This window comes from Mustelus asterias, chromosome 7 (assembly GCF_964213995.1).
Source record: "Mustelus asterias chromosome 7, sMusAst1.hap1.1, whole genome shotgun sequence".
Classification (NCBI taxonomy): Eukaryota; Metazoa; Chordata; class Chondrichthyes; order Carcharhiniformes; family Triakidae; genus Mustelus; species Mustelus asterias.
Window position 1 is genome coordinate 68,075,574 of NC_135807.1, and position 144,179 is coordinate 68,219,752.

At 44.4% G+C, this 144,179-nt stretch overlaps 1 protein-coding gene across 1 annotated transcript; it reads right to left on the minus strand.

Moving 5' to 3' along the window:
- Positions 1-544: 544 nt before the first annotated feature.
- Positions 545-8,758, minus strand: penkb (proenkephalin b). Its single transcript, XM_078217074.1, has 2 exons — positions 8,621-8,758; positions 545-1,204 (listed from the first exon to the last, which is right to left on the minus strand). The coding sequence occupies exons 1-2, from the start codon at positions 8,756-8,758 to the stop codon at positions 545-547; spliced, it is 798 nt and encodes a 265-aa protein (XP_078073200.1).
- Between the last annotated feature and the right edge of the window lie 135,421 nt (positions 8,759-144,179).

Here is a 144,179-nt window from a genome sequence, read left to right on the forward strand (position 1 = left end):
TAAATTATTTATTTAAATATGGCAGGCAGGTTGCCGAAATTGGTACCCATCTACCTAACATATTATTGGGGTCAGTTTTGGGGTGGGCAGGATCTGGTGGGCTGAGCACCCCTGTTACTTTGTACATCCTCTCGCTCTGCAAAAATGTGCCCGGGGATATATGTATATCTGGCGGGTCATGATATCTAGCTCATACGTGCTAGTTTGAATGAAAGAATAAATATAAAAAAACACAAAAGAGTTTAAATATCATTTTGCGGTTATATTTATTTGAATATTTACAACTAGGCAGTTGAAATCATTCGTTGTTTACACTTAATGAAAATGAGACAACAGTTAGTAGTTCGAGAAGAAAGTGCACAAAGAAGGCATACAATTAATTTTGACAATCTCATCTCGACTAAAGGCAACATAGATCTGCAGGTAAGATGTAGGTTGCAGGTTGCCTATTCTTGTTAAACTAAACAGTAAAAAACACCTGTACGTTCTAAGCAACACAGTACACTTAAATACGAGAACAGAGACAGTCTTTCTGATTGTATGTCTAAATTCTCATAAATCCACCATATCTCTTTTCAAGTTCGGGGACTTCTTTGGAATAAATTTCACCATCTTCATCAGAAGGAATGAGAGCATCATTCCAACGTTTCATAAATCCACCATATCTTTTCTGGTAATCTGGTTTACCAAATCTTCTCATGAAGCCCCCATATCTCTTTTGTAATTCTGGTAAATCTTCTAATTCAGGGCTTCTCTTGAATCCATTCATGAATCCTCCATATCGCTTCATGATCTCACTACGGTTGTCAGAGTCGCCGTGGTCCAAGTAATGCTTCCGTTCATTAAGCTCATTTAAGTTTAGCAGCTCTCTCAGAATGTCAGCAGAATCTACTGAAGAAGGGTTTTCAATGTCCTTCTTCATAAACCCTCCGTATCTCTTACTTAGTATCTCTCTTCCTTTATTTTCATCATCGACTTCAGAAATATATGTATCACCGCTGTCTGCTTTTTTCATGAAGCCTCCATAACGCTTCATGAAGCCGCCATACCTTTTGCTCAAAAGCAAGTGTTGTGCTTCCTTTTCTTTGTCACTCTCAGGAGAAGTTTGACTGTCATCATGGGGTTTGTTGACTTCCTCCAGCTCCTTACACATCCCCCATGCCTTTCCTGATGGCAGCTTACCTTCACACTCTAATGTACAACTCTGAAAGAAAATAACAATTATGGATCAAAGGATGGGTAACTCATACTGAGAAGCAACATGACAGTTAAACAGGTGAAGGAGACATCAACAAGTTCCTATATTTCAGTTAGAATAGAACAGTAGGCCTAGCAGCATCTGTGGAGAGAGAAGCAGAGTTAATGCTTTGAGTAAAAATGACTTCTTCAGAACTAGAGGATAGAAATGTGATGAGTTTTGTGCCACAAAAAGGGCGGAGGGAGAGGAAGAACAAAAGGGAAGATCTGGGATGGGTAGAGGACAGGAGAAATTAAATGGCAAAGCATTTGTCCATTGTGAGTATGAATGCAGAATAGTGAACTGCTCTGTCCAAAAGCAACATCATGAAAACAAGCTTCAGGCTGCCACATGGCAAAAAACAGAATCAAATGGAATGTAGAGTTCATAGTCTGAAATGATTGAACTCAATATTGAGTTCAGAAGGATGTAAAATGTCTAATTGGAAGTGGAATTCAAGGAACAGCATCTCATCTTCCATTTAGGCACTTACAGACTTATAGATTCAACACTGAGTTCACCATTTTGAAACCATGAAATCTGCCCCACATTTTGATTCTGTATTTTTTTTTGCCATGTGCCCGTCTGAATCTTGTTTTCCATGTTTTTGCTTTTGGACAGAGATGTTCATAATTCTGACATTCATATCACTCTTGACAAATGTTTTGTTTCCTTATACAACCATTGCCACTCTCTTTGCCTTTTGTTCCATTACATCTTTGGCGATAGTGGCTAATGGTAATATCACTCGACTGGTAATCCAGTGACCCAACCTAATGCTCTGGGAATGTAGGCTCAACTCCTACGACAGCAGTTGGTGGAATTTAAATTCAGGAATATAAAGATCTGGAATATAAAGCCAGTTTCATTGATGGTGATCATGAAACTATCATTCACTGTTGTAATAGCCCTTATGGGGCTTATGGAAATCTGCTGCCCTTAGCTGATTTGGCCTTCTTGTGACTCCAGACCCACAACAATGTGGTTGACTCTCAACTGTGCTCTGAAAGGGCAACAATAATGAACAACAAATGTTGGCCTTGCCAGAGACATTCACATCCCATAAAAGAAAAAAGAAAACATTTTATCCTTTTCACCCTTAGTGCTTCCCCCTTTCAATAGCATAAAAGCCATTGCATTTCTACCCTCCTTCAGTTCATATATGACTTGAAATGTTAGGTCTGTTTCTCACCAAAGATACTACCAGACCTGTCGAATATTTCCAGCACTTTCTGTTTTTATTTCAGATTTTCAGCATTCAATATTTTCCTTCTATTCTATTCCTTAGTTTTGTAAAATCTATCACAACTTGAATGCCATATGCAATGGTGTGAAGAGCAATGGAATTTAATTGGAAGTAATACATTTAAAAGCAATTTTATTCCATCATTTTGTGATATAATTTAGCTTCTTATCAAAATTCAGCAGACAGCCAACATTCTCTGAAACTTCACAAACTCCAAGAGCAGCAATGCCTAGGGAGCACGGTCACCAGAGGGAGCAGATCCAGAACCACCTTCTCAGGACAGCTAGGGGGGAGTGGTAATTGCAATCTTGCCAGTGTCATCTGGGAACAGAAAAATCACCATCAGAGTTTGACTGGAACATTTTCAGATTGTGCATAACCTGCGAAAGTGTCGTAACTCTGATCATTTCTTTTTTATATTCAGGACTAATTGAAAAATTATTTTCCCTAGATAAAGTTATTCAACAAGACAACAATATAAGCAGAACTTATGAAAGCAGGACATGGTTGCCACCACCCAGTGATTTTTGATTAGCTAATCTAACTAAATATATTTCCTTCTAAGATCATGTTAATTTTCTTATTCCAGGAAGCTAACTGCAGATTATGGCTGGATAAAATTCCATGGTTGGGTGATGGCTATTCATTCCTCAGTAACAAACACTGCTAGTTAGGATACAGTTAAACAATGTTCAATTTGGTACTGGACATCAAAGAAAAAGAGGTACATAAATTGAACTGAATAAGATGGCTTACGTTAACTATGTTAACTATGATAAGAGAAAATGAATAACATCATGAGCTATGAATAACTGAGTAACTTCACACTGTCTTGGGATTCAGATAACTTGCTCTCATTCAATGCTGTCTGAACCCTTCCATCTAATTGTTTTCCTAGATTACATTAAATATCTGTTATTTTTGAATATTTTGTACATATGCCACATTTTTTGATTTGCTTTTAAAGAAATTGGGAGAAAGTGGGAACCGACTATGCAGTTGGTTAAATGTCCTCGGTTGGAATCCAGCCCGCACTAGTGTGATGAAAATTTGCTGACTGTAAAAGTGCTCTATAAAATGAGATTTGATCATTTCAATCTGATTCCTAAGAAAATTACACACGTTGACTCTAAGTGACAATCTGACTCAGGACTCTGATCGGAATGGGAATGATGTGTTGCACTGGTTCAATAGGGCTATTCTATTCTTGTGTTTGGGCATAAGGCATACTGGGGCGATTAAGTACTGCAAAGCATTTAAATTCCTATTGCCAAATTTCTTCGCCCAACAATTCACACATTTAGAACAGCGGGAAAGATAGTGGATATGCAGTTCTGGAATCTAATTGTCCAGAGGTTATCTGTTTGAGTGAATATAGAGCCAGATTGGAGTGAAGCTAAATCATTCAACCACATTCCGGTCTATCTGGAGTAACCTGCCAGCAGTGACAATAATGTGGATAGGTCATGAAGTATTGGAATTGTAGTCATCTTCCACTAACCGGGCGTACTTGACAAGATTGTTGGAAGGCAATCTGGCTGCAGCTCTCAAAATGGAAATCATCATTTTCTGGAGTAACGACTCGATTAACTAGCAACCAGATGATTGCAGTGCTGATATGTCGTCCATTGTCTCAGTGATGGGAATGTATCAGACAGCTCAGCTTCAACTGCAGACATCACATAATTGTTGCTTGGCACATATTTAACTTTATTATAGTTTGGAAAACGGTCCTCAGTCCTGCATTAAATGTTGTTCCTTTTCTTAAGCAAGTAAACAATTACCCTTTAACTAAAAGGTCTGAAAATGGGACATGCTTTCTGAACACGATTTCTGACAGTTTTCTCTCCCACTCATAGGCAGATACAATTATTTAAAGTTAGGGAGTTGATTAGTAACATTGATTAAAGGCATTAACGGCCCAATCTTGAACTGTGGGCTGGTGTTTATCTAGAAAGCTAAAATTGTAAAATAGTAATTGTGAAATTAGTAAATAATGCACAATGTGGCGATGTAGCTCCTGCACCATCAGCACGAACGCCCATTGGCTTTCCTTCACCGCTCAGCACAAACCCAAGCCCTTCAATCCGCTCTCATCCTAACAGCGGCGCAGTTCAATCCTTTCCCCGAAAAAAGCTCATCTGTCTCTGAAGTTGCGGAAGTGCAAACCTCAAACAGGTTGGCTTACCAGTAAAAGATGTTTGTTTCAGCCCATGATTAATTGTAACCCCCCCCCCCCCCTCCCCCACGCCCCCACCACCTTCATCTTTTCAACTCATTAAACTGAAAGGATTTTTGGACACTGTTGATGACTTAGTAACGTTCGCCCGTTTAAGCCACATTAACGTATGACCATTAATCCCTTTTAGCTGGTGAGAAATGTTTCCGCGAGACAATTCCAGAACCGAGATTTTGTCCGCGCTAACCACACAATGTACCCTTTTATTTTTATCAAGCTGCTTTACTCTATTTTAGAAAGTATCCCATATGGAGCCTGAACGTCGATTTAGACTTTATTTACCCATGAACATCGCTGTCATTCTTTGGGGGGCGGGAGGGGGGGGGGGGTGGTGCCCCCCCAGCTGGCATTGTTGGCCAGGCTGGTATGTATTGCCCATCCCTACAAATCGGCCGTGGGCCTTTTATTTCTCACCACGTCAATTTATATGTCGGGAATATAAGTTTGCGAACGAAACAATACAAATGTGAAAAATGCGATTCCACACACCATTCTTGCCATGTTACTTTAGTGTTGTGACACGGACATACCACTTTTATATGGTCGAATTCTACTGTCCACCGATCACCCCGGTGTCTGATACATTCCCATCACTGAGACAATGGACGACATATCAGCACTGCAATCATCTGGTTATTCGAGTCGTTACTCCAGAAAATGATGATTTCCATCTTGAGAGCTGCAGCCAGATTGCCTTCCAACAATCTTGTCAAGTACGCCCGGTTAGTGGAAGATGACTACAATTCCAATACTTTACGACCTATCCACATTATTGTCACTGCTGGCAGGTTACTCCAGATAGACCGGAATGTGGTTGAATGATTTAGCTTCACTCCAATCTGGCTCTATATTCACTCAAACAGATAATTAATTTCTCATTTTTAACCAAACCTTTCTTTAGATTTAAAAAAAAACTAAAATGTTAAAATAGCAACACCTCTAGTTTGTGTGCCCCCCCCCCCCCCCCCCCTAGCAAATCTGTGTAAGTCCTGCAGAAGCTGGAGGGGCGGAATCTCACCATCCCATTAGGCACAGTTGCAGTCCTCAGGACTCAACATTGAGTTCAACAATTTTAGACTGTGACCTTCTCCTCCATCTGAGACTTTTTTAAAAACACACCCTATGCATTTATTGTCTCAAGGCAACCACCCCCACCCCCCGCCCCATCCCCACCCACCCAACACGCATACACACATCAGGCCATCTGTTTTTTATTCTTTAGGTTGCTACATCTTGTTGCAATCTCTCGCAGCTAGCTGCACTTTAATATCAAAGATGTGGAGATGCCGGCGTTGGACTGGCGTAAACACAGTAAGGAGTCTAACCTGGTGTTGTTAGACTCCTTACTTTAATATCAACACATTTCTTCCCCCTCTTTAGTTCTGACAAAGAGCCAAACAGCCTGGCTAAATCTGTTTTCTCTCGCTGCAGGTGCTGCCAGACCTGCTGAGGTTGTTTCAGATTCCAGCATGGGCAGGATTCTGCTTATTGCAATCTTGTGTATGGTCTGTTCCTCCTCTGGTGCGGGGCGGAAGAATGCACAGCAATGATTGTCAATATTTATTTTCAGTGGTGAATAGGGTGTGAATTTGGTTCTGACAATTGGAAACCCTGCTTAACATTGAAACTGTCAAAGTCCACGCAGGATTCTAAAATATGAGCCCACAACCCTTGGTGCTCGCTTGGACCAGAGTCCCCTTTTCTGTCTATTAATTGCTATCAATTGTACACATCTCGGTTTCAGAGCCGCCTTGGGTGTGAACGTGTGCCGGGTCCATTCTTGACTGGTGATAAACATTATTTCAGTAATTTATACCTATTTATAATACGGACTTTTAATTGCAATTGCATTGTTGTCAAATAAATCAGGAAGTTTCATAAATCTAAAAAAAACTACAAATGCTGGAAATCTGAGAACAAGAGGGAGAATATACTGGGAACACATAGTTGGCCAGTCAACATCTGTGGAGAGAAAACGTTTTGTTGAAAGGTTTTTTAGAACAGCTTCAGGAAATATTAAATGATCTCTTTTCTCCACACCCACTGAATGATCTGCTGCGTATTTCCAGGGGTTTCTGTTTTCCAGGCGAGAGGAACAAATGTCCTTATATTAATAAATTATGTGCAGAATGTATAAATTTTCTCTGTGGAGGAAAGTAGTACGCCTAATGAAATTCATTTACGCGTCCATCTCATGTTTGCCCCGTGTTAATCATTCACTGGGGGCTATCTGTGGTTCTCTGTGGGACCAATGCTTGGTTCTCCTGGTTGGTTTTCACTGGGCATTCCTGCCAGGATGTGGAAATGCCGGCGTTGGACTGGGGTAAGCAGAACTTTAACCTGGTGTTGTGAGACTTCTTACTATTCCTGCGAGGACGGCACGGTAGCACAGTGGTTAGCACTGCTGCTTCACAGCTCCAGGGTCCCAGGTTCGATTCCTGGCTCGGGTCACTGTCTGTGTGGAGTTTGCACATTCTCCTCGTGTCTGCGTGGGTTTCCTCCGGGTGCTCCGGTTTCCTCCCACAGTCCAAAGATGTGCGGGTTAGGTTGATTGGCCAGGTTTAAAAATTGCCCCTTAGAGTCCTGGGATGCGTATGTTAGAGGGATTAGCGGGTAAATATGTGGGGATAGGGCCTGGGTGGGATTGTGGTCGGTGCAGACTCGATGGGCCGAATGGCCTCCTTCTGCACTGTAGGGTTTCTATGATTCTATGACAGCCCGGGAAAATCTTCCCTAAAAGTGTCTGAGGATAGCCTGGGAATGAGCATTCGGCCAAGCATCGAGTCCTTGGAGTAAATTGAAGCTAATGCATAGCGGCTCAGCATTTTAAACACTCAGGGGCTTTCAGTTCACTCATCAATTTATTTTTTGTTCCACGGGGACCGTATTGAAAATAAGCTGCATCACTGGGACAGTAACATTTCCAGACTGAAAGTTGCTTTTTCTCCAAACCGCGCTCGAAGCGAGTGGGTCCCGAGAGTAGGACAATAAAATCAGCCCAGTCTGAATCGGGAATGACTGAGTGAGGCAAGAGCGATTTGTCCAAGAATTTCCTATATGTATTTCCCAGTGTCCAGGAGGATGTTGAGGGGTTCTACCTGAATCAATGCTGATGGGCTCATTGTTAGGTCCCCACCGCCCGTCTTTATTCAGTTCTAACGTCTCCGAGACAAAACTAACCCTCATTAATAGGAGAAAGCCACACTGTTACACTTGTCCCAAGTACCGATGCGGATTGTTGAACTGTGCGGCATTTAGCGGATAATTTAGTGCAGTTAGTCACAGGCAGCGATAGTTGGCGCTAGTGGGACTTTAGGGAGAGTCCCGTTTTGCCTCAATTACCGTTTGGAGACTTTAATTCCCTTTGTCCCTGGCTTTAGAAATACTCTGCAACAGATAACCTTGGCGTTGCAATAGAGGGGGGAAAGCTTCGCTGATTGTAGAACCACGCAACATTGCCTTGTCCGACTCTGTCTTAGCTTTCAGTGGTTTCCTCTCTCTATCTTTCTCACTCTCCACCCCAGGATTTACGGATCCCTATAACGCAGCATCCTTCGCGCTCACTTTACCAAAATGCCACCTCTGATGGCCAACACAACCACCGTACAGACACCCTCAGTGTTCAGACTGAACACACGGCTCTGCTCAGAACAAGTCTGTGAAAGCCAGTTATCAAATACTTGACTTCCTCAGAGCTCCCAACTACTTTATGTTTCTATTATGTTGTAGCAGGCTAAAATGCGGAGAGTCTGACCAAGGATACAAGTGACTTCCCTGCAGGCAGCTTTTGGTGGATAACATTAACATCGGCATTAGTGCAAGAGTCCTAAAGCTGCCAGTACAGTGGATGTGTATAGGAGGTGATTTGTCTAATTATTGAAGGGGTGTTTAAACTCACCAGCGGGTTAAACTCTGTCAGGTGGCCAGCCAGATGGTAGGCACAGTAAGCGCAGTCTTGGTCACATTCCGCCCCGACCCCCAGGAAAGCGGCACACAAGAACGCCACCAAGCAGTGACACTTCCACAGTAGCGCCATGAGCTGCAAATACAGGGGAGAATACAAAGTAAACTTAGCCGAGACACTCAAAGAGTGGAATGCAGGTCTTCATACAAACCTTTAACACGGTCCAAACATATCTAAAACCTTCCCTTCATTCTACATAATCGCAATCAATACTTACAATCACACAAGACATCCAGTTTGGGATCCTCTCTGCTTCTCTACAGCTTTACAGTTATTTTATAAAAGCACAAGAACCACTTTGTTGAAGGAAGATTAATATGGAGAAAGGTTCTGCTCATCGGCAGGACCAGCAAGAAAATAGTACAGGCTAGACTCGAAACAAATTCCCGGGCTCTGTATGGTTTTAATTGATCAATAGACCTGGACGGCCACTCAGCAGCAACACTGTTAACTACTATGCAGGACAAGAGATTAGTAAATGATGTTTTCATTTCATTGTTTATCATTACCATCCCTATCCGGAAGAAGAATTGATACATTTTCACTCCAAACCTAAACACATTGACCATTGCTAAAGGATCAAAGCTCTTGTGAAGTTATTTTAGTTCAAAAATGAACCCCGAGACAGCTACAGGGAACTGCAGTTCCACTGAATTGTGAAAGCTCTACCTAATGTTCCTGTTCACAAGATCCCAGGAACACCTGGATCCGGCTGCGCCTCAAAAAGTCCAGCCTTACCTCAGTTGTAGCCTTTCTGAAAATGAAACTGGTCTGCGGCTGGAAGTAGCTTTTCTGGCTTCTTGCAGACTTCCGCGGGTATTTATAGAGGAATGCGCCGATCTCCGGAGATGACCTGGGAAATAGACAAATGCCCCGCAGTTATAGCAAGCAGCCTACTGATGCTTAACTGTCTCGCCGCACGCCTTTAAGTAAAGGCGGGTCACTGTGGGTAACTGTCAATCCTTATCCAAGCTGTCAAGTTGTTAACATTTACAACGCCCGAGATGGAAGCAACTCCATGTAAAGACCTCAAGAAGCAAAACAATTGCCTGGAAGTCCCATGACGCAGAACGCCCGGACTTTTATCTTTCACGGCGCATGACACATTGCCGCCTACGGGACTACACTTCAGGATGTAGTTTGAACAGGAAAAAAGTGTAGATTTGTAAATGAGGGATGATCGATTGTCCCTAGTAATTTTTTTTTAGAAGCTGTATAGGATGAGACTGCAGGGAGCATTTACATTCCAATATCAAACTCCCACAGCCGCTATTCAAAGACCAAATTAGAAAAGTGCAGCGAGGCAACAAGTCAGCCATGTCTCTGATGAAGTGTTTTCTTCACTGGGAATGAATGTCAGATCCAGGTGTGACTGAATGGAGTCTTGAGTTTCTGCGTTGCATTTAGAAAATAGCAAAAGGCAAATTATAAAGTTATAAACATATGTGCAATCCAGTGAGTTACTTTGTTATTGAGAGATCAGATAATATTTGGTAACATCACAATTCCCAAAGCGGGACCAGGTTGTTGGGGAATAGGCCGTGTCCCCACATATCATACATTTGGGCGTGATGATCTGTAGGATAATAGCAAATGGGAGCTGGGCTCCATCCCAAAGCGCCAAACCAGGTCAGCCTCACTTGTTCAAGTCTGGATGGCTCTTCGTCAGAACTCATCCACACTTGAAACGTGAAAGCAGGATTTTACGACCTCGCTCGGGCGAGGCTCGTAAAATCCCGCCCCAGGCCAATGGAGAATTCCTTCTGCGAGCCTCGCCCGCCCCGATTCCGGGGTGGTTAGCTCTATTCTCCCTCCACATACGCTGTCAGACCTGCTGAGATTTCAGATTCCAGCATCCTTAGTAATTTGCTTTTATCTTGGCTTTACTTTGAACTGCGCCATGTGCAGAGTTGAGTGTGCCGGCAACCAGGGATAATAATAATTGTGGAGTAGCTCGCCAAAAAATGGCCCGAGGAAAAGCTTGTTACTTACAAGAGAGTACGTTTTCTGATACCTAAAGACCTAGAGGGGTTGAGGGTGGTTAAGGGATTCTCACTGATCCATTTATTACCATGTAACCCTAACGTCTCCAGCTCCCCAATACGCGAGCTCAATACGTGTCCTCAGTCCAACACAGGCTTATTTCGTTGAAATTCTGCTTTTTTATGGTTAAAATCGTGTTCTTGACATCGGACCAGCCTAGGGCTAGAACTGTGAATATTGCCAGACTTTAATTCATTATTGAAGTATAAACACACACACACACGTTAGATAAAACACATACTGAGATTGTGGACGCCACGGTTTTCGACTTTCTACAATGGAAGGCAATAGCCCTCACTTTGTAGCAACGAATGGCATTTTCGCTGCACAAGTTTAATCGCCTTCATGACAGTTCGTGTCAGTGGACGTGTAGGGATCAATCAGATATTTCCCCCAGCAGTTTTCCGGGGAGACCCCTTCAATGCGCTCGCTGAAATCCAAATCCCTCTGTGTGGAAGCAGCAAGCTCAGTGAAGCACCCGGCAGCAGCGAGTTAAGCGTTCACTTGGGGGTGGCACGCACACACGCATACACACAAGTCGGATAATTTACACTGCTGTTTTCCAAACTTCTCAAGCAATTTAATTGTAAACCAGCAACGCTGGCAAACATTTATCTATTGGAGCGGTGTGCAGACAAAGATTTTGCAAAGTTCTCATACAGTTGGTCTACTGGGGAGAAGGGAGGCGCCAAAGTCCTGGAGAGTTTAATGAAATAGCCAGTCCAAAGCACTGATCGCTTTGTTCTCCTCAACTCCTCTCTGAGTGTAGAGCCGTGCCAATTCCTGTTGCTAGCCTGGCTTCAAGCCGCTTTATGAACCTGGGTCCAACGTGATTTCCACTCGCAAATTAAAGAGATGACAGCTAATTTGTGAGATGGCGGGTGTGAACACGGAGAGGGTGGCTCTCCGTGGCCTGCGAGGAGTGCAGTGCTAGTTTTAGAATGTTAATAGATGAATGAAAACAGACGCCTAAAATGCGAGCAGATGTGACGGGAACAATTCCATTTTCCACAGTTGTTTTCGCCCAAGTTAAGAAGGTGCACTGTACAGATCTTCAGTATTATGCAGTTTTGCAACCCGCTTTGATACCTAACAATGCTGGTGGCTTAACCTATTTATCATTCTCGAGAGGACAGCCTGGCATTTAGCTCGCCTCCTTTTCCCATTTATTTCAAACATTGAATAATGAGCATAGAAACAGAAGTAGAAGATTGGAGCCACAATCAAAGCACTAAAATTACACCATGAACTGTAAAAAGGGAATTTTGAGCTGTTGAGAAATGGCAATCTAAATTTGAGATTACATGGTACTCTAAATTCTTTCCTTTTCAATTTTTATACCTAATTCTAATATGGGGGGGGGGGGGGTGGATTGGAATGTATTGTGATTACTAAACAAGTTCTTTGTTGTCAATGGAGTATTGCATTTAATTACCTTATTTTGGTCTTTCCTGGTGGGTCAATAATAGTAGAAAAGAAGCAATGTATCTGAATAGTGGCAATCTATCAGTAGATAAAGATTGTTTTTGATAGTATTGAGGGGGGAGAATTCCTTTGCAATCTTTAGGTCGATGTCCATTTGAAGTCTAGCTGAGGAAGTGGAGGTGGGAAGGTAAAATCAAATTCCTCATGGTGTGTGTCTCAGTTCCTGTCAGTCTGATGGGGAAAAGGAACACACCAGTATCTCAGAAAGTTTAATGGGAGAGAGCAATTTCATAGTTGGCACACACCAATGAATGATGGTATATGCCGGGCATGATAGTCTACTGGTTGGCATACCTCAGTTTAGTGCAGACTTATCCTAGTTTGGATGTTGGTAAATTTAATCAAATCTTCAAGTTTGGATTTGGAAGATTCCAAACCTTGAGAATAGAGTGCTGCATTACAATGGGTAGCATCCCTACTTCTGAGCCAGAAGCTTTGGATTCAAGACCCACTCCAATACTCGATGGCCAAGGAGGGTGCATTCATAACATGGCCAAGCAGGTTGAGCATCAACATGTAATTCCTTCCAACACACGCCATTGGCCGCCAGTAAGAGCAGGAGAGATTCCTGGTCAGCCATGTGATGGAAAGAAAGTTGGAGTATCTACCATCACTACTCATAGCTCCAGACTACAACATGTATGTAAGAGTGTAGGTTGCCACAGCAATCTGGACTCCTTTGTGGAGGGTTTTGTTGGCTGGATGGCCAGTGTAGATCCAATTAGTGCCAGCACCATGGAGTTTGTCACATGTTCTGGCTGGGGTGGATTTGGGATCTTCTACCCATTGTGGAAATTGTGGTGCAATGGATTGGACCTGGCTTCAGGTGGAGAGCAGGAGAACGGAAGAAGAAGAATGCATAGCACAGACAACATGTCATTATATAGCACTTTTAATGTAATGAAATGTAGCAAGGCACTTCACATTAGTATTATAAAGCACAGAATGGCACTGAGCAACATAAGGAGATATTTCATCACATGACCAAAAGCTTGGTCAAAGAGGTAGGTTTCAAGAAGTGTCTTAAACGTATTTTCATAGAATCCCTACAGTATAGAAGGAGGCCATTTGGCCCATCGAGTCAGCACCAACTCTCCAAAAGAGCATTTTAGCCAGATCCCAACCCTAACCTCACACATTTACCATGGTTAATCCACCTAACCTACACATCTTTGGACACTAAGGAGAAATTTAGCATGGCCAGCCATCCTAATCTGCACATCTTTGGGCTGTGAGAGGAAACGGGAGCACCCAGAGAAAACCCACGCAGTCATGGGGAGAACGTGCAAATTTCACAGAGTCACCCAAAGCTGAATCGAACCTGGGTTCCTGGCATGTGAGGCAGCAGTGCTAACCGCTACACTACCGTGCCACCCCATAGGGAGAGAAGACATGAGCACCAATGGTGGAACCATTATAATTGTGAATACACACGAAACCTGAATTTGAGGAATGCAGATATTGCTGAGAGTTGTGGACCTGGAAGAGATTAAAAGTTAGAGACTGGCAAAGCCAAGGAGGAACATGAAACAAGATTGAGAATTCTAAAGTGAAGATATTGCTTGACAAGGAACCAATGTAAGTCAATGAGGGTTGATAAAGGAACAGGACTTGATGTGGTTTAAGGCACGGGTAATAGAGTTTTGGATGGCCTTAAGTTTACAGAGGGTAGAATGTGGGAGGCGAACTAGGAGTGCATTGCAATAGTTGAATCTAGAAATAATGAAGGCATGAATGAGGGTTTCAGCAGCAGATCAGTTGGAGCAGGGATGAAGTTGTGAAATGCTATAGAGATGGAAATAAGCAGTCTAAGTGATGGCATGGACATGAGGTCTGAAACTCATCTCAGGATCAAGTGACACCAAGGTTGCAAATGAACTGGCTTAATATCAATGTAAAATTCACAGTGGCACAGTGCCTCATAGCACCAGGAATCTGGGTTCGATTCTGGCCTTGGGTGACTTTGTGTGTAAAATGTGCATGTTCCCTATGTGTCTGCATGGGCTTCCATTGTGCTCCAGTTTCCTCTCACAGTCCAAAGATGCGCAGATTAGGTGGATTGGCCATGTTAAATTGCACTTTAGTGTCCAAAGGTGTGTAGGATAGGTGGATTACTCATGGTGAATGCGTGGGGTTACGGGAATAGGACAGAGGGCCTGAGTGGGATGCTCTTTTGAGGAATTGGTGCAGACTCAATAGGCCAAATGGCCTCCTTCTGCAGTGTAATCCTTCTATGGGATTCTAAGATCTAGTCAGTAGTTAGGGAATAGAGTTTGGAATGGGGACAAATATGATGGCTTCTGTCAGAATATTTCTCAACAACAATAAGGACTTGCATTTATATGGTATCTTTAACTTAATAACATTTGACCGAGTGTAATCAGGTAAAAATGGACTTACTGAATATTCTGGATGAGACATATTACTATGCCAGAGTGCATAATTTCTTCTTAATTTTCATTCATACCATTACAATGTTATTAATTTTAATCAATTTCTATTGATAATTTTTACAGCCCTCTTGATATTTAAGGTGATGGACAAATCAAGTGTAATTTCTATTCTTTTCAGTGTGTGATTTGCCAGTGAGAGTTAGGTCAAGTCTGGATGATTGAGTGAGACATAAACGCGCATTCCTTTAAATCCACCATTGTTTTCTGTCAGTACTTTGTTCAAGTTATAACATTTGCTCATTGTTCTGGTTACTAAATCATAGGTCTGAATCTATAATTAACTTTGTAATCTTGATTTTAAAGTATTCAATTTAAACTTGCCTTCATGGATATTTTTGGGAAAATTCTACTGAGATTTAGACACACGAAGAACATCTGCTTATCACTTCCCAATGGTTTCATTCATAATACATATTTCTTTTCCAGAAAGGAGACGATAATGCTGTTATCAGCTGCCATGTTCTGATATTGCATTTTGTACAATTTTAATACAGATTATTGGAGTAATCAGATTTGGTCTGAAAAATATGTCTGGACATATACATCTGCATTGTTAATGTTAAGCTCTATTATGTTTGCATTTTATTGAATAACAAAGAAAGACTGGATCAGGTCAAAGTAGAACAACAGTGGATAAATATTTTACTGCATCAATTCTGGGAATACACATCAGAAAATAAGACACTCCCAGTGCATGTTTTTTCACTCTGATGAATTTTCACTTGCTTTTCTTGGCATTAATGGGGTGGTAACAGCCTTTACTCACTTTAACCATGATGAGACGATTAGTAACAATTTGAAAGAGGTTTGCCAACAGCTGTCCACGTCCCTTGCTAGTTTTACGCGGCTATTTAACATGCAAATCGACATCCCAGGATACAAAAGGGACCCATTTAGGTTGAAAATTGGCAGGACCTACTGATCAAGTTCGGATCAGTTCCATGGGCAAGTGAGATGAAAAGGCCCAATAAACGTAAGTTTGGAATTATTTTCTTGGGTCTTGGAGGATCAAGAATTGTCCACTGAGCCAAAGAGTCATGGAGTTATTGGCCAGAATTCTCTGGCCAGTCACAACCCACCGCCGCTGGCAGAGAGGATGGAGAATTTGGCGCTCAGCCAAATCTCCTTTCACTGCAGTGGGACGGGAGAACCCCACTGGCATGAATGGCCAGAGAATCTCGCCTATTGAGTAATTTATCGCACGGAAGGAGGTCATTCAGCTCATTGAGTCCACGCTTGCTGTCCATGGAGCAATCCAGTCAGTCCCAGAATTCTCTGGCCAGTCACAACCCACCGCCGCTGGCAGAGAGGATGGAGAATTTGGCGCTCAGCCAAATCTCCTTTCACTGCAGTGGGACGGGAGAACCCCACTGGCATGAATGGCCAGAGAATCTCGCCTATTGAGTAATTTATCGCACGGAAGGAGGTCATTCAGCTCATTGAGTCCACGCTTGCTGTCCATGGAGCAATCCAGTCAGTCCCAATCCCCTGCTCCATCCCTGCAGTCCAGCAAGTTTATTTCCTTCAATTGCCCATTCAATTTCCTTTTGAAATCACTGATCGTCTCTGCTTCCACCATTCTCGCAGACAGCAAGTTCCAAGTCATTATCACGATGTAAAAAACTTCTTCCTCACATTCCCCCTGCACCTTCTGTCCAAAACTTTAAATCTGTGTCCCCTGCAAAAATAATAGAGGTTGTTAAAACTATCAATGATCCCAACCCATCTTGAACTTGCCTTACTGGTGACCTGATTATTGGTAGGCCTCAGACTGGTGAGCTGCATCAGGATGCTCATTTGATGTCCTGCAGCTTGCTGGCTCAATGGAAATGAGAAAATGAAGGCAACTTCTTCACTTTGAGTGCTTGTGACCTGGGTGGAATAATGCAGTTTGTAAATTGCACTCCCAGTGCATGTCAGAATTGGCACAGAAAGATTTTACATATTTAACATTTTCTAGGGAATAATGAAAACATTGAAATATGCTGTTTTGGTTATGAAGTCATAAAAGGAAAGAAACATTAAAATAGTGTTGCAGGAGCTAACAACACTAGATAGAAGTACTGCAAGCTATGGCATTAGCCAATTAAGACACAGGTTCAAACTGTGATTTGTGCTGAAATAATAGGTCGCAAAAATTCAAATGTTGCTTTATTTTACTTAGGGTGGGGGGACTTGCTGCTGAATTTGGAACTTTCTAGAGAGTAGGAAAGTCGCCTATGTTTGGTGGTAGTAAAATCCAGAGAAACACAGAATTGTTACAGAGCAGAAGGAGGCCATTTGGCCCATCCAAAAGAACAATTCACTTTGTGCTGTTCTCCTGCCTTCTTCCCATAACCCTGAACATTCTCCCTTTTCAGATCACAGTCTAATTCCATTTTGAATGCTTCAACTGAACCTGCCACCACCACGCGCATTTAGTGGATTAAAATTTCCTGTGCTCTGGGAAGTTGCTTTATCGAACAGTGCAACTGTTTGGACCTTAGGAAATTTGAACCTATTGGCAAACAGATTGCAAATCTGAACAAAGAGCCTATTAGCTAACAGGTCATAGTGCCAAATTAAATTTGTCCTTGTGCATGAGACGCAAAAACCCAGTCTGCAGGTGCAACAGGTGATCAAGAAGGCAAATGGGATGTTGGCCTATATCGCAAGGGGGATAAAATATAAATGATGTGGAGATGCCGGCGTTGGACTGGGGTAAACACAGTAAGAAGTTTAACAACACCAGGTTAAAGTCCAACAGGTTTATTTGGTAGCAAAAGCCACACAAGCTTTCGAGGCTCTAAGCCCCTTCTTCAGGTGAGTGGGAATTCTGTTCACAAACAGAACTTATAAAGACACAGACTCAATTTACATGAATAATGGTTGGAATGCGAATACTTACAACTAATCCAGTCTTTAAGAAACAAAACAATGGGAGTGGAGAGAGCATCAAGACAGGCTAAAAAGATGTGTATTGTCTCCAGACGACAGCCAGTGAAACTCTGCAGGTCCACGCAACTGTGGGAGTTACAAATAGTGTGACATGAACCCAATATCCCGGTTGAGGCCGTCCTTGTGTGTGCGGAACTTGGCTATCAGTTTCTGCTCAGCGACTCTGCGCTGTCGTGTGTCGCGAAGGCCGCCTTGGAGAACGCTTACTCGAATATCAGAGGCCGAATGCCCGTGACCGCTGAAGTGCTCCCCAACAGGAAGAGAACAGTCTTGCCTGGTGATTGTCGAGCGGTGTTCATTCATCTGGTTGATACCAGAGATGAGGGGTGTTGATTATGAGGAGAGACTGAGCAGATTGGGTTTGTACTCGTTGGAATTTAGAAGGCTGAGGGGGGATCTTATAGAGACCTATAAGATAATGAAGGGGCTGGATAGGGTAGAGGTGAAGAGATTCTTTCCACTTAGAAAGGAAACTAGAACTGGAGGGCACAGCCTCAAAATAAAGGGGGGTCAGTTTAGGACAGAGTTGAGGAGGAACTTCTTCTCTCAGAGGATGGTGAATCTCTGGAATTCTCTGCCTACTGAAGTGGTGGAGGCTACCTCGTTGAATATGTTTAAATCACGGAAAGATGGATTCCTGATCGGTAAGGGAATTAGGGGTTATAGGGATCAAGCGGGTAAGTGGAACTGATCCACTTCAGATCAGCCATGATCTTATTGAATGGCGGGGCAGGCCCGAGGGGCTAGATGGCCTACTCCTGCTCCTATTTCTTATGTTCTTATGTTCTTAAATCCTGCCAAACGGACAGGCAGGCAGGCAGCTCTTTTGGTTAAAGCAACTTACCTGCCGCAATCCTGCCACCTTCCCATGGTTTGCAAATGAGAGTGGTACCCATTGGAAGGCAACAAATTCCTTCTTTAAGTATGCAGATTGGGTTCCAATTATGCTAGGTTTTGCTTGTGGCTTCCTGCTTATCCATGCAGTTTACTTCAAATGTTCGACTTTGACTAATTTTGGTGATTCTGACTACAGAACATTTTAAGTCGCTGGTTTGCGTGCATAAACATGCTATTGCTGAACTAGACCTGTCTGTTCACAGAATCACGTTTACTTTCCTCGAACCTCAATGTTTTGTGCGTGTTGCTGGAAGACTACAATTATCTTCAGTTTTCTTAGACTAAGGCACAGGGTGGCACAATGGTTAGCACTGCTGCCTATTAGCACCAAGAATCGAGGTTTAATTCCAGCCTTGTGTGGAGTTTGCATGCTCTCCCAGTGTCTGCGTGGGCACCCTCCGGGTGCTCCAGTTTCCTCCCACATTCCAAAGATGTGCGGGTTAGGTGGATCGGCCATGGTAAATTGCCCATTCCTGCCAAACATGTGTAGGTTATGTGGATTAGCCATAGTAAATGCGCAGGGTTAAAGGGATAGGGTGGAGGGGGGGGGGGGGGGGGGGGGGGTGGCAGAGGGGTGGGTGCGGTGGTGTTGAGCCTGGGTAAGATGCTCTTTTGGGCAGTTGGTGCAGACTTGATGGGCCAAGTAGCCTCCTTCTGCACTGAAGGTATTCTATGATTCTGTGAAAGGGAAAAGTTAGCCAACATTTGAGCACTATCATTTGCTGTGCACATTTGCTGTGCACTATCTTGTGATTTGTGCCAGAAAGCGAGAAAGAGGAGTGAAGGCAGGATCAACTAGAAGTGTTAATTTTACTGGGGAAGATTTAACATAGGAAAAAAAGAAGAAATTCCTCTGGTTGTTGTACATGTGACAACAGAGACAATTTCCTCTGGTCAGCATTTTTAGAGAGAATTGAACATATTTATGATTTCTGTAAAAATACTGACCGAAAGGCCGAAACCAAGCATGCAGTTTATATAATACAAATGCAACATGTAATCCAAATACAATAAAAAAGAAAATATGAAGTTGTTTTCAGAGAAATTAACATGAAGTTGCAAATGTAAAGGAAAACAACCATGCTGTTATCTTTCAAGCCTAACTCAGGCCAAATTTAACAAATAGTTATTTGAAAGGAAATTATAATCTAATGCTTCATCTCTCTCTCTAATGCATGCATACAGACAGATTCGTGGTAGTGGAATTTAGTATGATAAATACATATTAAATACAAGTTCAAATCGTACTTTATTTCTCTGCAGTATCTAACAGAGGCCCTGCCACATATAAAACCCAATTTAATCATTATCATTTCTGAAAGCCCTGTACTTGAGCAAAGAATTACTGAAAAGCTGAAAGCCAATTTAATGCCAGATGTAAAGTAGCACACAGAATCTATGCCATTTTGCTCCAGTGTTTTCCTGGGGATGTTGAGTGAACTCTCCTCTCAGTCCTAATAATTTAATATCTGTTCTGAGCATTGACTACTCTGTTCTTGTTTCATGTAATCCACACACTTTCTGTTGAAGTGAACAGCCATGGGTTGTTGGAATGAAAAAAAACCACACTCAGAATCAAGTTAGTTGGCAGTCTTCCATCTGTGAGGAATGATGGGAATGTAGGCCGGAATTCTGTGGTCTTGCATGCCCCACTACCACAGCCAAATCTCCATTCACATCAGCGGGACTGGAGAATCCCAGACATGGATGAGGTCAGAGAATTCCGGCCATAATCTCAGAACTGGTGAGGTCAGATGAGATATAAATAACATTTTTGTATTCGTTACAGGATGGGGGCCATCATTCATTGCCCATCCCTAATTGTCCTTGAAAAGGTGGTGGTGAGCTCCTTTCTTGATCCACTGCAGTCCCTGAGATGAAGATACACCCACAATGCTATTGGGGAGGGAATTCCAGGAGTTTGACCCAGCGACAGTGAAGGAATGTGATATATTTCCAAGTCAGGATGGTGAATGACTAGGAGGGCGATCTCAGGTGGTGGTGTTCCCATGTATCTGCTGCCCTTGTCCTTTTAGATCGTAGTGGTTGTAGGTTTGGAAGGTGCTGTCTAAATGACCTGAGTTCCTTCAGTGCATCTTGTAGATGGAACACACAGCTGCCACTGTTCATCAGTGGTGGAGGAATTGAATATTTGTGGAAGGGGTAGCAATCAAATGGGTTCCTTTGTTTTGGATGGTCAAGCTTCTTGAATGTTATTCGAACTGCACTCATCCAGGAAAGTGGAAAGTATTCCATTAAACTTTACACTCCTGACTTGTGCCTTGAAGATGGTGGACAGGCTTGGAGGAATCAGAAGGTTACTCACCACAGGATTCCTAAGCTTTGACCTGCTCTTATAACCACAGTATTTATACGGATAGTACAGTTCAGTTTCTGCTCAGTGGTAACTCCCAGAATGTTGATAGTGATCATCTGCTGCACTTCATTTGATAGCTGGATAAGCCAATTTTGGAAAGTCTGTCACAAATGCCACGCATGAAGCTGTCCCTTGTCAGTGGTGTGGGATGATTTCTGATGACACCTTATTTGTAGTGCTGGTGTCTGCTTTGGAGCTTGTGAAACCACGTCATGATGGTACGGAATAGGCCGTAGCTTGTGTTGCCATTTGCATCGATTGTCAGATAGACCTTCCCATGTCACAGAATCACAGATGAGGAGAGATTGGGTAAACTGGGATTGTTCTCACTGGAAAGACGGAGGATGAGGGGTGACCTAATAGAGGTGTATAAAATTATGAAAGACATAGATAGGGTGAACGGTGGGAAGCTTTTTCCCAGGTCGGCGGTGACATTCACGAGGGGTCATAGGTTCAAGGTGAGGGGGGTGAGGTTTAACATGGATATCAGAAGGACGTATTTTACACAGACGGTGGTGGGGGCCTGGAATGCGCTGCCGGGCAAGGTGGTGGAGGCAGACACACTGGGAATGTTTAAGACTTATCTAGATAGCCACATGAATGGAGTGGGAATGGAGGGATACAAAAGAATGGTCTAGTTTGGACCAGGGAGCGGCGCGGGCTTGGAGGGCTGAAGGGCCTGTTCCTGTGCTGTATTGTTCTTTGTTCTTTGTTTCTTTATTCATTGCAGTGCAGAAAGAGGCCATTTAGCCCATCGTGTATGCACCAGTTCTCTGAATGAGCTGAGTGCCATTCTTCCACCTTCTCTCTGTAACCCTATGTATTCTTACCCTTCAAATAGTCATCAAATTTCTTTTGAATGCTTCAATTGAACCTGCTTCCATCACACTTTCAGGCAGTGTATTCCAGTCCTTAACCACTCACTGTGTTGAAACATTTTTTTCTCATAGTTCTTTTGTTTCTTTTGCCAATTACTTTAAATCAGTGCCCATTCATTCTCAATCCTTTTACAAATTGGAACATTTTCTCTCTATCTACACTGAACAGACCCCTCATGATTTTGAATGCCTCTATCAAATCTCCTTTAAGTCTCCTTTTCCCCAAGGAAAACAGTCCTAACCTCTCCAATCTATCTTCATAATTGAACTTTCTCCTCCCTGGAGCTATCTTCGTGAATCTTTTCTGCACTCTCTCCAATACCTTTACATCCTTCCTAAAGTGCAGCACCCAGAACCAGATGTAATACTCTAGCTAAGTCAAAATTAGTGTCTTATAGAAGTTCAACATAACCTCCTTGCTCTTGTACTCTATAACCCAAATAATAAAGCTGTACTGTATGCTTTATTAATCACTTTTTCAACCTGCCCTTCAATGACTTCTGTACAAATACACCTAGGTTCTTAAGTTCCTGCCCTTTAGAGTTCATAGAATCATAGAATCCTACAGTGCTGAAGGAGGCCATTCAGCTTTAAAGTTTATTTATTAGTGTCACAAGTAGGCTTACATTAACACTGCAATGAAGTTACTGTGAAAATCCCCTAGTCACCACACTGTTTAGGTACACTGAGAGAGAATTTAGCATGGCCAATGCACCTAACCATCTCGTCTCTCAGACTGTCTGAGGAAACTGGAGCATCTGGAGGAAACCCATGCAGACACGGGGAGAATGTGCAGACTCCACACAGACAGTGACCCAAGCCACGAATTGAACTCGAGTCCCTGGCGCTGTGAGGCAGCAGTGCTAACCACTGTTGTTAGCTAAATACATCAAGGTATTGAGCAGAAACAGGTAAATGGAGGTGAGCCTTCATCAGAGCAGAGATGTGTTCTGTTTTCGCAAACGAGCATTAAGGAAAATGGGGAACAGGCCATCCATGTACATGACAAAAGATTTTTTCGATGCTGAAGGAAACTGGATAAAAGGGAGTTAGCAGCCTCAGCAGCGAGACCTGTGGAATTAACCATTGCATAAGAAGACAGCCCTGAGTTCATGGCTCAGAACAGAAGACCCACCAAAGGGATCCTGATCACCTTACCTTGCAGTGGGTAGTATTTAAGTCCAAACCGTGAGTCTTGTGATTCATTGTGACCAACAAATAGTCAGTACTTTAACATGTGAAGTAAATTGCAGTACAGTGTTTATCAAGCATTTTAAACAGGTAACAAGTAGTTTAACAAGTGATTTAAGTGAAGTAAAGGGCAGTTCAGTGTTTATCAAGTTCTTCAAACATTAGTAAAGAGTGATTTGTACAAAATGTTTTGTGTTAGTGTCTCTTTGTCCATCACAATTGTTGACACCCTCATATGAGGGTCACCATTTCAGGTGTCCCTGGGTGGGAACAGTTAAGTGACCGCCTTAAAGTCCCACCATGTCTGAATTAGAGGTGTGCTGGATAAACAGCAAAACAGTAGTTGCCTTTCCAGAATGGGACAAGATACTCCAGAAGAACCTAACATGTAAATAGCCATGTGGATTCAAGAACCAAAGTTTTTAAGGGTCTGGGACTCTCTGGACAGCAGCACTGGGAGGAGACTGGGAAAGAACAAGCAAAACGTGCCTCTAAGCTTTGTAAGGCTACAGCAGTAGCCAGTTGTGAGGGACTTGTGTGAAAAGGAAATAAACATTGTTGGGTTAAAAGCAGAACTTCAGGAGACTAAGATACAATTAGAAGTCTTAAGGCAGGAGACAGATGATTTGCGAAAGAAACTGTGAGGAGGAGTGTAAAGCCCAAATGTACATCACTCATATGAGTCAATTTCAAATTCAATGTGAACACGCACAACAGGAGAGAAAGAGCAGCACAGGAGAAAGAGGCAGCTGATAAGGCAGCATCTGACTTAAATGAGAAATGTTAAAATTTGCAGATGGCTCTTAAGGCGCTGCACCAGTCCTACTAGAAGGTCAATGTAAAGGACCATAGTAAGTGTCAACAAGAAATAGGCAAATTAAAAATCAACTTGGGGCCAATCAAGGCATGATATGTCCTTTCCAGGGGTCGCAAGGGGACAATGGTGATGATGTACATTGGGGTAGTTTAGATGAAGCAGCACTTAAATATGGAGAACAAGAAGGGGAAGGAGATAGTAGTTTAAGTGATGTATGTAATTAAAGGGAAGTGTAATTAGTAAAGATTTCTTTCAAAGTTATGATCCTGGGGTCATGCTTACTGGCCAGAATCATGGTTCCAGGATATTTTGATAAACATTTGGGAACTTTAATCTCACACACATGAGATAATTTTAATTTGATAAGGTTTAATAAAATTTGGATATTTGAAATTATTATGACCAAATCTGTGTTGGATTGGTCTTGGGTTAAATCATCTTGCCAGGTTCAAAGAGTTATTCCTGACACAGTTGGTACAATGAAAAAAACATTTTGAAATTGGATACTGGAAAAAAAGGTTTAAAAGGAGAGACTGCTAAATAAAAGTGAATGACAGACCATGTTCTTATTAGATAATAACAAAAAAGGGTGGTGACATAATGATGTCCATTTGAGAACTTTTACTTTACCCCTTTTCAAACTAGCAGAGAATTTATTCTTGTCTGTTAACATCTGAAAATTTATTTATATTTTTACAGGAACTGGGAAATCTGATGTAAACATATTGACCAATGAGTATCCAACTTTTAAAACCACTAAGCCTGGGCACAAAAAATTGGAAGTGATGATTTAATTTTAATTCATATTAGCTGATATTCTAAAAAAACAAATTGACATTTAAAGGGAATTTAGGAAAACAATAAAAAATCTACAGTCTAAGTGGCTTCAATGGGTATTAGAATAAAATTTATTTTGAAGAAGAGATGAAATAAACATTCATAGAAATCTGTCAGCTCAACAATACTGTTATTAGAATTTGAGACAATTCTAAGATATAAAAAGTGCAATGTAATTTAGAAAGTTACTTTTGAATTGATGTAATCTAAGATAAAGAACAAGCAAGCAAACATGTTACTGCCTGGAATCAAAGAGAAATGTTTGTTATCTGTTTCAAAGATTTGAGAATATTTTATTGGACTGTAAAATTTCTCCACGCTCGTGATTGGGATAGGATAATAACTAGTGGGATGTATCAATTTAGATAGGATTGAGTAATTGAGGGTAGAAGATAGAGACTGCAAATCAAAACAGTAAATGGAATATTGGGTGCAATGTAATGGCATATTTCAATCTGGCACTGATGTATATTCTAGTGAAAGGGAAGTGTAGAGGAGACTAGTAAATTGATAACTTTCTCTTGGTGATGCATGGTCCTTATCTATGTTTTTTAAAAAGAGAACAAAATTTAATACCCCGGCCACCAACTGAGGCATCTGGACCATACAGGGAAAGATAAGCAATAACTTTGAGATCTTTTGGTAAAATCACAAGGAGTTCAAGAATGTGCGACATGACACTTGAGGCACTTTGTAAGTGTGCAGATGAGTTACATGTGAAGTAACTAATATGCAGGAAACCAGTTCAAAACGCTCCCACTCAAGGGTTTGGAAGTATTTGCAATAATGCATTGGAGAGCAGGTCTCAGGCAAACACACTACTTGACAAACAACATGGCATGAAATGGTTCATGGTGAAACAAATTAAATGACAAGGGCACTGAAAAATATTCCATAGAGAAACTGATTGTAAAACAATTAGCATAAAATTAAACATATTGAAACCTTTTGAAATATATTGAAATATTGAAAATGAACAAAATTAAAGTGAAAGGGTAAATCATTTGGATTGGAACAATTAAGACCCTGGCAACAAGCAAATTCAGTGAGGAGTATCCGTAAGATGGGTACAGATGAATGGAGAAGTGGAGAATATTTTAAGTCCATGCATGCTGCTGTTAAGAATCTGTTGTCTCCTTTTAGAACTATCAACTGCAATTAGATATCAATCACCTCAGATCAAATGTATACTTTGATTATATTTAAACAGTGGAAAGTTTAAATGGAAGGAAAGTTAGAAAAATATATAGCTGTTGTGAATTGCGCTGGGGTGATAGCATGCCAGTGCCCGATGAATATTCAGTGAGGGGGAGAGAAGTCCTGGTGGGAAGGCTCGCTAATGAGATGTTAAATCATGCAAATGAGGTTCCTGACCTTCCTAGGCAAGAACCCCATTACATCATTGGGGAGGGGATGTGGAAAATTGGGAAATGCAATCTCACCAATTGTGTTTCCCGACTCTCATGGGATTTTGAATCCACTCCACCATTCTTGTTGACGGCTAACGCGTGTTCAAAAATCCGCCCATATTTCATTCCAACAATAAACAATAAGGATAAGGACTCCAGCTGAGGGGGGGGGGGGGGGTGGGGGGAGGGGGAGATCGGGATTGCCAGCAGGGGAGAGAGGAGGGAGCGCAGGACTGTGGTGGGGGTGAGATTGAGGCAGGCCAGGGGGTGTCGAGGCTGGCCTGGACACCTCCGGGGGGTGGGGGGGGAGGGGGCAACGATCGGGGGGTGGGAGATCGCACGGCCAGCGATGCGGGGTTGCGGGGCTGGTCAGTGATCAAACTGGCCAGCGATCAGGAGGCCGGCAGTGCGGGGATACTGGGCATGTGCCAATCTCGGCACTGACAGATTGGCGCATGCGCAGTGGCTCACTCAGCGCTATGCTGCCAGCCTCTCCAGTGGGAATAGGCCCCACCCCTGGATTTTTCATGTGATTCACACTGAGGCACTCTGTAGTGCCCAGAGTGTGGGAGATTCATTTTAAAAATCCCACTGAAAAAACCAGCAGGATTTACTCCAGTTTTTACGTGAATTCAACATTAAGGGAGGATCCCACCTATTCTATTTGCAAAGCTTCCCTCAGTCTAAGATCAAGATGTTTTGCACCGGGGCAAAATTGTCACAAGTTCTGTGATAAGATACAAGATTATTAATCCGTAATGGATAATATGTAATCTGAATTAATATTCAAAATTAAGAATAAAGGAAAAGAAGAAACAAAATAATTTTGCAAAAAACTTAAACAGACTTGTATTGCTATTATTTTAAAAATCTGTTTACGGTTTTAAATACTTTCATTATATATTATTGCATTGAGGAAGAAAAATGTTAAATAATAAACCTTTCAAAATTAAAACTTATGAGAATCAGTGGAAGCAGAAGAGTGCTTTGGTTTTTATGTCTTGACACCCAGCAACGTTAACACTATTACCTGCAATTTGCAACAGCCATTGTTACTCTCTCTGGCTATGTTTGATTCTTTGAGAGCGAGCCTTCTGTCATTAACCTCAATTCTTTGTCTGGTAATTTGATTAGATAGTTGATGCACATCATGCAGTTTCTTGGAATTCTACTTGCTTTATATGTTTTGTTAGTTTATGTCACAACAATTCACCAACTTGGACTTCAGTCAGCATGGTCTCAACCATTGAAAGGTCAACCATCAAAAGGACCTTTTTTTGACATAACCGAGTTGTATGATATCATCCGGACTGTTCCTATGCAACTATATTTATGCTTCAATTGGAAAGGTAATGTCTACCAATGGTTTGTCAGACTGTTTCTATTTGTGACAACATTTGAAATGTGTATAGCCTAATTTATCCAATAATCAAGTATTGACTTACCTGAATATTCTAATGCGTAATGAAATAGCGTCACCCCTCCACGTTAAAAGCCCTTTGCTATCTTTTGACTGATGTTTGAGATCAATCATCTCTCACAAGCCAGTGGAGATCTAAGGCTATATTTCTCTCTGTATTAATTTAAAAATAAAGAAAGGCACCTGTTGTTTGGGCACTGCAGCACCATATGACAGATGACACGTATTAGATCAGTGGCACCCTAGTTAGGAAGGCATCTCTAGCAGCAGCTGGACATTCATAAGGATTTCCACAACTAGCATTAAAAGTCATGGGCAAACTCTGAGCTTTGCTACAAACACCTATAGAGTTGCTACACACTACATGGTGGCTTTCAGTCATCAGCACTATGCAGCTTGCTGAAAAGCCAGGAGGAAGGTGGGACTTAATACAGTTACATATTTGCTGAGAGTGTGGCGTGAATTACAAATGGGTCATAAAGTATTTTCAGTTGAGTTAATGAGTTAATAGGGAAGCACCTTTTCTGTAGTTTAGCATATTAGTGGTCTATTAAGTAATGTTGAGTCTATGTTGATTTTAGTTTGTTGCAGGAAAAGTTTTAATAGGTGAAATCATTTTGTACAATTCTCTCCATTGGTCGTTGGGAAATTCATATCTCATTTATAAAAGTTATCACACCCTACAGGGATCATAAATGTTTGACAGATTCTTAAGTCGCTGCTTATGTTACTGTATATTAGTCACTGATTGAATATAAATTGTAGCTGAATTGAGACATTAGGTTTGGTACAGAAGCTACCAAACATTCTCTCATCCACTTCCCAGATGGTCTCACCCTATTTATTTGGAAAGACTGCACCTTGTAGTAACTGACTCATCACAGGTCAGATGGGCCAGGATCAGTGTTGCTTCTCCGCTGATGATTATATGCCACCTTATCCTTAGAAGGGCGTACTGAAGGACTATCTGTGACTGAATTGGGATAACACAAGGTGCACCCCAAATGAGAAGCTTATGTACAATCTGCTATTAAACAGTGAGCAAAGCAACATGTATATTAGTTTGATGAACAATATATTGAACTGATGGGAAAACATGCTAAAGTTGTATGAGTGAAAAGAAGATCATCCTTTTGGAAGTCATCATATTAGATATGCAGTTTCAGAAAATTAGTAGCTTTAAGAAATAGATGTAGAGCGAGTGATTCACAGGTTGTATTGCAGGCTTCCTTTGTGAATACATAGCCGAGAAGTCTCTTAGAGTGGGAAGAAATTTGCCTTCCTCTACTTGACATCCTCCTTCAGTCAGTCACTGTTCCTATGAGCAATGAACAGGGGACACATCATCTGGCTGGTTGGTTACCTTCCGCCATACTTGATGGACCAGTTTTATTTGAAGGATGTTCCTCTTCCCCTAAAATTGTCACTTCCCTAAGGCTTCCTCATCCATCAAATGCAGGTCTCTTCATGAACTCCAGTTTTTTTTCAGATTCCCAGAAGCTTTCATGACTCACTGCCACCATACACAATATAACAATATGGGGAGGTTATTATTACAACTACAGAAAGAGGTTTTAGACCATTGTGCCTGTATTCTAATTTTTCAGGTTGGATTTTTATGGTGATTATCGCAATCACTTGCTATAATCTTGGTGAATGGTCTGTGAAAACACCGAGAAACAATGTAAAGGTTAAGGAGTATGACGAGGAACACCCCCTCCCCCGTGGAAATTCAACCAGCTTGAATTTAATAGTAAAGATTAAACAATACAGGTATGAAATTTGTGAAAAGTTGCTTTCATCAAACCCAAAATACTCTGTTATTGGAGCAGACCACCTGAGACTTATTGGCCACAGGATCTCCATCTAATGTTCATCACTGTTAAGTTTATTTCAAGAGACAAAATATTTAAGGAATATCAATGCCGTTATAACCTGACCACATTGTTGGCAAGGAAATGGTTTATATTTTATATTTCCCTGTCATTTATCCTGACTGTGCCAATAGGCAATTAGTGAAAGTTTACAAGAGACCAGAGGCATTTCTCGCCGTTTGAGTGAGACAAGTGGTTATATGTCTTGAGGGGTACATCTATGCATCAAGGCAGCAAGCTTCCACAAACTATCGCAGCCGGTAAGAGGGTTGAACATACACCATTGGTGTCTTTCTCTGCCACATTCTAGCTGTCTGAGCTAACAGATCCCTAAGTCCATGTTAGCAAAATATTGAAAATCTGAAAATTCCTCAAACATAATAACGATATTTATTAGTTTATTTATCAGTGTGACAAATAGGCTCACGTTAACACTGCAATGAAGTTACTATGAAAATCTCCTAGTCGCCACACTCAGGTGCCTGTCGGGTACACTGTGGGAGAATGTAGCATGGCCAATGCACCTAAAAAGCATGTCTTTTGGACTGTGGGAGGAAACCGGACCACGCGGAGGAAACCCACACAGACACGGGGAGAATCTGCAGACTCTGCACAGACAGTGACCCAAGCCAGGAATCGAACCCGGGTCCCTGGCGCTGTGAGGCAGCGAAGTATTCATTTTCACCATGTGTAATGATACTTAATATTCAGAGTGACAAAGGTAAGACATAGATTAAGGGACATTACGACGCATGCAGACTATGCTGTGGATCTTCAAGAAGGTCATCATAGTATAACTGCTTCTTTGTGCAAATTGAAACCTGAAAATGCATGTTTCTTAGATGCAAAACTAAATTTCTGTATCTGAATCAGGGAATTAGATCTGACACGACCCAATCCTTAAAAAATGAAATCAGTTGCATGAGATGAACGAGAAAATATAATTTCCATACAGCTGCCATACATTGAATGAATTATTCTTGAAGTCTGTTGCAACATATCTCTTAGATTGTTATAATTTCCATAACTATCTACTTGGTTTTTAGAACATTCAAAATAGTTTAGTCTGCAAGTACCAAAAAATGTTTGAAGGTTTCAATGTTTTAAATGACCAATATCCTCGCAAGAGGTATTTGCAAGTGCTGTTAGGGAAAGTTTAAACTGGAGTGGCTGGGGGATGGGAACCAGAGCGGGCAGATACAAGAGAGGGAAACAAAGATAGAAGTGAAAGACAGGAAAGTAGAAAGCAAAAGTGGAAGGCAGAGGAAAAAAGAGTAAGCAGCAAATGGGGCCATAGTACAAAAAAAGTGTGTAAAATGTACAAAAGACCAAGTCTAAAGGCATTGCACATGAATGCATGGAGCATTCGCAATAAGGCAGATGAATAAACAGTGCAAATAGGTATACACATGTACAATATGTTTGTGATTAAGGACGGAGACATGGCTGCAGAGTGACCAAGGCTGAGAACTGAATATCCAAGAGTATTTTATATTTAGGAAGGACAGATAAAAAGGGAAAGGAGGTGGAGTGTGTTGTTAGTTAGGGATGAAATCAGTGCAACAGTGAGAAAGGATATTGGCTCAGAAAATCTAGATGTAGAATCAATCTGCATGGAGCCAGAAAGCAACAAAGGGGGTGGAAAACATTAGTGAGAGTTGCCTCCAAACAGTAATGGTAAAATAGGAGATGTTATTAAACAGGAAATTCGAGATGCATGTAACAAGGGTGCTACAGTAATCATGGGTGACTTTAATCTATATATAGATTGGGGAAATCAAATTAGCAACAATACTGTGCCAGATAAATTCCTGGAGTGTATACAAGATGGTTCTCAAATCAGTATGTTGAGGAACCAAACATGCTATCCTAGGTTTGGTATTATGGAATGAGAGGGGTTTAATTAATAACCTCGTTGCATGGGGTCCTTTAAGACACAGTGACCATAACACAATAGAATTCTTCATTAGGATGGAAAGTGAAGAAGTCTGATCTGAAACTAGGGTCCTAACTTGAAACAAAATAAACTATGAAGGTACTAGGTGTGTTTTGGCTAATATAGACAGGATTAGTTAGTATGACAGACATTAAAAGAATAGGTAATGCCTAATATTTAAGGACTGATATACTTGCCATTGAGGGAGTGCAATGAATGTTCACCAGACATTCCTGGGATGTCAGGATTGTCATATGAGGTGAGATTGAGTCAACTGGGCCTGTATTCACTGGAAGTTGGACGAATGAAAGGGCATCTTATTGAAGTGTATAAAATTCTGACAGGGCTGGATACAGGGATGTTGTTTATTCTGGCTGAGGTATCAAGAACAAGGGGTCACAGTCTCAGGATACAGGGTAGCCATTTAGGACTGAGATGAGGAGAAATCTCTTCAGTTAGAGGATGGTGAACTATGGAACTTTCCACCACAGAAGACTGTGGAGGCCAAGTCACTGAATACATTTACGAGGGAAATAGATGGATTTCCAGACTCTAAGGGTGGTACTTTACAGCCTCGCTCATCCCGATACTGTAAAATCCCGCCCGAGGTCAAAGGACCTTCCCATTGTCCACCCCTCGCCCACTCCGATTCCCGTGGTGGACGGGGCAGTAAAATTCTGGCGTGGATGGGTCAAGGGATATGGGGAGAGCACGGGTGTAAAGTGTTGAGATAAAGGATCAGCCATGATCATATTGAATGGCGAAGCAGGTTCAACAGGCCGAATAGCCTACTCCTGCTCCTATTTTCTATGTTTGGTTTGTGAAGATGTCATACCTCACATTTTCGCAGTACCAGATGGTAAACATTAGAAGAGAATTCATACTGAAAGTAAGATTTGTTATAGCTTACAAATTGTTAATTCAATCTCATATATGTTGATTGGAACTATAGATATTATTTTGATCAAAAATATCCTGGAATTATGATTCTGACCAGTAAGCATGATGCCAGGGTTCATAATGCTTCCATTTTGTTAGCTTTTTGACTTAACTCATTGAATCTAGTATCATAAAATCACAATGTCAGACAGAAAAACATTAAAGGTTGAAGCATACAAACATTATCCACACAGAGAAATCTAGCATGTGCTTTAAAACCAAAATGAATCACATCAGTGCACTAGTGTGTTAGCTTCAAACATCTGAAATGCCTGTAATTAAAACTCAAGTCAAGTTTAACTTGAAAAAAACTTAACATTTGTAGCCCAAAGCAATAAGAAGAATAAATTATGAACATCCACATAAAACAAAGCATAGGAACATAAAAAATAGGTGCAGGAATAGGCCATTTGGCCCTTCGAGCTGGCATCACCATTCAATATGATCATGGTTGATCATGCACTTTCAGTATCCACTCCCACTTTCTCTCCATACCCTTTGATTCCTGACAGAGGGGTTCAGAAAACCCTGGGATTTTAAAAACTAATAAGATTACTAAACAGTGGAAATTAACTTAGAATACGGACCACAATGTGCCTTATACTTATTTTATACAAAGGTACTACTTGCATAGACACTCACATAACTATTGCTATGGAAATTAAACCTATTTGTTTAGATTTAAACAAATACTTTTGAATGTATTGTGCACCTTGGCCAAAATGCAAACTGCCGTGCAGCATAATGGGAAGAATAAACGAGACAGGCCACATTGTTGGGAACAATAAGCAACAGAATATAGTTATGTTATCAGAAAAGTCATGGAGAATTCAAATTCTCACACTCTAGAAAACGAATAGAAGTATTCACAAAGTACATAAAGTATTCAATTCCACTGATTAAAATATTCAATTCTTGCTGATAATAAGGCAGAATGAGACGGTGGGAACGTCACCTTTTCAACTCTGTGGCTTATGGTGGAAAAGCGACCTTTGAACCTTAGGGATTTATGTAAGTGAGGTTGCTTAGTAACAATGGGTAGGAATTTCCAGGTCCTCGAGACCAATGAATTCCTAATTCTGCTGGAAGGTAGAATGCAATTGGCTAAGGTAAATAATGTGTACTAATGCAACTGGAGCATCCAGTTAGGATGACAGAGTAGACGGGAGAAATGAATTCTTGAAAATGTATATCTGTTTTGCCATCGCATTGTAAACTTCAGAAGGGAGTTGGTGAGTCCGGCTGCTTTTCTTCCAGCATATGTTGGTCAATAAATACATCTTTAACCAGCTTACTGTCGTCCACGAGTCTTTGGGCCTGATTTTACCATCGCGCTGCGCCCGTTTTCAGGCGCAAAATCTTGGTAAAGTCGGGCGAGGCGGGTAGCACGATCCACGCCCGTCTTCATGCTGGTTCCCCCTTTATCAAGGCCCGAAAATGGCCGTGATCGGGACCGCGCCTGAAACGGGCGCAACGGGCATATAAATGCATTTGCATGCATTTAAATTGACTTAATGGGCTGCACGCCCAAGTTTACCTGCACTTCCCCCTTTATCACCGTGTTCACCCATCTGGATTCAGCGCGAAACAGACATGCTCCATATCAGTCCGATTTGGGTGCTCCATCAGTGGGGGTTAGTGAAGAGGTAAGTGCCAAGCATCCGATGGTTCTCTGCTTGAGATTGGTGGGGGGGCGGAGGTAGGTCCACTGCCACTCTGCTTGAGATCAGTGGGGGGGAAGGAGGGTCCGTTGCCACTCTGCCTGAGATCAGTGGAGGGGGATGGGGGAGTCCGCTGCCACTCTGCCTGAGATCAGTGGGGGTGAGAGGGGGTTCGCTGCCACTCTGCCTGAGATTGGTGGGGGGAAAGGGGGTAGGGGCCTGTGATCGGCCTGGGTGGCAGTGGGTGGGGGGATAAGGGGTTCAGTAATGTTGTGGGGTGGGGCAATGTCTGTGGGGGCCAGCGGGGAGGTATTATCCAGCCTGGGAGGGATGTGGCAGGGGAGCAGCATTCTATCATTTTTTCTGTGCATGCACAGTTGGAGGCTCCAATCGGAGCTGCAGGATTTCGGGCATGTTAAGTCCCACCCACAGGCTTGGGCAGTGCGATTCAGAATTGCTGATATTTTTGCAGGCAGAGTACATATGGAGGCGCCTCAGAACAGATCCAAAAGTCGGATCTGAAACACTCCCAGTTTCAAGTCCGCCTAGCACTTAGATTCAAAATAGTAAAATAGGGCCCTTTGTGTTTAGTTGGATTCAGCTAAATACATAGCACCTTGAGAGAAAACCCCCTTCAGGCCCTATAGCCACTAGGGCCACATCCAGCTCCCTCTTGAAGATGTCTAATGAACTGGCCTCAACAGCTCTCTATGGTAGAGAATTCCACAGGTTCACAACTCTCTGAGTAAATAGGTTCTTCCTCATCTTGGTCCTGAATGGTTTACCCCTTATTCTTAGACTTTGACCCCTAGTTCTAGCCTTTTCCAACTGCTCCCCACATTTAGCCTGTCCAGTCCCATTAGGATTTTATATTATTCTATGAGATCCCCTCTCATTCTTCTATATTTCAGTGAGTACAAGCAAAGTCAATCCAGTCCCTCTTCGTATGTCAGTCCTGCTATTCCAGGAATCAGTCTGGTGAACCTTTGTTGGACTCCCTCAATAGCAAGAGAGCACTTCCGCAGCTAGGAGACCAAAACTGCACACAATACTCAAGGTGTAGCCAGGGAGAGGGTTGGCCCACTCAAGGACATGGGGAGGAATCTATGCATGGAGCCAGAGGAAATGGGTGAGGTATTAAATGAATACTTTGCGTCAGTATTCGTCAAAGAGAAGGACTTGGTGGATGATGAGTCTGGGAAAGGGCGTGTAGATAGTTTGAGTCGTGTTGAGATCCAAAAGGACGAAGTATTGGGGTTCTTGAGAAACATTAAGGTAGACAAGTCCCCAGGGCCTGGTGGGATATACCCCAGAATACTGAGAGAGGCAAGGGAGGAAATTGCTGGGGCATTGAGAGAAATCTTTGTATCCTCACTGGCTACAGGCCAATGTTATTCCTTTGTTTAAGAAGGATAGCAAGAATAATCCAGATAATTACAGGCCGCTGAGCCTTACATCAGTGGTAGGGAAATTATTGGAGAAGATTCTTCAAGACAGGATTTATTTCCACTTGGAAATAAATGGGCGTATTAGCGAGAGGCAACATGGTTTTGTGAAGGGGTGGTCGTGTCTCACTAACTTGATTGAGTTTTTCAAGGAAGTGATTAAGATGATTGATGAGGGTAGGGCAGTGGATGTTGTCTACATGGATTTCAGTAAGGCCCTTGACAAGGTCCCTCATGGCAGACTGGTGGAGAAGGTGAAGTCGCATGGGATCGGAGGTGAGCTGGCAAGGTGGTTACAAAACTGGCTCGGTGATAGAACAGTAAGAAGTCTCACAACACCAGGTTAAAGTCCAACAGGTTTATTTGGTAGCAAATACCATAAGCTTTCGGAGCAATGCTCCTTCGTCAGATGGAGTGGTCTCTGTTCTCAAACAGGGCACAGACACAGAAATCAAATTACAGAATACTGATTAGAATGCAAATCTCTACAGCCAGCCAGGTCTTAAATGCACAGACAATGTGGGTGGAGGGAGCATTCAACACAGGTTAAAGAGATGTGTATTGTCTCCAGACAGTACAACTTGTGAAATTGTGCAAGTCCAGGAGTCAAGCTGTGGGGGTTACTGATAATGTGACATAAATCCAACATCCCAGTTTAGACCGTCCTCATGTGTGCGAAACTTGGCTATCAGTTTCTGCTCAGTGACTCTGCGCTGTCGTGTGTCGTGAAGGCCGCCTTGGAGAACGCTTACCTGAAGATCCAAGGCTGAATGCCCGTGACTGCTGAAGTGCTCCCCCACAGGAAGAGAACAGTCTTGCCTGGTGATTGTCGAGCGGTGTTCATTCATCCGTTGTCGTAGCGTCTGCATGGTTTCCCCAATGTCTAAACCGGGATGTTGGATTTATGTCACATTATCAGTAACCCCCACAGCTTGACTCCTGGACTTGCACAATTTCACAAGCTGTACTGTCTGGAGACAATACACATCTCTTTAACCTGTGTTGAATGCTCCCTCCACCCACATTGTCTGTGCATTTAAGACCTGGCTGGCTGTAGAGATTTGCATTCTAATCAGTATTCTGTAATTTGATTTCTGTGTCTGTGCCCTGTTTGAGAACAGAGACCACTCCATCTGACGAAGGAGCATTGCTCCGAAAGCTTATGGTATTTGCTACCAAATAAACCTGTTGGACTTTAACCTGGTGTTGTGAGACTTCTTACTGTGCTTACCCCAGTCCAACGCCGGCATCTCCACATCGGTGATAGAAGACAGAGGGTAGCAGTGGAAGGGTGCGTTTCTGAATGGAGGGCTGTGACAAGTGGCGTTCCTCAGGGACCAGTGCTGGGACCTTTGCTGTTTGTAATATATATAAATGATTTGGAGGAAAACGTAACTGGTTTGATGAGTAAGTTTGCGGACGACAAAAAAGTTGATGGATTTGCGATAGTGATGAGGACCATCAAAGGATACAGCAGGATATCGGTTGGAAAGTTGGGCAGAGAGACGGCAGATGGAGTTTAATCCGGACAAATGTGAGGTGATGCATTTTGGAAGGTCTAATACAGATAGGAAATATACTGTAAATGGCAGAACCCTTAATAGTATTGATAGGCAGAGGGATCTGAGTGTAGAGGTACACAGGTCACTGAAAGTGGAGAAGGTAGTCAAGATGGCATATGGAATGCTTGCCTTCATCAGCGGGGCATTGAGTTTAAAAATTGGTAAGTCATGTTGCAGCTTTATCGAATCTTAGTTAGGCCATACTTGGAATATAGTGTCTATTCTGGTCGCCACACTACCAGAAGGATGTGGAGGCTTTGGAGAGGGTACAGAAAAGATTTACCAGGATGTTGCCTGGTATGGAGGGCATTAGCTATGATGAGAGGTTGGAGAAACTTGGTTCGTTCTCACTGGAATCACAGAGGTTGAGGGGCAACCTAATAGAAATCTACAAGATTATGAGAGGCATGGACAGAATGGATAGTCAGAAGCTTTTTCCCAGGGTGGAAGAGTCAATTTGATTTGATTTGATTTGATTTATTATTGTCACATGTATTAACATACAGTGAAAAGTATTGTTTCATTTTGTGCTATACAGACAAAGCACACAGTTCATAGAGAAGGAAACGAGAGAGTGCAGAAGGTAATGTTACAGTCATAGCTAGGGTGTAGAGAAAGATCAACTTAATGCAAGGTAAGTCCATTCAAAAGTCTGACAGCAGCAGGGAAAAGCTGTTTTTGAGTCGGTTGGTACATGACCTCAGACTTTTGTATCTTTATCCCGACGGAAGAAGGTGGAAGAGAGAATGGGGTGCATGGGGTCCTTAATTATGCTGGTTGCTTTGCCGAGGTAGTGGGAAGTGTATGCAGAGTCAATGGATGGGAGGCTGGTTTGTGTGATGGATTGGGCTACATTCACGACCTTTTGTAGTTCCTTGCGGACTTGGGCAGAGCAGGAGTCATATCAAGCTGTGATACAACCAGAAAGAATGCTTTCTATGGCGCATCTGTAAAAGTTGGTGAGAGTCATAGCTGACATACCAAATTTCCTTAATCTTCTGAGAAAGTAGAGGCGTTGGTGGGCTTTCTTAAGTATAGTGTCGGCAAGGGGGGACCAGGACAGGTTGTTGGTGATCAGGGCACCTCAAAACCTGAAGCTGTCGACATTTTGTACTTCATCCCTGTTGATGTAGACAGGGCATGTTCTCCTTTATGCTTCCTGAAGTCGATGACAATCTCCTTCGTTTTGTTGACTGATGCACCATCAATTCACGAAGACTATAGCGAGTGTGAAATAAAACAGGCTTTTAATCACAAAGAACTGGAACACACCCTTGTAGCTAGCCTGGTCCAGACTGAGGTAGAGGGGAGGAACTGTTACCTTTATACCTCGATCAGGTGGAAATGGAGGAGTCTCGGGTCAGGCGCAGCAGGGGTGTGTCCAGGCATATAATACGTAGTTACAGTGGGTCACCACATTGACATTGAGGGAGAGATTACTGTTTCTGCACCAGTTCACCAGATTCTCTGAACACAGCCTTGTGGGGCACCAGTTTTGAGGATGACCGTGGAGGAGGTGTTGCCTATTCTTACTGATTGTAGTCTGTGAGTTAGGAAGTTCAGGATCCAGTTGCAGAGGGAAGTGCTGAGGCCCAGGCCACATAGTTTGGAGATGAGTTTCATGGGAGTAATGGTGTTGAAGGCTGAGCTGTAGTCAATAAATAGGAGTCTGACAGAGGTGTCCTTGTTATCTAGGCGTTCCAGGGTTGAGTGCAGGGCCAGGGAGATGGCGTCTGCTGTGGACCTGTTGTGGCAATAGGCAAACTGTAGTGGATCCAGGTAGTCTGGGAGGCTGGAATTGATTCGTGCCATGACCAGCCTTTCGAAGCACTTCATAATGATGGATGTCGGAGCCACCGGCTCAATTACTAGGGGGCATAGGTTTAATGTGCGACGGGCAAGGTTTAAAGGAGATGTACGAGGCAGGTTTTTTACACAGAGGGTAGTGGGTGCCTGGAACTCGCTTCCGGGGGAGGTAGTGGAAGCAGTTACAAAAGTTACTTTTAAGGGGCGTCTTGACAAATACATGAATAGGATGGGAATGGAGGGATATGATCCCCAGAAAAGTAGGGGGTTTTAGTTAAGTCAGGCAGCATGGTCAGTGCAGGCTTGGAGGGCCGAAGGGCCTGTTCCTGTGCTGTAATTTTCTTTGTTCTTTGTGTGGCCTCATCAAGGTTCTGTATTACTGCAGCAAGACGTCCTTACTCCTACACTCAAATCCTCTTGGTATGAAGGCCAGCATGCCGTTCGCTTTCCTTACTGCCTGCTGCAGCTGCATGCCAACCTTCAACGACTGTTCCACCATGACACCCAGCTCATGTTCCCTTTTTCCTAAACTGCCACCATTCAGATAATAATCTTCCTTCCTGTTTTCGCACCAAAGTGGATAACCTCACATTTATCCACATTATATTGTATTTGCCAAATATTTGCCCACTCAGCCAGTCTGCCCAAGTCACCCTGCAGCCTCTTAGCATCTTCCTCACAGCACACACTGCCACCCAGCTTAGTGTCGTCTACAAATTTGGAGGTGTCGCATTCAATCCCTTCATCCAAATCATTAATGTGTATTGTGAATAGCTGGAGTCCCAGCACTGAACCCTGCAGTACCCCACTAGTCACTGCCTGCCACTCTGAAAAGGACCCATTTATTCCCACTCTCTGCTTCCTGTCTGCCAACCAGTTCTCTATCCATGTCAATACATTACCCCCAATACCATGAGCTTTAATTTTGCTCACTAATCTTTTGTGTGGGACCTTGTCAAAAGTCTTTTGAAAGTCCAGATATATAACATCCACTGGTTCACCCTTGTCCACTCTACTGGTCACACCCTCAAAAAATTCCAGAAGATTTGTCAAGCACGATTTGTCTTTAGTGAATCCATGCTGACTTTTACCGATCCTATCACTGCTTTCCAAATGCCCCGTTATTACATCCTAATAATTGACTCCAGGCTAACCGGTCTATAATTCTCTGTTTTCTCTCTCCCTTCTTTTTTAAAAAGTGGGGTTGCATTAGTTTCCCTCCAATCGACTGGAACTCTTCCAGGGTCTATAGAATGCTGGAAAATGATCACCAATGCATCCACTATTTGTAGGGCCAGTTCCGTGAGTACTCTGGGATGCAGAGCATCAGGCCCTGGGGACTTAATGAGTTTTAATGCCATCAATTTCCCCAATACAATTTCCCGACTAATAAGAATTTCCTTCAGTTTCTCTTTCATGCCAGGCTGACTGTGCCCTAGTATTTTTGGAAGGTTATTTGTGTCCTCCTTAGTGAAGACAGATCCAAAGTATTTGTTCAGTTGGTCTGCCATCTCCTTGTTGCCCATTATGAGTTCACCTGATTCTAACTGTAAGGGACTTACATTTGTCTTCACCAGTCTTTTTCTCTTCACATATCTATAGAAGCTTTTGCAGTTAGTTTTTATATCTTCTGCAAGCCTACACTAATATTTTATTTTCCCCTTCTGAATTAAACCCATTGTCCTCCTCTGCTGGATTTTAAATTGCTCCCAGTCCTCAGGTTTGCTGCTTTTTCGGGCCAATTTATATGCCTCTTCTTTGGCTTAAACACTATCCCTGATTTCCCTTGTTAGCCATGGATGAGCCACCTTCCCCATTTTACTCTTACGCCAGACAGGGATGTACAGTTGTTGAAGTTCATCCATTTATTCTTTAAATGTCTGCCATTGCCTATCCATCCCAAACCCTTAAGTATCCTTTGCCAACTTATCCTAGCCAGTGCACGTCTCATGCCATCAAAGCTAGCTTTCCTCAAGCTCACGACACTAGTCCCAGATTTAACTGTGTCACTCTCCATCTTAATGAAGAATTCTATCATATTATGGTCACACTTCCCCAAAGGATCTCACACCATAAGGTTGCTAATTAATCCTCTTTCATTACACAATACCCAATCCAGGATGGCCTACTCTCTGGTTGGTTCCTCGATATATTGATCAAGAAAATCATCCCTTATACATTCCAAGAAGCCCTCCTCCATCACATTGCTACCAGTTTGGTGAGCCCAATCAATATGCAGATTGAAGTCAACCATGATAACTGCTGAACTCTTCCAGCACGCATTTCTAATTTCCTGCTTGATGCCATCCCCAACCTCACTACTACTGGTTGGTGGTCTGTACACAACTCCCACTAACGTTTTTTGTCCTTTGGTGTTCCGCAGTTCCACCCATACAGATTCCACATCGCCCTTGCTAATGTCCTTCCTTACTATTAATCTCCTCTTTAACCAGTAACGCTACCCCACCCCCTTTCCGTCTATCTTCCCTGAATATTGAATACTCCTAGAAGTTGAGTTTCCATCCCTAGTCACCTTGGAGCCAGGTCTCCATGATCCAAATTACAACATATCCGTTCATGACTGTCTGCGCAGTTAATTTGTCCACCTTATTACAAATGCTCCTCGCATTGAGACAGAGCCTTCAGGCTTGTTTATTTGGCATTTATTGCCCTCTTCGAATTATGATGTAATGTGGCCCTTATTGATTTTTGTCTATGGTTTCTCTGCCTTCCACTTTTCCCCTTACTGCCTTTTGTTTCTGTCCCCACTTTACTTCCCTCTGACTTCCTGCACTGGTTCCAATCCCCCTGCCATATTGGTTTAAACCTTCCCCAACAGCACTAGCAAACATTCCCCCTAGGACATTGGTTCCAGTCCTGCCTAGGTGCAGACCATCCGATTTGTACTGGCCCCACCTTCTCCAGAACCGGTTCCAATGTCCCAGGAATTTGAATCCCTCCCTCTTGCACCATCCCTCAAGCCACATATTCATCTTAATTATCCTGACATTCCTATTCTGACCAGCACGTGGCACTGATAGCAATCCTGAGATTACTGCCTTTGAGGTCCTACTTTTTAGTTTAACTCCGAACTCCCCTAAATTTATCTTGTTAAGACCTCATCCCGTTCTTCACCTATATCGTTGGTGCCTATATGCATCACAACAGCTGGCTGTTCACCCTCCCCCTCCAGAATGCCCTGCAGCTGCTCCGAGACATCCTTGACTCTTGCACCAGGGAGGCAACATACCATCCTGGAGTCTTGTTTGCATCCGCAGAAATTCCTGTCTGTTCCCCTTACAGTTGAGTCCCCTATCACTATAGCTCTGCCACTCTTTTTTCTGCCCTCCTGTGTAGCAGAGCCCATTCTCTATCTCCCTCCAGAATGTTTATCTGCGGTGTGACCAACTCACCGAACGTGCTTTCCACGGCTTCCTCAGCATCGCGGTTGTACCAAAGTGAATCCAGAGCCATCAAGCGGTCTGACAGGAGCTGCAGCTAGACACACTTCCTGCATGTGAAGGAGCCAAGGACACTGGAGGGGGTTTCTGAATTCCCATATCGCACAAGAGGAGTATACCACAGGTCTGAGATCTCCTGCTTGACTTCACCCTTAACTTAACAACATCTTTAATGCCAGAGAAAAAAAAGAGAAAAATGAAAAGAAAAACTACTTACCAGTAACCAGCCAATTATTTACCTGCTGGCTGTGACGTCACAGTTCAATTTCTCCCTAATTTTCACAAAATATACACAGATTCTCATTGGCTCTTAAATTTCAAACTTTTCATTCTCAGCCTCTCTCTCGCTGCTACAGGTTCTTAAAGAGACAAAACATTACAACCTCACAATCCCATACTAAAAATTTCATTCAGTTCCCACAAATAAACCTTATATTAAATTAACAAGCAGTAATCACATTCACACTTTCATAATTCCATGCACTCCTGAAATATGAACTCCTATAATGAGATAAAAATCAATAAATTGGAAGCTCCATGGGACATAAGAAAAATCAATTAAAGTTTAAGCCAATTTAAAATCTCAACCATAGTAAAAATGTATGCACATCAATCAACCAGCAAAAGAAAACTTAAAACATACAAGGCAGAACTACAAGGGGTTAAAATGCCAATAGTTCTTGACACAAAAACAGCATCTACAGACACACAAGGAATCGCATTCAGATAGGAAAAAGATTTATACCTCAACAAAATAACAGATTCTCACGCACAAGTTTTTTGTTGCTTTTCACACAACATCTGAATTTGCTGTGGGTCTATGAACTTAATGTTTTACTTTCTCCTAACTATCTTAACCTTACTTGTGACTAGGTGTGATTTAGAGGAACGCGCTGATGTTTTGGTCAGGCACACAGACAGTTGGTGTGCCATCTCGCCGAAAAGGGAGCTCACCTCCTAGAACTACTGTCATCAACACCTGCTGTTTACCCAAGCCTCCTTTTAACTCCAATATCTGAAATTTACACAGGGAGTGATCAGCTTTGCTGAGAGGCTGCTTAACTGCTTTCATCTGGCATCGCACAGCTCCAGTGTGAGCCTCTCATTTGTCCTGTTACTTTCTCTGAATTGCTGCACTTCAACAAAAGCAGCTCTTAAATGCAAACTGGTTCGTCTCTGCTGTTGCAATATTGTAGCTGACTGCTCAGTCCCTAACATTGAAGTATAAACCTGCCTCCCTAAACCATCTACCTCCTAATCTTTCTGCTGGAATTGCTTTCTCAAATTCTCCACCTCCTCCACATTCTTTTTCAAAATCTCAGCAGCTTTCTGAGCAAGGTAATATGCTCCATATGATAAAAGACCCACTGCCATTTCAGTTCTTCTTGTCCATCTGTCTCTTTGCTACACTCACAGACTCATATCCTGGTTCAGATCCTCAGACTGACCCAGCAGCTTCCTGTTTCAAATACTGACCACCCTATCAAATGGGTGGTAAATGAACAGACTCATCCATCCTCTGCTGTCAGCAATTGATCTGTTGCCAGTGTCCGATATCATGAGGATATTGCTGGCTGCACCAAATTATTGTGGTAAAAGATTGAAAAAACTCAAGTCTCTAGGTTGCAGTAACAGAGACTTCATTCACAAACATGCTTGGCAGACACAACCTGCTCCTACAGGGTGTCTGTCTGATACAAAGGCTGCACAACATATTTGTACCTTTTGTTTATTACCATTACACTCTAAAAACCTAAAAAGCAAAATTATATAGGCTGCAGTTATCCCCTTTATCTAACTGAAGGTTAGTGCTAAGAAGGTCTGTGCTTCTTATCATACTTTGCTTACCCATCCTGTGAAGGTCATTACGTTTGTGATTGTTACTTTCTCACGACATTACGCTGAGAAAGTGTTCTAATAGCTATTCTTTTAACATTGTTATAGTTAACACTGCAATGAAGTTACTGTGAAAATCCCCTAGTCGCCACACTCCAGCACCTATTCGGGTGCACTGAGGGAAAATTTAGCATGGCCAATGCGCCTAACCAATACATCTTTCGGACTAAGGGAGGAAACTAGAGCACCTGGAGGAACCCCACGCAGACACGGGAAGAATGTGCAGACTCCGCACAGACAGTCACCCAAGCTGGGAATCGAACCTGGGCCCCTGGTGCTGTGAGGCAGCTGTGCTAATTACTGTGCCACCTTGCCACCCCATTAATGTTCATAACTACATTTTCTTACTTCAAAGCTATTAATGTTTAATGTCAAATTATTTCAATTACCCTACTTCAGGCCCAACCATAAAAATATTTCAGGCCTCATGCTGCACCAAACAGGTATTTGTTCATTAGCAGAAATGGTCTTGGTTCAAGGCACAGTGACCATGTGATCCTCGCTGTCTTCTTGCTGCTAAAAAGAGCAATAAATAAAATGCCTCTGAACCTTCCAATGCTAGCGAGCAAGCAATGGCAATCTGCTCATTGACCACAAAAGGAGAGGCATTTGATATCAGCACATGCTTCATTTTCATGTCCAATTATCCCCTTCTTTGGAATTAAAAATTGTGTTTATAGATTAGAAATATTTGTCTTTTATTTTATGGGCCTAACTGCAAAAATAGAAACTTAATGCGAAATCTTACCAAAAAATGGCAGTGTTGTTTTTGGCGAGAAAATCGGTATGTTTCTCTCCAGATCTTATGATCAATGGGGCGAGTTTCACACCGTCTTACGTTGGTGGTGGTGGTGGTGGGTGGGGGGAGGGTGGAGGGGGGTGCTCAATGTGCCGGCAAAACCCCACTGCTCAGAAAACCCTGCCCTTCACCCCCAATCGGAGTCGGTACTTGGCACTTCTCTATTCCCGCCCCCCCCCCCATATATCGGCCCCTTCTCTCCCCCCTCCTGACCATTGACCCCTTTTCCACCTTCTCCTTGCCACCCAGCACACTCCCCCACAGACTGAGCTGGCATCCACCTCTGCTATTCCCCGCACCGAATGGCTATCACCAGCATCCCCTCCTCCTCCATCCATACCTGGCCACGACCATGTCTAAATGAATCTAAATAAATAACTGGCATGGTGCAAACCTGGCAATGCCAACCTGTGCCAAGGGGCAGTGCCAGGGGTCACTGCCAGGTCACTGCCTGGTCCCTCTCCCCCAGGGGCTATTGTTTACCTTTACTACCCTAGGGAGACCCTCACAATAGGTTCACATCTAAGTGAATCTGATGTAAGTGGCGCCGGCGTGACAGCACGATGGTACCCGCTGAATATCCGGTGAGGGGGAGAAGTCCTGGAGAAAGTGCTCGCTATTGACATGCAAATGTATTAAAATGAGCTTTCTGTGGTCTTGCAGCTTGTTTCACGCCACTCCACTGGTGATGGACCAGTAAGATCAACATTTGGAAACTCGCCGGCGTGAATGGTGCTCTCTGGAATTTGAGCGCACACTGCCATTCCCACACACAGAGAGTGTGGGCTCAAAATCACCCACTTAATTTTTGAACTCTTTTGGAAGTTAGGTCTTAATATTCTGAATTGGAAAGAACAGCTGATTACTATTAAAATATAAACACACTTCCAACAAAAAATTAATTGACTTGTTGTTCGTGTCTTTTTGTTTAGCCAAAACACTTTTTTTTGGAAATGTTGCTGTATTGTGAAGGTCAGTACTCTTTAAAATCAAAGTACCACAAATGTTTTTAAACCAAAATGAACCCTGACTGCTGACATTTATGCTTTGCGGGAAATTCAAGGTATACCACTGTGTGTTTGTGACGCATCCTGACACATTTGGTTATGTTTTCCTTTTAATATTAGACTGCTAGCTCATTCTGACTCAAGGCCATTGAAGAGATGCTTAAATTACATAGAATTAGAATGTAAAACATCTTCTCAGTAGACAACGGTATCCTGTTCAAAACAATTAGAGAAGGGTGCCCAGGCTATTGGTAAAACAATGTAGTTTTGCATTTTAGTGATGAGCACAAAGCTTGGGTAAATGAACCAAACACTAAAGTAACAGCTCAATTTATCCATCCAAAACAGATTTAAATAACAATTTTTCAATACACCATTATACAGCAGTACATGCTGCAAGTCAGCTCAAGAACATCCTTCTAATAGCGTGTGACAGAAATGTAGCAGCTGTGTAGGGAACAATAAAAAAAATGAATGCCTCACGCAGACTGTTCAGATGCACTTTGTAAATTTGCAGTCAAATGCTGCTTTTACTGTGCCCACTTGCCAAATGGTGGTAGTGGATGGATATTTTGAGACACACTTTACAACAGCTTCTCAGCTTCCCTTCAGCTTTCGGAGAACATGTACGCACTCAACCATGATCGTATGTGATTTTCCAAAAGTTGTAACAGTAAATATATAAGAAGCAAGCACTCAGGATTCAGGAAATCTGAAATAAGTACAAAAAAACCCCCTGGAAAAAACGCAACAGGTCAGGCAGCATCTGTGGAGAGCAGCAGAGTTAACACTTCAGAACCTCTCATCAGAACCTTTCTAATGAAAGGTTAATGACCTGAAACATTAACTGTTTCTTTCAATAATAAATATAGGATGGAATCAGTGCCTTTGCTTTTAACTTTTGACACAGCATCATCCTAGGAATTAAAGCTTGACATATGAAACAGTGGAACAATTCATATCATTTAATACAATTAAAGATGAAGTCAATAACAACTTACATTTATATAGCATCTTTAAATTAGAAAAATGTTTCAAGATGTATCAAAATGGTGAAAGGGAATATAATGGAAAATGAACCAAATAAGGCATTTATATAACAGTTTTCACACGGTCAGGATTTAGAGTCAATAATGTACGTTAAAGTGTAATCACTGTTTTAATCTAAGCAATTCGCACACAGTAAGGTTCCACAAGTGGCAATAAGATAATGACTAGACAAACTTCTGTTAGTGGTGTTAGTGGAGGGGTAATATTGACCTGGTCACCAGGAAGAACATCTTATTTGGGAAGGCAGACAGGGTTTAACCTCTTGGTCAACATTTTGGTAGATTGAACCAGGGCAGGACTTATTCAGTTAATGGTAGGGTGTTGGGGAGAGTTATAGAACAAAGAGATCTAGGGGTTCAGGTTCATAGCTCCTTGAAAGTGGAGGCACAGAGTGGTGAAGAAGGCATTCAGCATGCTTTGTTTCATTGGTCAGAACATTGAATACAGGAGTTGGGACATCTTGTTGAAGTTGTACAAGACTTTGGTAAGGCCACACTTGGAATACTGTGTACAGTTCTGGTCACCCTATTATAGAAAGGATATTATTAAACTAGAAAGAGTGCAGAAGAGATTTACTAGGATGCTACCGGGACTTGATGGTTTGAGTTATAAGGAGAGGTTGGGACTTCTTTCTCTGGAGCGTAGAAGGCTGAGGGGTGATCTTATAGAGGTCTATAAAATAATGAGGGGCATAGATCAGCTAGATAGTCAATATCTTTTCCCAAAGGTAGAGGAGTCTAAAACTAAATGGCATAGGTTTAAGGTGAGAGGGGAGAAATATAAAAGGGTCCAGAGGGGCAATTTTTTCACACAGAGGGTGGTGAGTGTCTGGAACAAGCTGCCAGAGGTAGTAGTAGAGGCGGGTATAATTTTGTCTTTTAAAAAGCGTTTAGACAGTTACATGGGTAAGATGGGTATAGAGGGATATAGGCCAAATGCGGGCAATTGGGACTAGGTTAAGGGTTTAAAAAAAAAGGGTGGCATGGACAAGTTGGGCTGAAGGGCCTGTTTCCTTGCTGTAAACCTCTATGACTCTATGACTCTATCTCATCCAAATGACAGCACCTTCAATGGGACAGCACCCTCTCTGCACTGCACTGAAGCATCAGCCCAGATTAGGCGTTCAAGATTCTGGACTGGGACTTGAACTCTAACCTGCTAACTCAGAGGGAGCATGTTGCCCACAGAACCATTGTTGGCATTGTGTACATGGTAGGATGGCCTAAAATCTGGCCAAAGAGGCGCATTTTAAGAAGGATCTTTAAGAAGGTAAAGGAGGAGGCAATGTGGATAGGGTAAGATGTGTAAGGGAAGGAATTTCAGATAGTGTGGTCTAGAATGCTGAAGCAAAGGGGTTGAATGGTGTGTGATAATTTGCATCAAAGAGTTGGGCTTGGAGGTAGTGGTTGTGATGTTAGTAGAGACCAGAAAGGCAAATGGAGAGATTTAAAACACAAGGATGTTGTATTTTAGTTTAAGGCATCAAGTGACAGTCAGCCAATGAAAAGTAAGTCAGAGATACTTGGAGAGACAAATGTGATGGCTGAGAGGAACATGCAAGATATGATAACGGCTGTTGACCTTTAGATAAGCTAATGATTATAGAGGGTGGTGGATGGGAGGCAGACCAGGATAAGTATTTGTGTAACTGTATTAGAAGGTGACAAAGACACTTATGAGAGCTCCAGTGGTCAACTGGCTGATGTGGCAGCAATTGCAGATGATATTCAAGATGGAAGCAGGGTTTTTTGTACTGAAGGATATGGGGTCAATACTAAACTTGGTGTCAAGTAAATTTACGAACAGCCTGACTCACCTTGAGGCAGTGGCTGGGGTAGTGGACTGTGATGCGCTATCAATAAGGCGAAAGACTACCGGTGTGCCAATACAAGTGTAGGCTTTTATTCACAACAGAATCAGGAGCAGATCCCAACAAATAACCAACCTGGACTGAACAAGGGGGAGGAGACAGCCACCTTTATACTAGGTGCCGAGGGGAGGAACCAAACTGGAAGGGGATGTGTCCAGGTATGACAAGCACACACAACGGTGGTCCATATAGGACAAAGGCACAACTGAAGTCCACCACATTCACCCCTTCCTTTAAAAAAACAACACGGGGGTGAAGCGGAAACAATATTACAAGTCCAGACAAACCGGTGGCTTGATCCGCCGTCGCGATCGTCGTAGTGCAGGTCGCAGAGTCGTCCGAGCAGGGAGCGATGTCGGCCCAGGCTCCGTACAGTGAGCGTCGAGAGAAGGCGCTGGGTGGTGTGAAGCAGACCGATCCGTCGTCCCGTCCAGTCGTCGGGTACTGCGTGGCGACGGCTCCGGCGACTCAAGCGAGCTGTACACAGGGGCGAGAGGAGCGAGCAGTGGCCCTGGTAGCGTATGGGGAACAGTGGGAACCGAAGCTGGGGGGCCGCAACAGGCTCTGGGCGCACTACATTGGGGACAGGGACTGAGGGAGGGAGAGGCGTAGCAGTCTCCGAGTGGACAACTCCAGGGACCATGGGGCGGAAGGACGTGGTGACCTCAGGGGCACCCGCGGGTGCCAAGTCACGGACAGAAACCGTGTCCTCCCGCCCATCAGGGTACGCTACGTAAGCATATTGAGGATTAGTGTGGAGCAATTGGACCTCCTCGACCAAGGGATCTGCCTTATGAGTCCGGACATGCTTCCGAAGCAGGACGGGCCCCGGGGACATCAGCCAATCTGGGAGCGAAGTACCCGAGGAAGACTTCCTGGGGAACGAAAACATCCGCTCGTGAGGGGTCGTATTGGTCGCTGTGCACAAGAGTGACCGAATGGAGTGTAATGCGTCCGGAAGGACGTCTTGCCAACAGCTGACTGGAAGGCCCCTAGACCGTAACGCTAATAGAACGGCCTTCCAGACGGTTGCGTTCTCCCGCTCTACTTGACCATTTCCCCTGGGGTTATAGCTAGTGGTGTGGCTGGAGGCAACACCTTTGGCGAGCAGGTACTGCCTCAGCTCGTCACTCATGAAAGAGGACCCACGATCGCTATGGACATAGGCTGGGAAGCCGAACAGGGTGAAGAGCTTGTTCAGGGTCCGAATCACTGTAGCCGTGGTCATGTCCGAGCAGGGGAAGGCAAAAGGGAAATGTGAGTATTCATCAATGATATTCAGGAAATAAACATTGCGGTTAGAGGAGGGGAGGGGGCCTTTAAAATCAATGCTAAGGCGCTCAAATGCGCGAGTGGCCTTTACGAGGTGCGCCCTACCTGGCCGGTAGAACTGCGGTTTGCACTCAGCGCAGACCCTGCATTGCCCAGGGCATCTGGGGGCTCATTGAGCTTCCCGGGCCGGTACATGATGTCATATCTGTAGGTGGAGAGCTCAATCCTCCACCGCAAGATCTTGTCATTCTTAATCTTGCCCTTTTGCCTGGTGTTAAACAGGAAGGCAACTGACCGCTGGTCCGTAATTAAGGTGAATCGTTGGCCCGCAAGATAATGGCGCCAGTGCCAGACGGCTTCCACGATGGCCTGGGCCTCCTTCTCGACCGAGGAGTGTCGAATCTCAGGGCCTTGTAAGGTCCGGGAAAAGAAGGCCACTGGACGGCCCCTCTGGTTAAGGGTGGCGGCTAGGGCAAAGTCAGACGCATCACTTTCCACTTGGAATGGGATGGATTCGTCTACACCATGCATCGCGGCCTTCGCGATGTCCGCTTTGATGTCGTCGAAGGCCCGACGGGCCTCCTCCGCCAGGGGAAAAGAGGTCGATTTTAGGAGCGGACGGGCTTTATCCACGTAACGGGGAACCCACTGGGCATAATAGGAGAAGAAGCCCAGGCGTCTCCTCAGTGCTTTGAGGGTAGTAGGAAGGGGAAGCAGCATAAGGGAACGCATACGGGCTGGGTCGGGGCCAAGGACACCATTTTCTATCACGTACCCAAGGATGGCGAGGCGGCGTGTCCGGAAAACACACTTCGCCTCATTATATGTGAGGTTCAGGAGAGTGGCCGTACGAAGGAATTTTTGTAGGTTGGCATCATGGTCCTGCAGGTCATGGCCGCAGATGGTGACGTTATCCAGATACGGGAAAGTGGCCCGTAGCCCGTGCTGGTCTACCATTTGATCCATAGCCCGCTGGAAGACTGAGACCCCATTGGTGACACCAAAGGGGACTCGGAGAAACTGGTAGAGGCGGCCATCCGCCTCAAAGGCAGTATATGGGCGATCCTCCGAGCGGATAGGGAGCTGGTGGTAAGCCGATTTCAAATCGATCGTCGAGAAAACCCTATGGTGCGCGATGCGGTTGACTATGTCTGCGATACGGGGAAGAGGATACGCATCTAGTTGGGTATACCTGTTTATGGTCTGGCTGTAGTCAATCACCATGCGGTGTTTCTCCCCCGATTTAACTATGACCACTTGCGCCCTCCAGGGGCTGGTGCTGGCCTGAATAATCCCTTCCCGTTGTACCTCGGACCGAATGAAGGCCCGGTCATCCGCACTATAGCGCCTACTCTTGGTGGCTATGGGCCTACAATCCAGGGTGAGGTTATCAAATAAGGCGGGGGGGGGGGTGATCTTGAGGGTCGAGAGACTGCAGGTGGTGCGCGAGGGGCGCTGCCGTGAAGGCGCCTGGCAGACGGAGAGCGGGGAATAAGGGCCATCATACTGCAGGGTGACGCTCCTATGATGGCTGAGGAAATCTAACCCCAGCAGTACAGCTGCGCAGAGACGCTGCAGCATGAGGAGCCGAAAATGCTTGTAGACTGTGCCCTGTACCGTCAGCGTCACCAAACAGCACCCGAGGACCTCCACTGAGTGGGAATTCGAAGCCATGGAGATGGTCTGGCTCCAGGGTCGCACGGGAAGGGCATATTGACGCACTGTGCGAGGGTGTATAAAACTTTCTGTGCTCCCACAGTCGAACAGGCAGTTTTCTGCATGACCACTTACCTTGATCTCCATTATTGACTTGGAGAGTTGATGAGGCTGCGACTGGTCCAGGCAAATCGATGCCACCGTCGAATCAAAGAAGAATCCGTCTTCGTCGCCGTCTGATGACGTCACGGATAAAGCTTCCTGCTCAGCGCGTCTTGATGCCAGTCTCAAAGATGGCGATTCCCGCGCTTCCGGTGACCGCATCAAAGATGGCGATTCCCGCGCTTCCGGTGACCGCATCAAAGATGGCGATTCGTACGCAGCCGCCGCCTGCATTAAGACGGCTGCGCCCGTGGAACACACATGGCGCCATGAGGCTTCGGAAGCGGCTTTGCCCGGCAGACTTTAGCGAAGTGGCCTAGCTTACCGCATCCGGAGCAAATCGCGTCCTTCGCCGGGCAGCGACGCCGAGGGTGCTTGGGTAGGCCGCAAAAGTAACATTTGGGCCCTGCCGGAACAGCCGTCGCGGTGGAGCCATCGGTAGAACGGGATGCAAGGTAAGACCCGAGATTGTGAGAGGCTGCTTCTAACGTTTCAGCCATCGTGGCTGTTCTTCGGAGATCTAGGTCATCTTGTTCCAGCAGGCGCTGCCGGATGTATGTAGACTCAATGCCCGCAACGTAGGCGTTGCGGATCAGGTCCTCCGTGTTCTGAGCTGCTGTAACAGCCTTACAGTCACAAGCTCGAGCTAGGACCCGCAGGGTGCGCAGAAATTGGGCGCACGATTCTCCTGGCTGCTGCTTGCGGGTAGTTAGGAGATGTCTGGCGTAAACCGCGTTAGGGCTCTTTCGGAACTGCCCTTTTAGGAGTTCGATAGCATCCGCGTATGTAGCAGCGTCCCGGAAGATTCCATAGACAGCTTCGCTTACCCGGGCGTGGAGCACGTGGAGTTTAGCGGCGTCGGTGTCGATGGCCACAGTGGTGTCGATGAATGCTTCGAAGCAGTCCAACCAATGATCAAATTTATCAGAGGCTCCAACCTCTTGAGGGTCTAATGCTAACTTGTCAGGTTTTAGAAACTGCTCCATGCTGGTAAACTGTTGTGAATAAAATTGATGCGCTATCAATAAGGCGAAAGACTACCGGTGTGCCAATACAAGTGTAGGCTTTTATTCACAACAGAATCAGGAGCAGATCCCAACAAATAACCAACCTGGACTGAACAAGGGGGAGGAGACAGCCTCCTTTATACTAGGTGCCGAGGGGAGGAACCAAACTGGAAGGGGATGTGTCCAGGTATGACAAGCACACACAACGGTGGTCCATATAGGACAAAGGCACAACTGAGGTCCACCACAGACTGCACCAGTGAAAAGGCTTCTGAGTTCATGGTCAGGGACAAAGACAACAGATTTGGCATTCCCAAAGTTTAGCTGGAGGAAAATGTGGCTCATCCAAGGCCAAAGGGAGGATACTCTGACAACACTGAGGTAGTGGAAAGTGGGACTAGGTGGTGAAGGGGTAGAGCCATGTGCCTGTAGTATACTAATTAAAATCAACCCCAAGGATTTTAATATTTCTAAGAGGAAATGCCAAGAAGAAAAAAGTCAAGGATGGATCCTTCCAGAACTCCAGAGGTGATGGAGCGCACATGAAAAGAGAAGTCCCAGATAGAGATTCTATGGCTTTAATTCGATAGGTAAGATTTGAGGCAAACAATAGGAGTCCTACAAAGCTGAACAAAGAACTCAAGAGGATATTGTAGTTGACCATTTCAAAGCCCGCACAGAGGATGAAAAGCATGAGGAGACAAAAGGCAACGCGGTCACAGTTACAGAGAATTGTATTATTACTTTGGTAAAGGCAGCTTTGGTACTTTAAAAGGGGTAGAAATCTGGCTGGAGAGATCCAACTAAGATGACAAGGCAGGAATCCGAATGGCAATACTTACAAGGACTTTGGAGAGGAGGGTGCAGTTGGAGGCTGTTGGAAGAGAGATTGAATACTACGTATTTTGAAGAAAGAATCATAGAATCCCTACAGTGCAGAAGGAAGGCATTTGGCCAATCAAGTCTGCACTGACTCTCTGGCAGAGTATTTTACCCAGGCTCTCTCCCCTGCCCTCACCCCATAACCCCACATATTTACCCAGTTAATCTACACATCTTGGGACACTAAGGGCCCGATTTTACCAACAATTTGCGCCCGTTTTCGGGCGCGAAATCGCGGTAAATTCGGGTGTCGGGCCTTTAACGCGATCTGCACCCGAATCCGAGCAAATCGCGACTCTACCGACACCCGATTCGGACGTGGATCCGGTCCCACTTTACCACGGCGCGGCCCGATCCGGATCCGCGCTTTTAGTGACCTGCTAAATAAAAATCCGAAGCGGATTTCTATTCTGCAGGGGAATCTCCGAAGCTCTCTCTGCCCTTGTGAAGTCAGTCTGCAGCCACCATCCTTCTCAACCATCCTTCTCAGAGCGCCCCGATATCCAGCCCACGCCCCCCAACAGTGGCAATCCCTCCACTCCCCTCACCCTGGCAGACCCCCCGGCTAACCACCCCGACAGACCAACCCCCCTCCCCTGGAGGCAGATCCCCCTGACGGGAGGCAGACCCCCCCAGCAGAGCACCCCACCCCCTGCTGACCCCCCCACGTCCCCCGGGATCAGACCCCCCTGGGAGGCAGGCCCCCCTTGGCAGACCACACCCCCAACCTGCCTCGATCGCTGGTCTCCCTCCACCATCCTTCTCGACCATCTTCAGTCCTTCGAGAGCCTGCAGCGCCTTCCTGGCCACAGACTGGGAGCGATGGCTAAAGTGACTGGGCTTCACACCATTCCGCTGGCGTCCGTTGGAGCAGGGGGGGGCGGGCTCAGATGGATCTCTGGTTGGGGGGGGTCTGCCGAGGGGGGCCTGCCTCCCAGGGGGGTCTGTATTATTAAACTGGCCAAAAGGTAGGTGTCCCGGGTCCCCACAAAAACTTCAGAAGGGATGTTTATCTAATGTCTGGAATAGGGGACATAACTCAAAAGACTGAATGCACATATATCACAGTGTGAAAAGCCAGCATTCTTTTAGATGAAATATACAGTCACCATAGACTTTTCTTGAACTGCAGTAATGACTGAAATGGCCAACATAGGACCAGTTGGAAGAGAGCTGACAGCCTCCAGTGTAAAGTGCAGCAAGGCACTTCAGAGTCCGGTGAATGGTGAGATTTTTATCGCAGCATCAAAGGCAAAAAAGATAATTTATTGACCAAATTCAGTTGTTCCAGATGAGAGTCGACGATTTCCAGGCAGCTGGACAGAGATATTGGTACAGGGTGGATCAGTGGGAGCACTGACTGACAGACTAGTCCATGGAAATCTTTCGGCACCCACTCATTATCTGTGTTTAACAACACAGATTTGTGGCATCATGGAAATATTAAAAGTTACTTCTGATCAGCAAGAATGATGCAAATTGCAAATGTAGTTAAATACATGCAGCTGTGTTTATTGCTTCTGAGTGGCTTGCACAGGAACAGGTTATATTTTTGAACTAACAAATAATTGTCATTCTGAGTGAGAAATTTACTCGCAGGTATGATTTTAAGTCAAGGCATCATTTCTACTCCTTCAGATCTACGATCTGACACGGGCGCGCTTTTTCAGATTTTTTTCGAACTGCGCATGCACAGTTCAGAGCTCTGATCGTTCCAGCAGCGCTAAGCCCCGCCCACTGCACGGATTGGACTGGAGACGGCAAAAGGTGTATGAGCGCGCTGGAAAGAGGGTTCCAGGCTCGGATCTGTATTACGTCCAGATTCGGCACTTAGACTCAAAATGGTAAAATCGGGCCCTAAGTGGCAATTTATCATGGCCAATCCACCTAACTGCATGTTTTTGGACTGTGGGAGGAAACCGGAGCACCCAGAGGAAACCCACAGAGACACAGGGAGAACATGCAAACTCCACACAGTCGCCCGAGGCTGGAATCATACCCGGGTCCCTGGTGCTGTGAGGCAGCAATGCCAACCACTGTGCCACCATGCCATCCCTAATGTCTCTAAGAAGACAATGATTGTTTTGAAAAGGAGAAGGACAGTGCCTGATGAGAGAAAACTCATTATAATATATGCTCGCAGTGATATCAGAAGGAATTTGAAAGTTCAGGTGCTCAGTGGAATGAGACTGAGAATGTTGGTCTCATAGAATCATTGGAGTGCAGAAAGAGGCCATCCAGCCCATTGAGTCTGCACCGACTCACTGAAAGAGCATCCCACCCAGGCCCTCCCCTATGCCCTATAGCCCCACACATTTACCATGGCTAATCCAACTAACCTACATATCTTTGGACTGTGGGAGGAAACCAATGTGGACACTGGGAAAATATGAAAACTACTCACAAACAGTCACCCAAGGCCGGAATTGAATGTGGACCCTTGGCGTTGTGAGCCAGCAGAGCTAACTACTGTGCCACCCATAAGACTATATGACATAGGAACAAAAATAGGCCATTCAGCACATAGACTCTGCTCCACAAGCTTGGAGATAGCATGTAGTTGTGGAGGGGTGGGGGGGTTGGCAGTGAGGTGGGTAGGAGAAAATAGAAAGAGATGGGAGTTTAAGATTAGAGAAGATGGGGCTAGAAGGAGGGTTGGCTTGGTGAGCAATGGGAATGGGAAAGGTGTAGATGTGGTTGAATGAATGATCTTTGTCACGCTGAAGAAAAAATGTCTGAGATCTTGGTAAATGTGGAACGGCAGGGGAAAAGGGTTTTAAGAGTGGTTTGGTAGTGGAGAAAGGAGATTGATGTTGTATTCACTCTCTAGGATGATTCTAGAGCAGTGCTTTGGTTTTGGCAGAATAATTGAGCTTGTTGTGATCTAACCAGGTTTGGGGATGGATAGCTAAACTTTATCCACAACTTTGTATCCCTTGGACTTGAAATGAAAAAAGAAAATAAACAAGGGAATGACAGGATAGGAGAGAGTGAAGATTTTTCTGAGAGTGAAGGCATCAAAGGGATTGTTAAACAATAATACAGATGTAAAAATCTAATGGCAAATCTAAGTACATTCCTGAAAGTTATAAAGATTTAATTACCAAGACCAAGTTACCAATCCTTGTGAAAAGTTTGGGTGTAGTTGAAGTTGCTGTGTCTTCTGCATTTAACTAAAATGTTATGTTTGCACTGTACGTCATGTGACAACACTGTGCCTTTAAGAAATGTATTTTAATCATGTTTCTCTGCAGGTTTTTCAAACAGGACCTGGTATTTTATAGTTGCCGTAAAGTCTGCAGCCAGTGTCCTTTAATTGTTGCGGAAGCCAGTACAATGGACTTCATGTTTATTTTTAATCTGAACTAATGCGGTGTCCTAGGTTTCATGAGCCCTTCGGAATTGCTGGGTGGAGCATGATTGACAAGGCAGGTTCTGCCTGAGGACAGTTTATTTCTGATGTGGAGATGCCGGCGTTGGACTGGGGTAAACACAGTAAGGAGTCTAACACCACCAGGTTTAAGTCCAACAGGTTTCTTTGGCAGCAAGCGCCACTAGCTTTTGGAGCGCTCCGAAAGCTAGTGGCGTTTGCTACCAAATAAACCTGTTGGACTTTAACCTGGTGTTGTTAGACTCCTTACACAGTCTATTTCCACAGAGAAGTCCAAGGTTTTAGTTTCTTTTCTCTCAGATACTGTGTCAGAGAGTCATAGAGGTTTACAGCATGGAAACAGGCCCTTCAGCCCAACTTGTCCATGCCGCCCTTTTTTTTTGAAACCCCTAAGCGAGTCGCAATTGTCCGCATTTGGCCCATATCTCTCTATACCCATCTTACCCATGTAACTGTCTAAATGCTTTTTAAAAGACAAAATTGTACCCGCCTCTACTACTACCTCTAGCAGTTTGTTCTAGGCACTCACCACCCTCTGTGCGAAAAACTTGCCCCTCTGGACCCTTTTGTATCTCTCCCCTCTCACCTTAAACCTATGCCCTCTAGTTTTAGACTCCCCTACCTTTGGGAAAAGATGTTGACTAGCTGATCTATGCCCCTCACTATTTTATAGATCTCTATAAGATCACCCCTAAGCCTCCTACGCTCCAGAGAAAAAAGTCCCAGTTTATCCAGCCTGTCCTTATAATTCAAACCATCAAGTCCCGGTACCATCGTCGTAAATCTTTTCTGTACTCTTTCTAGTTTAATAATATCCTTTTTATAATATGGTGACCAGAATTGTACACAGTATTCCAAGTGTGGCCTTACTGATGTCTTGTACAACTTCAGCAAGATGTCCCAACTCCTATATTCAATGTTTTGTCTAATGAAACCAAGCATGCCGAATGCCTTCTTCACCACTCAGACAACTTGTGACTCCACTTTCAATAAGCTTTGAAGATGTACCCCTCGATCTCTTTGTTCTATAACTCTCCTCAACACGCTACCATTAACTGTTTAAGTTCTGCCCTGGTTTAATCTACCAAAATGCATCATCTCGCATTTATCTAAAGTAAACTCCATCTGCCATTCATCAGCCCATTGACCCAATTGATCAAGGTCTCATTGCAATCCTAGATAACCCTCTTCACTGTCCACTATGCCACCAATCTTGGTGTTATCTGCAAACTTTCTAACCATGCCGCCTATATTTTCATCATTTTCATTAATATAAATGACAAATAACATTGGACCCAGCACCGATCCCTGAGGCACACCGCTGGTCACAAGCCTCCAGTTTGAAAAATAACCCTCCACAACCAATTGTCATCAAGCCAATTTTGTATCCAATTGGCTACCTCAACTTGGATCCCGTGAGATTTAACTTATGCAACAACCTACCATGCGGTACCTTGTCAAAGGTCTTGCTAAAGTCCATATAGACAACATCAACTGCACTGCCCTCATCTACCTTCTTGGTTACCCCTTCAAAAAACTCAATCAAATTTGTGAGACATGATTTTCCACTCACAAAGCCATGCTGACTGTCCCTAATCAGTCCTTGCCTCTCTAAATGCCTGTAGGTCCTGTCTCTCAGAATACTTTCTAACAACTTACCCACTTTAGGCTCACTGGCCTGTACTTCGCAGGCTTTTCCCTGCAGCACTTTTTAAACAAAGGCACATTTGCCACCCTCCAATCTTCAGGCACCTTACCTGTGACTATCAATGATTCAAATATCTCTGCTAGGGGACCCGCAATTTCCTCCCTAGCTTCCCACAGTGACCTGGGATACACTTCATCAGGTCCCGGGGATTTATCTCCCTTGATGCGCTTTAAGACTTCCAGCACTTCCTCCTCTGTTATATGTACATTCTTCAAGACATCACTATTTATTTCCCCAAGTTCCCTAACATCCATGCTTTTCTGAACAGTAAATACTGATGTGAAATATTCATATTGGATCTCACCCATCTCTTGTGGATCTGCACATAGATGACCTTGTTCACCTTAAGAGGCCCTACTCTCTCCCTGGTTACTCTTTTGCCCTCTATGTATTTTTTGTAGAAGCTCTTTGGATTCTCCTTTGCCTTATCTGCCAAAACAATCTCGTGTCCTCTCATGTGGACTGCAGACAGAGAGCAATGTCTCTTGTTTTCCACTCTCTCTGGAGTTGGAATTTCTGCTGTCTGTGAGTTGCTAGCTAGAAGCTGGTGGAGGCAGGCAGTGTATCTGTCTCTCTCGCTCTCTAGAGGCGTGCTGAAAGTTCCAGGACTGGGAAGACTCAGAGTTTTAATCTACCATTTAAAGGACCAATTCACAGCTGGTGTTAAAAACTTTAAATTCCAGCATCACATGAGCATACTTGCTTTTTATGCCAAGCCTAAGAAGTGGTGTATGTTTGTGGGTGTCGCTAGCTAGCTGTTAAGAATCATGTTTGATTCTTGAAATTGGTAAAAGCTATGTTAGTTTTTCTTATTATATTTTAACTGTGTTCTTAAATAAACTTTGTTTGATATAAACTTCCTAGTGGGACACTTGAATCATATCTAGAGTGAAATATCTTATGCTCACCCATGCCAAATTCAAAGGTAAAAACTTAGGGTCCAGGCTATCTTCATGAAACACTTTGGAGTTTCTGCCTTGCATCATAACTGTGACTGCAACATTTTAAATGCTGTTGCAGTACTCTATTTTCCACCATCCCGCTGGTAATAAGTCAATGAATCGTGATTTCCTGGCTTCTAAATTGCCCTGCATCATTAGTGCGAATGCTGGAAAGAAATTGTGATAGGTATACAGAGTTTCACATTGGGGGTCATTATGATCACCTTGTTATAACCCATAATTGGACATCCAATAATAGGAAGAATAATAGCAAGTAAAAGCTACGTCTTAGATTCATTAGTATTTCGTCAAATATGAGGATTACAGTTATAAAGACAGACCTGAGAAATTAGGACTTTCATCACTAGAGCCAAGAAGGTTGATAGGTGACCTGATTGAAATGCTCAAGATTGTGAATGGTTATGATGAAATAAATTGTGTTGATTGTTAGTTAGCGAAATGTTCCAAATTTTAGATGATCAGCAAATGAAGCAGAGGTTCGAAAAATAATTACTTGCATCACAGGTGATTAGAATGTGGAATTATCTGTCATTAGCTGCTTTTGAAGCAACAAGATGCACTGCTAAAAGATTGCTGTCCATCACTGCAAATCGATTATTTTCAAGGAACGTGGATAGTCCTTTGAAAAATGAAGGAGCACCAAAGGTCACTGGAAGCAAGCAAGGGAGGAGAATTAGAACAGATGTCCCATCTGGTGCAACTTTAATTGGTTAAATGGTCAGTAGTTTTGCTGGTGTAATTTTCCATATGGATGAAATTGCCCTTCAATAGGAAAGCAAATTGGGGTGGGTGTAAAATAGACCGCTGATCTGTATTCTCACATGAACACTGAAAACCACTTTAAATCTCTATGATTCTATGAGACTTTGTCTGAGATTTCAGCAGCATAACTATTGCAACACTTTCGTAAGCTTCAGCATTAAAAGTGCATGCTAAAATAGAAAGATTGTTGTTTCCTAGACCTGTACACTGATTAATCCTTCTGTGTTGCTGACTTGATTTTGGAAGAATGATTTCCAAATGATTTTCTCACAATCTTGTTTTAAAATTTGTAATATGCTGATAACAACCGTCAGACCAGTCTGAAGGATTACTAGGAGGGAGTTGTGCATCTTGTATAGAGCATGCATAATTCACATCTTCATATTAATAACACGCCATTGATTGTGGAACCCAGTCACTGATGACACCAAGGAATGTGCTTTATAATGTGTATATTTGATATATAGAAAGCTAAAGCAGGAAATGGCTCTACCTCTTAATTAGTGAGTTGACTGGCATGGCACTCCATGTGCGTTAATCCATATAACAATGTTCCTTTCAAAGTGAAAAATGTAAACCTGGTCTATTTACTCCATATGTAGGATCAATGCCAAAAAACTGTTACATAAGATTAAAGACTACAGCTGAGCATACAAAAAATAATTTCAACCATAGGAGTTTTTTCAAAAACAGAATTTACTATTTAATAAGTACTCTTAAAAATGCTTTAATATTTAACAAGGTCTATAGTTTAATTAGTCCACTTATCGAATAGAAAAACTCAAAGGCTTTGCCATTGAAGAAGACAAAGGGATTACATATTCTGCAATTAAGTACTAAATTCCCATGCGGTAAATAAAATTGATGATGTTGATAAAGGAATATAATGGAATGAATGCATTTATGCAAATTGATACGAAATGATATTTGTAAAATCTAAAGGAAAATAAATATAGTTTTGAAGTTGTAGTGAAAAAGTAAAGCAGTATTAAAGAAAGTATGTAGATATTTTTTCCCATTAAAGTTGGCCAGATGTCAAATCTGTTATAGCCCCTATGAAGGTCACTCAAGGGTCTTAATAGGGGCAAGGTTGGACTTCCTGTCTGAGGCCCTGCCCACTCCACAATATAATTTTGTCTGGGTTGGAGCTGGTGGAATCCTGGAGGGAATCCTGTCCATTCAATTTCACACTCCACCTTCCATTCACTCCCCCACAGCTCAAAACCCATTGGGAGTATAAAACTCAGGCCAGGAGCTTTCTGATTTCATTGGCCATATCGCACATGGGAACTCTTTCCCATATTTTATAGCAAAATGGTGGAGGAGGCAGTTTGTGGCTTGGATGTTTCCTCCTCCACCGTTACTGGTTGTCGAAGATTGAAAGCAACAGGTTGTCTTTTGTGGAAAACAAAAATAAAGAGAAGAGCAATAATTACCTGTCATAAGTGGCAAATAATGCATCAGACTGTAGTGGCAATTTACTTTAAAAGTGCTGAGCATTTTCACATTTCAGCTCCTTTTGTATCGCTAAATGCTGTTGCTTGCACATATTTCCAGGACTGATTTGCTCTGCGCCACTAAGATGTGCTATATTTATTACTCCTAGCAAACAATACTCTGAATCATTGCCAGAAATCACTTACCCTGTAAATGAGCAATGTGTGTGTCTTACAAATTATGCACTTATATTATGGGGTGGCCACAAGAGAAGGCTGGGCAAAAGGGCAGTATGGTGGCATAGTGGTTAGCACTGCTGTCTCACAGCACCAGGGACCCGGGTTCGATTCCACCCTTGGGTCACTGTCCGTGTGCAGTTTTCACGTCCTCCCCATGTCTGCGCGTGTTTCCTCCGAGTGCTCTAGTTTCCTGCCACTGTCCAAAGATGTGCAGGTTAGGTGGATTGGCCATGGGAGATGGGTGTTACATGGATAGGGCAGAGGGGATGGCCTGGGTGGAATGCTCTTTTGAGCATTGATTTGCAGTTGTCGGGACTTCCATCTACCCTTGGAAAGACGACCTGCCCATGAGAGCTGTTCACCAATCAGACTGGCCAATAGCTCTCCAACCAGGCAAGGCACAGCTCTACAATGGCCAGAGATGGTACTGCAGCACTCTGTCTGGAGCTAATTCCCAGGACCGTTGGATAGGTATGTTCTGGGGGTCCTGATCGCAGCTTCAGGGTTGGGGATCGGCTGGGAGGGAGGAGGGGGTGGTCCCAGAGCTCCAACATCCCAGAGCGGGCATGCCTAACTCTGAAGGGGACTTCAGAGTGAGGTCCCATCCCCCTTACAGTCCGACATGGGGAAACCTCTTTATTGTCAGTTTCCCACCCTACCCGCACCCGCTCCCACCAGTTTAAAAATTGAAGCTGTGTAGGATAAGGTCCTTAAGTGGTCAATAAGTGGGCACTTAAGGGCACTAATAGGTGAAAGGTGGGATTCCTGCCCAAAGCCCTGTCAGCCCAAACGTGAAATTGCATCTGAGTTTGGGCAGGCGGATACCTGGGGAATCCAATCCATTCAATTTCATGCTCCCCTCCTACCTCAGAACCCACCTTAGGAGGAACATAAAATTCTGCCCATGACTTCTCTTTCACAAAACCATGCTGATACTGCCTGACCCCATTCTGATATCCTAAGTATCTTGCTTTAATCTTCTTAATGGATTTTAGCAATTTCCCTATGACAGATGTTAAGCCAAAAGGCCTGCAGTTTCCTGCTTTCTGTTTCTCTTCTTTCTTGAAAAGAAGAGTCACATTTGGTATTTTCAATTTCCTGCGACCCTTCCAGAGTCTAATTCATTTTGGAAGATTATAACCAAGGCATTTAAGGGAGTTACTTTACCTAACTTCAATATATTGTGTACATTTAATTTCTAGTTAGTATCTCATGAAAAGTACAAATTAAATCACTCAGTAGGCCATTGGAACATGAACAATGAAATTGTCCAATTCCCTAGCTTAGGAGGAAGCAGGCATATTTGTAAAGTTTATTTATTTTCCCAAGTAGACTTACATTAACACTGCAATGAAATTACTGTGAAAACCCCCTAGTCGCCACACTCTGGTGCCTGTTCAGGTAAACTAAGGGAGAATTTAGCATGGCCAATGCACCTAACCAGCACGCCTTTCAGACTGTGGGAGGAAACCGCAGCACCAGGAGGAAACCCATGTAGACACAGGGAAAACGTGCAAACTCACACAGACAGTGATCCAAGCCGGGAACCAAACCTGGGTCCCTGGCACTATGAGGCAGCAGTGCGAACCACTGTGACGCCGTGCCACCCTGCTGGGAGAGATGGGGTGTATCAGCCTTCAATTGGACACAGTGAGGAGGTACAGATGATGGAAACAACCACAAAGAAAGATGGATGGAGGGTAATTGGATGAGGTCAATAATGGGGGGTGGGGGTGGTGGAGTGGTGATATTTGGTGTTTTGTCTGTGCAAACCTCACAATGGTGTGTAGGTGCTGGTTCTTCCAGCGTTACGAAAGGAGTGGGTACCTGAGATAGGCTTATGGGTGTACTCCCTCCCCATGCAAAAGGAACTGTCAGCCCAATAATTCCATGATTTCTGTCAGGATCAACATCTGAGAGCATCTGCAGTGCAATTCTGATGTAACCACCGAGACTGTAGCCCACAAATTGTCGAAGTTTCGTGTCATGTGTAAACCTGCTTTAAAACTTCACAGGTCTTTAAAACTTCACTGTGCACACTTTTCGAGAGAGTGGTTTGCTCAAGAACCATGACTGGCAACGGAAACAGGTCACAGGATATTGTGGCATCACAAAAAAGACACAACAGCCTGAGGTAAATACCTGCCACCTCTTCAGGCACTGTGAGGGCACCGAGGGCAATATGTGGTACAAATAAACTGGTTCTGTACCGCAGTCGATTGTTCTATAATCAGTTGCAGTGGAGAAAACCATCTCTTAAATTTTAAGTGTTCCCCGATGCCGTTAACACTGGTGGAAGTTCAGAACATTTCAATCCCTCTTGCAACACATATTGCCAGAATACAAATGGCATATTTTCTTCAACACATAGCTCTCATAACATGTTACAGACCCACCCATTTGTGTGCAGTCATATTGACAACTGACCTGAATTGCATTACTAATTGCATCAGATTTGGAAGGAGGGTCCCAAAGTACCTGAATCCCCCGCCCCCCAGTTTCAGTTCTTGCCTGACAAGGTACATGGCATCGATGCTTAATTCAAACTGCAAGTTCAGGAGCAGCATGATTTTAGTTCCTTCCTTCTCACAGCTACTTATATAACACTTGAATATTTATAAACTGGAAAAACACATCAAATCAATTACACTTGTAGGAGTGATAAGTGCTAAGTTAGAGGGGAGGAGGATGAGTCTGTGAGATGTGGAATATTTTATTTGAAGAATATAATACTGATACCCAAAAGTATATAATCAGCCTATTTTTTTAAATCTGTGGCACTCTGCTTATTTAGGACAGATAAGTTATGTCAAATCGTGTTCTTTGCGAAATTCAGATATAAACTAAAAATGTAGGGACAAATTAGAAATACTTGTGTAAATAAAGCTGTACCAGAGGATGAAGACAAATTTCCCATGTTAAGTGTGCTTAATGGTTAACAATTACATGCATTTCCGTTGGTTCCTCTCTTATTTTCTCCCCCTTTCTCTTTAAATTTATTCATGTTTGTTCATAATTGTGAGCCAGGTCAATACATAGCACTGGTTCTTACAATGTGCTCTGCACCCAGCCCCCTCCCACCAACTAAAAGGTTGACTGAGTGACCCCCATGGAAAAGCCAACTACCCCGTGGCCATTTTATGCTCAGCGAGGGGACGAGGTCCCACCACAGAGAGCTGCCAGAAATCCAATTGGCCAGCAGCCAATTGGAGGAGAGAGATGTGCTTCAGATGAACACAGGGGGTTCCACAAATATAGAAACAAAAATCACAGAAGCTAGGAACAGGAGTAGGCCATTTGGCCCTTCAAGTCTGCTCTGCCATTCAACATGATCATGGTTGGTCTTCCATCTCAGTACATATTCCTGTTTTTTCCCCATTACCCCTTGATGCCATTAAAATATAAAAGTTTATCTAACTTTTCCTTGAATATATTCAGTGACTTGGCCACCACAGCCTTCTATGGTAGAGAATTCCAAAGGTTCACTGTCCTTTGGGTGAAGAAATGTTTCCTTATCTTAGTCTTAAATGGTGTACACCGTATCCTGAGACTGGTTCTAGATTCTCCAACTGGGGAAAACATCTTCCTTGCATCTAGTCCATCCAGCCCTGTTAGAATTTTATACATTACAATCAGATCGCCTCTCATCATTCTAAATTCCAGTGAATACAGACCCAGTCGAACCAAGCTCTCCTCATAGGACAGTCCTGCCAACCCGGTATCAAAAGTGAATCTCTGCTGCACTCTTTCGATGGCAAGTATATCCTTTCTTCAGTAGGGAGACCAAAATTGAATGCAATACTCCAGGTGTGGTCTCACCAAGGCCCTACATAACTGTAGTAAAACATCCCTAATTCTGATCTCAAATTGTCTTGCAATGATGGCCAACATACCATTTGCCTTCCTAATTTATTGCTGCACCTGCCTCTCCACTTTCACTGACTGATGCACAAGGACACCTAAGTCTCTTTGTACACCCATACTTCCCAATATATCACCATTTAAATAATGCTCTTCCTTTCTGTTTTTCACACCAAAGTGCATAATTTCACATTTTGCCACATTGTACTGCATCTGCCATGTCCCAACTTGTCTAAATCATCTTGAAACCTTCTTGTATCCTCCTCACAACTCACAATTCCGCCCAGTTTTGTGTCATCAGTAAACTTGGAAATGTTGCATTTGGTTCCCTCATCCGGGTCATTTATATATATCGTGAGCAGCTGAGGCCAAAGCATTGATCCCTGCAGTACTCCACTAGTCACTCCCTGCCACTTGGAAAAGGACCCATTTATTCCCACTCTCTGGGCGGGATTTTCCGCCCACACTCGTCCCAGTGCCAGAAAATCTCACCCGAGGTCAACGGACCTTTACCTGGTCTGTGTCCCGCCTGCTATGATTCCCATGGTGAGTGGGAAAGGAATATTCTGCCCTCTGTTTCTTTTCTGTCCACCAATTCTTGATCTATGCCAATACATTACCCAATACCATGTGCTTTGACTTTGCCCACTAACCTCTTCTGCGGGGCCTTAGCAAAAGCCTTCTGAAAGTCCAAATACACCACATCAACTGGTTTTCCCTTATCTATTGCACTAGTTAGATGCTCTGGAGTCAGCATGACTATGCACTGTACACATGGCAGAGGCCTTCAAATTTCGTGGGCAGTAATCCTGATAGTTTCAGCAGGATTGCATCTGCAGGTGCCTGCAACTACTGACCTGATAGAAACAATTGGGTCATTGTCAAGCACCTCGTTTGCATGGGGCAGGACTACACCCACAGGGCTATCAATCTCAGGTAACCACCTGTCTCAGGACACTGGGAGACCTGGCACCTGTGGACCATTGCAGGACTTTCCCAAGCCAAACATCATTCCCTATCCCCAGCAAAGACCCCCCCTTCACCAGCAATGACCTCCGGTCTTCACCAGTGACCTCCTATCTCCACCAATGACCCTCCCTTTCCCCACCAATTACCCCCTGTCCCCACCAATGGCCACTCTATCTTCATCAATGAATCCCTATCCCCACCAATAACCCCTATGCCCACCAATGATCCCCATCTAAGTCCCTCCTGCCCAACTTTCTTTGGGCTGTTCCCATCACATGAACCACCTCCAGTGTGTCCCATGTGTGTCCAAATAAGTTTCCTGCTGAGTCAGGGGACTCCCATTGTTAATGTAGCAACTGCCTATTGGGAACTCTACTTTATACTATGCGTGAAATACTAACTAGAAATTAAATGACCACAATATGTTGAAGTTAGGTAAAGTCAGTTTCTTAGCTATGGCAACACACAAACACCAAGTAAATCCATTTATTTCCTCTAGCATACTTGAAATATATGCTGAAACTTTATTTAACAATTTTTATTATTAAAGGCGTCATACAAATATAAGTTGTGGTAGAGAGAGAAATTGGGCTCTGTAACACCCATTTTATTGGGCTTACTAAAATAGTGTCTGTGATTTGCATATATCCTTTTGATAGGAAGTGCAACTGGACATCATATCAAAGAAGGGATTTTATACATATCTCCACCTAACAGTGTTGGCAGCGTGCAGAGCAGACAGATTATGACACAAATCAGACTACAATGCTCATTTGATGCCACGGTGCCTTTTTCAAACCTACCTCCAACCCATCCCCTCTCTTAGTCCCATATAGTTTAGTACAATGTTAAAATGCATGAAGCAATCTCCAACAGCGCTATTAAGAATCATCATGAACCACTTACAGGTTATTTGCTGAATTATTTCTTCTGGTGCAATTCTACGAACATCCGTGAGCTTTGCTGAGAGGAGGGGAGAAAGTAAGAACTCATGCTTATACTTGTCGTTCTTAGTCAGAAGAGATTGAGAGATAAGGGAGATGTCGAATGAGAGAAAGAAGATTGTAATCGCAATGCCCCTTGCCATGATGATCAGCACTGTTTCTTCCATGGAGGTTAAAACATGCAGTTGCATTTGTCTCTCTCCAGTTATTTCTTGCTGCCTTCAATTATGCACCATCTTCTCCTGTTGAAAAAAGAAGTGTATCAATCCATATCTGAGGAGTTGCGAATGAACACTTTACAATCACCAGTGAACATCCCACTTCTGATCTTATGAAGGTAGGAGGTCATTAGTGAAGCAGCTGAAGATGGCTGGGCCTTGGCCTTGAACAACTCCTGCAGCAATATCCTGGGACCAAAGTAATTGGCCACCTGGGTGCGGAGAAGGGAGGATCGGGATGGCGACCTCCTCGTGAACCTGCTCCAGGGCCTGGCGAAACGCGCCATTTACAGGTCCAGGCAGCGGGTGATCGAGGGGGCCATCCATCCTGACTATCTGCCCCTCTACCGCGGCTACGTTTGCGGCCAGGTGTCCCTGGAGAGGGAGCATGCAGTGTCCACGGGCACGGTTGATGCCTTCCACGCCCGTAGGCCCCGCAGGGGTTGGGTGCGTTATCGACCCTAATAATCACATTATGATTTGATGTTTTTTAAGTTACCTTTGTACTTTGATTTTTGTTCGGGCTGTTCCCCCTCCTTTTGGGGAGCTGCCCCTTTTACTTTGTCCTGATTTAATTTGAGTTTCTTTCTTTGGTTTGACCTTAAAAGAGGCCAAAGTAATTGGCTTCCCACAAACAACAATTAAGTTAAATTGCTTATTTGCACATTAAAGAGTTTATATACCATTTTGGTAGATGACGCTTCATTTAACAATGACTTGCTGAACAGGAGTGAGCAAGTCATTGCTGCCTATTATGAACGCTACTTAAAGGCATATCACCTTTTACTATTCACTTGTTGCTGGTAGTTTGTGAAGATCCTGTGAAATGCATCAGGACACTTTCTGGGACAATTTGCCAAAACCTCACATAAAAACAGAAAGTGCTGTATTACTCTACCTTATTGGACATTGTATACAAATTACCAGGAGTCATTGGTACCTTGAGAGGGGTGTTCCATGACCTGAAATGGGAATAGGGCAAGATGCTAGGCAGAGCAACACTTGCAACTGCAGAACAGAGGACAGGAGGGTGAGATGGACTCCTCCCCATTGCAGTTACAGTATAACTTTCTCTAGATGTCCTCCATCAGAACCTTCAGTGGTGCTCTCTCCTTCAGTCTCTGAGACATCCTGAAGCCTGCTGGTGTGAGTGTCAACCAACCACTGGTTAACTTCAGTGGTAGTAGCAGAGTGGAGCTCACTGTTTCACCAAGATTATGTCTGATAAGCAGTTGAGTGCTAGACCTACAAGTGCCTGATTTAGCATTCGAAATTGAATGCTAAAGCTGACCCATCAAGTAGGCATGTCTTATCAACACAGCACCCATTTATTATCTGTTTTCACACTTTTATCGAAACACCTCCCATGGACCTTAGCATTGCATGTGAGATCATTGAACGTTTTCCTGCACTACATCCGGGGTCTTGCCGCAATATTCCCAGCATTGCCCTCTTCTGGGAGTGTGTGATCACTGCCAGCGATGCGCTTGGACTGGCTGCTCACAGGTCAGGAAGGCCAATGGGTCAGGGGAGATAATGATGATCAGTAGCTGCAATACCAACCTGACTCTCTCTCTCTCTCTCTCTCTCTCGCTCATCCCTCGCAGGATTCAAATCGATATCGGGATGGAGCCAATAGAGCTGGACATCTCACATTTTGGTTGAGGCTCCCTCTGAAAAGCATAGAGCTAGTTTCCTCACTGCCATCCTCCTGGACTGAATGTGAGCAAGTGCTGTGGAGCTATTTAAATGCAGTACCTCCTTGATTAAAGTGCTCACATGGCCCTGGGGTCAATCAGATGGTTCACACTACAGTTCTTCTTCAAAATGCCTAAGGATACCACTACCCGCAGCCCCCCCACCTTCAAAAATATTCTGACCACCTCTTACAGTTACAGTACACTCCCTCATCAAGAGGTGCATGTAGGCTGGCTTTAAGAAGTACTAGGCACGCATGATATCAGATCCCCAGCTAACGCATGAAACCAATGAACAGTGCAGGGAGTGCAGGCCGCATGTATTAATCATTATAAGCAGCAGACTGCAAAGGTTTGACATTCTGCCTACATCACAATCAATGGGCAAGAGTTAAGTGTTCATTTTTCCATCTTTCCCAGTTTAACCCCTGTAAATGTTCTCATGACAGATCAGCATGTTGGAAGATTGCAAGATTTCAAGAATTTGAAAATTTGGGCTGCAGCTTCAGTCTGATTGCTGACTCATGAGGGAATTTTCACATGTTCAAGTCACACAGAATCACAGAGTCCCACAGTGCAGAAGAGACCCATCAGGTCTGCACCGACGCATAAAAGCCCCTGACCTGCCTACCTAATCCCACTTGCCAGCACTTGGCCCATAGCCTTGAATGTTATGGCGCGCCAAGTACTCATCCAGGTACTTTTTAAAGGATGTGAGGCATCCTGCCTCTACCACCCTCCCAGACAGTGCATTCCAGACCGTCACCACCCTCTGAGTAAAAAGGTTTTCTCTCAAATCCCCCTAAACCTCCCACTTCTCACTTTTAATTTGTGTCACCTCGTAACTGACCCTTCAACTTAGGGGAACAGCTGCTCCCTATCCATCCTGTCCGTGCCCCTCAAAATCTTGCATACCTCAATCAGGGGAGGCAATGGCCTAGTGGTATTATCGCTCGACTATTAATCCAGAAACCCAGATAATGTTCTGGGGACCTGGGTTTGAATCCCACCACGGCAGATGGTGGAATTTGAATTCAATAAAATATATCTGGAATTAAGAGTCTACTGATGACCATGAAACCATTGTCGTTTGTCAGAAAAACCCATCTGGTTCACTAATGTCCTTTAGGAAAGGAAATCTGCCGGCCTTACCTGGTCTGGCCTACATGTGACACCAGAGCCACAGCAATGTGGTTGATTCTCAACTGCCCTCTGAAATGGCCTAGCAAGCCACTCAGTTGTAACAATCGCTACAAAGTCTCAACAAAGAAATGAAACTGGACAGACCACCTGGCATCGATCTAGGCACCGGAAAAGACAACGGCAAAACAAACAGCCCTGTCGACCCTGCAAAGTCCCCCTGACTAACATCTGGGAACTAGTGCCAAAATTGGGAGGGCTGTCTCACAGACTAGTCAAGCAACAGCCTGACATAGTCATTCTCATGGAATCATACCTTACAGACAATGCCCCAGACATTACCATTGCCATCCCTGGATATGTTCTGTCCCACCGGCAGGACAACCCAGCAGAGGTGGTGACACAGTGGTATACAGTCAGGAGGGAGTTGCCCTGGGAATCCTTAACATCGACTCTGGACCCCATGAAGTCTCATGGCTTCAGGTTAAACATGGGCAAGGAAACCTCTTACTGGTTACCACGTACCGTCCTCCTTCGGCTGATGAATCAGTATTCCTCCATGTTGAACAACACTTGGAGGAAGCACTGAGGGTGGCAAAGCTGCAAAATGTACTCTGGATAGGGGATTTCAATGTCCACCACCAAGAGTGGCTCGGCAGCAGCACTACTGATCGAACTGGTCGGGTCCTAAAGGATATAACTGCTAGACTGGGTCTGCAGCAGGCGGTGAAGGAGCCAACAAGAGGAAATAACATACTTGACCTCATCCTTACCAATCTGGCAGCTGCAGATGCATCTGTCCATGACAGTATCGGTAAGAGGGACCACTGCACAGTTCTTGTGGAGATGAAGTCCCGTCTTCACACTGAGAATAACCTTCATCGTGTTATATGGCACTATCACCGTGCTAAATGGGACAGACTTCAAACCGATCTAGCAACTCAAGACTGGGCATCCATGAGGCGCTATGGGCCATCAGCAGCAGCGGGAATTGTACTCCAGCACAATCTGCAACCTCATGGCCCGACATATCCCCCAGTCAACCATTACCATCAAGCCAGGAGATCAGCTCTGATTCAATGGAGAGTGCAGAAGGGCAAGCCAGGAGCAGCACCAGGCATACCTAAAAATGAAGTGCCAACCTGGTGAAGTTACCAAACAAGACTACTTGCATGCCAAATGGCAAAAACAGCAAGTGAGAGACAGAGCGAAGTGATCCCACAACCAACGGATCAGATCTCTGCTCTGCAGTCCTTCCACATCCAGTCATGAATGCTGGTGGACAATTAAACAACTCACTGGAGGAGGAGGCTCCACAAATATCCCCATCCTCAATGATGGAGGAGCCCAGCACATCAGTGCAAAAGAGAAGGCTGAAGTATTCGCAGCAATCTTCAGCCAGAAGTGCCGAGTGGATGATCCATCTCGGCCTCCTCCAGTGGTCCCCAGTCTCCAGCCAATTTGATTCACTCCACGTGATATCAAGAAACGGTTGGAGGCACTGGATACTGCAAAGGCAATAGGCCCTGATAACATTCCGGCAATAGTACTGGAGACTTGTGCTCCAGAACTTGCCGCTCCCCTAGCCAAGCTCTTCCAGTACAGTTACAACACTGATATCTACCCAACAATGTGGAAAATTGCCCAGGTATGTCCTGTACACAAAAAACAGGACAAGTCCAACTCGGCCAATTACTGTCCAATCAGTCTACTCTCGATCATCAGTAAAGTGATGGAAGGGGTCATCAACAGTGCTATCAAGCAGCACCTGCTCAGTGACGCCCAGTTTGGGTTTCACCAGGGTCACTCAGCTCCTGACCTCATTACAGCCTTGGTTCAAACATGGACAAAAGAACTGAATTCCAGAGGTGAGGTGAGAGTGACAGCCCTTGACATCAAGGCCACATTCAACTGAGTGTGACATCAAGGGGCCTTAGTGAAACTGAAATCAATGGATATCAGGGGGCAAACTCTCCACTGGTTGGAGTTATACCTGGTACATAGAAAGATGGTTGTGGTTGTGGAAGGTCAGTTATCTCAGCTCCAGGACATCTCTGCAGGAGTCCCTCAGGGTAGTGTCCTAGGCCCAACAATCTTCAGCTGCTTCATCAATGACCTTCCCTCCGTCATAAGTCATAAGGTCAAAAGTGGGGATGTTCGCCGAAGATTGCACAATGTTCAGCACCATTTGCAACTCCTCAGATACTGAAGCAATACATGTTCAAATGCAGCAAGATCTCGACAATATCCAGGCTCGGGCTGACAGGTGACAAGTAACATTCACGTCACACAAATGCCAGGCAATGACCATCACCAATAAGAGACACTCTAATCACCACCCCTTGACATTCAATGGTGTAACCATCACTGAATGGTGTAACCCCACTGTCAACATCCTTGCGGTTACCATTGACCAGAAACTCAACTGGACTCACCACGTAAACACAATGGCTACAAGAGATGGTCAGAGGCTAGGAATACTGTGGCGAGTAATTCACTTCCTGACTCCCCAAAGTCTATCCACTATCTACAAGGCACAAGTCAAGAGTGTGATGGAATATTCCCCACTTGGCTGGATGGGAGCGGCTCCAACAACACTCATGAAGCTTGACACCATCCAGTGCAAAGCAGCCCGCTTGATTGGCACCACATCTACAAACATTCAATCTCTCCACCTCTGACGATCAGTAGCAGCAGTGTGTGCTATCTACAAGGTGCACTGTAGCAATTCACCAAAGATTCTTGGACAGCACCTTCCAAACCCATGACCACTTCCATCTAGAAGGAAAAGGGCAGCAGATAAATGGGAACACCACCACCTGCAAGTTCCCCTCCAAGCCACCCACCACCCTGACTTGGAAATATATTGCCGTTCCTTTGCAGTCACTGGGTCAAAATCCTGGAATTCCCTCTCGAACGGCATTGTGTGTTAATCCACAGAACATGAACTGCAGCGATTCAAGAAGGCAGCTCCCCACCACCTTCTCAAGGGCAACTAGGGATGTGCAATAAATGCTGGTCAGCCAGCGATGCCCATGTCCCACGAATGAATTTAAAAAATCAGTCAGGTCGCCCCTCAGTCTTCTCTGCTCCAGAGAAAACAACCCAAGCCTATCCAACCTCTTTTTATAACTTAAATGTTCCATCCCAGGCAACATCAGGGTGAATTTCCTCTGTACCCCCTCTGGTCCTATAATGTGGTGACCAGAACTGCACACATTACTCCAGCTGTAGCCTCACCAAAGTTCTATACAACTCCATCATGACTTCTCTGCTTTTGTAATCTATACTATTATAAAGGCGAGTGTGCCATATGCCTTTTTCACCACCCTATTAACCTGCCTTTCCACCTTCAGGGATTCATGAACAAGCATGCCAAGGTCCCTTTGTTCTACGGAGCTTCCCAGTGTCAGATCTTTCATAGTATACTTCGTTGTCAAAGTCCATCAGTTGGAAGGTAGCTAATGCCAATCTTCATGTTTGGCCCTGACTTCCGTGTCATTGGAGAGTTGCTCGTGGAATTTGCAAATCAGAGAGTGTTGTAATTATGGCAGCTCCATCTTGTAGCCCAACTGGTGAAGTTCAGTTTAGCAGAAGAAACTGTAGGGCTGTAAAGTGTCAGGTATTAACTAGATCAATCATTTTAAAAGTTTAAATGACCTGCCTTTGAATCACTGGTAGCTATTCCTTCATGGACTAATGGAAAGACTACTCAAGACCAGTGTCAATGAGCAGAGTAGGCATGCCTATTTTCAGCAGGTACTTGCACTGCCAATTTTAAGATTGCCACCTAGGTGGTGATTCTGTTTCTTGCCAACAATAAGTTGGCAAACTCCGTGCTCCAGTTTTCCTGATGCAATAGTCAGGTTACTTCAGGCAAAATGAGTGATCTGGAATAAATCCTGCTGTCTAAAAGGATTATTTTATTTCTTTACTCTTTATCAACAGGCGATTAGGCAAGTTGGAGATGAGATTCACTTTTGGAAGTTATATTTTGAAAAAGAATGATGCCCCAGTATCTCAGTGAGATAAACTGTTAAAGAAACATCATCCCACCCATTTTCCTTCGTGGGAAATTGCCTGACTTTTATGTGAAGGATGAAATTGCTCAGATTTTGTATAATGTGGGGATCTAGAAATGGAAATGATGAAGCCAGCTCAATCTTTTCAGATTTAACTGAAAAAGAACAGTTTAAAAAATAAGTTAAAATTTTGGGAGAATCAGATGTGATCTTGTTGAAACATATAAAATTCTTAAGGGATTTGACAGTGTAAATGTTGAGAGGATGATTCTTTGGGCTCGCTTGCTCCAATTGTGAATTGCAATGGCACAGAGAATCATGAGTCAGCGCAAAAACAGCGCACCCACTACCAAATCCCCGTGATCCTCCCTGGCGACCCCAATCAGGTTCCCACTCATCTTGAGCAGGAACCTGATGCATATTCAAATTCACCACTTTAAGTATAATTAGCAGGCTTGAAGCCCACTTCAAATAACTCCTACTATTCATCCACCTCCTCAATGGGATCTTTATTGGGCAGGCTTTGGCACAGGTTCTCACAAGTTGAACAATGTATAATACACGTGTGCACCAATAAATCTTTACTCTTCCTCTTCCTTGCATTTCTATGTGCTGCAGGCTTCAGTAGAGGTAGTAGAGGCTGATTAGATCCCTGCTCTGTAAGTTGAGTTGCTCTTTGCCAACATACTCTTGATTTTGTAGCATTTGGGAGCAAACATTGCTCCAACTGTATCTGTGCAGAGACAGATTCAGCCAGCAGGCTATGAGGCAGCATTTCAGTTGAATGCAGCAATTGATAAGTGGAAGGTTTTGTTGGGTTGCTTGTGGGCTGGCAAGGGGCTGGCTTGCTAAGAGTCACCTTCTACCCTTGCTGCAGACCATTCTTCCACTGGCCCCCACCCTGTGACCCACATTCCACCCTCACTCACCCGTGACCTGGATACCTCACTAAATCTAGGTCTCTCTTTGGGTGCATGGCCAGCAACAATCACCGGTCCCCTGGTGGCACTGACTCCAATGCACAGGTGCCAGCCTCTGATTGGCTGGCAGCTAGTTTGCTGGCGGGGAGAGCAAGATTTCCATCCCTGGGTCCTTGATCCTGGGAAAGGCCTGCAGCTAGCTATTTAAGTGCCTGAGAGGCAAATAACTTGGTGCATCTTCCCAAAGGAGGCAACATAGGGTCCTGTTAATTCTCAAGCCAGTGGGTAAGGCCTCCATTGCCTGCACAACCATCCTAATGTGCTAGCCATTTTTGAAGGCCTAAAATCAACACAAAGGTCTCTGATAACATGTCACTCATGCTTGAGATCCAATCTCCTTGCCATCATGCACAATGAATGTGGAAAGTCCAACGATACATCACATATCCTTTGCTGCTGCTCCACCAGTATCCTGTTCATCGATGGTACCCAAGATACAGCATCTGTACCCAGCTGAGCAGAGGCTGAAGACTCCTGAGCATTCCGATGCGGAGTCTTCATTTTGTCCCTGAGACCCCCAACACGGTGCCACACTGGTTAGCATTGCTGCCTCACAGCACCAGGGACCTGGGTTTGATTCCCAGCTTGGGTCACTGTAAGTGTGGAGTCGGCACGTTCTCCCCATGTCTGCATGGGTTTCCTCTGGGTGCTCCAGTTTCCTCCCACTGTCTAAAGATGTGCAAGTTAGGTGGATTGGCCATGCTAAGTTGCCCCTTAGTGTCTGGGAATGTGTAGGTTATGTAGATTAATGAGGTAAATGTGTGGGATTATGGAGATAGGGCGCAGGGTTGGGCCTGGGAAAGATTCACTGCCAGAGAGTAGGTGCAGACTCGATGGGCTGAATGGCCTCCTTCTGCACAGTAGGGATTCTATGATTTATTTCTCAGTGCAAATGCAAATCTCTAAATAAATGTGACCAATTAATATGACAGACATATTTAAGAAAACAGATAATTAGGTTCTTTACTATTGGAATGCACAGTAAGGAGCTTTGGTAAGGATCAAACTAACTTAAGAAAGTATTTTTATATGAGTGCTGACTATTCATCACGCAAGAAATACAGAACACCACAGGAATGAGTCTCAGTTGCACGCTCAGCTATTCCGCATCTTCGATACTTCTTCTGTGTTAGTTTTCCTCGATCTCATGTCTGCAAGGTACTGTTATTGTGACATGTCAAAGTTGCTCAGGTCCTTTGTGCATAAGGAGAGCTGCTTCTATGCTAATCTCATGTCACTAAGTGGTAAAATGCAGCAGGTGTTCTCTTGCATAAGGTTAAATATTCCACTGAATCTTTGTGTTGGTGTGAACTGGGAGCTTGGGGATCAAAAATAACAACTTGCCAGTTCATCATTTGCATCACAAAATAGAAGGTTGCTGTTGATTTTGTATTTTGTGCTGGTTCCTTGGTGAAGAATGTGAATTGTGGGAAAAATTTGTAGGCTGACTCCCATTATCATAGGCCTCGACATGAATGTTCCTACCATGAACATAATTATCCTCATGCCAGCCTGTGAGAGAAACTTCATATAATCAGAGATTTGAACAAGTTTTCTGACTTAAACATGTATTTTGGATTTTAAAAGGTATTTTATAAAGTAATCTGTACACTTCAGCCAAAGGCAGGCTGCTCCAGAGCATGATGGGAAGAAGACTGAGTGAGACGAACCACATTCTTTGGAACAATGAAACCACAGAATGTGTATATTCTTATCAGTAAAGGTTATGGACAGTATGGGTTCCCAAAGCCATAGTATGAATAGAGCTGTTCAATTTGTACTGATAAGACAGTGCTTCGCAGACATGGGAATATCAACTGTCTGACTCGACCATTGATGTAATTGAGAGTTAGTGAGAACAGTACCATTGAACCCAATAGCTAAGCGTTGGGGGTTGTTAAGTGACAGGGGGAAGAAGCATCTGGATTCTACGGACCAGTGAAATCCTATGATGTCAGAGGGTAGAATGTAATTGGCTAAGGTGTGTGACAACTGTTAACAATGATTGATTTGTACTAATGATGACTGGTTTATAACTAATAGGTAGGCGGGAAAAGCGAACTTGATTTGTCCTGTCTGGTGTATTGTAACTTCAGAGTGGTATTGGAATGCTCAGGGCCTCCTCGTCAGAGAGGTGGACATGATTTATTTCGATTTCCAGAAGGCCTTTGACAAGATGCCACTTAGGACGCTGTTAAATAAGTTAAGAGCCCATGGTGTTAAGAGCAAGTTCCTGGCATGGATAGAGGATTGACTGACTGGCAGAAGGCAGAGAGTGGGGATAAAGCGGTCTTTCTTAGGATGGCAGTTGGTGACTAGTGGTGTGCCTCAGGGGTCAGTGCCAGAACCACAACTTTTCACAATATACATTAACGATTTGGAAGAAGGAACTGAAGGCACTGTTGCTAAGTTTGCAGATGATACAAAGATATGTAGAGGGACAGGCAGTATTCAGGAAGCAGGGGAGCTACAGAAGGACTTGGACAGGTTAAGAGAGTGGGCAAAGAAGTGGCAGATGGAATACAATGTGGAAAAGTGTGAGGTCATGCACTTTGGAAGGAGGAATGGAGACATTGGCTATTTTTTAAATGGGGAAATGCTTAGGAAATCAGAAATAGAAAGGGACTTGAGAGTCATTGTTCAAGATTCACTTAAGGTTAACGTGCAGGTTCAGTCGGCAGTTAGGAAGGCAAATGCAATTTTAGCATTCATGTCGAGAGGGCTAGAATACAAGAACAGGGATGTACTTCTGAGGCTGTATAAGGCTCTGGTCAGACCCTGTTTGGAGTATTGTGAGCAGTTTTGGGCCCCATATCTAAGGAAGAATGTGCTGGCCTTGGAAAGGGTCCAGAGGAGGTTCACAAGAATGAACCCTGGAATGAAGAGTTTGTAGTATGAGGAATGGTTGAGGACTCACGGTCTGTACTTGTTGGAGTTTAGAAGGATGAGGGGGGATCTTATTGAAACTTACAGGATTCTGCGAGGCCTGGATAGAGTGGACGTGGAGAGGATGTTTCCACTAATAGGAAAAACTAGAACCAGAGGGCACAACCTCAGGCTAAAGGGACGATCCTTTAAAACAAAGATAGGGAAGAATTTCTTCAGCCAGTGAGTGGTGAATCTGTGGAACTCTTTGCCGCAGAAGGCTATGGAGGCCAGGTCATTGAGTGTCTTTAAGACGGAGATAGATAGGTTCTTGATTGATAAGGAATCAGGGGTTATGGGGAAAAGGCAGGGGGATGGGGATGAAAAAAATATCAGCCATGATTGAATGACAGAGCAGACTTGATGGGCCGAGTGGCCTAACTCTGCTCCTATGTCTTATGGTCTTATGGTCTTATAGGTGTTGGACTGCCCAATGCTATCTCTCCCAGCAATTGTTGTTCAAATAAAGATAAGTTTTTAACCAGGATACTGACTTTGCGAGTCTTTGTATTAGCTAAAGTTAAGCTCAAACATTTGTCTCTGAAAAACCCTGCAACACAGCGCATTGACTGTGGTTAGCCCGACATGGTGCAAGGATTTCACAAGTTTCCACAACCGACATGATGAAGTGGAACCACTCAAACACCAGCTTTAAATGCACCTATATCACACACTTCCACCAAGATGAAGCACAGTGGAGCAAGAGTCACATAACTCACTTGAGTCATGTTTCGTTACTTAGAACGAGATTGCAATGAAATTGGCAAATTAAAATATTAGGGCGGTCTGGGAATATTTAAGTCATTGAAGGTGAAAAACATATTTGTCAAGGATATACAAACAATATGAGGATGTAAATGGGATTGTGGGTGCCGCAGGCTTGTGTCAAAGTTGAGAAAGATCTGCGCACAGCACCTTCTCCTATGTTTCCTGGTGGTCGCCTTGGTGTTGCAGGGAGGAGAGGAAAGTGGGCAAAGGGGATCTGCTTCCTCCTACATGAATTCCAGTGTTGCCTTGTTGTACAATGCGTAACATGCAGCACTTTATCCCAATCCTTGAGAATTTAGGCAGCTGGTATTGCAGGAAAACACTTGAAACACTGTTTCAACATGAGCATAATGTGCTTAATGATTCTTCGGGCGGGTGCAAGCGCTTCATCACACTTGCACTCAGCTGGTATCCTGGGGGAATTGAAAGATGTCATGAACTATTGTCTACAGAGGACAGCCTTGATCACCCTGGAGCTACTCTGAAATTTGTCTTTGCTGGGGAAGGTTTAGGCTGCCTGAAAATTAAAGGCTTCATGACAACAGCTGTGAAAATAACATTGGACTGAATTTCCAAGGTCGTTTGGGGATGGGCTGGGAGTTGGGAGGGCTGGCAAAATGGCTGGGGAAGATATTCCGGTGGGAAGCCTGACATCTCCCCACTGCTATTCCATATTGTCAGTGATGGGAAAGTTGGCGCCCACATGACCTCTGGGAGGCCAATGGAACCATTCAAGTGGGCAATTAAAGGTCGTCTCCTGCCACCATGAGCATTTTTCCCACATTGGGAAGGCATGTTGCATCATGGGGAGATCGCCAATTGAAACTTGACCTCCCAGTGCATTCTGGGACAGGACTTCACTTTTGGGAATTCCATGGAAGCGGAGCGAGGTAGCAATGGCCCCCCTCACAGCTTAAGTGCCACCAGTGCTCAAGGAGCCTTCTTGCACCCATTTCTGGGGCCTGCTTGGTACCCTACATCCCCCAAATCAACTCTCCTGCTTTTGAGGGTGCCCCTCCATTGAAGCGCCTTCTCCCTGGCATCGGACTCTCAGTAGCGGCCACTGCGGTTGTCTGTTAGCTAACCGCCACCAGCAATATGCCTCCTTACGCCTCACCGTCGATGTGTGAAGTCACCTCCTGCCCTTGGCTTCAATGGCATGGACTTCTCTGTCATCGGCAAAAGTCAGCCCTTTGACATGCATAAACCAGCAAGCTTACAAAATGGCTACAAGTGAACTAACCACTGTATGTGCAATTCTTTTCGATTCTTGAATAGAGTCATGTTCAGTGGAGCACAGGGAGGCACATGAATATAATCTGTAACCTTTGGACCTCCAGGAGTCCTGTCTTTTTGTGAAATCAGGCAGCTCACTGCTCTTGTTAGATGCCCGCAGGAAAGAAGAAAAATTTGTTTGTTTCGAGTATGTGTTTGATACATCTATGAGTCATAAAATTTAAATTGTGTGTTTCAAAGACAGAATCATTCGAGTGGAGGAGTTTGGCTGAAGGTCACATGTTGTAAGTCAGACATAACCTCCCTTATGAATGGCAGCAGTTTGAGGCACTGACTCTCAGAGAGTTGTAGATATGTGTGTTTGAGTCTGTAACTGTGGGTGTGAGTGAGGATACTGATAGGGTGGTGCAGAACGTGTTGCAACCTGACCAGGGTATCATCCCTTGTTTACCTTCATTCAAACAACACGACAGTCAGGATGTTAACCAGGGTTCAGGGTAAGCACATTCCTTTTAGAGTGAAGGGCAAGGCTGGTAGAAGACCTTGGATGACTCGGCACGTTGAGGCCCTGGTCAAGAAGAAGAAAGTGGCATATGACATGCAGAGGCAGCTGGGATCAAGTGGCTCCCTTGAAGAGTATAGAGGGTGTCGGAGTAGAGTTAAAACAGAAATCAGGAGGGCATAAAGGGAACACAAGATTGCTTTGGCAGATAAGGCAAAGGAGAATCCAAAAAGCTTCTACAAATACATAAAGGGCACAATAATAACTAGAGAGAGAATAGGGCCTCTTAAGGATCAAAAGGGTCATCTATGTGCGGATCCACAAGCTATGGGTGAGATCCTAAATGAATATTTCTCATCAGTATTTACTGTTGAGAAAAGATGGATGTTAGGGAGCTTGGGGAATTAAATAGTGATATCTTCAGGAGTGTACATATTCCAGAGAAGGAAGTGCTGAAAGTCTTAAAGTACATCAAAGTAGAAAAATCCCTGGGACCTGATGAAGTGTAAGCCAGGACACTGTGGGAGGCTAGGGTCCCCTAGTAGAGATATTTGAATCATTGACAGCCACCGGTGAGGTGCCTGAAGATTGGAGGGTGGCAAATATTGTGCATTTGTTTAAGAAGGGTTGCAGAGAAAAGACTGGGAACTACAGGCCAGTGAGCCTAACGTCTGCAGTGGGTAAGTTGTTAGAAGGTATTTTAAGAGACAGGATCTACAGGCATTTAGAGAGGTGAGGACTGATTAGGGACAGTCAATATAGCTTTGTGAGTGGAAAATCATGTCTCATGAATTTGATTGAGTTTTTCGAAGGGGTAACCAAGAAGGTAGGTGAGGGCAGTGCAGTCGATGTTGTCTACATGGATTTTAGCAAGGCCTTTGACAAGATACCATATGGTAGGTTGCTGCATAAGTTTAAATCTCATGGGATCCAGGGTGAGGTCACCAATTGGATACAAAATTGGCTTGATGACAGAAGATGGTTGTGGAGGGTTGTTTTTCAAACTGGAGGCTTGTGACTAGTGGTGTGCCTTAGGGATCGGTGCTGGGTCCACTGTTATTTGTCATTTATATTAATGATTTGGATGAGAATATAGGAGACATGGTTAGTAAGTTTGCAGATGACAACAAGATTGGTGGCATAGTGGACAGTGAAGAAGGTTATCCAGAATTGCAATGGGATCTTGACCAATTGGGCCAGTGGACTGATGAATGACAGATGGAGTTTACTTTAGATAAATACAAGGCAATGCATTTTGGTAGATCGAACCAAGGCAGGACTTACTCAATTAATGGCAGTGCACTGGGGAGAGTTATAGAACAAAGAGAACTAAGGATACATGTTCATAGCTCATTGAAAGTGGAGTCACAGGTGGACAGGGTGGTGAAGAAGGCATTCAGCACGCCTGGTTTCATTGGTCAGAACAATGAAGTTGAAGTTGTACAAGACATTGGTAAGGCTACACTTGGAATACTGTGTGCAATTCTGGTCACCCTATTATAGGAAGGATATTATTAAACTAGAAAGAGTGCGGAAAAGATTTACTAGGATGGTACCGGGACTTGATGGATTGAGTTATAAGGAGAGGCTGGTTAGACTGGGACTTTTTTCCTTGGAACATAAAAACATAGAGGTCTATAAAATTATGAGAGGCATAGATCAGCTAGATAGTCAATATCTTTTCCCAAACGTAGGGGAGTCTAAAACTAGAGGGCGTAGATTTAAGGTGAGAGAGGAGAGATACAAAAGGGGTCCAGAGGGGTAATTTCTTCACTCAGAGGGTGGTGAGTGTCTGGAATGAGTTGCCAGAGGTAGTGGTTGAGGCAGGTACAATTTTGTCTTTTAAAAAGCATTTAGACAGTTACATGGGTAAGATGGGTATAGAGAGATATGGGCCAAAAACGGGCAATTGGGACTAGCTTAATGGTAAAAATTGGGTGGCATGGACAAGTTGGGCTGAAGGCTTGATTCCATGCTGCAAACCTCTATGACAATAGTTGGATTCCTAAAGTGAATTGTGATGTGTATTATTTTGCGCACTTACAATTAGATTGCGTTAGATAAACTTCAGTGATATCAATGGAAATTTAAAAAGAAATCAGGAGATGTATAATGCTTTCATCTTGCTTTACAAATACCGTTTGGTCAAAATATCACAAGCCCAACATCTTGAAGGAAATATCTGATCTCCAAAGTGAAAAGAAGAGGAAAACAAGATTGAGAAATGAATGTTGATAAAGGGGATGTGTTTTTATTTTTCAGTATTCAACCACAAGTTTTTAAAAGCACTCCCATCAACAACTCAGCTTTAACAACTGTGAATCACAGAATCACAGAAACCCTACAGTGCAGAAGGAGGCCATTCGGCCCATCGAGTCTGCACCGACCACAATCCCACCCAGGCCCTACCCCCACATATTTTACCCGCTAATCCCTCTAACCTATGCATTTTAGGATTCTAAGGGGCAATTTTTAACCTGGCCAATCAACCTAACCCGCACATCTTTGGACTGTGGGAGGAAACCGGAGCACCCGGAGGAAACCCACGCAGACACGAGGAGAACGTGCAAACTCCACACAGACAGTGACCCGGGCCGGGAATCGAACTCGGGACCCTGGAGCTGTGAAGCAGCAGTGCTAACCACTGCGCTACCGTGTGGGCATCCATTTTTTTTGAGAGTGTCAATAAGATTTGGTAAAGAAAGACTTACATTTGTACAGGTGATCTGAAAATATCTTTAAAATGATGAAGTTGTTTAATAGAGTAGAATGAGAAAATATTTCCCCTTGTGGAGAGTCCAAAATTAAAAGCCATAAATATAACATCATCCTGAATAAATCTAAGAATTTGAGGAGAAGCATCTCTTCTCAGAAAGGTCTGGGGATGTGAAACGTGCAGCCAGAGGAAACAGTTGAAGGGAACAGCGTGGATGTATCTAAGGGAATACATGAGGTAGAAAGGAATATGTTGATCGGGGAACTAAAGTGCAGTTAGAGGGACCTGGTATGGAAGACACTTTCATAGACCAATTTGGCCAAATAGTCTCTTTCTGTGGCATTTGTTTTTACACAGAGAGTGGTGGGGGCCTGGAATGTGCTGCCAAGTAGGGTGGTGGAGTCAGACATGCTGGCATCGTTTAAGACTTACCTGGATAGTCACATGAGCAGTCTGGGAATGGAGAGATACAAACGAATGGTCTAGTTGGACCAATGAGCGGCACAGGCTTGGAGGGCTGAAGGGCCTGTTTCCTGTGCTGTACTGTTCTTTGTTCATAGGTCTTTTACATTCAGCTTGAAGGGCAAATGGGGCCTCAGCTTAACATCTCATCCATTAGTGCAGCGTACTCTCAGTACTTCACTGGAGTGTCAAATTAAATTTTGTGCTCAAATCTCAGGAGTGGGATGTAAACCAACAGCCTTCTGATTAACTGTGGAAACTGCTACCACTGCTATTACAGCCAACACCTTGCTTCATCTGTGAGTCATGGGACAGGATAAGACCATAAGACCATAAGACATAGGAGCGGAAGTAAGGCCATTCGGCCCATCGAGTCCACTCCACCATTCAATCATGGTTGATTTCAACTCCATTTACCCGCTCTCTCCCCATAGCCCTTAATTCCTCGAGAAATCAAGAATTTATCAATTTCTGTCTTGAAGACGCTCAACGTCTCGGCCTCCACAGCCCTCTGTGGCAATGAATTCCACAGACCCACCACTCTCTGGCTGAAGAAATTTCTCCTCATCTCTGTTCTAAAGTGACTCCCTTTTATTCTAAGGCTGTGCCCCCGCGTCCTAGTCTCCCCTGTTAATGGAAACAACTTCCCTACGTCCATCCTATCTAAGCCGTTCATTATCTTGTAAGTTTCTATCAGATCTCCCCTCAACCTCCTAAACTCCAATGAATATAATCCCACGATCCTCAGACGTTCATCGTATGTCAGGCCTACCATTCCTGGGATCATCCGTGTGAATCTCCGCTGGACCCGCTCCAGTGCCAGTATGTCGTTCCTGAGGTGTGGGGCCCAAAATTGCTCACAGTACTCCAAATGGGGCCTAACCAGTGCTTTATAAAGCCTCAGAAGTACATCCCTGCTTTTGTATTCCAAGCCTCTTGAGATAAATGACAACATTACATTTGCTTTCCTAATTACGGACTCAACCTGCAAGTTTACCTTTAGAGAATCCTGGACTAGGACTCCCAAGTCCCTTTGCACTTTAGCATTATGAATTTTGTCACCGTTTAGAAAATAGTCCATGCCTCTATTCTTTTTTCCAAAGTGTACGACCTCGCACTTGCCCACGTTGAATTTCATCAGCCACTTCTTGGACCACTCTCCTAAACTGTCTAAATCTTTCTGCAGCCTCCCCACCTCCTCAATACTACCTGCCCCTCCACCTATCTTTGTATCATCGGCAAACTTGGCCAGAATGCTCCCAGTCCCGTCATCTAGATCGTTAATCTTTGGATGGTGGGGTTTTCTGCACCACCAAGGAGTTGGCGGGGAATCCGGACTGATGCTGACAGCCCTACAGCCAGTTAACGCTCCAAAGAACATTGAGTGTCTGCAGACGGAAACTTCTGCCCATCACTCAGGCGGACATCATATCTCAGAAAGCTGCCAGCTGATCTGTTTGGTCAACAGCCTGGCCAGGACTGGGGCTGCAAGGAGTCCCCACATTCTAAGTTCTGAAGTCCATGGCCAGGTAAATGTGAGGACTCTCAAGGGGAGATGGCGATCTCAATGGAGAAGCTGGAGAGGAGGTAACACCTGAGGAGGGCAGACGTTGGGGGACAACACCTTATGTGGAAAGGAGGTCCATGATGGAAATGCCTCATCTCCACCCCCTCTCCCCCCCACTTCTCACCCGAAGATGGGTGGATGATCATCTGGGCTTGAATTCCTTCCACCAGCCTCAAAAGTGGCCACATAATGGCCTGAGTTGGGTTGAGGGCAAGAGAGCCGATCTAGGCTTCATCTATAAAACTGTGGTCAAGCCAGGGACAGACAGGAGAGGGCCATTAAGGGAATTTTACCCATTCCCCCCCACCTGCAAACGCGCTGGCAGGCGACCGTAAAATTCAGCCCATGGAATCTGAGGGCCATTATAATTTTCAAGCCCAGTTTCTTTTGTGTGAATGTAGGAATTGGTCAAAGGTCACTACATCATGTGGCACAATTCAATCACAGCCTCCCTATTATTCACAAATCATTGAAAAATTGAATGAAAAAAATGCCATGGCAGCCTAATTAAAATGTGAGGACTATGGTCCAGAATTCCCTGTCAACAGAATTTCACTATGTGGCGACAATGCATCCAGCTCTCTTCTCCCATCTCCTCAGAGTTTAGTTTGGATGACCACTTGGCCACTGTGGATAGAAAACATCATCCTGGCTGCTGTCAGACTTTTGAATGGACTTACCTTGCATTAAGTTGATCTTTCTCTACACCCTAGCTATGACTGTAACACTACATTCTGCAGTCTCCTGCTTCCTTCTCTATGAACAGTATGCTTTTGTCTGTATAGCGTGCAAGGAACAATACTTTTCACTGTATGTTAATACATTTGACAATAATAAATCAAATCAAATCAAATCTTGCGTGCTACATCTCCTGCCTCAAAACCTTCAGTGCTTAATCAGAGAATCATGAACACGCTCCCAGCTCTGTTGCGCCATTAGTCAGTGTTCTCCCTGCTCAGAACATCTCCCCAGGCACTTCCAGCACCAGTTCCAGCCAGAACGCCCTTGCCCTTTTAAGAAATGCAGGCTGTCTTTAGTGCAAGCTTGCTTTAAATGGTGCTAGCTTTTCGTGAAATTGGGTCCCCTGCTGAAACACACAGCCGGTCAATAGTGTGTTTAGTGTTGGGCCGCATGTAGTGATCATGTATATCAGCAGGCATCATGAACTTTGCATGCTGCCTCCACTGGGAGGAATGAGTCCAGGTTAATTTTGCATCATGATCCCTGTATCTGTTTTTGGGCATTTTCTGCCCATTTATCTTTTTGAGAAAAAACTCTGTACAGAAAATGAACCAGAGAAGATTGCGTACCAATGCCAGGTATCTTCCCAGAACACATTTCCACAGGAAGTGGTGTTAGGTGGCTCTTGTGTCTATTTCCCTTCATCAACGTTTTCCATGACAACATTTGGCTGCATAAAGCAGCTAGATTTGTGTTTCAGGACATCATAGTGACAAGTTAACAGTCATGTCTCCCCACAGGAAAGTCAAAAACTGTCCACATTGAATACTTTCGGTGATTTTTGAACCAACAATCCAATTTTATACTGAGCAAGGTGCCCTGTCCTCATCATCCCTCAGTAGATAACCAAGATGTAATGAGACTGAAGTCTGCATTCTGCTGCATTTCTGATGTGTAATTCTCTGACAGGAGCTAAAGAAATGAACCACCCTTAGACTGGCAGAACACAGTCGATCTGCTAAGCACTCATCACAACATGGCATTGGCCTTGTGAATGCAAACAGGGCTGCCTCCTGACTTCTTATATTCTGGGAAGGTCCAGCAGCAGACATCCCTGGTGTCACTCCCAGGAACCTGCCTCACAGTTGTTCATGCAGGAGAATTATTGAAAATTTAGAATCATTAAATCAAAATGTTTAATTTTGGAAACGTAGCCTACTGCTGTATTGATACTCAACCCACAGCACTCATTGTGTTCAGGACAAAATGTAGGGGGTGATTCTCTGACCTCTTCAGACAGTCGGCAGGAATTCCAATGTCCCGGCGAATGGGTGTCGGCCAAAAATTGGGATTCCCAACTGAGTGAAGGCTCGTGGGATTCACCGACCTGCCCCGCTGACCCTGATCGGGTTCCTGCCCAGAGCAGGCGGCAACCCGATAATTATGCAAATCCGCTAATTTGATTGGCATTCATGGGTTTCACAGCCATTTCACCACCCTCCTGCCATTTACCCGGCAGGGTAACAGGAACGGGCAGGCTTTATAGTTGCATTTTCACCAACGTGGGCACCTCGCTTCGAAACGGGAGAATTTGGCCAATAGTTTTCTAAATCTATCTTTTTCAGCTCCCACTCCCTGTAGAAAAAGATTCACAAATAATGGAGTTAAAACACACGCTACAAAGCAAATATGGTTAAGAGCTATTGGTGAAAATGTTCAACATTTAAAATGAAAGGTCTGAATCTAATTAATGTTTTGAAATAACATGAAATGCTACATCAATAATCAATTCTAGTCAGGAGAAATTGAAATGTGTATTATGTTTTTCTAAGAACATGAGGTGAAGGGCCAGAATGCAGAATATTGCCAAAGCTGAAAGATGAAAAAGTAGTGGTCAACTTCCTCCTTAGACTATAAAGGACAGGGAGATTCCCACTGGAAAATCCAACGTTCCAATATTGCGGATACACAAAAAAATCCTAGCTCATTTTGCCTGGCTAAGTGAAAACAAAATAAATAACAAGTGTTTCAGAAATAACCTCAAAATGTTGCTTTGAATTTGCTTTGTAACCATACTTCAGTAAAAAGCACTTACTAACAGATTTAAGTACCCATTGTATATGGAAGAGTAGGTGACTGAATATTATATTTGTATAATTGCCAGGAAATTTTGTGGATGACGATATGAGGTAACAGTGAACCTGTGAGCACCTCCACCATTACATAAAACGTAACTGAAAAATGAAATGGGACACGAAATGGGCAGAAATCTGAAGTAATGCATCTCTGAAAAATGTCCTCATTAGTTCTGCCCACGTTTTTCTCATTAATCAAACGTACTCAATCAGATGAGAGTTAAGAAACATGCTGAGGATTTTCTCAGGGATATTCCAAACCAGTTATTGGGACTTTAGTAGAAGAGCAGTGGAAATCCTGGAGACGGATATCTTCTTTTCCATAAATAGATAATTTTCCTCTTCTATGTTTGTGCAGGAACAATACATAGAGAAGGAAATCAGGTAGGAGCATTGCGTGTTATTAATGGAACATGCAGTCTTTTTCCAATGCTTAATTCATGGACTCAACATAAACATCCCTTTTAAACAGACTCAGATGGGTTAAATAAATCTTTTGGTGGTTTAGTAAATTATATCAGGCAAGATGTTGCCCCCATGGCTTGGAGCAATGGCGTCTTAATTTACATTTTTCCTACTGCTTCAGTAATTAAGTCATTTGAAATTAAATAACAGATCAGAATCTGTGATGTATATTATATGCCATCCCTCGCTCTTCATGCAGCATTTTCAGTTGCCCAAGGCTTGTTAATCATAGCTCTCCACACATCTCTCTGCAATGATATCACAATGGGACAAATAGAAAAGGCAAGTCTCAAGAACTATCTCAACTGCTTGGGGAATGAACCCATGCCATTAGTATTATTGAATACAGCACTCTAACCGTCTGAGCTAACTGGTTCTATCTATGATATTATGTGGACTGATGAAAGAACTTAAATGTACTCAGCCATTGAGTTAATCATTGTATGACATAGTTCTGTTTAAGACTGTTTAAGTCTGGTTTTTGTTTTTTTCACATTAATACATAGGATTATTACAGCAGGAGAGCTTTTGCTGTTTGGAGATGCAGCAGTGCGTATGTTCAGCCTCCAACTAACATTCAGGTATAGTCTGAGGATTATTAATAAGATTAGAACTTAGAGGTGAGTAAATATTATATACAAATTAGATAGTTCTGTAATAGTGGGCTCCATATCATAAAATCCTAGAATCATAAACAATACAGTACAAAAGGACGACAACAGGGTGACCTGTTCAAGACGGACGGGTTACACCTGAACTGGAGGGGCACTAACATCCTGGCGGGGAGATTTGCTAGAGCCACTCGGGAGGGTTTAAACTAGTTTGGCGGGGGGTGGGATCCAAAGCAGTAGGGAGTCAGAAGAGAAGTTTGAGGACAGCACAGAAGTTAAAGAGAGCACATTAATTAGTAAAGTAATCCTAGTACCAGACAGATCAGGCAGAAGCAAGACAGAGAGCAAGGGAAGTCCAGATTAAACTGCATTTATTTCAATGCAAGAGGCCTGTCGGGCAAAGCAGATGAACTCAGGGCATTGATGGGTACGTGGGACTGGGATATTATAGCAATTACTGAAACAGGGCTAAGGGAGGGACAGGACTGGCAACTCAATGTTTCAGGGTACAGATGCTATAGGAAAGATAGAACAGGAGGTAAGAGAGGAGGGGAAGTTGCACTTTTGATTAGGGAAAACATCACGACTGTACTGAGAGGGGATATGTCCGAGGGTTCCTCCACTGAGTCTATATGGTTAGAATTGAGAAATAAGAAGGGGGAAATCACTTTGATAGGGTTGTACTATAGGCCCCTAAATAGTCAGCGGGAAATTGAGGAGCAACTATGTAAGGAGATTACAGATAGCTCCAAGAAAAATAGGGTGGTAATAGTCGGAGATTTTAACTTTCCCAACATTGACTGGGACAGCCATAGTATTAGAGGGTTGGATGGAGAAAAATTTGTTGAGTGTATTCAGGAGGAATTTCTCATTCAGTATGTAGATGACCCGACTAGAGAGGGGGCAAAACTTGACCTCCTCTTGGGAAATAAGGAAGGGCGGGTGACAGAAGTGTTAGTGTGGGATCACTTTGGGACCAGTGACCACAATTCTATTAGTTTTAAGATAGCTATGGAGAATGATAGGTCTGTCCCAAAAGTTAAAATTCTAAATTGGGGCAAGGCTACTTTTGATGGTATCAGGCAGGAACTTTCAAAAGTTAATTGGGGGATTCTGTGGGAAGGCAAAGGGATGTCTGGTAAGTGAGAGGCTTTCAAAAGTGTGTTAACCAGGGTTCAGGGGTAAGCACATTCCTCTTAGAGTGAAGGGCAAGGCTGGCAGAAGTAGGGAAGGGGCGGCATGGTAGCACAGTGGTTAGCACTGCTGCTTCACAGCTCCAGGGACCTGGGTTCGATTCCTGGCTTGGGTCACTGTCTGTGTGGAGTTTGCACATTCTCCTCGTGTCTGCGTGGGTTTCCTCCGGGTGCTCCGGTTTCCTCCCACAGTCCAAAGATGTGCGGGTTAGGCTGATTGGCCATGCTAAAAAAAATTGCCCATAGTGTCCTGTGATGCATAGGTTAGAGGGATTAGTGGGTAAAATATGTAGGGATATGGGGGTAGGGCCTGGGTGGGATTGTGGTTGGTGCAAACTTGATGGGCCGAATGGCTTCTTTCTGTACTGTAGGGTTTCTATGATTCTATGAACTCTGGATAACTCGGGATATTGAGGCCCTGGTCAAGAAGAAGAAGGAGGCACATGACATGCATAGGCAGCTGAGATCAAGTGAATCCCTTGAAGAGTATAGGGGGTGTAGGAGTAGAGTTAAGAGACAAATCAAGAGGACATAAAGGGGACACGAGATTGTTTTGGCAAGGCAAAGGAGAATCCAAAGAGCTTCTACAAATATATAAAGGGCAAAAGAGTAACAAGGGAGAGAGTAGGGCCTTTTAAGGATCAACAAGGTCATCTATGTACGGATCCACAAGGGTTGGGTGAGATCCTAAATGAATATTTCACGTCAGTATTTACTGTTCAGAAAAGCATGGACTTTAGGAAACTTGGGGAAATAAATAGTGATGTCTTGAGGAGTGCACACATTATAGAGAAAGAGGTGCTGGAAGTCTTAAAGCGCATCAAGGTAGATAAATTCCCGGGACCTGATGAAGTGTATGCCAGGACATTGTGGGAGGCTAAGGAGGAAATTGCGGGTCCCCTAGCAGAGATATTTGAATCATCGATAGTCACAGGTGAGGTGCCTGAAGATTGGAAAGTGGCAAATGTTGTGCCTTTGTTTAAAAAGGGCTGCAGGGAAAAGCCTGGGAATTTTAACTTTTGGTCCAGACCTATCATTCTCCAGAGCTATCTTAAAACTAATAGAATTATGGTCACTGGTCCCAAAGCGATCCCTCACTAACAGTTCTGTCACCTGCCCCTCCTTATTTCCCAAGAGGAGGTCAAGTTTTGCCCCCTCTCTAGTCGGGCCATCCACATACAGGCCAGTGAGCCTCACATCTGTGGTGGGTAAGCTGTTGGAAGGTATTTTGAGAGGCAGGATCTACAGGCATTTAGAGACACAAGGACTGATTAGGGACAGTCAGCATGGCTTTGTGAGTGGAAAATCATATCTCACAAATTTGAATGAGTTTTTTGAAGGGTAACCAAGAAGATAGATGAGGGCAGTGCAGTTGATGTTGTTTACATGGACTTTAGCAAAGCCTTTGACAAGGTACCGCATGGTAGGTTGTTGCACAAGGTTAAATCTCACGGGATCCAGGGTGAGATATCTAAATGGATCCAAAATTGGTTTCATGACAGAATCCAGAGGGTGCTTGTAGAGGGTTGTTTTTCAAACTGGAGGCCTGTGACCAGTGGTGTGCACAGTAAGAAGTCTCACAATACCAGGTTAAAGTCCAACTGGTTTATTTGGTAGCACAAGCCACAAGCTTTCGGAGCACTGCCCCTTCATCAAGACTTACCTGATGAAGGGGCAATGTTCCAAAAGCTTGTGGCTTGTGCTACCAAATAAACCTGTTGGACTTTAACCTGGTGTTGTGAGACTTCTTACTGTGCTTACCCCAGTCCAACGCCAGCATCTCCACATCATGATGGTGTGTCTCAGGGATCAGCGCTAGGTCCACTGTTATTTGTCATTTATATTAATGATTTGGATGTTAATATAGGAGGCATGGTTAGTAAGTTTGCAGGTGACACCAAGATTGGTGGCATAGTGGACAGTGAAGAAAGTTATCGCCGATTGCAACGGGATCTTGATCAATTGGGCCAGTGGGCTGACGAATGGCAGATGGAGTTTAATTTAGATAAATGCGAGGTGATGCATTTTGGTAGATTGAACCAGGGCAGGACTTACTCAGTTAATGGTATGGGGGTTGGGGAGAGTTACAGAACAAAGAGATCTTGGGGTACATGTTCATAACTCCTTGAAAGTGGAGTCACAGGTGGATAGAGTGGCGAAGAAGGCGTTCAGCATGTTTGGTTTCATTGGTCAGAACATTGAATACAGGAGTTGGGACGTCTTGTTGAAGTTGCACAAGACATTGATAAGGCCACACTTGGAATACTGTGTGCAGTTCTGGTCACCCTATTATAGAAAGGATATTATTAAACTAGAAAGAGTGCAGAAAAGATTTACTAGGATGTTACCGGGACTTGATGGTTTGAGTGATAAGGAAAAACTGGATAGACTAGGACTTCTTTCTCTGGAGGGTAGAAGGCTGAGGGGTGATCTTACAGAGGTCTATAAAATAATGAGGGGCACAGATCAGCTAGATAGTCAATATCTTTTCCCAAAGGTAGGGGAGTCTAAAACTAGAGGGCATAGGTTTAAGATGAGAGGGGAGAGATGCAAAAGTGTCCAGAGGGGCAATTTTATCACACAGAGGGTGGTGAGTGTCTGGAACAAGCTGCCAGAGGTAGTAGTAGAGGCAGGTACAATTTTGTCTTTTAAAAAGCGTTTAGACAGTTACATGGGTATGATGGGTATGGAGGGATATGGGCCAAATGCTGGCAATTGGGATTAGCTTAGGGATTTTTTTAAAAAAAGGACGGCATGGACAAGTTGGGCCGAAGTACCTGTTTCCATGCTGTAAACCTCTATGACTCTAATTGGCCCACGTTGCATTTGCTGGCTTCTTGAAAGAGCAATGCAAATGGTTCCACTCTCGGGCTCTTTCTTCATTGCCATTTTTTTTTCTCCAGTATTTACCCAATTTCCTTTTGGAACTTACTTCTGAACCTTCTTCTGCCACCTTTCAAACCGTTAATTCCAGTTCAAACAACTGTTGCAGAATGCCTTCCATTTTTCAAATAGCTGTAATCAGCCTACTTTTGCCAGCAGAATTCTCTGGTCCCGCTGGCAGCGCACCCCCTCCCGTGTGTTTGGCGATGGTGTGGACTGACATCAATGGGCAATGCCATTGACTGTGGTGGGATCAGTGACTCATGCCGCCAGTGAACAGCGCACCACCTCCACCACCGAGAAACACATGGCTGGGAGGCTGGAGAATTCCCCCTACATCTCAGCTTAGAAAAATTGGCCTTTCCACAGTTTAAAACTTTTACTCTTGATCTACCTTGTCCTTTTCCATAAATGTGTTAAATATAACTGAATTATGATTCCTACAAAAAGCTGTTGCACTGATATCCCTTCTACCTACCCAACTTCATTCCCTGAAACTAAATACAGAACTGCCCCTTCTCTTTCTGGACTTAGCACACATTGATAGCAAATGTTATGAAAGGAGTGCCATTGGTGTTGAGGGTCTAGTGTTTGAAAAGGCCATTGTCTCAGCAGACCCATAGGTTCCACGAGAAAGGTTGGCTTATCAACTGCAAATGGCATTCTTGTAGCTCTCTTTGGAATTGGTCTGTAGACTCCCTTGGGGATAATTTCAAGACATGGATCAACCATTTTAATTATCTTTGTTCAACAGAAATGTCCAATTTAAAAATGATGGTAATAAGAATAAAGTTTTAAAATATAGAAACATAGAAACCCTACAGTGCAGAAGGAGGCCATTCGGCCCATCGAGTCTGCACCGACCACAATCCCACCCAGGCCCTACCCCCACATATTTACCCGCTAATCCCTCTAACCTACACATCCCAGGACTCTAAGGGGCAATTTTTAACCTGGCCAATCAACCTAACCTGCACATCTTTGGACTGTGGGAGGAAACCAGAGCACCCGGAGGAAACCCACGCAGACACGAGGAGAATGTGCAAACTCCACACAGACAGTGACCCCAGCCGGGAATCGAACCCGGGACCCTGGAGCTGTGAAGCAGCAGTGCTAACCACTGTGCTACCATGCCGCCCTATATATACAGGGTTGGTTTTCTGTTCCAAATCGGGGGAACCCAACACTTTGAATACCTACGCCAAACACCTTATAATAATAATTATAAATGTGACTGGTTCATGAATATACTTTAAGGAAGGATTTCTGTACTCCTTACCAGACCTGATTACACATGATACCAGTGCCACATCAAAGTGCTTGATCCTTAACTGCTACCAGCTGATCCATGGCTGACTTCCAACTTGATCTGATTGGGGTGGTTTAGAAGAGCTAATGATGAACTAATTATGCTTACCTATCTGTACTACCTGCCCCTCACCTAGACACCCTGTGGGTAATTTATCCACAGTGGGGGAGGAGTTGGGCAACCCAAATGCCCGTGGACCACATGAGGCTCTAGAGTGGTCAATTGATGTGTACTTAAGGGCCTCCTCCTTCCAGCACTGGGATTTTACCAGTGGTGGAGAAGGCTGATGCCATGTGTCTTGTTAAAGGTGGCCTTGTTGAAGTGCTAGGACTGGTTCCTGTGGGTACCCAATGCCTTTTCCAAGGTATTCCCTCTCATTTCCCCCACATATCTCATTGACACTGGTCTGCCAGCTGGACCCTGGCAATACACTGGACTTAGCTTCATCCAGACTCCATAGGCTCCTCTTCCTCACGAGCTGATTGCAGTCTCAGCAAAGGCCACCAAATCCCAGTGCTGGGGCCAGAGAGCTGCCAGCCATTTGATTGGTCATCAGTTTTTGGAAGCAGGACTTCCTCCCTGATGGGGGTGGAATTTTTGCCCTGAACCAACGAATGACCCAATGGCCATTTAATGGCACCTGAGTGACCCAGCCAAGAGGAGGCAGATTTGCCTTGAGTTGTGATGGGGTGGTGCCACCATCTCCCATGTAGAATTCAGCCCTTGTTGTCTGCTGTAACTAACACCTGGAAAATGTGCAACAGCAGCAACAAATGTGGTTGTGTTGGTATCATTGTGTTGGTAAACAGCCCAGATTTTCACTCCTGGTGGGGAATGCAGGGATGGGAGATTTCCTGGCTCTGCCAACACTGGGAAGGAAGAGGCTTAGAATTGGGGGTAGGGTGGTGGTGGGGGGGGGGGGGGGGGGAACGCTGTGTTGGGTGCAGGCATTGGCCACCTGGCAGTGGCAACCTGGCAGTGCCAACCTTGTGGTGCCAACCTGTGCCAGGGAACAATATCAGGGGTGGCCCCCAGTGGGAGCCCCAGGGGAGAGAGGGGAGAATCATTTATTTGCAGAGGTGGGCGGGGGCAGATGTGGGAGCAAGGAATGCCAGCGATTTGTGTCTGGGTGGGGGGGGAGGGCGATGCACACCGGCATTGATTGTCTGGGTGGGTGGTAGTGGGGAAGGGGTCCAATGTTCAGGGGGAAGGGAGGGCTGCCAGCACTGACTGCTGTGATTGATGGGGATGAATGTTGCCTGTGATCGGGGGGATCTCAACACAGCCGAGCTTTGCCGGTGTGTTGAAGTTCCGCCCCTCTACATGACGGTGTGAAACACGCCCAGCTTTCTTTGTGACAGAATGTGGTAAGATTTGGAGAGAAATACACCATTTTTCTTGCCGGAACCAATGCTCTACCATTTTTTGGTATTCGCTCCTTGGGTCTCAGACACCTACCTTGCTAAAATCACATGAGTGGAGGAAGCCACTGAAATATATGAGCCACTGCTTCCGTGAACCATAGAAACCCTACAGTGCAGAAAGAGGCCATTTGGCACATTGCGTCTGCACCGACCACAATCCCACCCAGGCCCTACCCCCATATCCCTACATATTTACCTGCTAATCCCTCTAACCTATGCATCTCAGGATACTAAGGGCAATTTTAGCATGGCCAATTAACCAAACCCGCACATTTTTGGACAGTGGGAGGAAACCGGAGCACCCGGAGGAAACCCACGCAGACACGGCGAGAACGTGCAAACTCCACACAGACAGTGACCCAAGCTGGGAATCGAACCCAGGTCCCTGGAGCTGTGAAGCAGCAGTGCTAACCACTGTGCTACCGTGCCGCCCGAACCATGGATGTGTGATTCATAACCCATTTCCCCCGCCCCATGGAAATTGCAGAGGCCGGGTTCAGGGACAGGACTTCTCGATTCAGGTCTCTGCCAGCATTTTCTTGCGGATGGAGCATCTGTCTGCTTGAAAATTCAGGTCAGAGATTTTACACAGTTTGGCCAATTACCATTCCACTTTTCATCCTGTTTGCTTCCCAAACACACCTAATAGGGAAATTCACATTTTGTAGTGTATGGGAGCTGGGATAGAATAGAGCAAAACAAACGTTATTTTATGACCTCACTCGCGGGAGGCTCGTAAAATTCCGCCCAAGGCCAACAGAGAATTCCGTTTTGCAAGCCTCACCCTCCCCGATTCTGGGGCGGCGTGTTGGTAAAATTTCGACTCATGGTATCAAATGGTTCAGAGGCTCTTGAGAAATTTATTGTCACAGAGGTAGAGAAACAAAGAATTACGGAAGAAATAACCTCGAAACCATTAAATGGAGCTTTTTACTGGGTTTTTGAAATCTATCTCTATACAGCTCAACACTGATCATCCCAGAAGATCAGTTTTAATTGGGGTGATTTTAACTAGGCAGAAATCTAGCATTAGAATTGTAAAGAGATGCAGGCAATGCCGTGACACTTCTAATCTAGCCTTCCAAAAGTTTACCTTATCTACAGAAAGAATTAAAAGCCTACACAGATCTTTTTCTGATCTGTTACAACTCAGTGAACTGTTACACATAAAAATAGGAACCTTTTATTGTTGACTGAGCTGATAAAATAATTTAACTGTCATCTTTTTTATTACGATAAAAGTTGATATTTGAGGAAGCAATGACGATTACCATGGTTCTGAAGGCATGAATAAAAGTACTGAGTAATTTAAACTGTCATTAGGTATTAGTCACAATTCTAATTGTATTATCTGCTTATTATGCACTATCTTCCTTCTCACCTCAGTGTAAAATTTCATTAAAAATGGTCATTGGTAATAATCAGACAGCAAATGATCCAGGGAAGTTTAGCAGTACTTTCATCAATATTAATCTGAAAATTAATTTCATGGTTTCTTATCAATGAGGCAATGTTAGCGTTTGGACCTGTTTTGCGTGACTGACAGGCCTTCATTTAACAATTAAAATGCAATCAAATGCAAAACGGTTTCTTTGAATACACAGAGGATTATTTATATTAAATGATTAATTTGATAGGTTCAGAAATAGCTTTAAATATTGAATAGATATATGATGACTGTGAGAGGAGCTTATAAAATGGAATCTTTAGCAGTAGCAGAATGCATACTACCCAATGCAACCTGTTCTATACGACATGGCCTGTGCATCATGTGAAGAGTCTTTCCCATTTTTAATTGTTTTCATAAAATTCTCATGGCTGTACATGGGATGTTTGCATGAACACTGGCTGCTTTTATCGTCACCTTCCATCTCCCCTGACAACTCTTATTGGTGCTGCTTTATTTGAAATCTGAAGTGGTCTAGCAAGCCATTCAATTCCATGGTGGGCTGGGGGTGCGGTTTATACAGGTTATCTTTAAAGATGGTGGGTTTTCCCAGTATGTTGAGGTCCTTCCTCCCCCCTCCCCCCCACCTCCCCCGCCCCGTAAAATGGCGTGAAACATGTCCTCTTGATTTTTTTGGCAGAGTGTCATAAGATCTGGAGAGAAAACCAACCTGTTTCTCTGGAAAGAGTCACACCGGTTTTCTCGCCGGAAACACCATTCTGCCATTCTTTGGTAAGATTTAGTCCATCAGATTAGTATCAAATCAATTCCAATTGAATTACTAATTACAGTGACCACTAATGTGCTCTGGATCGCTATCACTATCGAACTGTTCTGTTCAAATAGTGCTTTAATGATTCTGGAAAAGTATCAATAAGAGACTGGTGGTAAAAGGTAGGAGATTGAAATGTTTTTTGATTAACTTAGCAATTTATTTGTAGTGAGTAAAGGATCTACCCTTAATGCTAGCTTGATTTGATTATCTTTTCAATTAATATGATAAAGTTTAGCCTTCTGAGAAGTTGGTTACACTATGGGAAACAGATCTTTTTAATGTATATCACCACACAATGTGATGTAGTACGTACGTTAGTGCTCAACATATTTGCATCTACATCATGAACTGTTCAGGCCCCAGGTCTATCTTCAGTGCATCGCTGTCCATTGCTTTAAATTTATTATTAAATGAACTGCTCTATGTTTAATTGGAAATGTATATTTAAAGGAATGCTTTTTCAGAACTGGACAGAGCATTCACTGATGCTGTTTCATTGTCAGCTCTTGTGCCATTTATCTGATGATCTTAGCTACTTTGACAGTGTTTCCGACAGGCTGGGTGTGCATCAGTTTGCAGTCTGTCTCTGTAGGTCATGTTTTACTGCCCATCTCTTTCACTCATTCTCCTTTTCTTTCCTTTCTATGTCAACACCTGTATTCATAGGATCTGCAGGCCTTGTAATATCATTTGAGTGGACACATTCCCATCATGATGTACCTGTGATAATAACGATGTTGCCAACTCCAAACAGGGTTATGATACGCTGGCAGCATTAGCGTACATACATTGAATCTGTTCCTCTGAAATTCCTTTCTATAAATACACAGCTGGAGTCCAGCATACTTTGCATGCTGATCCATCTCCCACAGAACCGAATTGGCAGCATGGGAGCCACTTGTTCAAACAGGCAGGAACTTTGTTTTAATTTGAGGAGGGGATGTCTTTTTTATCATACTGGGGTGGGATTCTCCCCCAAAAATTCTAAATGTCGAATTTGCGTAAAAGCTGGAGTAAATTCATGCTGGTTTTTTCAGCGGGATTTTCAAAATGAATCTCCCACACTCTGTGCACTGCAGAGTCCACTAGCATGATTCACTCCAGAAACCAGTGGGCAGGGCCTATTCCCGCTGGAGAGGGTGGCAGCACAGCGCTGAGTGATCCACTGCGCATGCGCCGATCTGTCAGAGCGGAGATTGGCGCAAGTGCAGTTGCCCCACACTGCCGGCCTTCCGATCGCTGGCAAGCACAGCAACCTGTAAAATTGGCCCTGTGATCACCCCCACCACTCATTCGCTGGCCCCCTGGATATGCCTGGACCAGCCTCAACATCCCTTCTGCCCTGGCACGCCTCGATCTGCCCCAGTCCACAGACATGATCTCCGCCCCCCTCAGACCTGACCCCCATGTCCCCCATAGCCCTGACCCCCCGGCAGGCCGACCCCCAACCCCTCTCAGCTTGATGGCCACTCCCGATCACTGGCCTCACTCCCTCTGTCACTGCCAAGTGCAGGACCCCCACCCCCACCGATTTCCCCCCCAAGGCCCCGCCCCCTATTTGGCCAAACCCCCATTTATGCCCTGCCCCCTTGTCACTGCCTGATGCCCAGTGGGCAGTGATAAGATCTCCCTGGGCATTGCCACTTTACCCTTGGACAGTGCCGGGGAGCCAAGCTGGCAATGCCCAGGGGATGCCCCCCTTATCTCCGACCTCCTGGGAAGCCTTCATGGCCCCCCTTTACTCCAGTGGGGTTGGGCTGCCAGCTCCCTGTAAGTGGGGAGCTATACTGAACCCTGCTGGAGTGAAATACTCCTGGCAGGGGGCGGAGACGCTAGAGGGCCCGAAAACTTCAGTCCTGGGCCTGCTAATCAGACAGTAATTCTAATTTAAATAATTTATTTAGCTCCGTGATGATTTCTGGCACGGAAATCCAGCGGCTGGAGACTCACAGAGGCCGTGGCACCCAGCAGGGATCCGCTACAGAGTCTCCACTTGAGTCTCCCGGCCTCAGCAGCACGGCAGGCTGGGAGAATCATCCCCCTGGTGTTCATAGTGTTTACACATAGAGTATATACATTTGGCAAAGTAATCAAAAAGAAAAGGTGTAATGATGTAAATTGTTCATGGACAGAAATCAGAGAGTGGACATAAATGGGGATTTTTAAAGTTGACAGGCAGTGAATAGTGGAGTGCTGGGGTCTTCAGCCCCATTAGGTAACAGCATGGTGGACGGACCAGTGCCCACCCTGCTGTGAGATTCAGAGACAAAGATGATGATTGCTGATGCATAATTAATTGCTTCCAAGTATGAAATCAAGAACAAGTTCCTGCCTTGCCACCCAAAAGGAAATGTGCTGTGAAACCCACCTATCCCTGCACTTAGACTCCAAAATGGAAAATTCCACCAATGCTTCTGGTTACTACTAAACATAATTACTGAAATGATCACGCACAATGAAATGAGTTATCTAAAGTTTACCCCAAGTGGCTACATTGGAGATTTAACTCTCTCTTCCTGGTGGTACAGGAATTAATATTGCCGCTGGCCACTCCTACCATTCCTTTTCAACCACGTGGCCATCGTAAAGCTAAGCTGCTGAAGTGTCTGTCTGACTCAGGTGGGAGACACAAACATTTAAACTAATCAGGGCCCTCTTACACTGTTAGAACCTTTAAACTATTCCTACATCCCATTGAAAAATCACCCACCATCCATGCTCCTGTAAGTGGAAGCTGCAAGCTCAGAGGCCAAGGCCATCTCAGAACCTCCAAGTATTACAAAATTAGCCTGGGCTGTCTGCTGACTCAGTGTTCCTGGAAGGACCCAAATGAATTGCATTGTAGCTGATACTGTGCAGGACCAAGCGTGACTACTGGACACCCTTCTGTGGTGAGCTGGTAACTAGCTTCATTTAAATGAGGGCCAGCTGTTAAAATGGACCAGCTGTCTGGCTACACCTGACAGCCGAGGGGTTGAGACTCCCTCGAAAATGTTTTTATCTGCCTTTTTCACTATCCAGCAGCTCTGCCTCTTTGACAAAGAGCCAGTTTGCATGGTTAGTCATTCACTGTGTCCTTTTAAACTCCAGCAATAGTAATTAAATAATTACAAAGGGCAGGGTGGAAAGTATTGATTTGTAAAACTGGTTGGGAGTTATTGTCAGGCACTGGCAATAATGGCAGCTTGTAATCTGGGGAAGAAGCATTAGTGTTACCTGGCAGTGGCAAAATAACAACAGCTTAGATTTATATAATGCTTTTCACATTGAGAAAACATCTCAAGGTGCTCCACATGAACATTATAAAACAAAATTTGACACCAGGCCACATAAGGAGGTATTAGGACAAATGGCCAAAAGTCTCATCAATGAGGCAGTTTTTAAAGAGCGTCTTAAAGGAGAAAAGAAAGAAAGAGAGGCAAAGAGGTTTAGGGAGGAAATTCCAAAGCATAGGGCCATGACTACTGAAGGCACAGCCATCAATAGCAGAGGAATCAAATTGGGGATGCTAAAGAGAGACGGTTAAAGAGCTGAAGAAGATACAGAGGTAGGGAAGGATGAGGCCATGGAAGAACTGGAAAACAAAGATAAATATTTGATTACTGAGGTATTGCTAAACTGGGAGCTGATATAAATCAGTGAGCACAAATGTGATGGGCGCATGGAACTTGGTGCAAGTTATAATGTGGCAGCAGAGTTTTGGATGACCTCATGTTTACGGACAATAGAGAATGATAGGCCAAGCAGAAATGTAAAGCGTTAGCCAAGTTTAGAGTTAACAAAGGGGTTCAGCAATAGATGAGCTGAGGCAGGCACTGAGTTGGGTGATATTACGGAGGTGGTGATAGACGGTTACAACACACATAGATGGTGGAAAGTTCATCACAGGGTAAAGTTTGACTCTGAGGTTATGAATAGCCTCAAACATTTGCCAGGGAGAAGAATGGAATCGGTGACTAGAGAATGGAGGGCCCGATTTTACCATCAAGTTGCACCTGTTTTCGGGCGCGAAATTTTGGTAAAGTCGAGCGTGAGGTGAGTAGTGCGATCCGTGACCGTCTCTGCGCCGGTTCCCCCTTTACCAAAGCCCAAAAATGGACGTGATTGGGACTGCGCCCAAAACGGGCGCGATGGCCATTTGCATGCATTTTGATTGACTTAATGGGCTGCACGCCCAACTTTACCGGCACTTCCCCCTTTATCACCGCGTTCGCCAATCAGGAATTGGCGCGAAACAGACCTGCTCCATAAAAGTCCGATTCGGGCGCTCCATCAGTGAGGGTTAGTGAGGGGTTAAGTGCCTAGTGTCCGGCGGCTCTCTGCTGCTTACGTTTTGTGGCCATTTTCTTTCTTGGGTCAGTGGCTGCTCTGCGAGTGTGTGGGGGTTTGGGGGGCTATTGCTCAGCAGAGTCTCCAATGACCGATTTGCAGCACGGACCAGGGTCTCAGCACTGACCTCAGGTCTCGTGGTGCTGCTTGGTCCTCGTGCATTCAGCTCACTTCCAGCTGAAGGATGTGCACAAAGCCCTTGCAAACTGCACTGCTGCAGCCTCTCAACTTTTCAAGGAGCTGTAATTTTGGGAAGCATATGGTTGGGGGAATGGAGGGGGGGTGGGGGGGGGCTGTGATTGTGGGGAGAATGTGGCTGGGGGAATTGGGGGACTGTGATTGTCAAGAGCATGTGGCTGGGGGAATGGGGGCTGTGATTGTGGGGAGCATGTGGCTGGGAGATTTGGGGACTGTGATTGTGGGGAGCGTGTGGCTGGGGGAATTGGGGGTGGCTGTGATTGTGGGGAGCATGTGGCTGGGGGAATTGGGGGGTCTGTGATTTTGGGGAGCATGTGACTGGGGAAATGGGCAGAATGGACAGTGACTGTTGATGGGCTAAGGGCAAGCAGCGTTCCTTAACCTCTACATATATTCCTCTCCATTTCCAACCACACCCCAACCCCCTGCACCCCCACCTTTTCAGAGTGAAGAGGAGGCTTTTGCAATGCAACCAATCGATCTTGCTGTTCTTTTGGTTGTTGCTGGAGTTGAGGAGGAGGAGCTGGAGGAAGAATTGCGGGCACAGGAGGCCCAGGTACTTACTACTTGCAGGAGTGGAGGGAGACAGCCACCAAAGGCAGGCGGTGACTGCCATTCGCCCAGAGGAGGGGTGCAGGAGAAGAATGGAGCAGAGACCCCGGCAGCTCCATGCACGAGTGTCATTTGGACAGGTGTCAGACACCGTGTGCCCGACGTCTCCACCTCGGAAAGGAAACAGTGCAACACCTGTACCACCTGTTGCAGGCCCTGACACCTAGGGGTGGGGGTTGGGGGGGGGCGTGGGGGATGGGGGGTGGGGGGGCATCCACTCTTGATGGCTGTCAAATTGACGGCTGCTCTGAACTTTTATGGGACTGGCTCCTTCCAGAATCCTAGTGGAGATGTATGTGGCATTTCCCAGTCAGCTGTGTACATCTGTGTCAAGCAGGTCACAGAAGCCCTGTATGCCCGGGATGGGCAGGGTCCGCAGCCATTGCGGGGATGCCTAAAATATAGGGGGCCATCAACTGCACCCACGTCGCCCTCAAGGCCCCCTTACAGAATCGACAAAGATTTATCAACAGAAAAGGGTTCCACTCCCTGAATGTTCAACTAGTGTGTGACCATAATATGAACATTATGCACATCTGCGCAAGACACCCAGGCAGTGTGCACGACAGCTCCATTGTCAGGAGCTCTGACATCCCAGAGGCATTTGAGGAGGAGTCCAGGCTGCGGGCGTGGTTCGTGGGTGATATGGGTTACCCGTTTCGTACATGGCTGATGACGCTTGTGCGGAGGCCTGTGTCTGAGGCGGAGACCCGCTATAATGAGGCCCATGTAGTCACCCGTGTGATAGTGGACAGGTTCATTGGGCTCCTCAAAATGCGATTCCGGTGCTTGGGCCACTTTGCCGGGGCCCTACAATACAGCCCTGCGATCTCTTCCTGCATTGTGGTCGGGTGTTGTGCCTTGTACAACCTGGCCCTACAGAGAGGTGACGTATTGGAGGAGGAGGAGGAGGAGGGGAAGGAGGATGTGGAGGCTGATCAGCCAGGCATTGCTGGGGAGAAGACTGACCAGCAGGAGGAGGAGGAAGAAGAGGAAGAGCATGCCGAGGAACACCGACCAGGCTTTGGAGGGCTGTCAGTTCAAATGAGGCATGCGAGGGCGGCAAGGGAGGTCCTGATCACCTGGTGGTTCTGTCGCTGGGGCTTGTATCTGTGAGTTCCGTTCCCCCCCGCTGCCTCCCAAAAATCCTTTATCTCCTGCAACATTGTCACACCAGAATGGTGGGCCTGGGCACTCTGTGTTAGCGAGTTTTTTTGGCAGGCAGCAGGGTGATGACAACTCACTGAGCACCATTATGATGATGCCCTGGTGCAAATTAGTCTGACTCCTACCTGAGCTCCGCATGCACACTGGCACCTGGGCCCATGTCTGTGTACTGGGTAAGGGATCTGAAACCCCCACACAGTGTCCTGGGGTGGGTGGGGTGGGGGACGGGAGGGAATTGCTCGTGGGTTCTGGGGAAGCAATGGCTTCCTTTTCTCAGTGACACAGCATTGAGGGACCTTCCCAACTGACATCAACATGAAGCATCTCTCCAGCGATCATCAATGGAAGAGGACTTCTGTTCGAGACAAATCTGAGACAAATTAGTTATAGGTGGGTGGTGAAAAAACATTTAATAATTGCAATAAAGGTGTTTAAGTAATAATTTCTAACATAAAATCTTGTGAATGGAAAACGTTAAGGTGCTTAAAGATCTAACTAACTAGTGCAGTTTTTCATCCATGCCATCTCAGTGCAACTACAACTTCCTAACCTAGCACTACGTCTCAGTGACTCCCCAGAATGTACAGCGGAGGTGGAGGGAGCTAGCTGCCTACCTTACCCTGTGGCCTGTGATGCACGTGGCAGGCGTCCTCTGGAGGCCCTGGACCTTGAGGGCCCTGGCCGGCTTCCAGGTGTTTGGGATGTTTCCACGACACACTCTGCACCCTACTGCCCCTGAGATACCCCGGTGTCAGGAAAGTGGGAGTCAGAAGGTGTAGCCACAGCCACAGTCTCCTGGCTGGAAGGCCCCGGCATGGGCTCAAGCCCTTCCTCCTCCCTCTGGGTCCTGTGGGCCCTCGGGGTAACACCATGGGATGCCAGTGCTTCTGCAGTGAGCTCCAGAAGCTCCGGCATCACCTGGCCCTGCCAGACCTGGAGGACCACATGCGTCCTATCCATGGGTGGTCGGGCCCACAGCGATGGCCACCTGAGTCGGGGATAACCTGCAAGTGCCCTCTGAGACTGGGCCACGCTCTGCAGTCCCTCAGCCATGACCCTTTGCGACTGGGCCATGTTTCCAAGGGCTGCTGCCATAGCCCGCTGTGCCTCAGCGCTGTCCCACTGGGTCTCCTGCAAGCTTTCTAGCCCCTCAGCCATGGGCCGTAGAATCTCAAGAAACCTGTTCAGTCCCTCAGCTGTGGCCTGTTGTGGCTCGGCAATCGCTTGGAGCCTGCCACTCATGGTGAGGATCCCCTGGCCCAGGTTTTCCACTGATGTTGCCACCCTTGCAGTGTTGGCCTGGGAAGCACGCAAGACAGGCAATAGCTGGTCCCCCTGAAAGCTTTGGGACTCCTCCCAACAGCCTCGCAGTTGGTCCAGTGTGGCCGTCAGGCCCTCCTGCATTCTCTGGCTCTGTTGCTGCATCTCCAGCAGCTGAGGGAGAAGTGATCTCAGAGGCCCAGCATGTAGCCTGGGGCCAGCTGAGACCTTGCCTCCGGCAGGACTCATGCCAGAGGCCGGGAATATTCCCTCCTCCACCTGATGTACATTATCAGATGTGTCGTGCTCACCAGGGAGTGACCCAGAAGCCTCACCATTAACTGGACCCACTGGCATATCAGTATCTGGGATCGTGAGTTGTGAGTGGAATCTGACGTCAAAAAGGTGTCACCCTCGGATGTCCCTTCACCCATATCCTTCGAGGATTCGTCCGAGCTGTCCTGAACAGGATGGGCGGGAGCTGCAGTAGGGGCCTGTAGTCCAGAAGGCCTTGGGGTGTCTGGATCTGAACCTGCAACACAGGCCACAAGATTAAGTGCAAGGGAGGGAGAGGAATCCGGGATGCAAAACACATGATTCACATTTCTCCATTGAACATAGAATAAAGCACAAAGAAAATTACATCACAGGAACAGGCCCTTCGGCCCTCCAAGCCTGCAGCGATCAGGCTGCCCATCTGATTTGTATCCCCTACCCTTCCAGGGACCTCTACTCCCATTCCATTCAGGTAGTTGTAAAGACGCCCCTTAAAGGTCACTATCGTATCTGCCTCCGTGACCTCCCCCAGTAGTGATTTACCCTCTCTGTGCAAATAAACATGCTTTGTACATCTCCTTTAAACCTTGCCCCTTGCACCCAAAACTCATGCCCCCGAGAAGTTGCCTTAAAGTGAGTGGAGGATTGACAGGTGCTCACGCCTTGACGGCAGCCTGACCATGCTGTTGTTAATAGCCCACATCTCCCCCTCCCTTGACAGCTCCAGCACCCACTCCTCAAAGGGGGTGAGGACTCACCACCCCCTGTCTTCGCCCTCTCTCTACTGTTATTGTCGGTCTTCTCCTGTGGAGACAGAAGGAGCCATGAAAGAAATGTTGGTGTGACTCCTGCAGAGTATCAGGTGGTGGCCCTTAGAGGGCAAGCGCAATGGGGCTCTTGGGGGGATAGGAAGGAGCTGCTTGGGGGCTCAGGAGCTGGCAACATTCAGGGTGCTGGGGGTGGGAGGATCTGGGGGAGGTTTGGGGGAAGATGTTAGATGGGGCTATGCACTCACCTTTGTTGTCTGGATGAGGTCATTGACATTTTTGCAGCACTGCTTCCCGGTTTGAGGGGGGCCAGCGCCCTGGCACTGACCGAGGCGGTGATTGCCTCCCAGACAGTAATGCCATCAGCCCCCCTGGGTCTGCGTCCTCCTGGGGGGAAGAGGGTGTCCTGCCTCACCTCTGCTGCATCTAATAGCCTCCCCAGGTCGCCTTCAGAAAATCGGGGAGCTGGTCGTGAGCTCATTTTCTCCCTGTACTGCCTGCCTGTCCATTCTTGAGTTTTTAATGGAGCTGCCCCTCGTTAGGGGCAGTTTGGCAGCATTCCAGCAAGTTCCATGCACTTTGCTTGTTAGCATTGAGGGGAAGGCAAGTGAGCACTTGCAGGTGTGCTGATGGGGGAGTGGGGAGGGGGGGTGGTGGGTGGATCAGTGCCTCAATGATTGGGGACAGGGGAGAGAGAGGGAGATGTCACACAGCCATTGGAGTCTGGAGGAGATGGGGGTCTTGTGCAGGAGGGTCCATGGTGGAGGTGAGGGGAGATCACTCTGCCTGATATTTGTAGGGTGGAGGGGGGTGGGTGGATCTCTCTGCCAGAGATAAGTGGGGGGGAAGAGGGGTCTGCTGCCACTCTGCCTGTGATCAGTGGAAGGGGGGTCCGCTGCCACTCTGCCTGAGATCAGTGGGAGGGGAAGGGGGGTCCGCTGCCACTCTGCCTGAGATCAGTGGGGGGAAGGGGGGGAGGGGCCCGCAATCGGTCTGGGTGGCAGGGGTGTAGGAAGACAAGGGTGTCAGTAATGTTGTGGGAGTAGGCCAATGTATGTGGGGGCCAGGGGGGAGGCATTATCTCGCCTGGGAGGGATGTGGCAGGGGAGCGGCATTCTATCTTTTTTTTTCTATGCATGTGCAGTTGGAGGTGCCGATCGGAGCTGCAGGATTTCGGACACGTTAAGCCCCGCCTTGTGCAATGTGATTTGGAATCGCTGATATTTTTGCAGGCAGAGTGTGTCTGGGGGCGCCTGAGAACGGGTCTGAAAGTCGGGTCTGAAACACTCCCAGTTTCAAGCCCACCCAGCACTTAGAATCAAGATGGTAAAATAGGGCCCAGAGTTTGTGGTGGGGACAGAAGGACGATTCCCCCCTTCCACTTTGCTGATTTTTTAGTGCAGCGGGCCTGGAGATTTCAGCAGGGCCGGATTAGTGCGATCCGCACCAAGTGTCTGACCCTGAGCGCATCTCCCAGCGCCGGATTTCGGGTGCCATCAGCTCCACACAAGTAATAGGTGTGGAGTTGCATTAGTGTTCAAGATGTCATTTAAATGTATTTTAAATATAATTAGAGGGTTTGAAACTGAAGCCAGGAGTATTTCACTCCAGTAGGGTTTAGAGTAGCTCCTTACTTGCAAGGAGCTGGTGGCCCGACTCCGCTAGAGTGAAGGGGGGGGGCAATTGGGGCTCTCCTAAGAGTTGGGCAGTGGTGGGGATGTCCCCTGCGCATTGGTGCCTTGGCAGTGCCAGCCTGGGCCCTCTGGTCTTCCCAATGGGCAAAGTGCCAATGCCCGGGGGCACCTTGGCTATGCCCATTGGGCATGGAACAGTGCCAAGGGGGTGGGGCCTAATGGGGCAGGGTCTCTGGGGGTGATTGGTGGGGGTGGGGGGGGGTCCCATTGCCACTCTGCATACAGATTGCAAACAGAGGGAGGGAGGCCAGTGATCGGGGCTGGCCATCGGGGTGGGAGAGGGGTTCAGCCTGCGGGGTGTGGGGTTGGCACTGCAGGAGGGGGTTCAGGACTGCCTCTGGGGGCGGGGTCGAGGCTGGGCCCGGCATGCTTGGGGGGGCCACCCCATTGGGGGGGGGGGGTAGTGAAAGAGCCAGTGTTGCAGCGATCGTGGGGCTGGCCAGCATTGTGGCGCCTGTTCAAGTACACTGAGGGAGAAATTAGCATGGCCAGTGCACCTAACCAGCATGTCTTTCAGACTATTGGAAGATTCCGGAGCACCCGGAGGAAACCCACGCAGACACGGGGAGAACGCGCAGACTCCTTACAGGCAGTGACCCAAGCCAGGAATCAAAGCCAGATCTCTGGCACTGTGAGGCAGCAGCGCTAACCATTGTGCCACTGTGCCATCCCAAAGGTTACCCAGAGCTGGCTGGTGTGCTAGCTTGCTGATATATTTCCAATTCTGGACCATTTTTAAGGCAGCAGATAAGGCAGTGTACTTGCTATCTGCCCTCGAGTGGTGGATGGCTTGTTAAAATAATTAAAAGGCCCAGTGAGACTTGCCGGGACTTGAGAAGCTGAGTTACAGAGAGAGATTGAATAGGTTGGGACTTTATTCCCTGGAGCGTAGAAGATTGAGGGGAGATTTGATAGAGGTGTATAAGATTTTGATGGGTATAGATAGAGTGAATGCAAGCAGGCTTTTTCCGCTGAGGCTAGGGGAGAAAAAAACCAGAGGGCATGGGTTAAGGGTGAAAGGAGAAAAGTTTAAAGGGAATATTAGGGGGGGCTTCTTCACGCAGAGAGTGGTGGGAGTGTGGAATGAGCTGCCGGTAAAGTGGTAAATGCTTTTAACATTTAAGAAAAACTTGGACGGGTTCATGGATGAGAGGGGTGTGGAAGGATATGGTCCAAGTGCAGGTCAGTGGGACTAGGCAAAAAATGGTTCGGCACAGACAAGAAGGGCCAAAAGACCTGTTTCTGAGCTGTAATTTTCTATGGTTCTATGGTAATGACCAGTGGTCAACTGGAATTTTCCTGTGGGCCTGCATGCCTCTGATGACATCCAGAGTCAAGCATATATCTGGAGGCAGCCTTCCAATGGCAGAACATGGGGTCAGTGCCCAATTTGAGGCCCTGATCCCTCCTCAGCAGGCTGCAGCTCCTTCAGACCCAGAGGGTCGCCTCTTAGCCTCCAGCATCCGGAGTCTTTCTGTCAACCTTATTTGGATGCCATGTTCATTCTTTTAAAATAATGCTGGGTGATTATTTCCGAATTTGGATGTGATGCTGACATCGGGATTCTGACCCCAAAGCCAAACCCAGATGTTTGGAGCAGGCTGTAGTGCAATTTTTTTATAGGTAGCCTGTAGTGGAGCAGCTTTGGAATATCCCCATTGGTGAATGAGGTGCAAAGTTGCTTCCTGCTTTATTAAAATAGCTTCACTGGGTCTACACCTGGTATACATGAAGGTCAAGTTTCACTTCATATTGAAGCCCCAGTTAATCTTAAAGCAGTATCATGGTCGCAAGACACAGTACAGAGGAAGATGTATCCTATTGTTAAAAAAATACATTAGCCTCAAAAATATATAGAACTGACAAAGGCAATAAAAGACTCTCAATATTTTCTTTAATTTTTCAAGAAACAAAATTAAAGAATATGCAATTTTTAAGTGATGTTCTATACCAAAAGACTACTGCAATGTATATTTTACTAGGATGCATTATTTTTCCTAGTGAACAATTGCAGAGAATATTAAGCTTGCAATATGGATTTCAGTTAGTCACATATCATATCAAGCTTCAGTCTGTGTCTGTTATAATAGCCGTTTGAATCAGCTTCAGACATGAACATTTTATGAACGAAGATAAAATCTGTCAATATAGCATACCATTAAAGATAGATGGCAGCTTGTATTAATAACAATAATTCCATGATATAAAATTATTACAGGCTTATCTCCCAATGTGCAGCTAGAATTGTCAGTGTTATAATAATGACTATGGAGTCAGCATGTTGCTTTCTGTCCAGGGTGAATGGCTTAACTACTGCTGATTGACATCACTACCAGTTTGGTTAAAGACTTACATAAAAATATACAGGGTTGATAGTAAACAGCAAAATGGATATGTAAGGGATGAATTTCCACCGAAGTTCTCCCATTTGTTCACCATCAGGAATCATGGAATCAAGGGGAAGCTATTTGAACAGTGTTTGCTTTGTTTTTATGGATTTCATGGCTTTTTCATCATGGACAAGCAGGAGAAAGACTGCAGAAATTCATCCCTTATATACCCATTCTGCTGTTTCCTGGCTACTATAATGTATATTATACACGTATTTGTAGTGAACTGACAGTAATATCACTCCCTGTAGATAAGCCATTCATCTTGGATAAATAGCAACGTGCAGTGCTATTTCTTCAGAAAAAATGTCTGGAAAACAATCAGTGGTTTTGGAAGATAAAAGTAATCAAATCTTGACTCTGAAATTATGCAGTATAATTGCTTAATGCATGTATGTGATACTATTCGGTTTTTCAACACATTTTAACCAATTTATAATAAATGGGGAATGCCTTTTTGAAGTTATTGGTGAGATAAATTTCAGCCAAACAACGTAAGCACTAATATACAAGTAACCCATAGCACAATTTCAGTGTCTGGGTGTTGTATGAAGCTATGAAACATTTGGTTATTATTTGCCTAAACAGTCTGTTACCGTCATTGTGGGTCTTAGCTTTGGTTATCCTTGGTTAGGATCGATAGAGAATGCCATTGGTAATCTTTAACTGTTATTAATCATTTTTGGAGAGGGCTTAGCATGAGACTTCGCATAGAACTATCTCTCAGCATATTCTATTGTCATGTGGTCATCCATCACTGATAATGCAGACTATTTACATTAATCCACATGTCCATTTTCCTAAATTTTTCTGGTTAGAGGGAAGATGATGAAGTCCCCTCTCCTGGCATACAGGGTCTCTACTAGCTCGCCAATACAGTGATGCACAATGAACTGCGAGCAATATTGCCTATTTCAACCTGTAAGGATCCCTGGCATAGAAATTGAGGGTGTTGGTAATCTCCATGGCTCATCCTATTGTGCAGCTATGGTTACATTTGTTTTGGGCTGAGGTTGAGTTGGAAAAATGCTGCTTGGTGGTGAATACAACTTTCTGTTGAGAGCCTTCTTCCTCCTTCCCTCCCTCTACACAATGCCTCCCTATTCTACTACCTTTGTTCCATGTTCCAGTTATACCACAGGTGAAAAAGGGCTGCAGCTATAGTCCTCATGCACTCTTTCTGGTTGTAAGACAGCTTGGTATGGCTCCTGCTCAACCCAAGACCACAAGAAACTATAAAATGGAATGAATGTAGCCCAATCAATCACGCAGACCAGCCTCCCATCCATTGACTCTGTCTACATTTCCCGTTGCCTCAGAAAAACAGCCAGCATAATTAAGGACTCAACACATACTCTCTTCCATCTTCCATGATTCCATATCTGAGGTCACATACCAACAGACTCAAGAACAGCATTATTCAATTTAGTCATAAGTGTTCTGAAGAATCCAAACCATTGAACTCGATGAGTTGCAGCAGCTTGATATGTTTTCCTGACAGCCAAGTGCCTGCAGTTTGACCTTGTTTCCAATTTGGATTGCCTATGTTACTAGTAGATGTGTTATTCAATCAGAATGTTGCTTTCCAAAAAAATTTGGATACCAATTTGACTTCTTCCCTGCTGCCGAATGGACCTACCTCGCACTAAGTTGATCTTTCTTTACACCCTAGCTATGACTGTGACATTACATTCTGCACTCTCTCCTTTCCTTCTCTATGAATGGTATGCTTTGTCTGTATAGTGTGCAATAAACAATGTTTTTCACTGTATACCAATACATGTGACAATAATAAATCGAATCAAAAATTCAAAATCAAAATCATGAATGACAGCAGGCTTTCTGCAAACAGGCCTTCAAACTCAAGTAAACTAACAGGAAAAATCCCATCTCAGTTTCTTTAGACTCCAACAGGTTTTCAGAGTGCCTCCAACAGCACTGGGCATAATATTTCCACTATCTCAGCAGCGGCAAAAGAAAGTCAAAAACACCACGTCTGAAGCTGCTTTCCAGTCCCCTTAAGTAGCACTGATGGAGGATCCCTTGTGCTGCTGAATGTAGCTGAGCGTGTTGAAGTGAGGGAGTTAACAGGGCAGGAGAGATTCAAAATGACAGATCAGGCATCAAATCAACATTAGATGCTGAGTGATGCACCAGTCTTCCCACTCTTCATGTTTCCAGCTGATGCATGGTATGCCTGTGCTTAGGGCCCTTACGAACATGCTGCACTGTGCAGACTGTGACTGGGGTGGCTGAAGCAGATCGACCATCATTTTCAGGGCTCTGGTCTTCTGAAATCCCAACACAAGTGCTGCTGTGGAGCTGGTCTTCGGAGCCTCAGATCTTAAAATATGGAAATGCAACAGAGGTTTTAAATATATCCAGTCACTTTTGTTTATATCAGTTGTTGTTTTGCAATATCTAAGTTACAAAAACACTCCACTACAATGCATACAGCAGCGTAGTTGTTGAGAAATCTCCAATAAAACGTGTTCCTTTATTAATCAGCCTATGGTTCTGCACAGTAAGAGGGGAAAATTAATCCAGTTGATAATTTTATTTTGGCTACAAAACAAACTCCTATACATCTATGACATATTTTATTCGGCTTGGCAATTTTCTGAAATCTGTTCCCTTGCAATATCCTACTGGCATCTCAGGATGCCATGTATGACCAGAAGATAAAAGAAGAATGGTCTGACTGCTCTGATAGCTGTCTCTATAATTATAACATCACAGATCCATGAGTCCACACGCTTGGTTATCAAACTATAGATCTGTGCCTGCAGGACTTACTGGTAATAGGAAGCTGTCATATCTCTGCAGTTCAATATTGAGGTCATGCTGTTATTTCACACAATATTCCAACATGATGGTACCATTTTTGTTTGTCTAATAGTTTGAAGTATTCTGTTTCTCTCCATCCTGAATTGAGATCTAACAGATTTCCTGAAATATGACCATTTGCTGCAGGCCTTTAATCTACATCATGAAACAAATGCCTTTGTAATCTGTAATTTCTAAGCACGTTGCTCTGTGCTTACCATTGTTCCTGACAGGGGAGCGATGGTATGATGATTTTCCCTATTTCCATCTCGATGTGTTTGTTTTTAAAGGGGTGTAAAGTGTTTTAACCCCTTGAATGCCGTGACTCACAAAAAACATAAAATACAGATTTGACCACCTCGCTATGCCTGGCGAACAGCGCGGTGAGCCGGGAAACTAGCGTGCAATGCTAAAAATCCATTTAACGTACAACGCCAAATGGTTTGCTATGTTCCTGGTCCCTCTCCCGCTTCATGCCTAGAAAGGGCGTGAAGCCGATTAGCATATTTAAAATAGAATTTAAATATGCATAGCCCATTCGAAACCCAGCACATGGAATCTTCTGGCCTTTGGGCGGCACCATAATGGTACGAATTGGTACAAGTCTCCATAAGCACAAACCTGGTGAGCTGGTCACACTGGGGGTGGGAGTGAAGGGGGGGAAGTGCTCAGAGGCCATTGAAGTCCCCAGATGGTTGGGGGCATGTCCAGGCTGTGCCCATTAGGCAATGCACACCTGGTGGTGTCAGGCGGTGCCCACCAGGCACCACAGCAATGGCCACCAGGCACCCCGCCTATGGCCACCAGGCACCTCGGTAACACCAATTGGGCCCAGCAGTATTCCAGGAGCAGTGTCGGGGAGGTGGGACCTGGGTGGGGGCCATGATGGCCGATCGTGCAGAGGTGTATTGTGGAGGGGATCATGAAGGGAGGAATATCAGGGGTCATCATGGGGGAGCATGTTAGGGGTCATGTAGAGGCAAACTTTGGGAGGGTGCTGATGCCTCAGTGCGGGCGACCCATGTCGGGGAGGAAACATGCCACCCCAATGGTGGGGGTTCCTGATGTCTGTGGAATGGTGGGAGGTGGTCTCCCAGTGCACTGTAAGATTGGGGTGTCTTTGCGAAACGGCGCCCGAGCTCTCTGCAGCTGGATCTCCAGAATATTTATGCCCCACCCCCCTCAGTACCAGCATGCAACTCATCACGCTCCAAAAAAGTGACTGAGTGTTGGGACGAATGCAGTCCGGAGCGCGCCTGAGAGACCCATGTGGTTCACCCTATTTTTCTCACCATGATGATGCTTCATTTTCTTTTGGAAACATTTCGTCCAGGTTTTCTCCTAAGTTAAAAAAAGGAAATAAATATTTATTCCTTAAAAACTTAATATATTTGCAAGAACACCCATTCACACATGCACAGGGACAGGCAGATACATATATGAAAAGGCTTAGTTTTTAAAAAAAGTCCAGAAATTCACTGTTATCCTTGAGTCTTTCTAGATAAAAGCTTGAAACATTGCAGGCCTGATGATTCCCTTTTGATTCACTGAAGAAATGAAGGTTGGAAGTTTCTAGCAATGAATTTGCAGTGCTGATAGATTTCTGGCCCTGCTCCAGCTAAGGTGCAGTTGTGCCTCTGTAGGGAAGCTATGGCTTGGTGCTTCAAATCGTGAAGTAAAATGTTAGCCTCACTTCTCTTCTTAGTTGATTTTAGGCAGGGTCTTTCCTTTGCTGGGCAAAATCTCTTCCTTCTGAGTCTTCTTGTCTCCCAGACTGATGGACATGAGGTTGCTTTCAAAGTACTTATTAACAAATGTTCCTTATTACAAGCTGGTTTCTGTCAGGTGACCACAGTATCTGCCTTCCCAATGTCCACACAAATGGATCCTGATTACTTAAGCACTGACACACAATAGGGTGTGAATTTCAGCCATTTGCCACTCCTTGTGATATAATGGGATTTCCTCACACCCATTCTTTGGAATTCCACTCTGCAGCCAAGGCATCAATGGGACCACTGTGCATTAGTTGTTGTAGGCATTTGTACAACAGTAGCTGTGAAAATGCACAGGAAAGTTATATTACATTTTAATGTTTTCTCAATGGAATGTCCTAAAATGATGTTTACGTTTTATTATCCTAACCAGACAAGCAGGCTAACTTCTAACCTTGAGCAGTTCCATGTGTGTTGAGATGAGAAAGGAGGTCATCTAACGTCTCAACTCCATGTTGTTTCAATATAAATTGTCCATTCTTCTTTTTGTTTTAAAAAGTGTTCACTTTCCATAAATCCAGCAAATATGACTATGTGGGTGTGACAGTATGAATTCCTCTATTGGGTTTGACTTCACTTCATTGGCAAATTTGTCCATTAATAAAGCTCAAATTATCAAATTGTGCTGGATCGGTGGATCCAGTATAGACAGGATTGCTCAGGCTAAAGTAATTGCCTTAAAAAGAGAATGAATAGAAAATGTGTAACCACTTAGCTGCTGAGGAATCATGCAGTCAGTTAAAGCCTACCTTGGGAGAATCAGGGATAAAGTACAGTCTTAGTCATCTTGGGAAAGATATTGGATGGAATTTTACTGGCCTGTCCGTCACAGAAATCGAAGCGGGCGAGGGGCGGAGCATGGGAAGATCCGTTGACCTCGGCGGGATTTTACGGTTTCAGGACGTGCGAGGGTGTCAAATCCCACCCATAGTCTTTGTTAGGAAGCTATGTCCAGCGGAGAGAGGGGGAGGATGTGCGAAAATGTGCAAGAGCAAGAGCGTGAGAGAAAGCGAGAGAGAGTGAAATGATATTTTGTAACAGTCATTGCTTATTGATCTGGCACTGAGAACAAATGCATGTGTTTGAACTTGTGATACTTGTCCACTAGCTCCCAAATAAGGACATCAGAAAGTGTTAGGACTGATGCATTCAGGAGTAAGTGAATTTTATCAGTGTGAATTGATAATTCCTGCCAAACAAGATATCTGGTTCTGGAGAGTTAATTTTATAAGTGTGGAATTTAATTTATTCAAAAGATAATAAGTGTTTAAGATTAAAAGGAAAATCTTTTTACTTTTTATGTCCAGTTCCTTTATCTCTCTCAATCCTGTCTGTCTTTCCCAATATTCATTTTGCTTTCTGTACATGAATTAAAACTAATTAAATTTCCTCTTGTATTTACTTATTTCCTCTTTGTTTATAGTTTGCAGCAACCAGTAGGATTGTTCCTGCTTTTGGATGAAGGAGTTGCAAGTCCTGATTAATTAATATTTGGTATAGTGAAGCAGGCAACATACAGACTTCATACTGCCTTCACATTTGAATGATTGTAGCATTCAGCTAAAACATAACCCATGCTGCTGGCAGACGGTACACTCAACATGTGCTTCAGCTGCCTGCACTTCTTGAAGGCAGACTGTCCCTCTTTAAGGGGACCTGCACTCATTGCACAGAAACTGCCTGGAATGCAAATAATTATTAGGAGAAGGACTTCAATCTAGGTAGTTGCAGGAGGAGGTCGGTGATATTTCTATCGGTGGTGGTGGAGGGACTGGAGGTCGTAAGGCAGCACCTTCAGATGGGAATGGGAGGAGGTGTCTAGGTGGCCAAGGAGATCAATTCCTGTAGCCTGACAAAAAGGCCTGGCAGTAGTGCTACAACAAGTCCCGTGACCTTACACAGGTCTCCAAATGACATTTCCTATCTCCCGCACCAACAACAACTTGTGATGCTCAAAACACTATACCCCCATCACTCACCCATCATCAATCTCAATAAATCAGGACTCAGACATTCAGATGCTCTGCCTTGCCCTCACACACACACCTCTTGCAAACTAACAAATAATTATGGCAGACATACCATAAAACACACTGCAATACTCTCACTGATAATCTGTCTTTTCTCTTCCTGTAACTACAGTGTCCATAATTGTAGCAGCCTTTCTGTGGACCCGTCCTAAAATTCATTTGAACTGCCTGTCAGGATGCAGCAACGCACCCTTCCAATACCAGTAAGTTAACTAAAGAACTGCAAGGACACACCACAATACCTCTATAAACTTTACAAGTATAGAAGTAAATCCCATCTGTAAGTTGGGTGGCTTGTCTTTTAAATAACACTTGTTGGGTGGGGAGAGGGTCCCTCATGCAGCTGAATGAAATGGCATTTACTGGACTTGTACAGTACCATTTTGCAGAGCATGTGTCCAATCAGCCTGAGAGGCTACCCATTGTCAAAGCTTGAGAGTAACCCGCCACATCTGTGCTAGAACCCTTATTGACATGGGACTCTACACTGGAGTGCTGAAAATGACTGCACTTGCCAATTTAAAGGGATGTGGCCTCTGCACGACTGGCTCAAGAGCAATATGGAGCCAAATTTTGCAGTTTGCCCATCTGAGTGAGGATTGTGCAATCTGTTTTAATATTTATTTATTAGTGTTACAAGTAGGCTTACATTAACACTACAATGAAGTTACTGTGAAAATACACTTAGTCACCACACTCCGGTGCCTATTCGGGTACACTGAGGGAGAACTTAGCATATCCAATGCACCTAATCACATGTCTTTCGGACCGAGGGAGGAAACCGGAGGACCCGGAAGAAACAAATGCAGACATGGGGAGAACGTGCAGACTCTGCAGACAGTGACCCAAGCTGGGAATCAAATCTGGGTCATTGACGCTGTGAGGCAGCAGTGTTAACCACTGTGCAACCGTGCCACCCCGTCTGATTGGTTGAAGAGCCTCACTGTTACTTAAACCGGTCACACAATCCACAGATGTCCTCTAGAGGGAGCCACGGCTAGATCAACTGCTGAATGGTAGCTCAAAGCCCTCTGAAAACTTTATGGACCACTCTCAGTGAGGTGAAAGGTGAGAGCCATTTCTTTGCCACTGACTGCAAAATACATGCTATATTTATTTTCTTATTTAACGTTGATTATGTTCTCACAGGACACAAATATTTCAGTGCACTTCACCCAATGCTTTGTTCTGTCGGCAGAAAGGTAGTGAAATTATCCTGGGGCCCCTCAATGAAGTTGTGCATGGGCACCTGTAGCATAGGAAGATTTTATGTTGCTCCAAAATTTAAAATGTCAGCATTTTCTCGTGTTCGTACCTTTCCATCCTACAGCTGGATTCCTCGCTTCAAGGCAAAATTATGCAGGATGCAGCCGGTGATGCCTATTATACTGCGTACTGCACATGAGAAGCAGAACTGTCCAGACGGTGGAGTTGTGCTTTCAATATTCCAAATTGTATCTCACTGTGCCCTCACTGAGGAATCCTGACTGAGATCATTAACTGGGTATGGGGAAGAAATTCCTCATCTCCCAGGTCATCTGATAAATGACAAAATGAGTTTGTACAGAGGAGGACAGCTTTGTTATGAACACATTACGGCAAGTCCCAGGTTACTTTGGGTTGATGTGCAGGGTTTCATATCTTTGATCCCACCTAATTGTGCACTTAGCGCGTGGGACCATTTTCTGTTCATGTAAGTCACTGGTTTTCTGAGACCCATATTTGCAATCCACTGCTTCTTGGAACCGTGCCACTTTGAAAAAGCACAATACACTCTCCTGTTGAGAACCTGATTTCAGGGGAGAATGAAATAAATTGGCCAACACTCATGAACAATGCAGCAGTCACCTGCTGGTTGCAATAGTGGACTGGAATGAAATACACTCCAGCACTAAACTGGAAGCAATTGATGCATAAAATGTCAGTATTGTTTATACTTTCACCTTCATGGATAAGCAGCAGAACTCCATTTGCAGCACTCCTCTTAGTTAAATATTTCCAAAAACAATTATTTGAGTATAATGGATTTTCACCTCATTAAGATAGACATATAATATGTATTATTTAAAAATGGACATCCTGCAAAGCCTGAGTTCTACAAATTGATCGTATTGGTAAATATTTCAATTAACATGTGAACAAAGTGATATTATTTTATAATACAAAATTTGACATCAAATATTTGTCCAAGGAAGCTAAGTAGCAGTTCAAAGATGGTAAACTATCAAAATATTGCTACTATATTGAGAATGGAAATGATATAGTCAATGTTAATATTTAAAATTGAATGCCATTCCTAACATTGATATTCAGTCTTCTGAGCTAACTAATATACTTCTATCAGATCGAACTGTTATTCAGGGTCATTATAGCATTGAACCCTTGCACAGAGTTTCATTTCATGACTACGACATTATCAACATCGTTCTTGCCCTCGATGCTTATTTCAGCCTCGTGACCGTGAGCACAATTTGCACTGGCAGCTGGCAATTTATTGAAGAGTGCACCATTGTGCTCTGAGCGCTTGTAATTATCCCTTTACCAGGTCAGTCAGAAATGTGAAGTTGTTGAGTACCTATAAGATGTAATCAGATAGACCCTTGATAAAAGCATTCAGCTCTGTATTGCTTTATGAGCAACTTTCAACCTGTCATTTAGATGTTTAACATCAGACTTGCAGCAGAACAAAATGCATGAAGCCACCTGTATTGCTGGATCTTTTGGGAAACTAGGCATCGTGAAATATTTGGTGATGGAGCAAAGAGTCAGAATATGGAAAGTGGATGGAGTGGAATAGTAACGTACCAATCAGGAAAGAGATTGGGAACTATTGTGAAAATATCATTGAAACCATTAGGCCAGTGTGCGGTTGCAATGAAAACAAGTTAGCAGGTTTTTTTGGCAGAGGAATGGAGTGCAAATCAAAAACAGTATATTCTTACTGTATAAGAGCAATAAATTGAGGGTGATCCATGTGGCTCAAAGTAATGAGGAATTTATGGCAAACGATATAAAAGAACAAAGAAAATTACAGCACAGGAAAAGGCCCTTCAGCCCTCCAAGCCTGCACCGACCATGCTGCCCGACTTAACTAAAACCTCCTACCGTCCAGGGAACATATCCGTCTATTCCCATTCTATTCATGTATTTGTCAAGACGCCCCTTAAAAGTCATTATCGTATCCGCTTCCACTACCTCCCCCGGCAACGAGTTCCAGACACCCACCACTCTCTGTGTAAAAAATCTGCCTCGTACATCTCCTGTAAACCTTGCCCCTCACACCTTAAACCTATGCCCCCTAGTAATTGAATCTTCCACCCTGGGAAAAAGCTTCTGACTATCCACTCTGTCCATGCCTCACATAATCTTGTAGACCTCTATCAGGTTGCCCCTCAACCTCCGTCGTTCCAATGAGAACAAAACAAGTTTCTCCAACCTCTCCTCATAGCTAATGCCCTCCATACAGGCAACATCCTGGTAAATCTTTTCTGTACCCTCCCCAAAGCCTCCACATCTTTCTGGTAGTGTGGCGACCAGAATTGAACACTATATTCCAAGTGCGGCCTAACTAAGATTTTATAAAGCTGCAATATGACTTGCCAATTTTTAAACTCAATGCCCCGGCCGATGAAGGCAAGCGTGCTGTATGCCTTCTTGACTACCTTCTCCACCTGCATTGCCACTTTCAGTGACCTGTGTACCTATACACCCAAATCTCTTTGCCTATCAATATTCTTAAGGGTTCTGCCATTGACTGTATATTTCCTATCTGTATTAGACCTTTCAAAATGCATTGCCTCACATTTGTCCAGATTAAACTCCATCTGCCATCTCTCCGCCCAAGTCTCCAACCGATCTATATCTTGCTGTATCCTCTGATAGTCCTCATTGCTATCTGCAAATCCACCAACCTTTGTGTCGTCCACAAACTTACTAATCAAACCAGTTACATTTTCCGCCAGATCATTTATATATATGATTATATAATATATTATATAATATATATTATATATATATATAATATATACATATATAATATATATATATTCATATATATATTAATATATATATTATATATTATAACAGCAAAGGTCCCAGCACTGATTCCTGAGAAATGCCACTTGTCACAGCCCTCCATTCAGAAATGCACCCTTCCACTGCTACCCTCTGTCTTCTTTGACTGAGTAAGAGTTTTAACAACACCAGGTTAAAGTCCAACAGGTTTATTTGGTAGCAAATACCATTAGCTTTTGGAGCACTGCTCCTTCGTCAGATGGAGTGGAAATGTGCTCTCAAACAGGGCACAGAGACACAAAATCAAGTTACAGAATACTGATTAGAATGCGAATCCCTACAACCAACCAGATCTTAAAGATACAGACAATGTGAGTGGAGGGAGCATTAAGCACAGGTTAAAGAGATGTGTATTGTCTACAGCCTGCAAGTCCAGGAGGCAAGCTGTGGGGGTTACTGATCATGTGACATAAATCCAACATCCCGGTTGAGGCCGTCCTCATGTGTGCGGAACTTGGCTATCAGTTTTTGCTCAGCGACTCTGTGCTGTCGTGTGTCGTGAAGGCCGCCTTGGAGAATGCTCACCTGAAGATCAGAGGCTGAATGCCCGTGACTGCTGAAGTGCTCCCCCACAGGAAGAGAACAGTCTTACCTGGTGATTGTCGAGCGGTGTTCATTCATCCATTGTCGTAGCGTCTGTATGGTTTCCCCAATGTACCATGCCTCAGGACATCCTTTCCTGCAGCACAACAGGTACACAACGTTGGCCGAGTTGCAAGAGTAGGTACCGTGTACCTGGTAGATGGTGTTCTCACGTGAGATGATGGCATCCGTGTCGATGATCTGACACGTCTTGCAGAGGTTGCTGTGGCAGGGTTGTGTGGTGTTGTGGTCACTGTTCTCCTGAAGGCTGGGTAGTTTGCTGCGGACAATGGTCTGTTTGAGGTTGTGCGGTTGTTTGAAGGCAAGAAGTGGGAGTGTGGGGATGGCCTTGGCGAGATGTTTGTCTTCATCAATGACATGTTGAAGGGTCTGGAGAAGATGTTGTAGGTTTTCCGCAAGACCTCTTCACCCACAGGACCTTCAACCGATGCTATGCACTAGATACATCAATGACATTTTCTTCCTTTGGACTCATGGTGAACAATTACTGAAACAACAATATGATGACATCAACAAGTTCCACCCCACCATCAGACTCACCATGGACTACTCTCCGGAATCGGTTGCATTCTTGGACACACGCATCTCCATCAAGGACGGTCACCTCAGCACCTCACTGTACCGCAAGCGGCCGATAACCTCACGATGCTCCACTTCTCCAGCTTCCACCCTAAACACGTTAAAGAAGCCATCCCCTACGGACAAGCCCTCCGTATACACAGGATCTGCTCGGATGAGGAGGATCGCAACAGACACCTCCAGACGCTGAAAGATGCCCTCCTAAGAACAGGATATGGTGCTTGACTCATCGATCGACAATTCCGACGCGCCACAGCAAAAAACCGCACCGACCTCCTCAGAAGACAAACACGGGACACGTTGGACAGAGTATCCTTTGTCGTCCAGTACTTCCCCGGAGCGGAGAAGCTGCGACATCTTCTCCGGAACCTTCAACATGTCATTGATGAAGACGAACGTCTCGCCAAGGCCATCCCCACACTCCCACTTCTTGCCTTCAAACAACCGCACAACCTCAAACAGACCATTGTCCGCAGCAAACTACCCAGCCTTCAGGAGAACAGTGACCACGACAGCACACAACCCTGCCACAGCAACCTCTGCAAGACATGCCAGATCATCGACACGGATGCCATCATCTCACGTGAGAACACCATTCACCAGGTACACGGTACAAACACTTGCAACTCGGCCAACGTTGCCTACCTTATACACTGCAGGAAAGGATGTTTCGAAGCATGGTACATTGGGGAAACCATGCAGACGCTACGACAACGGATGAATGAACACCGCTCGACAATCACCAGGCAAGACTGTTCTCTTCCTGTGGGGGAGCACTTCAGCAGTCACGGGCATTCAGCCTCTGATCTTCAGGTAAGCGTTCTCCAAGGCGGCCTTCACGACACACGACAGCACAGTCGCTGAGCAGAAACTGATAGCCAAGTTCCGCACACATGAGGACGGCCTAAACCGGGATGTTGGATTTATGTCACATTATCAGTAACCCCCACAGCTTGCCTCCTGGACTTGCGGGCCGTCCTGTCTGTAGACAATACACATCTCTTTAACCTGTGCTTAATGCTCCCTCCACCCACATTGTCTGTATCTTTAAGATCTGGTTGGTTGTAGGGATTCGCATTCTAATCAGTATTCTGTAACTTGATTTTGTGTCTCTGTGCCCTGTTTGAGAGCACATTTCCACTCCATCTGACGAAGGAGCAGCGCTCCAAAAGCTAATGGTATTTGCTACTAAATAAACCTGTTGGACTTTAACCTGGTGTTGTTAAAACTCTTACTGTGTTCACCCCAGTCCAATGCCGGCATCTCCACATCATGACTTCTTTGACTGAGCCAGTTTTGTATCCATCTTGCCAGCTCACATATGATCCCATGTGACTTCACCCTCTGCACCAGTCTGCCTTGAGGGACCTTGTCAAAGGCCTTACTGAAGTCCATGTAAACAACATCAACTGCCCTACCCTCAGCGATCATCTTCGTCACTTCCTCGAAAAACTTGATCAAGTTAGTGAGACACGACCTCCTCTTCACAAAACCATGTTCCCTCTCACTAACATGTCCACTTATTTCCAAGTGGGAATAAATCCTGTCTCGAAGAATCCTCTCCAATAATTTCCCGCCGCTGATGTAAGGCTCACCGGCCTGTAATTACCTGGATTATTCTTGCTACCCTTCTTGAACAAAGGAACAACATTGGCTATTCTCCAATCATCTGGGACCTCCCCTGTATGTGGAGATGCCGGCATTGGACCGGGGTAAGCACAGTAAGAAGTCTCACATCACCAGGTTAAAGTCCAAAAGGTTTATTTGGCAGCAGAAGCTTTCGGAGCATTGTTCCTTCATCAGGTGTGTGAGGACTTGTGTTCACAAACAGGGCATATACAGAAACAAACTCAATTTACAAGATAATGGCTGGAATGCAAGCCTTTACAGGTAATCAAGTCTTAAAGGTACAGACAATGTGAGTGGAGAGAGGGCCAAGCACAAGTTAAAGAGGTGTGTATTGTCTCCAGCCAGGACAGTTAGTGAGATTTTGCAAGCCCAGGCAAGTCGTGGGGGTTACAGATAATGTGACATGAACCCAAGATCCCGGTTGAGACCGTCCTCATGTGTGTGGAACTTGGCTATCAGTTTGGCTATCTGTTTGTGTGACTGGAGACCGGTGTCCGGTGGTATTCCCACATGAATCAGTGCTAGGTCCCTTATTGTTTGTGATATATATAAATGATATAGATGAGAACATGGGGGTTATGATAAGTATGTTTGCAGGTGACACAAAGATTGGCAGGGTGGTTAATAGTGAGGAAGAATGTCTTAGGTTGCAGGAAGTTATAGACTTGTTGATCAGATTCAATATTCTTTCCTTTTCTTTCTCTCATGCTTTTTCCCTTTTTTTTCCAAATGATCTCTTTTGAAAACAACATGACATCAGTTATTTTTTACTGTATGCATTAAGTACACTGACAATGCTAATAGTTTCAGTAAGATTTGAAAATGTTACCCTTTCTAAAGCAGTTTTAACAAAACACCTACAGCCATTGGAAGCTTTTCTCAGGAAGCTGTTGTTATTTTTAGTGTGAAGCTATTCGCAGAATGCCAAAATTTTGTTTATACACCTACCAGTGCAATTGTAAAACTGTCATAAGTGCAGGCTTTTATTACTGTCCTATGCTCAATCTGCTGTTCCTTTTTACTTATGTTGCTGTTTGCTGGTTACATTCCATGACACATTCTGTTCTTTTTCAGTTGAGCTTTATTAGATTCCAATATCAGAAAGAAACTATCTTTAGCCTACTTGTTGAATTGATTTACAGTTTCACCTAACGAGTGTTATGATGCTGTGAAGGACCATTAATGCTTAAAGGCAAATCTGAATGCCCAGCAATCGACCAAAAGAACTAAGCGACAAGATTTCATGTTCTCAAATGAATAAAAAGCATTTAAAAATGACTAGTGAGATAGTTAAGATGTTGGTTTTAATTTTCCAAAGTTCCCTAGATTCAGGGAAGATTCCATTAGATTAGAAAATAGTGTATGTAACTCCTTCATAAACAGGAAGAGAGAGAGAAAGCAGGAAACAGCTTAACATCTGTCAGAGGGAAAATCTTAGAAGCTATTATTAATGATGTTAAAGCAGGGGACTTGGAAAAAAATCAAGGTAATCAGGCAGAGTCAACATGGCTTTGTGAAAGGGAAATCATGTTTGACCAATTTATTGGAGTTCTTTGACAAAGTAACTAACATGTCCTGTGGCTCAAAGGGACCCTGGACCTACGAAGAGGACCAGAAATAGGTCATCCAATTTTTTTTAAAATTAGCAACTCTGGCTTTATCCTTGAGGGATGAATATTGGTCAGGGCACCAGGAAGAACTACCCTCTCTTTTTTGAAACAGTGTCATGGGATCTATCCCTCCACTTAAGGCAACAGTAGCCTTGTCTCACCTGAAAATCCTATTCCATTCCACATTGCAACAGTGTTGAAGTATGATGAAGCAATCATTTTCATGCAATTGAAATAGAATGATTTAACTAGGTAACATGCATTTCTCAACACTTCAGCTGTTGAATTGTGGAAGTATGCCTGTGTATATAACACACGATATGTAAAAGCTAAGTAAATCCTGGGCTTTATAAATAGAAGAATGGAGTACAAAAGCAAAGAGATTCTGATGAACTTTATGAAACACTTTTATTCATCTTAAATGCAGCGTGGTGTCCAATTCAGTTTTATTCTGTAAATTATGACTTAGATACTGAATATGGACGTTTCTCATTTTGTCTCAATAAATCTCTGCACCCATATTGAGATTGTCAAGTTTACTTATTAAGGAATAATTGGGGTAACCAAGAATTTAACAACATGAACTGTATTAGTCAACTTGGGGTCTACTCCTTCAAGCAGATCACCTTTTGGAAGTGATGATTACCTGTCAATGGTGTCACTCTGCTTGAACTCCTACCCATTGTTCCCCTGGGTTGAACTGCCAATAATCAGTTGCAGCAGATTGACATTGTATGAAAAGAAGACAAACTAAAACAAGGGTGGATTTTGCCGCTTGTCTATGTCATCAGGCAAGCTTGGTGGGTGCCCTATCCACATTGCATTTTAGACATCACTTGCAGATCAAACAGTGGGACCCAGGAAAGGATAGTGTCCCCACAAAGTCATTTATTAAAATATAAGACTATAAATGTAATTGTGAAACAAGCCCAATTCTACGCAGTCTTGTTGCAGTATTTGGATCAATACATTGAAACATTGCAAGGTATGCCAAGCACTTTATCAGAGCAAAAGGTTATCAAATTAGTGCTTAAATTACTGTGCCTAATTTGGCATAATATTCCACAGCTATAAATAAGGGCAAAAATATAGCACTGAGCCTTTGGTGTAACAAATCCTTCATGGTGATTTTGTTTGTATTTATGCAATTTATAAAAGGGGAAAATTAATGATTTAAAGGTCAGCATTGTGAATGGCGTTAAGTAGTGAATTAAAAAGGCTAATGCAATTATTCCAGCGTAATAGGAAAGACATTTGCTCTTACTGACATAGGAGAAAGAACCCAATTCATTCTTTTTATTTGATATTGCCAAGTTATTTAATCAGTCGTAAAAGCCTCAATGCTGAAATTATAACTTGGATTGCTGGAATGTTTTAAACCATTTAATGCTTGTATTGAAATAACAATTTTATATTAAAGCATTAATTATTCGTGCATTAGTTTCCATGCAATAGCATAACTTTAGAAACGTAGAAACATGGAAACTAGAAGCAAGAGTAGGCCATTTGGCCCTTCGAGCCTGCTCCGCCATTTATCTTGATCATGGCTGATCATCGAATTCAATATCCTGATCCCCCCTTTCTCCCATATCCCTTGATCCCTTTAGCCCCAAGAGCTATATCTAATTTCTTCTTGAAATCAGAAAACGTTTTGGTCTCACTACATTCTGTGGTAGTGAATTCCACACATTCTCCACCCCCTGGGTGAAGAAATTTCTCCTCACCTCAGTTCTAAAAGGTTTACCCCTAATCCTCAAACTATGAAGCCCTAATTCAGGACTCCCCCACCATTGGGAACATTCTTTCTGAATCCACCCTGTCTAACCCTGTTAGAATTTTGCAATTTGAGTCAGATCCTCTCTCACCCTTCTAAACTCCAGTGAATATAATCCTAACCGACTTAATCTCTCCTCATATGACAGACCTGCCATCCCAGGAATCAGCTGGGTAAACCTTCGCTGTAGTCCCTCTATAGCAAGGACATCCATCCTCAGATAAGCAGACCAAAACTGCACACAATACTTCAGGTGTGGCCTCACCAACGCCCTATACAATTGCAGCAAACATCCCTATCCCTATACTCAAATCCTCTCGCTATGAAGGCCAACATACCATTTGCCTTCTTTATTGCCTGCTATACCTGCACGCTTACTTTCAGCAACTGATACATAAGGACTCCAAGGTCTCATTGAGTATCCACCTTTCTCAATTTACACCCATTCAAGTAATAATCTGTCTTCCTATCATTGCTACCAACGTGGATAACCTCACATTTATCAACATTATACTACACCTGCTGTGCAGATGCTCACACACTCAGCCTGTCCAAATCACGCTGAAGCATCTCCGCATCCTCCTCACAGCTCCCCTCCCCTCCCACCCAACTTTGCATCATCTGCAAATTTGTAGATAATACATTCAGTTCCTTCTTCCAAATCATTAATATATAGAACCTTTGTTTTGTCTGATCATGATCGCGATTCATTCTTTATGTTCTGTCTTAGTTGATCATTTTCCTCTTCTTTTCTATTCTTTTTATTTAACATTGCCCAGGGAGAGCAAGAAGGGATTGGCCTCTGTCGTACTTGACTTTTTTGGGATGATCAACTTCTGATTCCCCCAAAAGTGTGCTGGTTGATAAAATGCAAGTTCTCAGAGAGCCTGCTTAAAATAGCCATTAGGCTTCCTGGGCCTACTAATTGGGGCCTAATATTTATTTTAGGATTCTTCTGTCAAATCCAACATAAACTGAAGCTAAATATGTTCTGCTCAGTTTTTCCCCAATCAGCAGTGTCCTTACCAGCAGCCTTTCAAGGGATGGGAAGCCATTGAAGACCTTGGACGGGACTTTCCTTTGCATGATCCATCCCCCGCTCACTATGATTCCCATGGCGGGCAGGATGGGAAAATTTCGGTCCTTGTAAATTTCTTGTTCTTTTCCTAATGTGGAGCCAGCAAGAGAAGGAATGTAGTTCTTGGCTCTGCAGCAATACCACAGAAACCCCATTCCACTCGCCTTCTCGCCTTCCCAGGTTTTACTTGTGGCTAGTTTTGTATTTCTGCTGCCCAAATCCAAATGAGCTGTAAGAACTGCCTTCTGGAAAACACTGAAAAATAGAAATAATTATGAGAAACGCTGATTACTCTAACTCTTGGAGGGAAATGTTAACATTGAACAGTGAGTGGGCTTAGGTGCAGGTGGGCGGTTAAATCTGTTGAGAACGTCAACACATCTGGAAGATGGCTCTGGCATGCCAACTTCAGATTGAACATGGGTTTGTTCAGTCAGTTAGTAATGAAAACATGTAATTTGCTCAATTGTAGCGATATTTTAACCCACAATCAATTTTAATGGTGCATCCACAGATTTCCCAGGCCTCCTGAAACTCACCATTGAAACCAAGGAGATATCAAATCATGGGGCTCATTAAAAGTTTAAAGTTTATTTATTAATGTCACGAGTTGGCTTACATTAACACTGCAATGAAGTTATTGTGAAAATCCCCTAGTCGCCACACTCCGGCGACTGAGGGAGAATGTAGCATGGCCAATGCACCTAACCAGCAGGTATTTTGGACTGTGGGAGGAAACTGGAGCATCTGGAGGAACCCAAGCAGGGGAGAATGTGCAGACTCCGCACAGACAGTGACCCAAGCAGGGAATCGAACCCGGGTCCCTGGCGCTGTGAGGCAACAGTGAGGCCACCTAAAAGTCAGGCATTGACAGCAATAAATATTCAGTGCTCACTAGTAATTATTTTACCTAGCAAGGGACAAGAATTCGTTCAGAGCTCTTATGGTGAGAGGTTTATTCCCGCACTAGTGCTGAGATCAGATCAGGATGTACGGTGCATTAATTGCCTTAGACTGGAATTCAGGTGAGGAGCAAGATAACCAGCAGCAGCAGAAGCAGCAGCAGCAGCGTGATCTGGAGAGACCGGCAAGAACCTGGCACAATGGGAAAGAGCAGCAAGAGAGACATGGAGCTCGCAGGAGGCATTATCCACAACCTGGGCTTGTACTGGCAGAGATTGACCTTCCTTGACCTCTCAGAAGCTCTAAAGAAGGCTAAGATTGTTGCATCAGGTGGCAGTAGACATATGAAGCCTCTGAGAAGCAGAAGAAGACCAGCACTCTGCTGGACTTGATAGTTACACATGACAAGTGGCTGGGAACTGACAAGTGGCCTCAATCTTTTTGCACCTGGATCCTTCTAGGAATGGTGACATAGTCAGGATTTCCCAGTTAGCTGCACGAACGTGTATATGGTGGGAGACAGATGGGCCAGCAATGTTGTGAACTTTGTCCGTGTTCATGCCAGTCAAAAGGAATGGGCACCCAGGCTTCATCTCCAGCTGCCTTCCACAGATGCAAGACAGATGTATCTCACCCTGGAACACACTTTGGGTTGCTGGTCTCTGGGTAAAATAGCCCTCTCCTGTTCATCATGGTCAGTTTCTCTCCTGGTATCTAAGCCCTGATCTCTCATATCCTGCTCCTCTGGCTCTATCCCACAAAATGTAAGAGTATGTGATGCATCTGGTGCTTCATCATTCTCTAATCATATTTTCAGTAGCCAGAAATGTATAATACATTCTCCTGACCCACGAAGAATGGGCTGGTATTGTTTGATTCCGATGTTGAATAATAACTGTTTTCCCTCAGGTCCTATAAATTTTCCTGGACCCTTTCACTCCCATATCATTATAAACCATATCACCGGATACAAAGTCATCTGAGACAGTATTATGCAATGTCACAACCCTCTCAGCACACTTTCTGAAACTTCAGCCCTTTTAAAACTTTCCTGTCTGCACGTAATGCATTCAAGTGGGCAGAGAAAAGAGAATTAATGTTAGACCCCTGCTTTAGAAGGATCTATCAGACACTACAGAAAGCAACTTCATATTCCTTCTGTATACAAATTGGTATGGCTATACTGCCCCCAACCATTTGCAAGGAATTTTTAATCATACAGCACCCACACCAGTGCCATTTGCAACAAGCAAGTCAGCTAGTCAACCAGTATCTTATGCAACATCTCATCATAATTGATTGAGTTTTTGCAGAGTTGTAGGGCTGAGGGAGGTTACAGAGATAGGAACAGGTAAGACCAGGGTGGGATATAAAAATAAGGATGTGAATTATACATTTGCATGGGTGACAGGGAACAAATGTTGGTCAACATGTACAGGGACACTAGGTGAGCAGGAATTGATATGGAATTTGATAAAAGCAGCAGCTTTGATGATCTATGGAACATGAAGGATAATTGTCGATCAGAAATGACTGTTTAACATCCTTTATTATGGCCTAAACAACTATATTCTGTGAGGGCTCCTATGGTTCAGATATGTGCAATTAATGCTATCCAGGTCAACATATATGAAAACATCGATTTGCTCTTGCTGTTGTGGGATTTTAAGGAACCAGATGTCACTGTTTTCTTGCCTTATTCAGTTGGCAACATTTGTACATAAAAGTGACTGCTGCCTGTGATGTTCCCTGCAGGAGTCTAAAATGATCCAGAAGCACATAAGATGAGTGCAGCACTGAGGAAAAATCACAGTAGGGAAACACAGTGTGGACTAAAACCTTTAATTTCCCAGGGAGAGACAAAATCAGTTTTTTAATAATCTATCCAATTATCTATTCAATTTTGCTGAAAAATTGAAAAATTATATGGAGCCAATAGAGCCGTACCAAAGAGTACGAGAGCTGATTCTGCACTGCAGAGCTCCCAGCTCTGACATAGTGCATCTTGGGAAATCATCATGCATGTGTGGGATTTCTCAAGATGCACTCCTTTCACGCCACCCCCGCTGAATGTACCCAGTCATCGAATCACTTCTGTTGTCCTCATTACCAGTTTCTCCTCAGTCTTCCAAATAACTTGTTTCATCAATGGTGAAGCCAACTCTTAGGAAGGTTAAGGTCAATGCTGTATTTTGGAACTGTGCCAAAAATACCACATGACACCTGACTGGGATTTTCTGCTCTCATTAGCATCGAGCAGGGGCGGCACGGTAGCACAGTGGTTAGCACTGCTGCTTCACAGCTCCAGGGACCCGGGTTCGATTCCCGGCTTGGGTCACTGTCTGTGTGGAGTTTGCACATTCTCCTCGTGTCTGCGTGGGTTTCCTCCGGGTGCTCCGGTTTCCTCCCACAGTCCAAAGATGTGCAGGTTAGGTTGATTGGCCAAGCTAAACAAATTGCCCTTAGTGTCCTGGGATGCGTAGGTTAGAGGGACTAGTGGGTAAATATGTAGGTATATGGGGGTAGGGCCTGGGTGGGAGTGTGGTCGGTGCAGACTCGATGGGCCGAATGGCCTCTTTCTGCGCTGTAGGGTTTCTAAGATTCTAAGGTTCGGCGATGAGAACGGAAAACATTCCGAGAAGGCCAAAGTCGCCTTTTATGTCGGCGTGAAAGTTTGCCACGATCACTCTCCTCCCTCCCCTCCTTCCCCCAGTCAGTGGGTCATTTTTCCTGCCATTCAACATTGTGAACCTCACTATAATACACTTGCTTCTCATTAATTCAGCCCATTTGCTGGAATCATACCCATCCCCTCTGGTGTAATCTATCTATACCGGTGCGATGTCCAAATAGTGCAAATCATGACTGGCTTCAAAAGTCGTTCACCTGGCGAGCACCACTCTGAGGGAAGAACAGAGATGAGTGTAGTAATTGTGCAGTGGCTCTGTGTATTAAGGGAGTTGACTCAGGAGTGCCGGCCCTGACTGGGGTGACCAGCCTTTGACTTGGAGCCTTTGGCTCGAGGAAGACAAGGATAATACTGGAGCAAGCCTGGAGTAACATTGGCAGGGTACCGGGGGCCTAGTCAACGGAGACTGAGGTTTGATTGTAGGGTTCCTGGGGGAGGACTCAGGGAAGATCATGGGGAAGACTCCATGGTACTGAGGGCCTAGTTGGAAGGAACCGGGGAAACACTCAGGATAACGGGGGCAAAAACTCCAGGATACTGGCAGCCTAATTGGGGGAGAGTATGGGGAATGACCCAGGAGACTGGGGAAAAGACTCCGGGGTATTGGGTCCTAGTCAGGGGAGACTGGGGGAAGACCGGTGAGGGAGGAGATTGAGCAGAAGACTCCAGGATACCGAGTCCTAGTCGAGGGAAACCAGGATGGAGAAATGTGAAGAGTACCATTTCTGAGGTTGCCTTTTGCTGCTGGGCCATGGGCTTCTTGGTAGGCATCACAGAAGAAAAGGAAGCCTGGGGCACTGAGGTGGATAGTGAGCAGTCATCACAGACTGATGGTACTACTCAAATCTGAGAGTTGCTTCTGGAGGTGGAATGTTGATAAGGACCAATGCTAATAGAAAGATGTGAAAGTGATCATTACCCTGTTAAGGCTGAGACTGTTCAGCTGTAACTCAATTGACATGCTTGGAGTATAACTACTCACAATTATACCCACTCAGGCACCACTAACGTGTGAGTGCTGCTGATTGCTGCTTAGCAGTTAACCCTTGGTGCACTTACTTCCAAAATTACTGACTGCCATGGCATTCCTGCCCCATTGGCTGACTCTGAAAGCAAATACATTCCATCAGAGAATTGGCAATGGAGCACTTTAGTGGGGAATTCTGGTGGCCGGATTACTTTAGAAAGTTCTAAAAAGCAACTTTGATAAGTAAACTCTTGCAACGGTAAATGAAATTCAGTATTTAATGCGTAATAAAATTTTATTTTTAAAACTAGTTTTATTAAAACAGAGAAAATACAAAACGAAAACATACAATGGACAGACAAAAACTTCAGCCGAGGGAGAACATAAGAACATAAGAAATAGGAGCAGGAGTAGGCCATCTAGCCCCTCGAGCCTGCCCCGCCATTCAACAAGATCATGGCTGATCTGAAGCGAATCAGTTCCACTTACCCGCCTGCTCCTCATATCCCTTAATTCCCTTAGCGATCAGAAATCTATTTACCCGTGATTTAAACATATTCAACGAGTTAGCCTCCACCACTTCAATAGGCAGAGAATTCCAGAGATTCACTACCCTCTGAGAGAAGAAGTTCCCCCTCAACTCTGTTCTGAACCGGCCCCCACTTATTTTGAGGCTGTGCCCTCTAGTTCTGGTTTCCCTTCTAAGTGGAAAGAATCTTTCTACCTCTACCCTATCCAGCCCCTTCATTATCTTATATGTCTCTATAAGATCACCCCTCTTCTAAACTCCAACGAGTACAGACCCAATCTGTTCAATCTCTCCTCATAAGCTACACCCCTCATCTCCGGTATCAACCTGGTGAACCTTCTCTGCACTCCTCCAAGGCCAATATATCCTTTCGCAAATAAGGGGACCAAAACTGCACACAGTACTCCAGTTGTGGCCTCACCAGTGCCTTGTATAGTTGCAGCAAGACCTCCCTACTTTTATATTCTATCCCCCTCGCGATAAAGGCCAACATTCCATTCGCCTTCTTGATCACCTGCTGCACCTGCAGACTGAGTTTTTACGATTCGTGCACAAGAACCCCCAGGTCCCTCTGCACAGTAGCATGATGTAATTTTTCTCCATTTAAATAATATTCCAATTTACTATTATTTCTTCCAAGGTGGATAACCTCACATTTGCCAACGTTATATTCCATCTGCCAGATCCTCGCCCACTCGCTCAGCCTATCCAAATCTCTCTGCAGACTTTCCGCGTCCTCCACGCAATTCGCTTTCCCACTCATCTTCGTGTCATCAGCAAACTTTGATACCCTACACTCAGTCCCCTCCTCCAGATCATCTATGTAAATGGTAAACAGTTGAGGCCCCAGCACCGATCCCTGCGGCACGCCACTGGTCACCGACTGCCAACCAGAAAAGCACCCATTTATTCCAACTCTCTGCTTCCTGTTCGATAGCCAATCCCCAATCCACGCCAACACCTTACCCCAACTCCGTGTATCCCAATCTTCTGCAGCCACCTTTTGTGAGGCACCTTATCGAATGCCTTCTGGAAATCTAAAAACACCACATTCACCGGTTCCCCTCTGTCAACCACACTAGTGACATCTTCATAAAAATCCAGTAAATCCGTCAAACACGACTTTCCCTTCACGAATCCATGCTGCTTCTGCTTGATCGAACCATTCTTATCCAGGTGCTCTACTATTTCCTCTTTAATGATGGACTCCAGCATCTTCCCAACTACGGACGTTAAGCTAACCGGCCTGTAGTTACCCACCTTTTGTCTACTTCCTTTTTTAAACAGTGGCGTAACAGTAGCTGTTTTCCAATCAGCCGGCACTACCCCAGAGTCCAGCGAATTTTGATAAATAACTACTAACGCATCTGCTATTACCTCAGCCATTTCTTCCAGTACCCTAGGATGCATTCCATCTGGGCCCGGGGACTTGTCTACCTTCAGTCCCAAGCACTACCTCTTTAGTAACAGTAATTGTATTAAGGACCTCACCTCCCACCAACTCTCGATCTCTAATATTCGGTAAACTATTTGTGTCTTCCATCATGAAGACCGACACAAAGAACTTATTTAAAGTCTCAGCCATTTCCTCGTTTTCCACTTTTAAATCTCCCCTCTCTTCCTCCATGGGTCCAACATTCACTCTAGCCACTCTATTCCTTTTTATATATTTGTAAAAACTTTTACTATCATTTTTTATATTTTGAGCTAGTTTAGTTTCAGAATCTATCTTTCCTTTCTTAATTGCTTTCTTAGTCGTTCTTTGTTGTTTTTTAAAGCTTTCCCAATCCACTAATTCTCCACTATTTTTGGCCACTCTGTACGCATCTGTTTTTATTTTAATACTCTCCTTTATTTCCTTTGTTATCCACGTCTGGTTATCCCTTTTCTTACAGTCCTTCTTTATCACCGGAATATATTTTTGCTGAGTACTTTAAAAAATCTCCTTAAAAATCCTCCACTGTTCCTCAGCTGTCCTACCTACCAGTCTGCTCGCCCAGTCTACATTGGCCAACTCCGCCTTCATCTTATCATACTCCCCTCTGTTCAAGCAGAGGATACTGGTTTGGGACCCTACTTTCTCACCCTCCATCTGTATCAGAAATTCAACCATATTATGATCACTCAACCCAAGAGGATCCCTCACAAAAAGATCCTTAATTCTACCTGTCTCATTACACAGTACCAGATCTAAGATAACTCGCTCTCTCGTAGGTTCTGTAACATACTGTTCAATGAAACTATCCTGACAGCATTCTAAGAACTCTTCCTCAAGCCCTCCACATCCAATTTGAGTCGACCAATCAATATTCAGGTTAAAATCCCCCATGATTATTGCCGTTTTGTTTTTGCACATATCCATTATTTGCTTGTTTATAGCCTTCCCCACCTCTAAGTTATTATTTGGGGGCCTATAGACCACGCCTACCAGTGTCTTTTTCCCCCTACTATTCCTTCCAAGAGATCCAAGACATCCAAGATCCAATGACACAACAGCACCAGTGAATGTTTTCCACAGATCTCTGTTTTCGTACCAGAAGCTTGGTCAATTAAACAGTTTGGTTACCTCAATTATCTCAAAATACACCCAAGTAATTAATTTACAGAGTTCAATTTAATAATCAACATGTCAATCTATTTATGATAATTTTGATGCTCAAATTATAATCTGACACTTAAAATATTGATCTGTCATTCGTCTGTCTGTTTTATGGACGTTCTCTCCCAAAAATGGTTTCTTATGACTCAGCATTTCTCTAACCAGTTTAAACCGGCTCTAATACCAAATGAAGGCGCCTTTATCATTTGGCATTATCCCCTGGCCTGGATGTACATGGGTAATTTACTTTGGTGCATAATTTGTGCCTGACTTGTACCAGTATCTTTCATGAATACAATTCACTACTGAAGTTTCTTCGGTTTTTAGTGGGAACGTTAGAATTACAAAATGCATTTTCCAACTCAAAAAGCTTGTGTAAACTTTCACTTATCATTAATTACATAGATTCAACAAACTAACATTAATTATATTAATTCACATTAAACAAATAAAACACTTTTCATTTTCGTAGCATGTTATAAATTCATTTCTTAGAGACATTATAAATATGTTACTTAAATATTTTGTATTATTCTCAAACCATATATTAAAACATTAGCTGCTAATTATCCTCATGTTGGGTGTTAGATGGTTAGAATTAATCAGAATTCTCAAATACAATTGCAATGGCACACTATCTGAGGAGAGTGCTTCTAATGCTTGGCTGTGTGCTGAAATTAGTATTGACAAGAGCTCTCCATAGACCAGGTTGAGTGCTAGGCCTTGAATTGAAGCTTTGGACAATGCCTGTGCCTGAGATGAGAACTCAACATGCGGTCGAGTGGCTAAGGTTGTGGCTACTCCATCATGTCAGATCAGTCATGACCTCATTGAATGGTAGAGCAGAATCAATGGGCTGAATGGCCTGCTTCTACTCCTCTGTCTTATGGCCTTATGGTCTTATGTGGTGTGGAGCAAGGGTGGTGTGGGTCCTTGCCCAACCATCATATGAATGAAGGATTGAGCATCAATGTGGTGGCTAGGACATGTGTCAGTGGCTTTCAGAAGCAGATTCAGATGCTGGCAGACTGGTTCTTAGGAGACAGAAGCTAACCATCAAGTCTTAGTTAGGACACAAACAAAACATGGGAGCCTGGTGAAGTCCATGTCATTCTTCTCATTCCAAGGCAGGAGAGCAGAAGAAGGTGTCAGCGGAAGCGCCTAGCTCACCAAAGGCAGGAGCAGAACCGTTAAGAGGAAGGGGTGGCAGGGCCTGCTCCAAATGCAAGGGGGATGAACCCCAGAGAGCGGTCCTCAGAGGTGCCTCACTTGGCCCCGGGCGGTGGAATTTTACAAGATTTTTTCTAAGTGTCTAGCTAGTTTGAAAATGGGAGACCAGATCCATTTTTTGGGTGAGTTTTCACACCCAATCCTATGCATTCTGTCTCTAAAAAGGTGGCCTAGTCAGTATCTAGCCAGAGAGGCTGTGGGTGGGGCTTAACTCGTGAGACAGCCTGTAGAGGGAGGTATTGCGCATGTGCAGACTTCTGATGCTGGACATGTGCATCAATAGTAGCAGGGCTCTGACAGACAGAGAGAGAGAGCAGTCAGGCCCCTACTGCTGCAGGTAGCCACAACTAGCGTCCCCCACCCACTGCAATCGTAGGGGACAGCGGCCCAAGATGCAGCCCCCAACCCCCCACCGCACAGACTGATTGCATCTCCCGTTCGCTCCCCCACCGATCACATGCAAAGTGGCAGTGGGCCCCCCTCACCTCATTGGCCTGCCCCCCATTGGCATCACCGCTGGCACTGCCTGGCAGGCAGTGTCCAGGTGCCAGGCTGGCAGTGCCAAGATGCCAGGGTGGCACTGCCAGTCTGGCACTGCCCAGGGGGCACCCTGGCCTTGCACTCAGCCTACCCGGGGGGCCCTTAATGGCTTCCAGTTCCACCAGTGAGGCCAACACGACTGTTCCCCGTTTATGGGGAGCGGGTGTTTTCCTCGCCAGAGAGAACCTCTCCCGGCGAGACCATAAAGGCAAGTGAGCCTGGACGATTGAGCACTGGATTTGCTAAACACATTGAAATCAATATTTAAACAAATTTAAATAAATTAATCAGTCTCTCAAGCGGCTGACCGCGCTGGAAATCCATGTGTTGTAAAATAGCACAAGCGCAAAAACCAGCGTCATTAGCGCTAGCTGCTTTATGCCCGATTTTATGACATTTTCCTGCCGCAAAATGGGCATAAAGGGGTCGTAAAATTCCGCCTAGGATATATAGACAGTGCCGAACATACCTGCAGATGTCTGAGAACCAGTGTCGTTGAAGAATATGCATATCGGGGAACTGGTTGGTCACATCTGACACCTTTTTCAGGACTTGGAGGGCATCTGGTCCCAGTGTCATGAAAGTTAAAGTGGTGCCCAATGTTTATGGTGACCTCTGCGGGATTTCACAAGCAATGCAGGAGAAAATATTGCAGCAGGGTACCCATGGCAGTCGCCACCCCAACTGTGTTAACCTCATTGCATTGGAGTGTCAGCACAATCACCACAGATATAAGGCAGACCGACTCCTCCGTGCAGCCTTTCAATCTGAGGAGCGTACCAGACATCCCTTCCTGATTTTCTGAGTTTATATTGTATAATTATACAGGAATAATTAGTGTAAAAGCGTAGGGTGGCACAGTGGCACATTGGTTACCGCTACTGCCTCACAGCTCCAGGAACCCGGGTTCGATTCCAGCCTTGGGTGACTGCCTGTGTGGAGTTTGCACATTCTCCCCGTGTCTGTGTGGGTTTCCTTCGGGTTCTCCGGTTTCCTCCCACAGTCCAAAGATGTGCAGGTTAGGTGGATTGGCCATGCAAAATTGCCCTTAGTGTCCCAAGATAGGTAAGTTAGGTGGATTAGCCACAGGAACTGTGGCGAGTTACACATAGGATTTGTGTAACATACTCTGTTAGAGAGTCGGTGCAAACTCAAAGGGCCAAATGATCTCCAGTGCATGGTAGGGATTCTATGATTCCATGAATTCCCAAGTAAACATTGCTTTGGGAAGCAAAAAGAGTGCAAGCAATAAAACTGTGCAGGTGCCAATCCCCTCGGATCAGCTTCACCTAATGCAGAAATTAAAGATGAGATAAAAAGACAGGAAATCTTTTTGATCCTTTGATCGGGAAACTTGGTGGGGGAATATGCAAACTACAGCAAAGAAGTAACTGGGTGGTAAGTATATTTACAGCGACTCTGGAGACATTAATATTTTACAGAGGTTTAGCACATTGCATTATTTATGAAATCGGGTCAATTATTTAAATGGTTAGAATGCAATTGTGGTAAACCTCAAAGTTGTTTTATTAATAAGAAAGAAAAGGAATTTGCTCATCTTACAGGAAAACTGATTTTAGCAAGCACGTGCTTGTGTTTCTACAAGGCTGATAAAACATGGTTTGCCATTAGAAACCAGGCCAGCTCGCTTGACCAATGTTGCAGATTTTATAATAAATTTTAAAAGACAGTTAAAGAAAATGAAGTGAGGAGTTTTGAAATAGTTCTTTAAAAGTATTTTCTAAGCTACCGTGGACAATACTTTTGCAAAGGTAATGTCACATGTTGCATTAAAGGGAACCTGGTCAGATGGATAAGGAGGTGAAATAAAAACAGAAATTGCTGGAAAAACCCAACAGGGGGGATTCTACAGGCTCGCTTGCCCCAAAAGCATAAAATCCCGCCTGAGGTCAATGGATTGTCCGCCTCCTGCCTGCTTCTATTCCCGTGGTCGGTGGGGCGGTAAAATTCCGGCCTACAGGTCTGGCAGCAACTGTGGAGAGAGAAATCAAGTCTAAAATAACTCTTCATCAGAACAGTTGTGCTGAAGAATCATATTAGACTCTAAACATTAACTCTCTTTCTCCTTCCCCAATGCTGCCAGGCCTGGTAAGCTTTTCCAGTTTTTATTTAAGATTTTCAGCGTCTGCAGTATTTTGCTTTTATTTTGTGGGTAGAAATGAGCAGAAATTGAAGGTAGAAGAAGATTTGTAGATCAGGTGGATTAGCCATGATAAATGTGTGGGGTTATGGGGATAGGGCAGGGGTGGGGGGCGGGGGGGGAGGGGGTGGGCTGCTGGGTAAGATTCTCTTTCAGGGAGTTGGTGTGGACTTGATGGGCCAAATGGCCTCCTTCTGCACTGCAGGGATTCAATGGTAGGGTTTTTATAGTAAAAATATATCAGATTGGAACGATGTGGTCACTGGTTTTCTTATGGAATCTGTGATGGCGGCATTCTTATTTATGGTATTCATAAATGATCTAAACTTAAAAAATCGAGGAAAGAAGATCAAAATTTGTTGAAGACACCAAATGGAAGTGAGTAATATGTTGTGTTGAAGATTGTAAAAGATCTGAGGAAAGATAGCTTGGTTACCAGGTCACATGGATATGTTGCAAATGATGTTTAAAGTGGAAGAAGTCAAAATAGTGCATTTTGTAAAGAAGAGTAGGGAAAGGAAATTCATTGTAAATTATGAGATTTTAAACAGGGTGAAAAATCAGAGGCATCTTGGTTTGTAGATGCACAAGTTATTAAAGATGACAGTACAGATAGTTAAAGCCCTAAAGAGGCAAACAAGTCATTGGTTTCATATCCAGAGACATTTGACTTTGAACTTCTCTTGGGTTCTCTTGATATCCTACAACCTTAGTGGGAAATTGGTGAGAAACCTGGAGAAACAGCATAAATGGCTGTTTTCAGTCTTCTTTTCACCATCTTATTTATTTATTATTATCACAAGTAGGCTTACATCAACACTGCAACACTGTGAAAATCCGCTAATCACCACACTCTGGCACCTGTCGGATACACTGAGGGAGAATTTTGCATGGCCAGTGCACCTAACCAACACATTTTTAGACTGTGGGAGGAAACCAGAGCATCCGGAGGAAACCCATGCAGACATAGGGAGAATGTGCAGACTCTGCACAGACAGTGACTCAAGCTGGGAATCAAACCCGGGTTCCTGGTGCTGTGAGGCAACGGTGCTAACCACTGTGCCACCGTGCTGCCTATCTCATGGGATAGGAGAAGGATTTCCCCAAACATCAGGCAAGATTTCCTGTGCAAACCACTGCATGTTTCATGGCGTCAGTATTCGATAAGTTTTTTTTACTCAAGCTGGGTTGCATTTAGGTGTCAACAATCCGAGTTTGAGGATGTGCTCTAAATTAACAATGAACAGGGGCCACTCAGGATGGGGAAAGCATTGGTGCGTGTAGGAAATGAAAGGTTGGATTTGAACTCACATCTTCCGATTATTAGTCTAGTCCTCTGACCACCATGCCTGAGGTTCAGGTCCCACTGAATTACAGTCATAGTCACAAAGTCATTGAGTCATAGAGGTTTACAGCATGGAAACAGGCCCTTCGGCCTAACTTGTCCATGCCACCCTTTTTTTTTTAAGCCCCTAAGATAGTCCCAATTGCCCGCATTTGGCCCATATTCCTCTATACCCATCTTACCCATGTAACTGTCTAAACACTTTTTAAAAGACAAAATTGTACCCGCCTCTACCACTACCTCTGGCAGCTTGTTCCAGACACTCACCATCCTCTACGTGAAAAAAATGCCCCTCTGGACACTCTTGTATCTCTCCCCTCTCACCTTAAACCTATGCCCTCTAGTTTTAGACTCCCCTACCTTTGGGAAAAGATATTGACTATCTAGCTGATCAATGCCCCTCATTATTTTATAGACCTCTATAAGATCACCCCTCAACCTTCTACGCTCCAGAGAAAAAAGTCCCAGTCTATCCAGTCTCTCCTTATAACTCAAACCATCAAGTCCCGGTAGCATCCTAGTAAATCTCTTCTGCACTCTTTCTAGTTTAATAATATCCTTTCTATATTAGGGTGACCAGAACTGTACACAGTAGTCCAAGTGTAGCTTTATCAATGTCTTGTACAACTTCAACAAGATGTCCCAACTCCTGTATTCAATGTTCTGACCAATGAAACCAAGCATGCCGAATGCCTTCTTCACCACTCTGTCCACCTGTGACTCCACTTTCAAGGAGCTATGAACCTGTACTCCTAGATCTCTTTGTTCTGCAACTCTCCCCAATGCCCTACCTTTAACTGAGAAAGTCCTGCCCTGGTTCAATCTACCAATGCATCACCTGACATTTATCTAAATTAAATTCCATCTGCCATTCGTCAGCCCACTGGCCCAATTGATCAAGATCCCATTGCAATCCGAGATAACCTTCTTCACTGTTCACTATGCCACTAATCTTGGTGTCATCTGCAAACTTACTAACCATACCTCCTATATTCTCATCTAAATCATTAATATAAATGACAAATAACAGTGGACCCAGCACCGATCCCTGAGGCACACCGCTAGTCACAGGTCTCCAAGTTTGAAAAACAACCCTCTGCAACAACCCTCTGGCTTCTGTCATCAAGCCAATTTTGTATCCATTTAGCTACCTCACCCTGGATCCTGTGAGATTTAACCTTATGCACCAACTTACCATACGGTACATTGTCAAAAGCCTTGCTAAAGTCCATGTGGACAACATCAACTGCACTGCCCTCATCTACCTTCTTGGTTACCTCTTCAAAAAACTCTATCAAATTCGTGAGACATGATTTTCCACTCATAAAGCCACGCTGACTGTCCCTAATCAGTCCTTGCATCTCTAAGTGCCTGTAGATCCTGTCTCTCAAAATACTTTCC

Bases quoted from the DNA above. Each gene is read 5' to 3' on its own strand.
- penkb (XM_078217074.1), bottom strand. From the start codon at position 8,758: ATGGCGCTACTGTGGAAGTGTCACTGCTTGGTGGCGTTCTTGTGTGCC. The intron at 1,205-8,620 runs GTGAGTTTAAAC...ATTTTCTTTCAG, and splicing joins TGACAGAGTTTAACCCGCTG to AGTTGTACATTAGAGTGTGA.